The sequence below is a fragment of the Drosophila albomicans genome, chromosome 3 (genome assembly GCF_009650485.2).
Source record: "Drosophila albomicans strain 15112-1751.03 chromosome 3, ASM965048v2, whole genome shotgun sequence".
NCBI classification, from domain to species: domain Eukaryota; kingdom Metazoa; phylum Arthropoda; class Insecta; order Diptera; family Drosophilidae; genus Drosophila; species Drosophila albomicans.
Window position 1 is genome coordinate 29,886,636 of NC_047629.2, and position 143,779 is coordinate 30,030,414.

At 40.6% G+C, this 143,779-nt stretch overlaps 9 protein-coding genes and 1 long non-coding RNA gene across 13 annotated transcripts; 6 read left to right on the forward strand and 4 right to left on the reverse strand.

The window, feature by feature from the left end:
* Positions 1–1,755: 1,755 nt before the first annotated feature.
* On the forward strand, positions 1,756–3,228 carry LOC117569521 (uncharacterized). Of its 2 annotated transcripts, XR_007954848.1 has the most exons (4): positions 1,756–1,890; positions 1,962–2,053; positions 2,123–2,156; positions 2,946–3,228. It is a non-coding gene; the product is annotated as an uncharacterized LOC117569521 (long non-coding RNA). The 2 variants fall into 2 exon arrangements; XR_004572260.2 differs by lacking the exon at positions 2,946–3,228 and having other exon boundaries at positions 2,123–2,191.
* A 13,382-nt stretch (positions 3,229–16,610) lies between these two features.
* Positions 16,611–17,675, forward strand: LOC117569023 (uncharacterized). The gene is made up of 4 exons (XM_034250012.2): positions 16,611–16,758; positions 16,824–16,897; positions 16,955–17,102; positions 17,159–17,675. The coding sequence occupies exons 1-4, from the start codon at positions 16,644–16,646 to the stop codon at positions 17,296–17,298; spliced, it is 477 nt and encodes a 158-aa protein (XP_034105903.1). The 5' UTR covers positions 16,611–16,643; the 3' UTR covers positions 17,299–17,675.
* Positions 17,676–22,832: 5,157 nt separating this feature from the next.
* LOC117569276 (uncharacterized) lies at positions 22,833–24,062 on the reverse strand. Its single transcript, XM_052003553.1, has one exon. The coding sequence runs from the start codon at positions 24,060–24,062 to the stop codon at positions 22,833–22,835; it is 1,230 nt and encodes a 409-aa protein (XP_051859513.1).
* Positions 24,063–25,919: 1,857 nt separating this feature from the next.
* LOC117567334 (semaphorin-2A) lies at positions 25,920–85,446 on the forward strand. 3 transcript variants are annotated; one of them, XR_004572052.2, is made up of 16 exons: positions 25,920–26,249; positions 44,146–44,847; positions 71,213–71,300; positions 72,683–72,734; positions 75,188–75,256; positions 75,529–75,639; positions 75,851–75,988; positions 76,641–76,773; positions 77,660–78,016; positions 79,776–80,004; positions 80,528–81,031; positions 81,583–81,735; positions 81,923–82,031; positions 82,325–82,418; positions 82,613–82,739; positions 82,831–85,446. XR_004572052.2 is itself a non-coding variant. In XM_052004357.1 (15 exons), the coding sequence occupies exons 2-14, from the start codon at positions 44,658–44,660 to the stop codon at positions 82,409–82,411; spliced, it is 2,217 nt and encodes a 738-aa protein (XP_051860317.1). In that variant the 5' UTR covers positions 25,920–26,249; positions 44,146–44,657; the 3' UTR covers positions 82,412–82,418; positions 82,831–85,446. The 3 variants fall into 3 exon arrangements, 2 of the variants coding, with proteins under 2 accessions (XP_051860317.1, XP_034103144.1); XM_052004357.1 differs by lacking the exon at positions 82,613–82,739 and having other exon boundaries at positions 75,532–75,639; XM_034247253.2 differs by lacking the exon at positions 82,613–82,739 and having other exon boundaries at positions 25,921–26,249.
* LOC117567335 (NADP-dependent malic enzyme-like) lies at positions 65,604–67,896 on the reverse strand. The gene is made up of 4 exons (XM_034247254.2): positions 67,738–67,896; positions 66,491–67,687; positions 65,867–66,161; positions 65,604–65,804 (listed from the first exon to the last, which is right to left on the reverse strand). Exons 1-4 carry the CDS (start codon positions 67,894–67,896, stop codon positions 65,668–65,670), a joined length of 1,788 nt encoding a protein of 595 aa, XP_034103145.1. The 3' UTR covers positions 65,604–65,667.
* LOC117571229 (NADP-dependent malic enzyme-like) lies at positions 67,944–70,088 on the reverse strand. The gene is made up of 4 exons (XM_034253276.2): positions 69,950–70,088; positions 69,785–69,899; positions 68,535–69,731; positions 67,944–68,473 (listed from the first exon to the last, which is right to left on the reverse strand). The coding sequence occupies exons 1-4, from the start codon at positions 69,991–69,993 to the stop codon at positions 68,009–68,011; spliced, it is 1,821 nt and encodes a 606-aa protein (XP_034109167.1). The 5' UTR covers positions 69,994–70,088; the 3' UTR covers positions 67,944–68,008.
* Positions 85,447–87,216: 1,770 nt separating the features above from the next.
* On the reverse strand, positions 87,217–89,046 carry LOC117566498 (NADP-dependent malic enzyme). The gene has a single exon (XM_034246038.1). It carries the CDS (start codon positions 89,044–89,046, stop codon positions 87,217–87,219), a length of 1,830 nt encoding a protein of 609 aa, XP_034101929.1.
* A 7,654-nt stretch (positions 89,047–96,700) lies between these two features.
* Positions 96,701–99,506, forward strand: LOC117570917 (uncharacterized). The gene is made up of 3 exons (XM_034252825.2): positions 96,701–97,430; positions 97,753–97,970; positions 99,325–99,506. Exons 1-3 carry the CDS (start codon positions 96,722–96,724, stop codon positions 99,430–99,432), a joined length of 1,035 nt encoding a protein of 344 aa, XP_034108716.1. The 5' UTR covers positions 96,701–96,721; the 3' UTR covers positions 99,433–99,506.
* Positions 99,507–100,779: 1,273 nt separating this feature from the next.
* On the forward strand, positions 100,780–102,232 carry LOC117571354 (protein mono-ADP-ribosyltransferase Parp16). The gene has a single exon (XM_034253463.2). The coding sequence runs from the start codon at positions 100,959–100,961 to the stop codon at positions 102,048–102,050; it is 1,092 nt and encodes a 363-aa protein (XP_034109354.1). The 5' UTR covers positions 100,780–100,958; the 3' UTR covers positions 102,051–102,232.
* Positions 102,233–107,734: 5,502 nt separating this feature from the next.
* LOC127565395 (uncharacterized) lies at positions 107,735–108,627 on the forward strand. Its single transcript, XM_052003554.1, has 2 exons — positions 107,735–108,434; positions 108,502–108,627. Exon 1 carries the CDS (start codon positions 107,735–107,737, stop codon positions 108,287–108,289), a length of 555 nt encoding a protein of 184 aa, XP_051859514.1. The 3' UTR covers positions 108,290–108,434; positions 108,502–108,627.
* The last annotated feature ends 35,152 nt before the right edge of the window (positions 108,628–143,779 follow it).

The following is a 143,779-nucleotide window of genomic DNA, read 5'->3' on the forward strand; positions in this document are numbered from 1 at the left end:
CTTAACATTCTGATCTAGCTATTTTCACACAATTCTTTGTTGAGTTTCTTCTCTCTTGACTACTTACTTATACATATGTAAATTCTGATCTTATAACTGATTCAGAAAACGATTCCTATCAATTAGTTTTTTCGATCTTAACTATACTTGAATGTTTATCGATTTCGCAAATCTTAAGAATATTGTAGCATTTCTTCAGTTTAATCTTTATTGGCTATACTTAAATGAGAGAATATTTATAATATTATTCCCCTTGCTTCCTCTTGACAATATTTAAGATATTCTATTGTTTGCTTACTTACAAAACTAGATATCTTTCATATAGTTTCTTATCTTTAAATAATGTTGATCATATTATATCTTTAGAATATTATTTACTTCACATATTTTTTATATTCTTTTTTTTTTAAATTTATTTTAATGTTGATCTTATGATATTAACGAACCATACAATTGTATTACCTTGTTTTTCTCTTCACAACTTTGAAATTTTGGTCCTATTAGCAAATCTTCTTAGTAATTTCCATTCGTTTTGTTATCTCTATATTGACTATACTTAAACGTTTATTAGCTAATCTTTCAAATATGTGCAGGGTATCTAATGCTCGAATAATCTATTCCCATATCGCAGTATTCCCATTTGTTGGCCTATTGGCAGTGATATTAGTTGCGATGTGGGTTGCTCTGTTTCCCTTTTTTTATGAGGGGGAATTTGTGCATTTGGGATGGACTCAGGGGATGCATAACACACGGTGGTTTACGGTACAACGCGTGCCACAAGAACTAAAAATGAGGTAGTTGAAGGGAGGGGAGATTGTGCTGGTAAATCACAAAATCAAATCACTGACCGAAGTTTTTCCGGCCGTGCGTGCAATTAGCTAAAATGCCGGCGTTACTAGCAACGAAATGTGCGAGTATTTCAATTTGCGGGTCAGAAAAGTTTTGCAAAGCCCGAGTACTGCCGAAAAACTTTGCAACAACAACCAAGTGCGAACAGAAAAGAAGGCAAAGCAACGCAAAAAAATAAAGTAAAGTAAAAAAAAAGTTGAAGAAAAAACTACGCGAAGCTGCGGACTGAAGTGATGACGCCAGGGAGGCAGGCAAAATATGCTTCAAGTGGCAAAGTTTGTGCTGAAGACATTAATTTGAGCCTTGATGATATTCAATTTAGGCACTCCACAGAGACTTGTGGCACTACTAACCCTCCACATACACACACACACACAACGTGCAACAATGGCGGCAACAACTGTAAAATATGAGCTCAACGGTCAAAACTTGGCTATATGCTCGCTTTATACAGATATTTTATATATATATGTATGTATATAGTGTGTGTGTTGTAATAGGCCGCTTGTCGTATCTGAAATTGGCTAAGCCTAAAAGTATGCAACATTTTTTTTCGTTCTTTTTCTATACACATACATATTTCTACCTATTATTTATTATATTATTTATTTATATGTTTATTGTACTAGTTAATTTGTATTATTTAATTTGTTTCGTTGTATAACATAATTTGTAGTCTGAGAAATGGTACTCAATGTCTTGTCGTGTTTTGTGCTTAGAAGCGGAGCTTTATTTACAAATGATACTGAAAGCTCCAGAAATAGCGCCATCTATTGGTGGACCACGATACATGCAAGCATTAATTGCTAGATCAGCTGATCGTGTGAAGTCCAGACCAAAATAGACAAGCGATTACCTTTTTGAGTAGGATTAATTGTCAAATTTCCGAAAAAAAGGTTTTTTTTGTTGTTGGTTTTGGCTGGAAGAAAAATGGTTGGCAGGTTATGTGCCGAACCTGAAAAAATGTGTACAAGTGCATGTGACTAAAAAGTATATATCTCAGTGAAGTGGTTGGCGAAGCCTGATGCAGATATCTTACTTGTAAGTATACAATGATACTGCAATGTATAATTGTTATACTGATATATTAATGGTATTTGTTCTCGCAAAAGTGCACCTTTGCCGTCAACCCAACACATGCAATAGATGGTTGTCCACTGCAGGAGTTTGTCCTCCCATACCAAGTGCCGTTTTCCAGATTAGGGTAAATATTTGTTGAACGTATGTTTAGTTTTTCGTTGTTCTAAGTTTAGTTTTGTCTATTTATTTTTAGATTCGGCACTTAGTCATATTTTATATAAAACCTGGTATTAAACTGACTCTAATGACCCAGTCATATTTTTATATAAACCCAGCCATATTTTATATAATAGCCCAGCGGTAGAATTTTAAATTAATTTAAACTGCAACTTCAACAGACACAACTGCTTGATTAACGGCCAACCACCCAAAGCTCCACGTCGCAGCTGTGCTGGCCAGATCAGCTGTCTGGACAACACAAACAGTTGAGCGGTTGTTAGCTTCAGACGCTCATTGAGCATCAGGAGAATTGCAGGCTGTGATTCTACTGCCGAAAGCACCTGCGTCTGCCAGCCGTGCGTTCTTCGTTTACTGGTTGCTCCGCACTTGTGGTGGCTTCGAGGCCGAGTATATGCGACACCCAGGAGAAAGGCGAACAGCTGGATAGCAGCTTATGTTTTTTTTTTGTTGATTCTTGTTAGGTTACGTTGTTCTGTCCCAATTATGCATCTATAAGTGATAGTCCATCAATGTTGTAAGTGTACTATGATGTGGCGAGAAAGTTGAACCAACAACTTTTCTTGGGCCCTCATAATACAAGTACCGCTGTACTATTGTATGAAAATAGAAGTGACAATCATTTAAGAATGCATGTAAGGCAACACATATAGGCAAATTATTATTGTAAAATTGTATTTAGTTATAGAAATTAATGTTTTTATATTGCCTGAAAAGCAAGTAAAACCATACTTGCATACATTTGTATGTATGCATGTTTGTGTTGATCGACGTTACCGGTCATAGCAAGCAGCTTTCATGCAGGCGCAAAAGCTCGCAATTATTATTATTCCCCACAGATACACCACAGACAGGCACCAACACAAGGAAAGATCTTTCTGCGTGGGAGTCTCTAATGTATGTAAGTCTGTTTCACTCTAACTAATTAATAATACATGAGCTACAGCTAAAGCTTCCCTTTTGCTGGTGGTCCATCTGACCATAGCGCTGCTACAGCTGTCTGCAGTCCCAGCGGTCAGTGACCTTGCGAGACTGGCAATAGCAAAACATTTCATTGAGTGACAGCCATCAGCTGATCCTCATTTTTACTTGCATCTAGTGATTGCCTATATTCGGTGTGATGACCTAACATTGCATTTCTAAATGAACCAAAACTAGTTCATTTTAGCTAATTTTTTTTCCTTCTCTTAATTTATTCAACATTTAAATGCAAAAATAATTATTTATATTATAATTATGCTAGATCATATTTTATATTTATAGGTTAATTATTTTTAGTTTTTCTTTATTTATTTTTTTTTTTTTTTTTGCCTTATTTAATTAATTCCGCCTCATACACACTTAATATGTTTGTCCGTTAAATTATTTATTTATTTATTTTTCTTGTCATTTTTTTTCTTGTCATTTCATAATGTTGTTAATATTCCAAGTATTTTTGTTATCTGTTAATAAATTAAGTATGTCCGCTTAATTGTTCACTTTTATTTGGAACCATGCCTAACCAAGCAGGAGTAGGTTAGCCGAACCACTGTCTTTTAGGGATCCTGCCAACTTTTAGTTTTTGGCAATGAATGCAGGATCACGGTAGGGTGGGCGTCTGCACACAATAACAGCTGTGTTGCGTGAGAGAGTGGCTCCGTCTTCTTTGTTAACCTACCTTCCTCTCCTTCCCTTTCTCTTCTCTTTCACTATTGTTTAATGTAACCTTCCCCTTTACACTCCTTCTTTTCTGTCTTCCCTTATGTACGCGAATTTTAAATGTATTATTGTTATAAGTGTGTGCGTCCTATTAGTTGGCCCTTTCCTTGAACCCCATGCTATCTGAGCAAAGCCCGGAGAAGCCAGCGCGTACGCCACGCTAATAAACCCAACACCAGCACCAGACGAATACTACACTAGTGATTCGTTACAGTGTGTTTGCATCTGTTTCTGTATAGAAGGAACTTAGTGACAGTGCTCGTAAAAAAATGCCTTGCCAAAAAAGGGAAATGTATTTTTTGGCACAAGTTTTTTACATGCACTTGCTGTGGGTTATGTTTGTGTTGGTGTTGGCCTCGTTGTTGTTCTCATTCTCGTTGTTCTTCGCATTGCTTCGTTGTTGTTGTTGCTGTTGTTGTTATTGTGGCTATCAGACTGAGGCTTTGTCCTGGTCTTGGGCACAGGTCCTCGTTGTGTGCCGGTCAACTTTCCATGTTTGAGCGTCATTTTATTAAGTTGGCAACACTTGCAGAGCAACGTAGAGCAGCGTCTGTTCCTGGCCGGGCCTACAATTGGGGTCAGCAAGAAGTAAAAACATTTTATACAACTTTTTCTTTGACGCTCGCTAGCCTCCCACATCCCACTTCCCACATCCCACCTCCCACATCCCAAGCACTCTCCTTTAATATAGTTATTTTAAAGTTTTTCGTTTAATTTTCAATTTGCTGTGGGCGACATTTTAAAATTCCACTTTTTCGTCGTAGGCTCATGCTATACACAGCTGGTGGACAACATAGTCCCAGCTGTTAGCCTTGTTTTAATGTGTACCCAACTTTTTCTTCAGCTCTCTTGTTTGTGGCCAAAAATTGCTTTTATAAATCTACATTTATGTGTGTGTACACACTTCATTCACTATGCCACTATGCAAGCAGAGTATTTTCCAACATGTTTTGCTAACGAGCAATCTATGCATTTTCAATTTTTGCCTATTTATTTATTTTATTTGCCAACATGTTTGCACTGTCAACACAGCTCTCGATTTATGTAGCATACTTTTCGGCTCTTTTCTTTTTGCCCAAACTCGAATTTGTCATGCGTGCGAAATGAGTAAAGTTTTTGCTACCACAAATATGAGTATAGCAATAATAATAGTAAAAGTAATAACTATAGTGTGATTATTATTATTGGTATTATTATTGCTGTGCTAACTTTCGATGCTTGTGCTTTGTAGTTGTTGTGTCTTGCCGCCTAGGGGCAACGCTTTGTCGCCGTGTTAATGTTAGTGCTTGTTGTGTGGCAAGTCAATATTTTTATAGTCTTGTGTGACCAGAAAAACACTCTGTTGTCCCTACATGTGGTGTAGACAATACGCAATGTGTTGTGTGAACTGTTTTTGTTTAATATACAATATTATCAGAATAAAAACGAAATATGTACATTGAATTGATCAAGAGCAAAGTTTATTTGAATTTCTCAAAACATTAATATTACATGTTGTACTACAATTTGATCAGCTTATTACTAGGACAATGTTTTGTAAATTCACTCTTATTGTTTGCAGTGCTTGCTACGAAAAAAAAGATTTGCTTTTAATATAAACAAGTTATTTAAACAAAGTTATATCAATTTTCAACATTCAACTAAACAAATAGTAGAATTTCTTTAATATTAATCATTATTAAAAATTTCTTAAATATATTTCTTATTTTTTGCTTCGTACTTCCGATTTAATAATAGATTTCGAATTTAATGATAATATTTAGTGTAAATACGCAAACTACAACTATCAATAATAAAATACGTTTAGGAGTTGATTAGAATTTCTTAAAAGAGATATAACAGCGGTGAAGGCAAATCGATAGACCCCATCCGTATCGGTTGGAATTAACAAGTGGATAGGCACGAAGCTGTCGGTATCATCAGTGGTCAGTAGTAGATCAACAGTTTTTAGAAGCAGAACATCAGTATGAAGTTGAACTGTAATCGTCAAAGTAGAACAATAGCAGTAGTCGTTAGTTTTAGCTGAGCCCATCGTCGTCAGCAGGAAGATGTATTATTTAAAATTATCACACAGTACTATTACTATAATTATCAAATATCCGATTATTGAATAATAATAAGATTCGTGGTTGCTTAGAATCGATAATAGATTCTCTTTTCAAATAAATATGCGATTTTAATAACATTATTATACCCGCTACCCATAGGGTAGAAGGGTATTATAACTTTGTGCCGGCAGGAAATGTATGTAACAGGTAGAAGGAGGCATCTCCGACCCTATAAAGTATATACAGCTGTGACCATTGAAATAGCAGTGCAGACGACCTACACATTTAAAGTTGAAAAATATTATTATAAACACAACTTCGAGACAAATTTTTTTTATAACAGCTTAATATATTTAATTTGCGATAATTAAACATATTTTTCATTTTGGATAATTCAATATTTTTCCGAATGTGGATATTAACATATGAAAATGTCCGTATTATGAAGATCATTGAAATAGCAGTGAAAAAAACAAAAATGTAATAAATTTCAAAAAATCTTATAAATAACTTAATCCTTCTAAATTTCGAGTTGAATACGACCTTATAATTTGTTGTGTAGCCTTTATTGGCTATTAGAGCCTCACAGCTACGTGGCATGGAGTCCACCACGTCCTCGCAACGCTTGCAGGGATTCTGGCCCTATACCTCCTGTACAACTTGTCAAAGGTGTGGCTTAGATGTCGGGGATTTCTTGGCAACATAATGCTTGAAGTCCTCCATCAGTTCCCAATCGGATTTAAATCCGGAAACTGTGCTGACATGGCATTACATCAGTTTTTCATGACCAAACCACTCCGTGACCAGTTGGCCGGTGTGTTTAGGTTTCGTGGCTCTGCTGAAAAGTCCATATTGAAGGGGCATTTCATCCTGAGAATACTTCAGCATGATGTTTCTTAATATATTTTCAAAGATTTCTTGGTCTATGATCTCATCGATCATATTTATAGGTCCCACACCACTGTATGAGAAACATGCCCAGATCATGATTTGAAGACCACCATGGTTAGCGGTCTTAAGGGTATGGTTTAGGTCATTTTCGGTGATTGGTGGTCAACGGACATATTGTCTTGAACTTTTCTAACAATTAACACCAGTTTAGACTCATTTGTCCAAAGAATATTACGCCATTTGGAAAGTGGCCAGTTCAAGTGGCGCTTGGCAAACTCCCACCTCGCTTTGAGATGTCTATAACCAAGTAATTGCACCTTTTCTGGACTTCGGGTATTCAAATTTGTATCCACCAGTCTTCGGCCAATAGCCACTTAACTAATTCCCCAACTCAGCCCTGCTTTAATATCCCTACAGGATGCAAAAGGATTAGTTTAGCTGAAGAGCACTATGCATCGGTCCTCTAAAATTGTGGTTTTTTGTATCACACTACGGTTTTCAGGCTTTGATTTATAATTTATGTCATTAAAAACCATTTTGGTAAAACATTTTAGGCGACACAGAACTTTTTTATACAATTTTGCTCCTTCCTAAGCTCAAGAAAGGACCTCCTCTCTACATTAGACCAGTTAGGTCCTTTACACACTAAAATTAATTTTTTTTTTTATAGTTATAGTGTATTGTCGTATAAACTACAATAATAAACCAGATTAAACTCACTTTTCATAAAATTAAAAACAATTTCGGCTTTTTTAGTGGAAGAAAAGAAAAAACTGCTATTCTAATGTTCAGCCCAAAAGTGGTGCACTTGGGTAAAAATATCAAAATTTCAGAAAAACTGATCAAATCTAACGGGGTTTTTGCTGTTTTCTTATCTTTATGCTTCATTTTACAAAAACAATGTGCTAGCGATCAACTAACAAAAAGGAATAACCAAAAAAAACGGTTACATAGTCTTTTCTCTGTCGCACTGCTATTTCAATGGTCACAGCTGTATATTCTTGATCAGCGTCAACAGCCGAGTCGATATAGCCATGTCCGTCTGTCCGTCTGTGTGTCTGTCCGTCTGTCCGTCTGTCCGTATGAAACACTGGATCTCAGAGACTATAAGAGATAGAGCTATAATTTTTTTTCGACAGCATTTGTTATGTTTGCACGCAGATCAAGTTTGTTTCAAATTTTTGCCACGCCCACTTCCGCCCCCGCAAATCAAAAAAATCGAATAACAAGCGTAATTTTAAAGCTAGAGTTACGAAAAATTTGGTTGCGATCAGATAAAAATTGTGGAAGTTATTAAAGAAATACTTTTGTATGGACAAAAACTCCTACTTACTAGGGCTCTTAGTTGCTTTGGCCGACAATCTGGTACATTTTGCTGTCTATGGTATATTTTGAATGGTTTGCTGTATCGATATACCACATATACCATTTGGTATATTTTTAGTATTTTTTTAAGTATTTTCGGTATATTTTGAAAATGATGCCGCAATATTTTGCCTTTATTAAAAATGGGTAGCGGGTATCTCACAGTCGAGCACACTCGACTGTATTTTTCTTACTTGTTATATATTACAATATATAGTATTTAAATTTGTTAATATTTTTTTAGTTTATTAGTAAAAATTATTTGTAAGTGAGTGCATTGCTTGCTCCGAATTAGTAATAAATTTCTTTTACAAATAAATAAGTTATTTTCACAACGTGATATAAATTGTAAATACGCAATAAATTCGAAATATAGCGTCATGCAGTTGAAGCCAATTATTCATTAAATGCAGCTCTGTTCCGACTTTTGTTGCAGCTGTTAAGGATAATTAAAAAATGTCAGCTAAGTAGCAGCCGTGGGGACCACAGCTCAGACTAGACCAGACCAGCAGACCCACACTCGATTGTGGTAACTTGTTTATATTGTTTTTCTTTTCTATGTATTTTTTTTTTGTGTGTTTCTGTTGTTGTTTTGCGTTTTAACTTGGCCAGACGACACCCGACTGGGGCTATAAATTGTCAGCTTTTGTGTACACAAAAATACTTACACTTTGTGAGACACACACACACATGAGCATACAGAGAGTGCATACAGATTTTAAGGGGTGGAGTCCCAGCTGCGAAGCGAACTTATGGCATCGATAAAGTAATGAATTACCAGTTTTGTTGTTGGCATTCCAGTAAAGAGAGAAAGAGGAGAGAAGGCAGACCCGTAAAAATAGTCTAACTATAAATTGTATTTGTATTTTATTATTGCGTCTGTGCATTGTTGTTGCCATGAGTATTGTCAAACATTGCCTCTGATTACGCTGTCAATAAGCTGAGAAAATATGATTTCCTCCTGCCGTGCTGGGGCCAGCTCTTGCCGGTCCTGGTCTTCTTCTTAGTGGTTGTGCGTGCCCGAAAAAGCTGAAAGCGAGCACAACGAGCTGCTAGCCCTGTTGCTTTTGGCTCGAATGGGGTGTTGGCCATGTTAGAATTATGCTCGTCATGACGGCACTTCCGTGCCCAGCGGCTGTTTGCCTATTGTTATGTGTGGCAATCGCTGTGGCAGTGGCAGTGGCAGTGGCAGTGGCAGTGACTGTGACTGTGCCACTGCCATCGAGCCAAGGTGCTTTGCTTGGCATTTATTGGTACTGGGCCGCCTCGTAGCTGTCGGCCTGTCGGGCTGTCTTCGTGTGTTTTTTAAGTTATTGCATGGGGAATCGGACGTAAACTAAACAAACGTGGCCAGGACGTGGCATCCTTGGCACGCCAAGCATAATAACAAATGGAGCTGGCAAAAAAGGAGCATTGCTCTGTGTTGTCTCAGTGGCGACAATCTTGAGTGAGGAAGAGAGCAAGACCATGGGACGTAGAGGGATAGAGATAGAGGGATAGAGAGGCCGGTGCTATCGAAAAGTCCCTAGATCCCTTATGTAATTTTTAGATTTCCTGCTGCTCATTGGTTTTGGTCTCCCGCATTCCGTATCTCGCATCCATCCCGTGGAATATCTGTTGTTTGTGCTTTTATATGCTTATAAATGGTTTGCTTTATGCTGCCATAAAAAATGAATTAAACCTGTTGCCAAGTCCAACAACGCAAGTCATCTTGTGCTTGTGCTATCACAAGCCATTTGCAATATACAAATTGAAGCTGAAGCTTGTGGCAGGCATTCAAAAAATATGCACTGCGCTCTCTCTAATGAAAGTCAAGATGCCAGTCAGTTCTGGCCAAGTTGCGGCTTTTGGCTATCTACCTATCAGTTGCCAGCAAATTGCAAGTTAAACAAAGCTAACGAATTGCTCCAACTTCTTCTTCCCGCTCTCTCCTTTACTCTGCGTGTGTGTGTATGTGTGTGTGTGGGAGGAAGGGAGGCGAACCAGACGGATAGGATTTCCGTCAAAAGTGCCGCAAAAAAGCAACCGAAATTGCTTAGAAGTGAACGCAGTGCAGGGGATTGCGGGCTTAAAAACTGCAAATCTCTCGGATAAGGGTTGAATGGTTGAACGGGAAAGGGTGAAGGGCAACGGGAAATGGGAATTGGCAAGAGTGGGGAAGTTGGAAGTGGAAAGTGGGGATCTGGGGCAAACAGCAGGCAGCAGGCAGCCGACAACCGACAGCCGACAGTCGGCAGCCGGCAGTCAGAAGTCAGCAGCTAACCGGCAGCAGCCGCAAGTTGCCTGTCGACGGGCAAACTTATGGCTAAGACCACAAACAAATTTCATGCTGCAATGTTGCACAGACACAGGACAGAGCATCGGTGTGGAGGAAAGAACGGAGGGAACGGGCAACGGAGGCGGGCAACCGAATTAGATGTGCAAGAAAATTGTCTTCCTGTATGAATTTCATAATTTCCCAAGTTTTAGTTATGAAAAGCAAGCAATTTCCTCTCGCCAACTGCCAAAGCTGCAGAGCACAAGCTCGTTGGGTAGAGAAACACCTCTCGTTTGAGCTGGTTTTCTTGTACTCATCCAAGAGGTGTGCGTGGCCTGGCTTAAAGCGTCATATGTGTGTGCACCGGCAATTTGGCAAGTTTAAACTTTTAATGCGAATCACTTGGGTAAAGTTAAGCTTCGTCTTTTAGTTTGGCGAATGCGTCATATGCCTTGGATTAGTTTTTCAATTTCTGCGGCTCTTGTTTGCTGATGTCATCGACACAAAACACAACACAACTTCAGAGGCTGCCGCACTTCACAAACATCAGCAGTACAACATCTTCTTCTCTTTCTTTGTTTGTTATTTATTTATTTTGCAGGCTGACCCACAATACATGACACTCCAAAGAGTGAGTCAACCCTCACTCACTCTCTGCGTCTGCTTTTGCTGGGCAACCCTTTGTCACATTTTGCAATTTATGTTATTGTGTTTTGTGATTTCTATCAACAACTTTTACTTTTAAGCAAATCTGGCTGTGTCAGGCAACATGCCTAGAGTCTTGATCTTTGAGTATCATCCTCATACTCCTCCATAGCATAGACTCAGTTCCATTTCTATTTCTATTTCGAGTCCGAGTTCGAGTTTGAGCTCTCGCCATGCAGAAAGCAATAAAAATTGTTTACAGACATTATTTGCGCATCCTTTGCGGAAGCACCTTGTATGTTTTACAAGCGTAACAGTAACTTTCCGACGGGTTCGTTCTCCCCAAGATTTTCCATTTAAATATTTTTCTAAATCACCAAAACGAGCACAAAAAAAAATGTAATAATAAAAGAAAACACAATGGCAGCAAAGATTTCTCGGTCATTGTATAAGCACTCTGTTTATTTTGCTACCCGACTATTAAAGTCGCACACACTCCCACACACCCTTACCCACACACACACATACTCACACACACACATACAGAGAGTGAAATTCTCTAATAAACTAATGCTTCTTTTTGGGGCAGTCCGGACTGCCCTTAAATCTATTACAAGGCAGTTGGCCCATAGTTTGTTTGCCATTGCCCTTTGTAGGCTTATTTGCAAAGCATTTTACGGTGTTGTTGTCGTTGCTTTGGGATTACGTCTACGTATTGGCAAATGTTTACCCAATTTGAGGGTGGTCCAAATAGAGTACGAGGTTCTAGACTAGTTTCATAGAAATAACCATTCCCCTTCTAGTCGAACTTCTGTGCTCAGGTGTAGGCAGCACATTTTACGCAGATTTACTATTGGCATTTGGCTTAAAACTTTTTGGGACTTTCCATAGAGAGCATCTTGTAATTTATAGTTAATTGGCATTTTAAAGACCTTTAAGGTAAGCAAATGATTTCTATTAAATATAATTATTGAATATTGGAACTTATTTATTTTAATTTAATTTATTATATTATATTATATTGTATTTAAGGTGATAATATTGAAGAAGTCTTGAAGATTTTTAATTTGAAGTAGAAACCAATTCATAAATTAATCATAATAAATCGTGTATTTATATTTTCTTATTTTAATATTTATGTATGAGAAATCATATAGTATTAATACAATATATTTGAAATGCATTAAATTGTAACTTTTCAAAGAGAACCAAGTCCGGAAAATTTGAGTAATCGATAAGCATTAAGTTGTATTGAATTAAACGAAACTGAATTCGGAAAATATATACATATATATACAATATATATATTGTTTTCAAAATAAGAAATCCAATTAAATTACTTTCCAAATCTAATCAATCTGCAATGTTTGAAAAACTTTGGATGTTACTTTTATTATTATAATTATTATAAATGTATTCTAAATTGAAGACTGAAGGATTTTGGTTTTCTATATATTTGCTACATTGTCTATCATATTTATTTAACATTGAGTTTGATGCTGCGACAATCCTCGTAAAAATATCCATATTATCTAAATAAGAACAGATAAGTAGAAATCATTTAGGACATTAGCTTGAAACATCCAATAGTTAGAATGTTAGAACACATTGAATATATGTATATTGTGTGTGTTTGGCGTGTAGCACTTAGCAGATCCCTTGGAGGCGTAGACCCAAGAGTCTGTTCTGTTCCATTTCCAATCCCCTTCTCCCAACCATACTCCCACCCATTTCCATTCGAAACAACTTCATTTAACACGCATAAAGCTGGGCAACATGTGTGTGTGGCGGCAGCTGAAATTCCTTATGCCAGGCAAAGTGAAACTGTCACTGCGAAGGTTTTTACCGCTTTTCTTTCTGCTCTGCTCTTATGCTGCTTTTTTTTTTTTTTGCTTGCTTGCTAAGAAATGTAAAGTGTGTGAGTGTGTGTGTTGCGACATAAGTATAACTGTTAGAAGAAGGGGAGAGGGGCAAGGGGTTCGCTGGGTTGCATATTTAAATTTATGATTATGTCGTTATGCTGTCTGCCCACATTGCTTAGGCGAACGAAAAAGTGACAGCGGCAAACTTAATACAAATTTATGTGCAACATATTTTTGCACTTTTTCTGGGCATAAAACAGGCAACAACAACAACAACAACCCATAGTCAAGTTAGTGGGGTCTATTTCTCAGACTGGCCAACATATGCTCTGTTTATTCTGGACAAAGTTTCGCTTGATGAGGCAGCTGCTAGCTTGACTCTGGCATGGCAGCAGGACTGCATGCTTCAATGGTTTGTGGATGCTTTCGCTTTAAGGCCAGCCATTAAATAAGAACATTAAAATGCCTTGCTTTGCTGTAGCTAAATTGCATTTCATCTAGTCGAGTCATGCTCGAAAATGACAAATTCTTACATAATAAGAGAGAGAGAGAGACGTCGGCTAAGAAAAATGGCATTCATTTGGCAGGTGAGGCTGCGTGAAATTGACTCAAAGTCTGAGCAACACAAAAACTCAAACTGTGCTGTGTTCGGGGTAGGAGAAGATTCAACATACAATACAAGCTGCGTAGCTAACTCATTTTTAAATACAAATTTATGTTGTTAAATTTTTGTTCGCGAATGGCAAATAAAAAATTTGATTAATTTCCAGTGCCTAATGGCGGACCATAAATTCTGAGTTAATAAAACACAAGTTGATGGCACAAGCGAGGAAGCGAGGACATTCTGCATTTGAGCAGTTGAACAGTTGAGCTGTTGAGCAGCCAAGCTGTCAGCTAGAAGCCAGAAGCCAGCCAGAAGGCAGCCAGAAGCCTGAAGCCTGAAGCCTTCTTTTGCCTTTGTGCTAATAACAAATTTGTCACGAGCCACTTTGACAGTTGTGTGTCACAACTCGGGGCTCCACTTGTGGCCACAAAACCACTAAAGTGCAGACGGGGATGTGGTGGGACACAATGAAAGCCACCGCAATCCACCCACAGTGTCAGCAAACGCCAACTGCCACTGACAGCGACAGCGACCCAAAGCACAGTGGGTCAAGATTTAGGTTTAAGGTGAGAGCGAAATGAAAATGTTAAAGAAATAGAGTTGAAGTCCGATGGAAACTATAGCCGCAAATTGCAATGCAAATAATTGTTTTTATATGATTTCTTATTTTTAGTCCATTATATGATGGTGTCTAACATATCAAACTATATTATTTAATCACATTTTTCTGATAAACAAAAAAATTAACTAATATTTTGTACTAATAAATTTTGCAGCAAAGTATTTTGAAACAAAATAAAAGAAACTGCTTCAAATTACAATGTAATGCAAATATATATTTTGATAGCACGATTGAATATTTTTAGAGCGTAAAAGAACTTTCTATTTGACTCTAATACACTGAGTTCATGCTTGTTCACGGCCAAATTAGTTAGGATGCTTTGAAATTGCAATAAATCTTAATCTTAATAATGCAGAAAATATTTATTATATTACTAAATTTTAAATATTATTAAAAAATTTATAAACTCGAATTGAATAGTATTCCAACCAATATGCGCGAGGGACAAAGCTGTGTGTTGCTTTGCATGCAAATTAGAAAGAGAAAAAAGTGGTTAAATTTTATTTCCCGAGCTGTTCTACTATGATCGCTGTTCGTGCATGTCTTTTGACAGGTTGAGACAACTGCTTAATATTTGTTGTATACCTTTGATGTTGTGTATAGTTATTAATAACAAAAACATTGCTAATCAATAGCAGTGCTGCACGCAAAAGGCCAAAGTCTTAATTCGATTAGTAAAACCGACACTGCCAAACTGTCAGCGGCAATTTCCACACACAGAGCTCTCTCTCGCACTCTTTAAGCGTCAGTTGTAATTACCAGGAACCAAGACCAAGGCGGGGGGCCGCCAGTCAAGAACAGCAACAAGCGGAGTGAAGGTGGAAAGTAGTGGAAGTGAAGGGAGGCAGCACTTTAGTGAGCGGTCGCCGCTTGGTAAAATGCATTCAAATTGGCTTAAACTAAGACGGTTAAGCGTGCAGCTGTCTAATTGAATTTGGCCCGGTGGCCTCTCTCAAAAAAGGAGAACTAACCCCTTCGTTTACGCCCCGCATCCCTCTCTCTTTCTTTTCTGTGTTTGGCTTGAAAGTAATGTGCAAGTGCCAGCAACTTCAAGATTTATTAGCATCAAGATTAAAGCATTAAAAATTTGCAGACTGCGTGGCAAACGCACCAGCAGCAGAAAACTCCAACAGCAACAACAACATCAGGAATTTCAGTTACCCTGTAAGCTGTGTACCCTGGAGACTAGAGAAAGTGAGTGCAATTTTCGTTGGGGCAACCATCATCAATTTGGACTCGTTGCTGCCGTTGCTGCTGCTGATGTTATTGTACTATCGTTGTTGTTGCGGTTGCTGCTGTTGCTTTTGCTGCTGCTGTTGTTGACTGTTTCCGGCGGAAGCGTGGCGCGAACAACAACAATAGCTGAAGCTTTGGCTACAACTACAACTACATTGCATTGCGCACTTTGGCGGTCAAAACTTTCAACATTAGCACTTAATTTACTGGCGCTACTTAATGAAGTCTACACTTGGCTAATTTACGCGAAACGCGTTCTACTCCAACTTATGCAGTCTGTTCGCGTATGCGTGGGTGTATGTATATATATGTGTATACGTATGTGTGTGTGCTAAGTACAAGTCTATCGACATTTTGAGAAAACTTTTTACATATTCCTTCTTGCTGTTTCACTTCAATCACATTACGATTACATTTGCACACTCTGAAGTACTTTACCTGGCAACCTAATGGAACTTTTATGTATAATGACAATGTATAATTTTTTTTATACAAGTACATAATATTTACTAGTATATAATATAAATTAAGGAAAATTAAATGATTCAATCCTTTGATCGTCGGGTGTTTATAACTTATATTGTTTAAAAATAAACTGCGAATATTTCGCTATTAAACACTGGGCTCATACATGCTTCGTCGTATATGCAATATGATATGACTTAAGTGCCTTCATTGGGTGTCTTCTGATATCAGTTGCTATCTCTCAGACCAAGTAAACATTTAACCCAAATCAGGGAAATAGGGGAAGGCAACATCGTTTTTTTGTGCTGCCTTGGATCGTATCAATGTTTATCATTGTCTTTTTCAGTCTTCTTGGAGTTCTTCCATGTCACTATGAAGAAGGAGAATGTTGACACGATTCCATGGCATTAAAATGCAAATAAATTATTTACAAACAATAATACGACAACAAATTAAATTTTGTAATATGAATTTAGGGAAAACATGAGATAATAAATAAAAACGAAAGCTTAAAACTCATTCATAAAGTTTATGGGATATAGTTCATATCGTTTTCTTAAAAGTCTTTGTACGATACGATATGATAAATACGTTCATATAAAATGTAATATAAATACAAAAAAACAGGAAAACTGTGAACGTATGACACATTCTAATATGTACCTTCGAGGTTGGAAATGCCGATATCGCTATTTAGAAGACAGTAAATGCTCGAAGATATTGCAACATTCAAAACTTATCAATGCTTAAAATGATTCAGTTGCCCCAGCTGGGGTCTAAACTGGAAATATTAATCAGTTCTCAAAGTGAGTTGCTCGCATTCGGTTGGGACTTTAACGGAAGAATGTTTTACGAATGGATAAGTAAAAATGCGCGAAGCGCTATTGCGGTCATATCTATAATACTATCAATGGCTGTCATTATATTCGTCGAAGGTCTTTCCCGTTCGCACAAAGAGGGTGACTGTTGAGATTGTATCGGAAATCTTGTGAATTACCTAATCGTCATTATATATGTATTACAGATCAACTAATCATCAATCATATCTGTCTTCTGCAGATATTTTCGAGTATCACACTTTTCATCGGTTCCAGAAACGTAAGCAAAACATAAAGTTTCAACTAAACTTTGTTAGTTTGCATAATTTACTTTTAGTCTAATCGGTGGTTATTCTTGCCCTGGTTGATGGTAGCAGCTCTCTTTACTTATACAATGATCTACAAAAGCTTGTTCTATTGGTTTCATCTGCGGAGTGATACGAAAGGCTCCCTGGTTGCAATTTTGTGGCTCTATTTGATAGCAGGTAAGCTACAGAGTATCGGTGAAATTCTGTCAACTTATATCAAAATTATTGCTTAGGTTGCTGGTTGTATTTTATATACGCTGTCTTGACAGACTTTCAGGATATGCAACGCGTTGCATGTCCCGGGAAAGAGGTACCAGCTTTTAAGAGAATCGAAAACCATCTAACAAAAAAACAAGAAAGTTCTCTTCTATAATTAAAATATCTCAATATCTGATATAATTGCGATTCTAAGTGTTTTTTAAACGATATAAAGTATGGCAAGAAGTAGCTATATAAAAAAAAATGTCCAGTGCGAAACTAATAATGATAATAATGAAAATAGAGTCTTATGGACCGTTTTTCGTCAGAGAATTACCCGTAAATAAAATATAATTCCTGACTGCAAATTCAGTTATAGACTAAAAATTTAAGCTAATGCATGAGAATCTAAGAATATGTTTTTCATATATCAATATATTACATTGACTTTTTATTTTTAAATCTGTTAAATCTACGAATGTATGTCTTCATAGGATTCAAAATATTCCAAGAATGATAATCATAATACCAATATTAAAGCATATACAATAATGTACTACTTTATTTTGCATAACAGTTAATTTAAAACGCATTAAAGCATTGACAAGTAATGCAGTAATCAAAACCGAAAGTTGTGGAAAGGTGCCGGAAAGAAGAGGGGAGCACTCTACGCTACTTGCATTGACGCTTGACAGCCAAGCTTCGTTGCAAAAGGGGGAAGAGCTTCAATGCCAGCAGCAAAGTGTGAAATGCAATTGAGCTGGAAAAGAACACGCAAAGAGACGTCGCGTCGACGCGTTGACGCCGCTTGTGCAAATTAGTGTGAACATTGCGGTTGTCTGTGTGAGTGCGTGAATGTGTGAGTGAGAGTGTGTGCTAGTGTGTGAGAGTGTGTAACCAAAAGCGTAGCCCAAACTAAAATAAGCGTTAAAATGTCTGCTAAAGAACTGCAGCCATATGCGTCAGGCTGGTGTTGGTGTCAGCGGTTGCTCTCTGGCTGTGGCAGGCACGCGTTTGCGGGGTATTTGCCGCTCGATGCATGCGTATTGCATTACCCAACAAACAAACACAAACACACATTCACACAAGCTTGTGCACCAAAGTGGCATATGAATAGATACATACTGTGTGTGTTGTTTGTTTGAATGTCTCCCGTCTGTCCGCCGCTTTGTCTGTGGGTGGGTGGCTCGTAATCCAACGAGCAGACAGGTTAAATACACCGCAAGGACAGGCCACACACACACACACACCAACACACACTTGCATGCACGCATTGAAAAGTGGAAAAAAGCGGGAAAAACGAGTTAGTATAAAGTGGCAAATGCGGCCCGACAAGGCGGCAAACATGTGCTGTGTGTTGCTTCTGCAACTGTCTCCATCAGCTCCACAGTTGCTTTTTTTTTGTGCTCTTCACCAGCCAGACGCAGCCAGAAAACAATAATAATGCAACAATAGTGAGCACCACAAACAAATTGCTTTTGTATACTCGTATTCGTATCTGTCTCTCCCTCTCTCTTTCGTTCTGTGTGTGTGTTGAGCTCATCGGGTTCACTTGCAGATTAGTTTCGTTTTGAATTTTTATTTGCGTTTTTAGATCCAACTCCAGCAGAGGCGCATGCTGGATATTATTGAAAAGGGAGCTAAGAACACATTTTTTGCCCCTTTTCTAGATGGCTGCCACTGTTGTCGGGTTGTCGACGCTGAGCTTTTGTTGTCTGCAAAGTTTGCCTTTGACACATCGCTGTTACCTGAGTGCGTTTGTGTGTTTAGGTATGCTAGATGTGAAAACAAAATCCATTCATTGAAACGTGTAAGCTTGTTCAGCTGAATTGAAAATTAACTATAAATTTGATGCAAACCTGTCTGCCAAACTCGAAAGTTTGTGTCCACTTTCAGTCAACTGCTGTGAGGACATTGGCCGCAACCGAAGGCGACAACTGAAATTCGATACAGAAATTCATTAAAAAAATACCAAAGCGTGGAACGAAATAAAAAACCAAATTGAATTGCCGAAAATTTGTGTTGAAGCCCCACAAAGGTGCGAACTACTTGCCACCGAAAAAACTGGAGGCGGAGGAGGAGGCAAAGGCGTGTTGTTAACCCTTTTGACAAGCCGTAATAAGTAATACATGTTTTGTTTTCAATGAGTGTTGCTTTATATATATTTTTTTTCTGCTGTTTCTGCTGCTGCTGTGCTTCGAAAGGGTCGCGACAACTGCGACACTCGACGCATTTTATGACCATCACCTTTTCTTTTGTGCCAGGAATTAACAACGGTCGGGCGGAAGGTACATAAAAAAGTGTTGAGAGTTTAAGAGCCTTTAAAAATGAGGGTGGAGGGATAGAGGGCACTAAAAGCAATTTACACAAAATGGCATACAAATGAAATGAAATTCAATAAAACGTTGAGTATTATTTGAAATGACGGCGAAAACGAGCAAAAAAACAAACTGGAAAAAAAGAAGCTCGTCGTCGTCGTCGTCGATAAACAATAGGCAGAGCTGAAACTAATAAATTTTGTCAAATTCAACAAATCACACATACTTATTTCTACGCCCACCTAAGCACACACACACACATACACACACACAGAACGCAATGATAGGAGAGAAGCTGCGGCGGAAATCATTTAAGCTGGGCAAATCAGCCAACCAGCTGGGCCAAAGCTGGCGCCAAGCTGATGGCATTAAGGTGGCTGCTGCTGGGTTTTTGGCCATGGCCAGATGCCAAGGCAAAAAAGGCGATTAATATTCATTCAGTGTCGCGCGTATATCACTTTTTATTTGCACAGCCAACGAGCGCCGGCAAGTATGCAATGGAATTCGCCGCACGCAGCAGCAGGTGAGCTCTGTGCCTGTGAGTGTGTGTTGGTGAGTGTGTGTGTGTGGCGCGTGTTGATGTGTATGAGTAACGCACAATTACATACAACAATTTGTGCTTTGTTTCTGTGCACGTCCAAGTTGAAGCTGAAGCATAAGCAGAAGCTAGAGAACTTGCTTCCCCGCCCCAAGCTCCCAAATCACCAAAGAGCAATCGTGCAACACCAGCGCAGACCACACCAGAGCAGCACTATTTCTGCCGCTTATTTGTTGTTGCTTCTTGCCTCCGGTTGGCAGCGGAAATCAAGCTAGATTTTGTGCGCTCTCTTTCTGTTTGCTCCCCTTTGTGTCGCCTGTGCCTGGACGTGCACTTCAGAATTGGATGCCCGAAACATCAAGTTGCAGCACTTGGAGATGCAATTTCGCAGCCTTTCGATGCGCCATGTGAAAATTGAGAAAAATTGCCAAACGACTTGGTAAGCGATATTCTGTTTTGACAAGGTTACTACACACAACAACAACAACAACAACAATAATCCATTGTGTGCTGTGCTCAAGTGGGTTGGACCGTTGCTGCTACAACTGAGTTGGTCTGCTGCCAGGTGATAGCTGCTGGTTAGCTTGTCGAGTTGTCTACTCATCCCATCATTTTTCTCGCTGTATATTGTGTGTTGTCTGATGCTGTCGTATTGTTTTGACAACTTTAGACACTGAACAGTGCAAGTCACAAAGTCTCAAAGGCAACAGCAGCAGACAGAGAAACGTTTTCGTCAAATAAAACGAAACGAAATTCGACTGTCCATTGAGCATTTGCCAAGTCCGTTTTTTTTTTTTTTTTTTTTGGGTGTTGCGTTACAGTCGAAGGCGGTACGGTTCGGCCCACAAAATTACCACTGGGATCCAGAGCAAATGACGCGAAACAGTCACACGGACATGGACAGCAGAAATTTGTGGGCGAAAGCGAATGCGAATTCCCATTCTCTATGACCAGGCATCAGTTGGAGCAACAACAACACGTGCCTTACATAAAAATCGTGCAGGCCATGCTAAACGTTTATCCCTTTTAGCCCCAAGGATACCGAGCAGAGCAGAGCAGAGACACAGCAAACGGTCGAGGCCAACAATGGACGTCTTCAGTTTCAATGGCTCGTTTAGCTGCTGCTGCTGCCAGTAAGCTGAGACTGATTGTGGGGATGCTGCTTCGAAGTCAGCTTCAGCTTCAGAGCCAGATAAATGCCGCATCATTGGTTATTTATATGCGTGCAACTTGGCGGCTGCTACTGCTGCTGCTGAGGCAGCCATCTCACCTGGCTCAAACGACGATATTTATTTGATTTCATTGATGTATCTGTATCTCTCTTGCAAGCTGAGCTCGAGTATTTTCGTCATGGTTACCCACTCGATGGCTTATGTCTTGTCATTAACTTGGCCGAGCATTCTAAATAGTTTCAGTTTGATTCCCAGCCATATGTAATTGAACTTGTCCGAGAACTTACCATCACAGTAGGTGTCTATCTGTCTGTGTTTCTTTCTCTGTGTGTGTGAGGGAGGCTCGTGGCAAAATTAATTAAATGGCATTCAAATGATTGGCTACGTGCCATTATTAATTTGCGCATAAATTATGCACATGTCTTAATGCCTAATGATTTCCTTTTTATGGCCAATCACTCGACTTGCCCACAAATTAATCAGCCATTGCTCTGCATTGCCTTTTCAATATTCATGCAACCACACACACACTTACACACGCACACACATTCAAATGCTGCACGTTTTCTATTTCGATTTCCTCAATTTGTTGCTCATTAGAACGGGTTGCCTTTGATTTATCACGAATTCATTTCCGTTTCACAAAGCACCAAGCTCTGCTTAATCATGTCATCAAATAAATTTCGCCTATGTACTTGAATTCATGCTTATTTACATAAACAATTTTAAAACTGATTAAACCTCTCAGTAATTGGATTTATTTTCTAAACAAATAGGCACACTCGACTGTGAGATACCCGCTACCCATTTTGAATAAAAGTAAAGCAGTACGGAAATGATTTTAAAATATACCACAAAAATATAAACAATATACCAAAGATATACCGATTAACTACGATAATGAAGTTCGACATAAATCAATGCTCAGGCATTTGTGCCCTAAAATTGAAGTGTAAATTACATATAAAAATAGGGGCATTTAATTTGACTGTGAGATACCCGCTACCCATTTTGAATAAAAGCAAAGCAGTGCGGAAATGATTTTAAAATATACTACATAATAGACCACAAAAATATAAATAATATACCAAGGGTCTAATTTTGGTATATCGATGAAGTGCGATAAAGTAGAATTTAATTGGAATTCACATATAAAAATAAGTGAAATTAATTTGAGTGTGCTCGACTGTGAGATACCCGCTACCCATTTTGAATAAAAGCAAAATACCAAACAAAATACCGCAACATACTAAAAATATACCAAAGGCAGTATTTTGTATATCGTTGAAGTAATTTGACACAAAATCAATGCTTCAGGTATTTGTGCCTTGAATTTAATTGTAAATTACATATACAAATAAGTGAAATTAATAAGAGTTTGCTCGACTGTGAGATACTCTCAACCCTTTTCCAATAAAAGCAAAATAAGGCAATGAGGGGATTAAGTCGCTAAGATTTAGCAAATGCATACCAATATTTAATTGCATGCTGCGCAAGAGTGTAGAAGTTCCTTCAATTCGACGTCTTCCAGATATTTTGGGTATATGTGAAAGATCACATCATCATTGTCAATAAACCGCAGTAGTCATGTAAGCAAATGATCCCCCAAAATCAACAATTTAATTAAAATGGTCCATTAGTATGATTTAATTTATGGCAGAAACACTTTATTTCTAATCAATTATTCATAGTTGCAATCTTCAAAGTACCAGGTGCATTCTTCGCGATGAGCATCAAAATCCTCTGCACGCCGCGTGTATGCAAAATGTTTGTTGTCAACCCATTGTGCTGGATCGCCGCCGCAAAGCACCGATTCGGATGTCTCACTATCGTATAGTGCCAAACCGTTCAGCACTGGTACCACATGCCAAAAGAAAATTTCTTTGCTTCTGAATAAGTTCTTGGATACATTTGGTCTTCTTGTTCCTTTTTCTTTGGTGGCGTTCATAGCAATAGATCCATGAATGTGTTTATATCCTATAGCGATCACACTTCTTTTTTTGAACACATGGTAGTATATACTGCGATTTGGGCATGGGTATTCACTGGTGCACATAGTTCGTGTATCGCCCTCATAACAGTGAACAAGGTTATCTCTTTTATTGTTTGCATGCCGTATGCACACATTACTGGTGGTAGAAAGCCAATCAATGTGATGCGGGAACAATCTGTACACTCTGCGACGCCAATAGACATCTACATATTTGAAATTTTTAAGATTCAAAAACTTCTGAAGATTAGCCAGCAATCCAGCATGCTCACTCGAATTGGTCTTCACTTCAGCGCGATTTAGCAAAAGCAAGTTGGCTATTGTCCCTTGCTCAAAACTATCGGTGATATTGTAAAGGCAGTCAGCGACTTTGAGTGGGGATTCGGAGGAAAGTACAATGTCAAACACAGCCTCCAGAATTTTTTCCAGATATTTAATTGGGATTAGATGCAAGTTATTCGGCAATTCAGAATCAATCGGCGATTCGGTACAGGAATTGTTGGCTAGAATTAAATCTACGAGAATCCTTGCGCTGCGATTCACGAGGGCCTGATAGAACTTCTCTTGTGAAATATCGTCCATATACGTGATTGCATTACAGAAATCTAGAATCTTGATGGGATCGGTAACATACGTCTCGAAGTCCATCGATATTGCTTCAACTATCTCATTTTTAATCGTCGAAGTGCGTTGATTTCTTGCCATATTTAGCACTAACTTATAACGCTCCACATCATCCTTGACAATGAAACGAATAATGCCCGCCAGGTTACGAGGACTGCCAGCTGTTGTGTTTGAGGGACATACAATTTGATCTTTTCTTATTCCAAGCACTTCACTGTCGTTTGAATCGATCGAAGAGGTCTCCCCTCCTTTTAGTGTTAGTCCGAGAAGCAGCAGCACAACTACATTGGATGCCATCGCGATTTAAACTGTTGTCTCTGCTCAGAATGCCTCGTGTTAATCTAATTTTTTTAAAGCGTTATCAGCTATATTTTCGGAATGTCGGGTGGGTCAAAAAACCGTTTGATTATTTTTATATTTACGTTCTTGCATTGTTGAATTTTTGACATTAATTGTAATAATAAAAACAACAACAAAAACAAATAAATTTCATTTACGTACTACGTATAATTTTGTGTCAACGGGAGATGTATTTAACATACAGAAAGCAAAATTTCAGACTACAAAGTCATCAGCTGAGGCTATACAGATATGATCGTTTGTTTGTCACTCCGTTTTGTTGTAGATCTCAAAGATAATATGAGATTGAGCTATTTCTTTTTTGGCACGTCTTGTTAGATCTATATACCAAATATTTCGGTATATTTCAGGAGTTTTTCGGTAAACAAATTTTGTACATCGAAATGATAATACCGCACTTTTTTGTTTTCGTTGTGAACGTGTAGTAGAGAGTATCTCAAAGTCGAGCTTTAAAATTAAACCTATATACTTAGAAGATTAACAATGATCATGAACTTCGATTTGAATAATAATTATGAATTATCAATACTAGTTCAATGAGTCACGTGTCTTTTAATCACATCTACAAAAACGATTGAGTTGCTTCTAATTTGACACAAATTAATGCGTCTGGCTTTGATTGCATTGAATTACTTTTTGTGCCCAAAATTTAATTTAAATTACATAAAAAAAAAACAAGTAAGAAAGTTACAGTGGAGTATTTTGTGAGATACTCGATACAGATTTTAAATTAAAAAAAATTGAGGTTATTCTTAAAATGTACCAAATTAATATAGTGCAAAAAAAAAGAAAAGTATTTCTTGAATATTTTCTAAATTTGAATTTGGATTATTTCATTCACTTTTCTGATTATTTCATTTGCATAATTTCTAAATAGTTTCTTAATATTATTCTTCACTTTTTCTGATGAAGAAATGAAGCTTAGTTGGCCTACAATATTTCTTATATGAACTACTAAAATTTCATGAGAATTACTTTATTCAAAATGTAGTTTAATTAAGCTTCACCTACCCGTATGCCTTTTGATCACTTTTTAAAAATATGTTGTCTTAGCCACTCGTCTTCTTCAGCTTGTACAATTACAGCTGGAGCTGTGCGGCTTTTTGTTTTCTAATTTTCCATTTCCCAACTGCTGCGTCTTGCTGTAGACAACTGACAGTGCATGGTTTTTCGGCAAAGGATTTATGTGCTGTTTGTGAGATTTATGTGCTTTTGGTTAGCGAAACTGAAACCGAGAGTATGCTCGGTGTAAGCATAAAGTGTGCAAAGAAGAGAGGCAAGATTTTCAAATGTAACTAAAAAGAAAAAAAAAAAAAACGATGGCTGTGATGGCAATTCAAGGTTAGCTGGTGGTTACACAAAATGTGATTGGCCAAACAGCAAATTATCTGCAGTTGTCAGTCGACTGAATCTACATACATCGGATTACAGATGCATCAGCATTCTGGCTGCCGTTAACAGAGTTGTGAGTTGGGTTAACAGCTGGCTGGAGTTGACGCCTGCGCTGTGCAACGTAAACAAATGTTAAACCAAATGCCGGCAATAGTGTACCCAGTAAGAAGTCTCGCAGCAGTGTTGCCAGCTGCGAGTATGAAAAGGAGATTGAGCGAAGCAACATAAAAAAAAACAGGTTTTTCTCAGCGTGGCGCCGACGATGCCAAAAGTTTCGCGAATGCTGACGAAGCGGGAGACTGCAATGAGAAAAGAGCATTTGGAGAACGAGTGAACGAAACGCGAAGCTCTGACGATGGCGACGAGAATTGGCGACAGAAACAAGAAACTGTTTCAGTTTGTGCTACAAACGCGTTTTGAACGGTACCCAGTTGCATGTGGCGCGCATTGAAGAACTGTGCAACGACTCGCAAAAACCAGAATTCAACTCGTATCGAAGTGAATAAATGAATTAAAGGCACACAAATGTATATGAATAATTGATATATATCTATGCATATTGTATGTGCTCGAAGTACATGAATAATTAGCCTTAAACTAATTGTCACTGTGTGTGTGTATTTTGTGTTGTGTCTATGTGTGTGTGTGTTTTAGCCAAGTGTCAAGTTGATTAGCTGACAAACAACGAACAACAACAAATTGTGAATTGTGCATTCCAGTGACGCATATAAGGTGAATATACAAATATATTTATGTATATAGCAATCTCAATACAGCATCATGTGAATACACAACGAATATATCTATGTATGTGTATGTGTGTATGTGTGTGTGTGAGGTTGCATTTTAATGTGCTACAACCTGAAATTCGTTTGGGCAACATCAAGTGTCCCTTGTTGTTTTCATATATGCATTCAATGACTGGCAACTGGCATCTGGCAAACTTGCAACTTGCAGCGTCAGTTCTCAATTCTGACTTCTGAGTGTGTGTGTGTTCGGTTCGGTTGTTACCTGTTTGCATTTTAGCCAACAGCAGTGAACAGTGAACAGAGTGAACTGCCTTCTGCGAAGCTTGTTTTTATGTCTTGCTGGTCAAGTCGTTTGCATTATGCTCGTTGCTGCGCCCCTTCAGATGACCAGTTCTTTGCACTCTCTTCTGTCCTTCTCCTCCTCTATCTTTCTACATCTCTTGCCTGTTTATTATGGCCATCATTCTTCGCAATTCTCATGCTAATTGCACATAAATGCCAATTGCTATTAGAGCATAAAATTAGCTGAGCTGTGGACGAACGCCAAATGCTGCACTGAGCGTGAGATTGTGAAAACTTTGCCAGCTAAGGAAATGCAAAACATAAATTGTATATGCATAAACCCAAATTGTTATAGCCACTTAGCAAGCCAAGCTCGCAGCATTGCTTTTGTTTTGGCCAGAATGCACACATAAAAAAGTGCCCAAAAGACAACAAAAAAAATTGCACAATAAAAACTGCAGAATCTGCAGCTACTGCACCTGGGTACCGCGGAACGTGGCTCAAACCCAGCAGCAGCAGCAGCAGAAGCAACAATAACCAGAAAACGAGCCAGCGAGAAAACGGTCAAAATGCAAGGCAGACAAAAAAAAAAAAAAAAAAAAAAAAAAAATCGCGAGGCAACTCATCGCATTGCATGTTTGCTGCTGCCCTTGGTCTCCCCATTCCTCTCTCCGCTCTCTCTGTGTGTCTCCATTTCCATTCCCGCAGCTGTTGAGCGGCGGCAAAGCAGCGACAAAGAACTTCAAAAGCATTTCTGGCTCTGCAGAAACTGCGTCGTCTGTTTTTGGTCATTATGAAAAGAAAATATGCGGCAGTAAAAGCGCGACTCTTTCTCCAGAAAACCGAGAAAAAAGAAATGGATTGAACGCCTGCAAATTCGCATAAAAAACTGCAGTGCGGCCAAAAGAAATGAAGACACGAACAAAAAAAATATGTGAAACGTGTATCGTGCGGCATGCTCCTCAAAGCATTTAAGCTCCTTTGACACCCGGCCTGCCAGCCATTTAGCCAGCCAACCATCCAACGATCCAGCCAGCCAGCCAGCATGTCCTGCAAGCTAGTTTGAGTTTTTGGGCTTAGGATCTCACTGGCTCAGGTGCGGGCAAATTGACGCCGCGTTGCTGCCGCACTTTTTACATATGCGACAGCTGCCAATCAACGGCTTTGTACGAACATTTTGGCCATCGCATGTCAATTGTAGGCAACACATACCAACAACACAATGCGAGAGCGGAGTGCAAGAGAAACAAAAAGTTCACTCGAATGTTACCAAATTGTTGTTGTTGTGCCTGTAATTGTGCGATAATAGGACAAAGTTATTTGCATACATAATCAGATAGTTTCTCAGTCCCCACAAAAACGTGCCACACAAAAAATAGACAGTTCTCTGTATGTATTATTGCTTATTTGAGGGTAGTTCCAAAAGTAACAAAGAGTAATTACAATTAGATTTCAGAATATGGTTAACATTGATTACAGATTCAAATCTAATGCTACAAATGTCTTTTTACATGTTAATTGCTGGTTCAACAGAAATAACACTTTTTTGTTAACTTATGACTTATTTTGTATTATTTTTATTTTATTATTTTTTTTTTTTTAATTTCTGTATTTTTTAATTTTATTGCATATTATAATAAATTGTATTTTATTTATGTAAACACTTTGGGATTTATTTATTATTTATATTTAGTAGTTTAATAAGCAACACAGGCTTTTTAGTCATTTTATATCTGGTTATTATTATTTATTTATTAGATTTCATAATACATTTGAATATATGTACATATTATAGCTACTTTCATTCTAATCAATATTAATTACAATTTCTTTTTATTTAAATAAATTATTGGAACTTTAAATTGATATAGTTATTTATGTAAACATTTATTTTCGAATTTAAGATTTATTCATATCAAACGTTTTGGATTTATTTAATATTTATATCAATTAACTTGATGATATCAAAAGGTTTCTTAATCAATTATTGTATTTCAAATCTACTTTGTTTATACGGACACTTAATTTAATTTTATGTTTTCTAGTTCAATTCATTATATTCTGATTGCATGTAGAAAATAATGTATAGTAGTCTCATTTATGTATTTATTAATTATAAATTGTAAGATACTCACAGTCAACTATTTTAAATTCCATTTTTACTTTTCAACAAACTATTTATAGTTGTGTTCTATTTAAATACATTATCTACTAGTTAGAATTACAAATTAATGAGAGACTTATTTAATTATTCATTTTCGTATTTTAAGCTACACGCAGTTCAGTTTTTTATACTCCACTTTTACTTTATTTTAAGGTACACGCAGTCTAGTTTTTATACTGTACTTTTATTATTGAAACTCCCCTCGTCATGCTATTCGAAGATTGCCACTAAATTGCTTCACAGCGCCACTTATAATAATAATTTCACATTCAATTATTGGCCGGCGAAGCAAGACATTTTCTGATCATTAAACGAATGAAGCAATTACTTTATTGTTGTCGCGCATATTTGATTCAAGTGAATCAACAATAAATGTCTTCAATTGTAACAACTTTGAATTGTAGTAAAGTGCTTAAAGTTATATTTGCTCTGCTTTGCAGCAAAGTGCATTGGAGTTGAGTTTATTTTTATTTGTTTTTTTGACAATTGTTCGAGGCATTAAATATGCGCTAGTTAAATCATTCAAATTAAACTTGTACCCCAGTTGAGCTTATCGAACGCAATTTGAATGCTCGAGTTAATGTTTTCATTGCGTTTGCCGGAAAAGCCGTGTCCTGTTTTTTGCTGTTTGCTGCCAGTAATGAACAAAATAGCAAAAGCCTAAAAAAAAAACAAGAAACGAAATTACGCTTAATGGTTTTTTAATTGTAACTATAATTGCTGTCGCCATTGCATGAGCAGCTGGCCAACAACATCAAGGCTATTAATGAATGCTCTTCGTAAAGTGTTTAGATGCCAGCAAATTGACCAGCAACCCGACAATGAAAACAACGCAACGCAACGCAAAGCAAAGCAAAAAAACAGAACAGAACAAGAGAATTCGCTGGCAAAGCTCGACACATAATCGCTCATTTGGGCTGCCTTCGACTGTATGAGTGAGTGTGTGTGTGTTTCTATGTGTGTGTGTGTACATTGTGCGTGTCTATAATTAAGCCTAAAAGTGCTGGCCTATGCTTTTTATGACCCCAACTGTCCCAAGCTTCTGCCTTGAACTTGCTGACTTTCCATGTTGAAATCTCTGTTATTTTATTATATTTCTTTTTGCTCGCCTCTTGTGGCATCCAACGACTATCAGCACACTCACACATATACACAGAGGGAGAGTTGATTATGAGCTTGTTGCTTTTGTTGCTCGGCTGTTGCCACATCGCACACTTTTCTAGCATACTCTTGTGCGTCTCTGCGGTCTCTAATGTGCGCCATTTTGGTTTTAAGCGTACAGCTATTGGTATGAGTGTCTTTCACTCTCTGTGTGTGCATGTGTGTGTGTGTGTGTGTTGCCACATTTGCCCAGAGGTCATTATAGACGCCTCGCCCGTTGCTCATACGCGACGTTGCCCAAAGGCCGCCAACTTCCGTTTGCTGCTCTTTGCTGGCTCTTGGCTGCCTTTGGCTTTTGCCTCTGGCCTCTAAAGTGGCAATTTGTCTAGTTTTGTAAGCGCCTCTTTTAACGATAATGATGATTGCGCTTTGTTGCGTTTTTATTTCACTGCACGCACACACACACACACACTCGCACACACTCTCAGCGACATGCACTTCTGCTGCGGTCAATCGTCCAAGTCCAAATAACCTGCACACTGTGAGAGTCCATTTCCATTTCCATGGCTTTGAGCTTTGTTTAGCCTCCATTTTGCGGCCACATTTGCTGCCGTTTTGTGTTGTCTTGTTTTGTTTTTTTTTTCAAGCGTTATTTGCTACGAATTTTCCGATTTTCATTCATACAAAAGTCAGTTCATTCAGTTCAGACAACACAGAATAGTCCGAGTGGGTATTCTCTTCTCTTCGTTTTTTTGTATTTTTGTGTGTTTGTTTCTGTTTCTATTTCTATTTCAGTTTCTATTTCTGTTGCCATTTGTGTTTCTGTTTCTGTTTTAGTTTTCCGTCTGTCAACGTCTGCCAGTTTTTGGCTTATGCTTTTTTCGCACTCTTTTGCTGCCGTGTCGTCGCCGTTGTTAATTTTTATGAACGGCTATTTTCGCATTTGCTTTATTGGCCATGTACTCGACCGTCTAGACACTCGGCCTGAGCCACACGGCGAGGATGATGTCTGCTTGTCTGTTGTGCCTCACTCTGTGTGTGTGTGTGTTTTAGTCTGCCTATTGCATTGTTTATTTTTGTTTTGTTTTGTTATGTTTGGTTACGTCTCGCATGTTGTTTTGATGGAATTTTGTTATGTACGGTTATGACCAATTGCTAGTCTGTGCGTATGAGTTATTTTCATTTGGTATTCAGGTAAATAAAGTATACGTTTTACATCAAAATTCGTAAATATTTTGCCACAAACGTGCACAAATAAAATTCAATTGCAATTTGCAGACACATCGATTCAAACAAACAAACATACACTGCGTATGCTTAATGCATGGATTCAATAAATATATTTTATGCTTCTATCTCTCGTTCTCTCTCTCGTTTGCTACAATTCTTGCTGCTGGTCAGTGACAAGACAGCAAGCAGAGTCAGCCAATCTATCGATTTATCTTCGCCTTTGTCAAATAACATCAACTGATTACTTTATCACAAAAGCGTAAAATGAGCACCGAACACACACACACACGTTTACAATATTACGTATACGCAAACATACACACACACATACATACTCGATGTTGAAGGCAACTCCGACGGCATTCACGTGCTGCTCTGTGGCTGTTGCTGCCACATTGAATGACTTTATCGGCTGCTAAACGTCGCTTGGTCATTTGAAGCGCACACGTTTAACCCGCTTTTACGCACACACACACTCACACATACACACATACACAGACTGGCATTTTCCCTAGCGTATATATGTGTGTGTTTGTGCTTGACTATTGGCTGGCGCTTGTCCCTCTAAAAGTTTATTGCTTCATTCTGTTGTGCAATTTAATCGATGTGGATGTCTGTTCGCTCTTCTCTGCCCTTTTCCCCTTTCTCCCTTATTCTGAATCTATCTGGATTTTCTGATTTTAAAGCGCAGCTAATGTTAATCGCTATAATATTGCCAGTTAGAGCTTAATGAGCGTGCACAATTGAAGAGCCTGGACGCTGTGCACAGGGCAAAATGGGAGCTACGCATTTAGTTATGCTCATTGCTGCATTACAGCATGGCGAGAGCAGTTTAAAGTGGTCAGGTCATCTTACCATAATCAGCATTGTTTTTAGTATTCCGGCATTCAAAATGATATTTGGAATTGAAAGTTGTTTTGTAGAATTGTGATACACGGAAATGAAAAGCCATAGTTGAGTGACAGTTTATCTTTGTAACACGTTACAAACAATGAATTGTGATTAAAATGTGGTTGAAGTTGATTAAAGAGGGAACTTATCTTGACTTAAATGATAGAATTGCACTGAAGAAAAATTCTAAAAACAAGATTTTGCTCTTAGTAGCAAAAATTGTTGTCTAAAAAGTTCGCCAAGAACATTAAAATCTTTAGTTCGAAAAACGTCTTGATTTCAAGAACATTTGATATGAGATTCAAGTCTTATAAGAGGGAAAAATATTTTGGTTTTATAATAAGATAAACAATTTTATAATTTATTTTATTGTTTTTTGTTTAAACTTCTTTGTTATTTTAATATTCCATTATTTAATTTCCGAATTAAGTTATTTAGTTGTATGTTTATCACTCTACTTATGAAATACCTATCATCGATTCGCGTAGCATTTTAACCCAGGACTGAAGGCAGCTCGATTATCTGAGCTACGATTTAAGACACTCAAAGCTTGATATAAACATTATGGGAATATCGATAGATTACAGAATTTTATAGCCTAAATCTAGTATTTTTAATCTTACTTTGAGAATTTTTCATTTTTTAGACTACCGTTTTTAGTTTTAAGAATTTGTTCAGAAAGTGTTCTTATTTCGAGAACAAAATTTTGAAGACGAATGTTTTAGACACTGGTTTTCTACTCAGTGTGCTTGCTTCGCCAAGATTGAAAATAGATAGAATAATTATGATAAGATGCCAGAGCTCAGCTGAAATGAAGTCTGAAGTGTTAGATTAGTATCAAATTATTCATGATATTAATCAGAGCTGGCTATTTTTAGCTGATTAAATATAGAAGGGATTGGCTATCATAGCAAACCAAAGAATGGGCTGCCAATCAAAATAGACGGAAACTCTTGTTTGAATCACAGCTAATGGAACTTTGCTTTCTCCTCCTCCTCCGCTCTCTTTCTCCTCCTCTGCCGGTTGAAGTACCTTTATTAGCCGGCACTTTTATGGGGATTTAAATATTTATGCTTTTCATTAAGTTTGTTTGGCAGCGTGTCAATCATCAAACGCCCCAAAAATGTTTAGTTGCTTTCGTTGCTGTTGTTGGAGTTGGCGTTGCTTTTCGGTTTGCTTTAAGCAATTATCTTATAACACAACACGCAATCCGTGGGGTCAATCCGTGCCGATTGTGCCTCATTTTGCGCTACAATGCGCTTTCAAAGTATTTAAGTACCTCAAGCCGTTTACGCCAAGGCGCGCCCAACAACAACAGCAACAACAACAGCAGTAGCAGCAACAACAACAAAAGCAGCAAAAGATTCATCTGTCTGACAAAAGCTTTAACCCCTTTTGCCATTATTGTGCGCCTTTGGATTATGTATTTTGTTTATCTTCAAGCTGAAAGCAACGGGAGTTCCCTGGAGTTGTTGTCTCCTTCGTCCTTGCCGCCAAAATACTCGCACACACACCCACACACATACACACTTCCACTCATCGTGGCTGCGGAAAACCCGTCTGTGCAAAGGCAAAAACGTAATGAAATGCAAAATCGCTTAAGTTCGCTGTGGGCACGCCCACCTCCAAAAGCCGCCCTTGTTGTACTCCACTTCAATGAGTGTGTGTTTGTGTGTGTGTGTGTGTGTGTTGTGAGTATTCCCGGCAGCACCGTTTCCCCCCTTCCCCCGCTCTAACCCTCAGCCTTTGTTGACAGCGTGTTAGTGCAAACTAAATGAATTTCTCCACGGACTGTGGGTTTTTGTTTCGGTTAGTGCGTTTTTATTTGGGATTACGTCTGGCTGGGTGAATGTCAGAATGCCAGAACGCCCGCCATCCTGTCGTCCTGTCGTCCTGCCAGCCATTCTGGCTGCTGCACTCATTTAAGTGTGCTAATGCGAGGCACACACTCACAATTAATACTCGTGTGTATTTGGGTGTGTGTGTGTGTGTGTGTCTTTGGCTGTATTTTGGTGGGTCGCATCAACTTCAACATTATCATCATCGTCTGCCCTCAACAAATTCACATTCACATAATAATCAACCTTACTAACATGCCTGTGTGTGTTTTGTTTGTTAGTTGCTGCCATTTCTACCCTGTTATAAACTGCCAAAAGGTGGCTGGAAAACGCACTCATCTAAAGAGACCTCAAAGTAAATTTAGAGTTCATTTTAATAAATGTAATAAATGCTATTATTGTTAAATATGTTATGTATATCAATTATAATATATTCTTTTCATTTAGTACTAAAATAATTTGCATAGCTCAAGAATTGAAATAAATAAAATATGTAGATAAATAAAATGTAATGTTTGTAGAGATTTGTTGTTGGCTTTGAGCAATAATAAAGAATAATAAATCGAATATAAATTGAATATCTTATGTTGACATATGTACGAGCTGAGAAATAATCGAAATATATTTATTTAGTAGATAAAGCTTAATGGTAGCATAGATTATAAAGTTGTTCAATATATAATTCAATTTTACGTAACTAATTTAGAATTCAATTTATTTTGTCTTATGTTGAAATACGAGCTGAGAAATAATCGAAATATATTTATTTAGTAAATAAAACTTAATGTTAGCACATATTTTAAAGTTGTTCAATATTCAATTCAATTTTACGTAACTAATTTAGAATTCAATGCATTTTGTCTTATGTTGAAATACGAGCATAGAAATAATCGAAATACATTTGTTTAGTAGATAATATAATACTTAATGCGAGCACAGATTTGGAAAAGCTCTTGAGGGCATCTCATCAGGGTTGACTTATTGTTTGGCAAATGCCGAAAGGGTTCCTGAATTCGCATACAGGATGTCATTTAGTCGCTTTACCATACACACTCACACCTTTTGTGCCGTTTTAAGTTGTCCTTCTGTTGTTGTGTCTCCACTGTGCATAATTGAAGACACAGACACTTTGAGCATGTGTGTGTGTTGTGATGTTTTTGTGTGTGCTTCTAACTGAGTTGTTGGACGAGAGTTACAAGTACTATATACAGGGCTTTTCAATGACTTCCGCATAAGTGTTTAATTTCCTGTGTATTAACATGCTTAGCAAACAGAGAAAAACGCAGCAACGAGCCCCACAGGCGGCTATTCAAACGCACCTCTTCCCCTTTCTCCCCTCTCCTCTCTAAGGTAGATGTGGCATTCAACGGTGGGGTTGCAAAAAGGTGCGTGCCACAGCCGGCGGGCGGCATAACGATTTGTGCCAACAAATTTATTTAAAAAGGATTATCAGCAGCTAAGCGCCATGCTGGCACACTTCAAAGGCGGCTACCAAAACATACTCACGTGCCACGCCCAGCGTCTGTCTTCCCCCATTTTTGCACAATCCTCCCCTCCCCCAACCACATTGAAAACATCTACAGCAAGGGGCAGAAAAACAAATGCAAAAATGTAAACATTGATGGCATATGCAAATTTCAATGTCAAATTCAAGCCGCATATGAAAATGTGTATATATATGAAATTTGACATTCAATTTTCCAATGCGAGTGTAGAGTGAGTGTGTGTGTGTAAGTGGGAGTGTGAGTACTTGGTGTGTGTATGTGTGTGTGTGTGTGACAAGTGATACAACTCAATGCTAAGTGGCTTTATTTAGCGGTACTTTGTGCTAGGCTAAGCTATTCCCATTTTAAGCTGTCGCTTTGATGTTGCCCCCTTTTTGGGGGTGAAAGGGACTAGGAAAAGGCATCAGTTGTAGTTATTAAATACACTTCGCTGCAATTATTATTTTACGATTACATTTGACAGCTTAAAACTCACACTCCATTATAACAGGATTTGGGTTTGAGTTCTGAATTTCTATCGAATTATTATGCATTGCCAATGAAACTTATTAAGTTGGCATACTAATTACATTTAAGTACATATGGTAAATAGATATTGATTATTACTTTTAATTTCGTCTTATTCAAAGTTTAAAGTTTATTTTATTTAGTTTTGTGACTACTGCTATTTTCAATTTATTTTTTTCGTTGTTTATATAATATAACAAAAGAGTTTATTAAATGAAACATAATGTATTACATAAAATCTCAATTATACTAAAACAATACCTAAATTATACTAAAATATGATCGCGCTCTTATAATATAAAAGTAATTTGCGTAAATTAAGAATTTCTAAGTATTTCTAGAAAGATTTCTTTATAAGAGAGATATTTATATTTGCATTATGTCCCTATCTGAGTGTTGTTAATTTTTTTAAATATCCAATCACATTTTAGGATTATTGTTTCAGTTATATATTTTTAACGAATTTGTATGCTTCTTTCTATTCGCTATGTAAATTATACTGTTTGCATACTTATTGTGTCTAATTATATGTAGCAAATAGATTTTGTCTAATGATTTTCTTTGATTGTATTTATTTTACAGAAATATATTTAATTCGAATTTGAATAAAAATCATTGCTATCATTCAACGAAATGTAGACTGAATATCAATAAGATATTCAATTTACTTTAATTTCTAATAAACTAACTTATTCAAGAAAGTCAAACTAAGATTTCATACTTTTGTAATATAACAAAATTGTTTATACAAATAATTTATATAAATATGTCTTTCTATCCTGTTTTAAACATATTAATGTCCGCATCTGACTGTTCTTCTTCGAATTTCCAAATGTCCTATCACATTTCCATCTCATTCAAATTAAAAACCAGCAGGAAGGGGTATAGGAAAAATAATAAATGTTTCACTTGAACTTTGCTTTCAAGGCAACCGAATGAAATTTGATTCATTTGATGTTGAATACATTTGCTAGTTAAATGAGTAATTTGATGCGGGTTCTTCGTTTCACGGCCTTAGACTAAGATGACATTCTAGATGGCATTGAATACTCAGTCAGTGGCAGTCGATTATTTGTTATGCCAGCAGACTAATGAACTCCTTGACATTTTCCCGATCAAATTCGAGTGAAAATTAGGAAATTTTCATCAGTTGGCAACGACATTGATCTATTTTTGAGGGGCTAGCTAGTGCGGCGTGAGAAATTCAATTTGCAAGCATGTCCATCAATAGTCCATCAGCAACAGCAGCAGCAGAAGCAGTTTTTCGGCCAACGAAGGAGGCTGAACATAGAGGGTTAGAATTTCAGTTTGGTGTTATTGAATACTTTAAAAGGTTTTTTGAGGGAGTCTGGCAACAACAAAAGTGTCGGGTTGATGTCTATGAATGTCAGAGTTGGCAGCAAAGCAGAAGCTCGTCTCCAGCGAATTTATTTGAAATTTATTTCACTAATTGCTTATATTTCGTTGATTTTCTCCTTCTAGTTGAGGGTGTTCTCTGCTACTGTTAAGTTCAGTTGTATTCTGCTCTGATTGTGTGCATATGCGGAAGTTCACACACGCCTGAACACTTGCAAGGACATGCGTGCTGTCAAACGCAGCAACAACTTGAGCAACATTTCTCTCACACACTTCTTCAAGTCTTCAAACTTGCACAAAATTTCAAATTTCCGGGCGGTTTTACCGCACGTTTAACGTGCCATGACTTGCAAGGAGGATTTAGGAAATTGTCTACGAATGTTCCTGGCACTTTGCATGAGTCCTTTCTCCTTAAACTTGTGCTTGTGTGTGTGTGTATATGGGTGGGTTGAACTATTTAGTGTTTTAGCATTATTAATGCATGATTTCAAGGCGAACACAAATTTTCAATTTGCTCAAAACTTTGCACACATCACAACACATCGGAAGTAGCAAATGGAAAGCCTTAAGATTAGAGCTCATGTTGCATTTAGCATTCACCATTTTGCCATTAGCTGGCCATTTGGCAATCGCCATTAGCTATTAGCAACAATTGCCAACAACACGATAAGCGTTATCGCAGCAGCAGCAACACCCAAAACACTGCATCGCCCACCCACCCCTTCGTAGCCTTGGCATATGCGTTTCCTATGCCGCTGCTTCTGCTCGCTTCCTGTTTTGCCCTCTGGCCTTTTGGCTATGCCGTGCTGTATCTCGCTGTGCGCTGTGTTGTGATGGCTTGTCTGACGTGATAATCCGCAGGAATTAATAACTAAACCATTAACATAAACTAGAGTAAATCCCATGCACACACTGCAGCCAGTCTGCCCTGCCTCTGTCCTCCTCTCTTCCTCTCTCTCCCTTTACTCTTATGCGACCCTTATCAGCGGCACACGCCCGAACAGGCGTTGGAAACCTTGCTTGGTGGGGGTGGGCGTGAGCAAGGGAATGGTGACTTGTCGTTGACTTTCTGCAAACATTGGCAAACAAATAGCAGCCGGCGTTGTCCGTTGCCCCTCTGGGCACGCAATCGTTTGGCGATTGTGCACAGCAGAACGTCTGTTAACGTCGATTTACATACATATATATGTATATCGCTTATTGTGCTGCACTCCTTGTCCTGCTGCTCCTGCTCCTGCTGCTGCTGTTGTTATTTGCGCTTATCAATGATCGCACAGCAGCAATAAATTCTACAAGAAGCCAGCTTACCTTACAGCCAACTGCATGCATATGTTTCTATATACTACATAGCTAGTTGTTATATATAGATTAATGTATATATCTGTATATTGTAGTGAAAATGACATTTGTGCGTGCGAAGACTGAACTGAAATGGCTGCTTGATTAAATGACAGCAAATAAATAATTGATAGTTTTCGAAGCATACTTTTAGGGGCTGTCGCAGACACAATGTCACATTAATTAAAGGCTCTGCGTGTGTGCGGGAGTAGAGTCGAGTAGAGTCGAATAGAGTGCGGCCAATGACATTTAAATATTTAAAATATCTAGTGCGACGCACTGGTGGTTGGCCATTGTCACTGACACTGGCCGTGACTCTCGGGCAGGACTCGCCAGGACACAACAGTCACGTTAATGACAGTGATGAGCGGCGGCGACGGCGGCGGCAACACAAGCAAACAAACACACAAATAGATGCACGCACGTATTGCAGCTGAAAGCTAAGGCAATTGTATGCAAAATGAAACAGCCTTCGACGTGTGCGTGAGGCTTGCACTTGCTAATACTAATACACGGACACATACAGACATGAATACACACACAGAGACACGCACAAGTGTGCAGATTAACAAACACACACCCAGGCAAAACGTCAACAAATGGCGTCTGATTGCATGGAAAGGACAACAACAAAAAATATCCTGCTAGCAGTTTGTCTGCGTGTTTGCTTGTCTACTCCATTCACTCACTCATTCATTCATTCATTCGTTCAGTCATCTGTCCTGCTGCTGCTGCTGCTGCTGCTGCTGTCTATTTCAACTCTCTGTGTGTTTGCATTGCCAGTGCGACGCAGAACATTCAACATTTTGCCGCCATTAAAATCAAATTGCGCTTTCGTGCACGATCCTGCGACCAGCGCGCTGTCGTTTCGCCAATTTCGGCAATTTCAGCATTTTTTTATGATTAATAAAAGCAAATGTAAATATCCAAAAAACGACAGCAAACGAAACGAAATGAAATGAAAGCGAATTCAAGTGAACTGCTGTTGCATTTGCTCTGCGCTCGACCTTCACACGGTGTTCGTCCTGCAGCAGCAGAGCAGAGCAGCAGTTGAGCAGAGCAGAAGGGTGGCTCAGTTTAGTGAGGTAGTAAGGTGGGTAGCAACCACCCGATGAATCTACCTAGCGACCCTTCCACTACACAGCACTTTCGTTTAATTTCTATTAGCGCTGCCGCGTCGCGTTGTCATTGCTGTGGCACGCGGCGCAGGTTACTGAGGTTACCATCGCCAGGCAGCGAGGAAGCAGCGTGCATGAGGGTGTCTAACTTCGGGTTGGGGGAGGGAGTGGGAGTGGGAGAGGGAAAGGGGCAAACAGACAGGTCCTGCCTGCCTGCGATGATTGTTTGTATTTCTCATGGCACTCGATGTCAGTCAAATTCATTGCCATTTGCACATTGCGTCTGGCTTGCTGAACTCACCAAAAATTGTTTAGCTTCCCAAAAAACGTTGTAGGCATTTTGCGACACTAACGAGTTTTGCAACCAGGCAAAAGATCATCAAGAAATGTCAGCTTATTGATCAAGTCTCAGGAGAATAAATATTGATTGCAGTTGCTGTAACATCGAAGTAATGATAATTACTAGATTTCAAATGCAATATTTCCTATACTGCTAATAATTTTTCTTAAAAATTACATTTTATGAAATTTACGACAAAATTTTTCAATATTGAATTATCAGGTGTAAAGCTTAGATGTAAACGCGAAAGAATTTTATGTCCATCAGTTAGATTGGATGTAGATTTTGGAATTTTATAATAACTATATATTCACTTATTTATCAAATATTAATCCAAATTTACAATCCCTGCAAAATGTTTTATTGTTGATTTAAATTTATTATTGGTATATTTCTACATTTGAATTATATATACACAAAAATAAATAGCGTACGAAAAAGTTCTTAAATCATGACGAAAATATGTCAAAGCCTAGGACCTAGAAGATAAATTCTTAAATCAAGATCCACATTCTGAAATAATTCTAGATTGGCCATTCTTGAAGTTCGAGAATAAATTCTTATTTGCAACAAAAAATCTCAAATCAAGATCACTAGTTGTTAAGTTTAGATTACTTTAAGTAAATATAAAACTATTCTTCTTGTATGTTATCATTTTTAATACATATTATATTTATAGCACCAATTATTTATATTTGGTCAAAACAAATTAAGATCTGTGAAAATTCTTAATAATTTGTTAAATTCAAATATGCTTTGATTGAGCTACGAAATTATCTGTTTTTTTTTTTCAATTGATATACAGGGTAGCTAGTTATTATTAGTTATACATTTTTCTATTCGAAAACAATGGTTTCAATTGTTAGCTCTTTTCCTAATAATTTTATGTTCTAAATATGTTTTAATTAAGATACAAAATGAACTCTGCTTGGTATCATAAAGATAACCATTTCAATTCGTTATTGGCTCGTTATCACAGTCACAGCTGAAAGTATGCAACGGATTTGTACGTTTACCTGTTTAAACCCTTTGATTGCCGTGCTGCAGCGCATTTGAGAGCCATGTCAGCCGGTGCCGCCTGCGGTGCTCAGTTGCCACTCATTCCGAGCTGTTTGTTGTTTGTTTTACAACGTTTTTAGCTTGTTTGCAAGGATTAGGTAAGGAACACAAACACAACAACCCAGCAGCGACGTCCGATGAACGACGAACAACCAAATGCAAACTCACAACAACGAAAAAAACAAGTAACACAGGCATTCGACTTGTCCTGGAGGGCAACCTGCAGCGTTTGGCGTTGCCAACATTAAATGCATCGAATTACGTTTTCTATTAACCAGAGCTGCAAGGATACACAGCAGAGATGCGGGTGAGCTTGAGCCGGTCTGCTGACTTTGACGGGACCCGGAGCAGAAGCAGGAGCCAGAGCAGCAGCAGGAGTTAGCCAGGAGTTTAGTGAACGCCCGTCGCGCTGCTTCGCTGCGGGTCGCTGGCTACTTTGTGGCTGTGTGTTGTGTGTGGGTGTGTGTTGTTGTGGGTGTGCCCCCCAGTAAATGTTGCTCGTTTGTTTTACAATTCATTTTTTAACGCTTTTTCGCTGTGATTCCTTCGCTTGGCCTGTCGTCGTCGTCGACGTTCTCTGTTTTGTCGCTGCAGTTGCTGCTGACATTGTTGTGCGGCGCCTTGAAAACAGCATTGCGCCCATCGCTCTTTGGCTCCTGGCAATAGTTGTTCTGGCTTTGGTCGTGGCCATGGCCGTGTTCCTGTTCCTGTCCCAGCTTTTGGTTGCCGCCTCCGTTGCGCCTCCTTGATTGCATAAGTTTTTGTTGCGCTTTGCGCCAAGAAGCCGCCGGCTGCCGCTGGCTGCACGCGGTCTACTCCAGCAACGTCCTGTTTTGTTTGCCTGTGTTAAAGTTATGAAAAGTTTTGTCCTTCTTTTTGTGCCCGCTGCTGCTCGGTTGCCTGCGTTGTATTTGCCGGCTCTTTAAGCGCACATTAATCAAAGTCGTTCTTATGTTTTTTTTTTGCTTTGCTTAAAAAGTCTTTTCGTTTTAGTCAAAACTTTGAGGGCATTTATAAGGCAATTGTTGAGCTTGTTTTTGTATGTGGTTCAGCGCACACGGCAGGTGCGGGTTTCTGTGGCATTTGGTGGATTCAAGTTGGCCTCAAATATGCTGGTTTTCAATACTGCCTTTGATCGGGCATGGGCATGGGCATATTAAAGCCATATGCCTTTGAATGTCGCACAAAGTAGCCGCAAATTGTCTTGGCTGGCTGGCAAACAACGCAAACACACGCATACTTGGGCAATGCAAGAAACTTGAGCCCAAATGCAGAACGCCAAATGCCCAAAAACTTTGCGAACTTGCGGTCAGCCGACCAGACAGTTTGTTGCCGCTGCTGCTGCCGCTGGTGCTGCTGTCTTTGCTGCTTTGACTGCTGGCCTCTGGCTCTGATCAGCATTCCTTAGTCAAGTCCAAGCGCGCCATAAATAGCAAAAGTATGCTCAAACTTATTCGACTGTCTGAAGCATATTACACTGGCAAAATTCAAATTCTAAATAAACAAACAGTAAAAAAAACTTGTAACTTCCATAATCTAATGTTGTTTATGTAATATTGTGCTACATAACTTAGCTTTGCTGTAAATGAAACTAAAATGCACGTTTTATTGTTATGACTTGTTGGCTCTAAAAGTACTTTGAACTCTTTATGAAGAGTAGAAAGAATTTAAAGTCATTTATATTTAATTTTTTTAAGTTATTAATAAGTAAATTATTTAATTGATAAGACTACTTATTTAAAACTATTCTTTTTAAAGGGATGTAGGAATTGAAATCAAAACATATAATGTCAAGAACGTTTAAATCAGTAAGTTTATGAATTGGAAAAGGAACTAAGAAATATTTTTGAATATTTTAAATGGCTATGCCCATACTTAGTGTTATATTTAATAGTTATCTAAGGGCTGTTTAAGTATATTAATGAAATTGGCAAGGAATCAATAAATATTCTTAAATATTTTGTAATTTTTAATTATTGTTAGTTTTAGCTAATTTTATATTTAATATTTTATCTATTAGTTATTTAAGAGTTTAAAGAATTGAAAATCAAATCCCACTTTTTATTAATTTACTAGTAAATTAACAAAAGACCACTGAAAATTTCGGAATATTTTGTAATATTTACAAATTGTGAATTTAGTTCATTTAATATTTTGTATTTTATCTTTTAGTATTTTAATATCTGAACAAAATCAGTAAATGTAAATTTTTAATTTCAACAATTTGAAAAGTAACATTTCTGCCAGTGTAGTTTCCTCTCACACACACAGAAGCCGCCTCACACCGACAGCGTATAGTGTTTAATTGTCTTTGTGTGCTTGACTGTCTGCCCTGAAGCCTATGCCGTCTGCGTGACTGTCTGAGTGACTTATGTCTGGCCTTAAGAGAACTTTTTGCAGCCTACAACAATTGCAGCATTGAAATTGAGCTGAAAATGTGCTCCATAAGGCAACACGCGATGCCACAAAGCAGCAGGAAGAAGAAAAAAAGAGTCTGGGCACACACACCGACACACACACACACACATACAAACATTTACTGCAATTACAAGCATATGCATAAATAATAATGCACGAAAATGCTTTAAGTGCAGCTGTGTCTGTGCCCGTGTCTGTGTCTGACTTTGAGACACAGACTGGGCCTGAGTCTGAGGCTGAGTCTGAGTTTTGTTAGGCCAACTTGGCTTGTTCCTGTCTCTGCCAGCGACCTTCTACCAGTGTCCTGTCTGAGCTGTCTGTTAGCTGCAATGGCAACAGTCTCGTCTCGTTGCGTTTCGTTTCGTTTCGTTCTCGTCTGCTCTCCAAGCTTAAAGCGGCTGCATTTCAATTGCCGTGGCGTGGGTGGAGAACTTGGCTGGCTTTGTGTGCACTTCAGTTTGAATGAGTCTGCAGTTACCCTTGAAAATGTGTGCGTTATTATTGTTGTTGTTGTTGCATAGCGTTGCACGTTGCACGCTGCACGTTGCAAGCTGTAAATGAGTTCAATACACTTGGCCGAGCTTGGTAAACATAAACAAAACTGGGAAATATACAGGGATATTTTATACGATGACTTCCTCTCGCTCTCTCTTTCTCACAATGCGCATGCGCATCATTTGCATCACTTATTAACTCTCTCTTCTCTCCTTTCCGTACGCTCTCTCTTTACAGGTGTCTGGCAGAGCCGAACAGTGAACAGTTGAACAGCCGAGCGCACTTCGGCTTCGTGCTGTGTGTTTATTTAACACACTTCCTCGTGTCCTCAGCAGTCAGTTCGTATCCGCATCTCGTGCCGTGCGCTCCGTTCGTTGTCGTTGTCACCCACCACAAACACACCAACAAAACACGCACTCTGAAGTTGCAATCGCCAAGTTGTCAGTTGTGTCGGCAGACAGAAAAACGTTATCGCGTCAAATCGCGTGCGACAATGTGAGAAGCAGTTCGATTCAGTTCGATCAGTATTAATCCTTGGCTCAATGGTAACCGCCGTGCTCAAATCGTCGCATTCCTTTTGTTGTTGGCAACGTTGAATATTACATTTTTGAAAAAAAAAGAAAGTAGAATAGAAAAAGAAAACGAAGCGAGTGTTATTAGTGCTCTGCTCGTTATTGTTGTTGTGAGTGCTGTGTGTGTGTGTGTGTGTTTTGTTTTTAGCTATCGCCCAGGACCACCGAACCACTGACATGGTCTCGATGGCCAAGTTGGGGCATAGCCTGCTTGGCGCTATCGCCTGGCTTCTGTTGCTGCTCGGCGCGCAAATAATTTATGTGGATTATGCTCGGGCGGATTATGAGAACACTTGGAATTTATATTACGAGCCACCTTGTTGCACGGGCGCAGCATCTGTTGGCCATCACTTGCGGCATCACAAAGGTAAGTTGCAAGTTCCTTTTTCTGTTTTCTTATTTATTTTATAGCAAGTTAGTTGCTGCTCCAACTTTGCATATTTCATGGTGTAATTTCAGTTTTAAGTAAGTGCATTCCTCCACTTGGCAGCTCAGCTGCGCTAGGCAAGTGAATTTGTGTATAGATTTATCAACTTGTACATTTCTTTTTTATGCTTGTTTTTTTTTTTTTTTTTTTTTTTTGGGAGGCCGCACGTATTTCACGCAATCTGGCTAAACTAAATGCGTGTTGGAACGCCTACCCAAAAAAAAAGTAAAAGAAAAAGAATGAAAAGAAATCGTTGAACAGCTTAGTTGGCAGCACAATAGGGGAAACCAAAACCAAAGTCGAAGCCAAAGCCAAAGCCAAACGCAAGCAAATCGAAGCTTGGCAAATAAGTCAACAGCTTAGGGCTTACACAGCCGCGAATGGCCAGAAGTTGGCCGGGATAGAAGACGCTTAGCCCATTTTTGTACATATGCACGACAGAGATTCGCCCTTTTTTGGCTAAGGAATAATTTGCACTTTAAGCCGATTTGCTTTTGTTGCCGCAGTCGAAGTCGCAGTCGCTGCTTGCCATTGATTTGCCATTTCGTTTCATTTCCGCACTCGGCACTTGGCGTCCTTCTCCAAGCTTGTTTGTTATCCTTTCGCTGCGGCCATTTGGCACCCGATACTCTCCAACTGGATTCACATTGCTTTTGTTGTTGTTCTGCTGCTCATTGTTTTATTTCCTTGGCAAGACGTTGAACGACGACGACGAGTTCAACTTATAGACTCATTCGCTCATTCGCGCCCAGCAGCCTGTGCTTCCTGCTCGCTCTTTTCTCTCGCTCTCTCTTCGAGCGAAATTAAAAAGTTTTGCTTTTTTGCCCAACATTTCTTTTATGCCATTGTTGTTCTTCTTCTTCTACTTTCTTTTTTTGCTTTTGTTTGGTTTAATTGCTGGCTGCTGCTGCTGCTGCTGTTACTGACCAGTTGGCCGTCTGGCATTTCCGGCACTTGAGCTGCCTTTGCTCAGCTTTTTGTTGTTTGCTATTAGTGTTTAATTAGTTTTCAAGTGGTATTTTTATGGACTTAAAGCAGGCTTATGCCTGTGCAGATTTGTGGAGCGATTGCCCATGGTGCTAATCGTGCTTGACTCCGTTCATTAGTGGCACACATTCTCGTAAATAAGTTTGCTTAATAATTTAAAACCATTTGGCTAAATCAAACATGTGAATTACGCACGAGTGCATCAAAAATGCAGCTCACATTAAGTAATCCGCTTTAATTTGCTCACACTTGACACGCCTCCTTAACTACGCACACACACACACAGAGATTTCCGTATGCTCATCCGCTCATACAGTGCAAGGCAGAAGTTTGCAGTCAGCTGCCGAAAGACAGCAACTGCTGCTGTAAATGAACTAAGCGATGCAACAGCAGCAGCAGCAGCAGTAAATGAAAAGTTGTGAACAAAAGTTTTAATTTTTATGTTAACACTCGTGTGGAATTATGACATTTGCATCGGACTCTGCTCCCCACACAACATTCCCGTTATCCCAATCGCCCTCATTTCTCTTAAAACACAATTACAACCACACTGGGATGCCCAGAGCTGAAATAAGCATCATCTAGTTCATGTTCAATTTTGCTGTTTTGCAATTCAAATTATTCACGATTTAATTCGTTTTTCTATTTTTAACTTACTTATCGATATTTGTTTCTTTTTTTGCTAAAGCTTTTTCATTTTGTTTAGCTTGAGAAACAATGAAAACAAATTAGAAAGCTGCAGTGCAGTTTGCTCGGCTGCGAAATACCTGTTACCCATTTTCTATAAAACCATTTACTTAAATTATGATATCTTATGATATCTTAAAAATACCGAAACCTATATTTGATTTATTGATACAGTACAACATTCAAGATATACCAAACATTACAAAACATTACCAGACTTTCAACTAAAGCAACTAAATTCCCATTTCAGTAGTTGTTTTTTACCATGCCAAAGTTTTTCTTGAATAAGTTCTACAATTTATATTTTATCATTTCCTGCACACACAAATATATAATACCCTTCAACTTTATGCGTAGCTGGTATAAAAAGAATGAAAACATAAATAAAGATTGAGAATATTTAAACAATTATTTTTGACAAAGCAAAACATGCATTTCCACATTTTATTATTTATATTGTGACAATTTTAGTTTAAATTTCAATTGCTGGCTATCAAATAACGAATGAATATTTCAATCAACATAATGAAGATTTATATTTTTATTACCAAATAAATATAACATGAAATTGGTAATTGAATTAAACAAAATTTGAAAGTATAAATTCTTTCATATAAATTACAATTAAATCTACAATCAGATATTAAGAAAATTAAATCAATTTATTTCTTTGTTGTGATTAACTAAGATAATTGTTATTGTTATTAAAATAAAATATAAAATACTATTTTAAAAATATTTATAAAAATTGTTCTATCTAGAAATTAAATTTATAATTTAATCTGCAAACATTATTTATTTATTTATGAAAGTAGACAAAAATTTATAAAAAATCTTAGCCTACTAGGAGAAGAGCCATGACAACTTAGGTCTTCGGCTAATCTGCAAACATATTAAGAACCATTTTCTTAATATGTTTGCAGATTTTAAATATAGTTTAAAGTTTAGTGAAGAAAATGAAAATGTTTCTTGCATAGTTGGCATTTTGATAAGTGTAAACAGTTTTGCCTTTGCATAGTTGAGGTAAAGGTCTAACAGGAAACCGCAGCCATTTGAACAATTAATGCAATCAAATCAAAGACAAAGCGCAATTGTTTTAGGTCGGATTTGTGGACGCGTCGTGTGGTTAAAGACGACGACGAAGAGTCCGGTTTTTGTGTTTTTGCCGACAGCAGCGGGATAGAGGCGATGACCCTTTTCCTTTTTGCTTAGTGCGGACATAAAACAAACGGCAAGTACAAATTTTAAGCACCAAAGTTGCGAGAGCAAAAGTAAAAACGAAACTTAATAAAGGTATGCAGCGAATGGCTAAAGTAAGCAACAAAAAAAAAAAAAAAAGGAAAAGTAGAATACACAAAAAATAACAGCAAGAGCAACAACAACAGCAAAAAGTAGCATATCAGATGTTTGCGTTGTTAATTAAAGAAAAACAAGCAAAAGTTTAATGGCGAATATTAGCGAGAACCCGCCAAGCACTTCTTTCCCCCCGGTCCCCGTTCCCGTCTCCTCGTCACTTCGTGGCTAGCCGGAAAACCAAATGCCAGTCTAAACTTGCGGCCGTTGCGTAAATAGAAACACAGACTGAAAGAATACGCTTGGCCAAAAAAAAAAGGGTGTAAAAATACACAAAAAACTTGCTACTTGCTTTTTGGTCCTCATTTCGTGCACGCACGCAAGCCCAAAAACAAAAAAAAGGGAAAAATGAAAACTGCGCACAAATGTTTTCCTTGTAAAACTTAAAGAATTTGGGGCATTTAGCGCTGCCCACTTTACAAAAGCAGAGCCCGAAAAACTTTTGTTCGCCAACCAACGGCAAAACTTTGGCGCCAGGTAAGTATGTGGGTTGTGTTGCCTCTGACTCTGACGCTGACTCTGGCTTGTGTCGAGTGAATGGCTCTGGGTAATTTAGTCCGTTCAGCACGCCTCTCGGTCTCAGCAATTAAGCAACAATTTTGCAGCTGTAATCGCCAGCGCAAATAGCTGGCAAGACAAGTGAAAGACCAGCAACATCTGCAGGTATAGAAACTCTTGAGGCTGCATTACATAAATCCATCAGAAAATTTACACAATTCAATTTGAGGCCGCCCACAAGGATTCAACGTCACAAGCTGTGGACGTCTTCTTATATATCAGAGCATCAATTATTAAGGTATAATAAAGTTGATGTGCGGAAAAACAATTTGAAGGCAAAGCCAAAGCCAAAGCCGAAACCAAAATGCCTAAACACATACGATACAAAACGATGCTCGTAAATTCGTAGGAGCAGCAGCAGCAGCAACAACAAAAGCCACAACGACAAATAATCTTGAGTCAGGTATTTGTTGATGTATACAAACACACACAGACACACACAAAACTCCGCATACACACACAATCGCGCGCATTGATTGTTCGTTGCTACGTATACGCAATTTACGTCTGCGCCTTAAAGTAGGCAACGTAAATTTAACAAAAGCTGACAAATTGTCACACCACGCACATAAAATCAATACTCCCTTCCGCCTTCCGAGGAGCTTCTAAGCTGTAAGCGATTGCTGGCGGCCTGTTGCTCATTTTACGAGATTTGTGCTAAAAATAAAACACGACCATTTGCCCGGAATTCTTATCGCAACTCTAAGCTCTAAGCCGTTTTGCTTGGCATCTCGTGTTACAGCTGCCGCTTGCTTGCTTGTTAGCGCAGTTTTGCGTACAAAATGTGTCGCCAAATTTTCGCCTAAGCTATAATTTACAACGCTGTGTTGACCCAAATTCCCATGTTCTTCGCATCCGTATTCTGTTTTCTGCCTTGGCTAAACAACTTCATTAGATGCAGGCTCTGGATATAGATGTGAATGTAGTTGCAACTGTCGCTGTTGCAAATGTTGCTTTTGCTGTTGCAGCTGCAGCTGCTTTTGCACTTAGCGCCAAGTGGCGGCAATGCCATAATTCAAGTTATGTGTAACGTAACAGTCGAAAGCCACAAGTACAAATGCTTGTCTTATGCCTCTACACACTCAAACATTTTGCTGGCCACAAAATGTAATATATCTTCGTACTACACACAGACACACACGCTTCGATATGCTGCTTAGCATCACATGTGGCATACATTTCGGTGCACCACACACACAAGAGAAACCTCTCAGAGTGAGAGAGAGAGCGGCATTGGCAAAGGCAAGGCACAGAAGAGTTGTGTGGTGGACCTAAACAAAAGCTGACTGAGTTGAAGAGTTGTTTGTGTGCTGTATGCTGTGAATTGACACCTACTTACAGAACGACACTGAGGACACACTCAGCGGGATTCTTGTAGCTCACTTACACCGAGACAGGGGCTTTGAAAGGCAGCTACAGTTAATGACTGCAAATTAATTAAAGCAAATATTCCCTTTTTACTATGAAAGTTTTGTGCTTGGGTTTGTGGAATTCGTTCTTTCTTCTTTATGGACTTTCGCAGACTTTGCGAGTTTTGCCGACCAAAACCTATTAAAAATAATAAAATGTAATGTGCATTTATTTAATTAATTTAAAACACATGTCGCTTGATTTAATTAACTGTACACGGCCTGCCATTGCGGCCACTGGGCCATCAGCTTGTTCTGACACACGAATGCCGCCAGCAGCAACAGCAACAACAGAAGCAAGAGCAACAACAGAAGCGACAGCAACACGACAATGCTTCTCCATGTTGTCGTTGTTGTTGTTGTTGTTGATGTAGTTGATGTTTAAACACATTGTGTGCTTTTAATTAAACGCTCAGCGCAGCGCACACAGTTTATCAATGTGAAGTTAAAGACTTAAAGCTGACAGCGAAATGCTTTAGATATGAGATAAATTAACTATTTGCTAGGCCCTTCAGATACATTAAGCCACCTCGCACCTCTTCTTCTTTGTCTGCGTACCTGGCACTTATTTACACTTAATTCAATTATCTGTTAATATTTGGCCATTAAACTTGCTCGTATTCGCACTCGCATTCGCATTCGTCTCATGGCAAATGGCAATTCAAGCACTTGGGCCAAGTTATGCCAGGCAAATGGCACAAAACACGCTAGCGATTGACCCTCTTTCCCGCTCTTAGAACACCCTCACATCAGGGTGGTTGAAAAGTCAGCAAGTAGTTGTTGGTCAAAAGTTCATTCGCATAAATAAATACTTGCTTGCTTTGCTGGCTATCATAAAAGGGCAAACTCCGTCTCGGTCTCAGCTATTGTCAATGCGCCAAACTATTTTTGACCATCAGCATAAGGCGGGGGTGGCTGAAGCTGAGAAATGAGGGATGGATGGACCGAAGAGGGTTGCCATTCATTTTAGTTGGTAATTCCAAGCATATTGCAAAAGTTAAATTGGTTTATTGTCAGCCGTGGAATTTGGCCATGGAATAATTGCATTAAGTGCAGCCAAGCTAACATTGAATGCCTTTTTTTTTGGGGGGAAGTCGAGCTGAATGATGTGTGTCTGGTCATGCATAGGAATGAGCTGTTAAATGGCAAACAACACAAAACATATGAGCATGGCAGCTATCTGTTTCTAAGCACAGAGAAATATGCAATATGGGGCAAAAGTCTTTCAGTTTTTGTTGGCCGCAAAATTAACACATCATTTGAGAGACACAAACACACAATAGAGTCGCCTAACAAAGCAATCATACTGATGATGGTATGTGCATATCGATGTCTGTGTGTGTGTGTGTTCGTGTGCTATAAACAAAAACAAACAACAAATTTCTAATTAATGCTTTGGCTGTGGTGGAAGAAGTAGAAGTTGATTATCGCTCTGCGTGTTTGGCTTGGCAGCACAACGAAACGCCTACAAAAGGATCTCCGGCCAGCAGGCGACTAATAAAATCGATTGACCCGTTTCCAAGCAGATACCAATAACTGCTACTCTGCTTCGGCTTCGCCTTCTCCGTTCTCCGTTCTTCTTCTGCTGAACTAAAAACAATAGCAGCGCTCTCGCACACAAAGGACGCTCAATAATATTATTTAATAATGAATGATTGGTAGTTGCGGTGTGTGTGGGAGATAGAAGACTGCAGAGTCAACTTTGACTGCGCTTCTCACTCGCTTGGTATGTGTGTGTGGAGTCATTTATTATAAATAATAATCGTGGAACAATGGATCTCAACACACACTCCTACTCACACACACACCTATTCGCACACTCTCCACACGTCCATACATAAATAAAGTGGCATAAATGCAAAAAAGCCAACAACTTATGGCCATGGACTTGTTCTCTGCTCTGCTGTTGCATGTGTTCCGGCAAGAAAGAAGCTCTCGCCAGGCGAATGCCAACTGTTTATTACGTATACGCAGTGTAGTTGTTGGCTGCCAGCACGAATATGTAAATTGACATGCCAACGAACGAAATCAATGCCGGAATTATGCACTCCATTTATGCTTTAATTTATATATGACAAACAATGAGGACAAACAGCAATGACAACGCCTCACTTTATGATAAACAAAGCACATCTCAAGGACATTTCAAACACGACAGCCAACAAAAACATGAAATGAAATGAAGACGCCAACTGCAATAAAATGTCAAATAACAAAACAACAACAGCCACATTGACACGTGTCTGCTGTGAGACATTTGTTTAAAATGAACAGAGGCAAAGAGGGAGAGAGAGAACACAAAACGAATTCAGTTTCAGGGAGAGGCGCAACAAATTTGCGCACATTTCGAATGTCAAATGTGGTCTAATATGAAAATATAAATCTCAGTCTGGGCGCGTAATTTGTGCTCGGTTTTTGGCCATGCTTAAATTATGCGTGGAACAGCACAAAACCGCATGTGAAGCGTCTGTTCTTCGTCGATGTTGTTGGGGGCGCATTAAATTGCAATAGCGCCCAAAAGTATGCAATAAAAATTTGGTAATGCGTATAACCAAAAGACTGAGGGTGAGCCCTCGCATGTGTGTGTGTATACGTGTGTGTGGGTGTGTATGCACATACACATACAATTGCACATAAAACCGCCAATTTAAAAATGAAAACTGCCCGCCATGCGGTGCCGTCCTTCCCCCTCTCCACCCCCATCGCAAGCCTCGACACGCTCGGTTGCCGCATAATTCTCTTTTTTGTTACTGCTCAATTTCTGCTGCAGAGTCAGAGCTATAGCCATAGCCATAGCCATATCCATTGCCATAGTCGTAGTCGTAGTCGTAGCCATTGCCATGGCACACATGGCGCACCTCAGGCTGCCAACTGTGGAGAGCGGAGGGCGGAGAGCGGAGTACGAAGTGTGTGTGTGGAAACAAAAGTGAAATTTAGCGGTTGCAATTACCGCGCAATTTCGGCCAAATTTCCTTTTGCAGTGTGTTACACTCACTCGTTTGGCTGTCTGTCTGTGCCCCAGAGGTATGAGTGCGCCATTTGCCACACTTTTGCAGCGTGGGGTGTTTGCCAAAATAAAGTCTAATGTCTAAAGTCGCAAGTGTAGTATGGATGGCCGCAAAAAAACCAACAATAATAACAACAACAGCCTGGCTAGCAATCATAAAAGGTAAACACATAAAACCGAAAGGGAAGCGACGCTAATTTTAGGGGAGTTTCTCTCCCCCCCCCACACTTAGAAATTTAAATTCTGCACGCCGCACAAATAAATGCTGAGGTGTTGCACAAGTGTCGTCTTTTCACAAAACGGGGTGGGGAAGGGAAAAGAGAGACTGTCTTTAAATTTTGCCGCACGACGTCATCCGTTGCCGACTTGGCCTCAACATTGCCACAAGAAAGCTACTTTTATCTGTTGCCGTCTCCTGTCGCCGGTCAACTGCAACTTGGAGACGGCGACGCGACGTTTTGGCTCAGCCTTAATTTATGCACCCTTCGTTGACGCCGGGGAAAACCTGCTGCGTCTAGTTATGGCATTGCATGTGGGCTGCGTCTGCGGCTCGGGCACCCTTTGTACTTTCTCTGTTTTTTCTGTGTTTGTTGTATTTTTTATGTTTTGCTTTCTATATTTATTTTTGCTTGGTTTTGCAGCTTTGCTTTTGCCTCTGTTTATATTTTCTTTTGGGTTTACGTTTACCCAATTGAGGTGAAACGGAAATGAGCTGCCGGAAATACCTGACGGCGTGTACATATGTAACGATGTACATATGTCGCTTGCTCTCTCTCTCGGTCTCTCTTTCTCTTCATCTCTGAGCTATGTACTGCATAGTTGTTGTGTATGTGCGCCCGCAGGATTAACGGCCTCACTTTAATGGCCGCCTTGTAATTTAAAACAATTTAGGCCACGCGCCGCAGAAACTAAATTGGCTAAACATTTGTGCTGCCAAGGAAGCTGTGTGGGTTGCTTGCTGTTTGCTGTTTGTTGGCTACTTTAAGGTTTGTGTGTGTGTGTGGTACATTAAAGTTGCTTTAAAGTTGGCCTGGGCGTGGCTGACGACGACAGCTGGCAGCTGAATAACTTCTGTCATAAGACGACAGCACATGGGCAAAAAGTGAGTATGCCTGAATGATTGCTCGCTAGAGATGGCAAGAAATACATATAGAGATTGCTGCCAGTCACCGTAATAGTTTGAATTTCAGTTTGGCAAAAAATCAATCCAAATCGAGACATCAATAAATGTATTAGCGCAGAAACACATTTCCAATCGAATGTAGACTGAACAACAGTCTCGTGACTGTGACTGATAATAACAGTTAAATAAATACACATTGCTCATCCCTAATGGCCACGCTTCGTCTTCATCGTTCGGTCGGTGTCTGGTCGAGGTGCAAAGTTATGCGCATACGAGAAGTGAAACCTGAAACTGGGAATGGGAATAAGGAATGGGGAAAGAGAGGCAGACTTGGATAGCTGGCAGGCGCAAAGCGTAATGTGCGTGCTGCAAGACGTTAGCATACTTTCAGGTGTAAATACATGTAGGCCGGCGCAGAAAAGTAGGCAACAAAGCCGCAGCCCAGGCAGCAGCAGCAGCAGCAGCAGCAGCAGCAGCGAGTAAAGTTGCCTTTTGTCACGAAATAGATACGCCTTTGTGTGGCAATTCGTTTGCCGGTGTGGCGCGGCGCGTCTTGTGCTACTTCAGTTTCCGTTTTCGGCACACAAATACACAGGCACACACGCATACACAAACGCACACATACACACACTCATATACACATTCAGTCACAAGAAGCAGCAAAAGGATAATCAAGTCGAAAAGAAGCAAACGTGTTGAAAATTAAGAAAATAACAGGCCAGCAGCAGCACTCGTCACCCACAACCCACTAACCCCTCTGGCCACCATTTGCCACCTGCCACATGCCACATACACCACACCACACCACACGCGACCCGCTGCCAATCAACGCCGCTTGGCACGATAGCGCCAACGGCATTGTTGTTGTTGTTTCTGCTCAGCCACCGAATTTGCTGACAATGCAGAGCAGAGTAGAGCAAAAATAACAGAGAGAAGGAGCAGAGCAAAAATTCTCTGGCGTTGACACAAAAGGTGTATCCTGAAATAAGCATATTATTATTATGTGCTGTGTTTTGTTGGTATTACAAAGGCGACAACACGACACAACGAAAGCGGCCAAAATCTAATGAGTAAACGAAGAGAACGAAGAGCGAAGTTTAACACCAAACAAGCCACATGATTTATGGCTGCACTGTGGGCAGGGACAACAACAAGCTCAGCTCAGCAGTGGACTCCATGTGATAGTCGCCAGTCGTAGTCGCAGTCGCAGTCGTAAGAAGTATATGAAAAGTCGTAATATTATTATAAATAAGGCGCCCAAAAGAATATCATTTTTGTGTGGCACACCTTTGCCTCATTCTTGGGTTTTATTATGATTATTTTTCGTTCTTTTTTTCCATTTTCCTTTTTTACGATTTGTATAAAATAAATCAGACGTCATGCAATCCCCGTTGGCTGACCCCACAGAATGCAATTACAGTCGCTTAACTGGGGGGAAGGAACTAGAGTGGAGTGGAGTGCATGCAGAGAGTCCTTAGACACGCATGAATTGTCACAAAAAGCACCCACCTTATGTATCTCTGCCAATTAGGCTAAGGACATGTCTTGGCAGGAGAGATAATCGCAGTAGTCTCTGTTAGCCCTTTTGGAGGCAACTTGTACTTTTATTTACATTTACTGTAACGTTGCTACAATGTGGGTAATTAAAGTTGCCATTGACGCTACACTTTGTGCTCTCTTTGTGTTTATGTTGCCAGCTTGTTTGCCACACACACACTCATTGAGTTACTTTGTAGATTGAGTCGACTGACTGTCTTACGTGTAGTTGCTGTTCAGAGAATGGTATCATTATGCAGTGCTATTTTAACACACACAGTTTCAGTTATAGCTAACTTTAATAATGCCCCTTCCAGTTAGCAGTTCATATTCCATAGCAAACGAAAAGCAAAAAGAAAACACATCATTTCTGCCGCATAATTGCAACATTAACAGGTTAATGGCTGTCAGCTCACTCACGAAATGTTTCTGCCATGTGCCCAGAAATGTAGGTTATTATTACGATGCGCAAATGTGTTATAAACAAATAACCTCAAGTAGTTTCTGTTTGAATAATTATGCCTTGGAGTTGGGGTTGTTGAAAGGGCCTAATGGCCTGGAAAATGAAGTAGGAAACAGCTTACTTGCCAGTTGAAACAGACAATGTAATTTTACTCAAACAACATATTCGAATGATCAAATTACAAGTTTTTTGTTATTAGATATTAATAATTGTGAATATAAATTGTATTACACAATATTTCAAAAATTAAAAGACATTGTATACCTACAAAAACTTACAAATTACAATTAAAGAATTTGTAAATTATTGAATGATTTAGTATTTAAATATAAATTTAATGAATACACTCACTAACTTATTTAAAAATGCCCAAATAAATATTGAATTTGAATTAATGCATTGAATTATTTAAAAATAAATTTTATTTGCAAACATTTTTAAGTTAATTATAGATTTTACAAGCTATGCAATGAGGAATTGAATTCTGTTTAATAATCTAAATCAGGTATTTTGTAACATATTTTATATGCTCTATCATTAGTAAGCTGGAAAGAGTCGATTACAAAATTTACTTCAAGCTTATTCCGTTTAAATACGAACTTTCACAGTTTCATAAATCCAAGTGAAGAGAAGAAAAAAATAAAGCTTCAAGCAAGACTCGCAAAAATGATTACAAGTATTTGAGAACAATTTTAAAAGAGCAAATTGTTTTGATGGCTTGCCAACGATTTAAAGACTTTTAAATTCGTTAACAAAGTATCTGAAATCTGCTACAACAAAAACAACAATCTTGATGAACTTTGTAGACATCTGTAGGTGTAATTATTGTTTCATAAAACTTTTTACATTGTGCTTGATTCAATTATTTATGATTTTTCATTATGTCGAACAACAACAAGAGGAGCGATGATGATGGTGGGCTGAATATGTGTGTGTGGGCCACCCTTAGAACAAGCTGCCACCCTCAAAGAAAAAAATAGAATATCCAGCTCGAACATTTTTCCACTTAATTAACATGCAGACCGTGCCACACCGCTCCGCACCCACCCTGCAGCTTGCAACATCGCATAACCCGCACCCGCTGAGGGGTTAAACACATTGTTGCAGTTATTAAACTATGTTTTGTAACATGTTGGTCCAAGACAGGCAAAAGTTGTGTTACAGATATGTTTATGGATATAGATATGAAGTAGATTCACCACCGCCAAAGTCAAAGCCAAACTCCCTCCCCCTCTTGTAGATTAAGTCAAGCCAGAGCTCAATTCTGGGCATTGACTCGAAGCGAGTTGTAACGTAGAAAATGGGGGGAAATGGCAAATAAAATGCATGCAATGCGAGTTGTTCTTCGAGGCAACTTTGGCCCTTTCGTTGCATTAACATTTAAATGAGTTTATCTGTGGCAAGGTGGTGTGGCACGTAGCGGGGTGTGAGGTGTGCTCTTGTTGTTGCTGTTGTTGTTGTGGCAGACTGTGGTAATCAAGGGAGCGGCCGGCGCAACTTCAACTTGAAGTTCTTGACGCGTCCATGCTGCATAAATATTTATAGTCGTCCCGAAAGGGCACTAAAAAAAAAGCAGCAGCAGCAAACAGCTTGGCACGGGGGCAACAGTTTTTAGTGGCAACTGGCAAACTGGCAAGCAAATGGGGCAGCCTCGAGTCCCGAATGACGCCGCCTGATTTATGTGCTTTTGAACATTTTTGCGTAATTTAATTAATGACGGAAATAAGCTGCCAGAATACGCCAGGCTACGCAGTCCGCCTGTCGACTGTCGACCTTAGTACTATGCTAAATATACATATACATATATAGCGTATATATATGCTGACTAGCTGTGGGCGTAGACTGAGGGCTGTGCCTCCAGGGCGTGCACTTCATATCACCTGGCACATGGCTGGCGGCGAAGATTAATTAGCTCTTGTAACGCAGTGAGGCACGAGGGGGGAGAGCAGCTTTTTTAGTGCCACAAAACAAATTGCCAGCAATTGCGACAGTCTACAGCTAACCGAGAGAAAAACAGAGAGAGAGAGTGAGTGTGAGCTTTGGGAAATCAGCGCAAAGTGCGAGGGCCGCTGCAACAATTAAAATGCCATTTTGTGTAGGCGTGAACCTGACACACAATACACAAGTGCAACGCTCATTTATGCTCAGACGTGAGTGCGAAAGAGAAAGCAAGAGGCCTGAGCCTAAAAGTATGCAATGTGAAATGAGGCCAAAGAGCATTAGAAGCAGTTGGTTTATGTCAATGTCACAAGTGTTCATTCAGTCAGTATTTATGCAGTGCAACGCAGTGAAAGTGTAAAAGCGTTGCAACACCATTTGCCAAGCTAAGCAAGCGTAAGAGTCGCACAGTTTACGGCTAAACACACCAGCAGCAGCAGCTAGAGCAATCAGAGCCACATACATTGGCCCTTTGAGATAGTGAAGAGTGCGGAGTGGGGAAAGCGCTGTGCTTTGCAGTGACACATAACCCGAGGGATATAAAAAAATTTACTACGCTCTTAAAAATTCAAATCACCTAAAAATATGCAACGTCGTCGAAGTTGTTGCTGTTGTTGTTGTTGGTCTATGCTCAGCCATCGAGTTACATTGTATTTACTTTGGTGCAGCGTGGAGTTGAGATGCAGTGAGGAAAAGTTTCGGCAGTTGAAAAAAAGAAAACAATTAGTTAAAAATTTTGTATATTGAGAATTAAAATAATCAACCGAGTATAGAAATTTTTTTAAATAATGAAGTTTATTATTTATAACTGGTTAAAATTATTTGTGAATAAAAATAGTTTATATTAATATCGAGCAAAATTTTCATAAATAATTTGTTAATTCGTTAAAATGGTTTGATATTTTTTTGGGAGTTAAAATGCTTAATTTATATTTGAAGTATTAGATAAAATTACTTAATATAATATTATTTTTAAATTAAAAAGTCAATATTAAAGTCTATCTAAACTTTTTAAAACAATTTAGTTCATTAGTTGAAATCCCTTTATATTGTTTATGACTTAAAATTGTTTATTTTTCATTTTGTATTTTAATATATTTTATGATTAAAGTATTTTTTATTTAATTTTAAAGTCTGCAATATAAATGAATTGCTGCGCGAAAAAATTGTGAGAGATTCTCTCTTTTAGTATAGCAAACTTGTTTAAATTAACATCCATAACACTATAAATAAATGATGAAGACTTCGAGCAGTTCCAACCTTCTTTTCTCTCAGTGTATTTATGCAAATGTGTAGAGCTATTTGAGTAGATGTATAAATGTGAGTGTGAGTGCATGTGTGGATATTCGCGCTCCTCTGTAGCTCTGCATAAAGCTTTTGTCCGCTCTCTATGCTCTACTTTGTAACTCTATCTCACTTGCACTCTCTATCGCTCTCTTTCTCTTCCACTTTACTTGTTAGGGTATGTTAGGTGGTATCTTTGCACACACGTTTAGTTTTCATAAATTTTCGGTATAAATATTTATGTTCACGTTTTGAAATATGTAAAATTGGTAATTGGAAAATTTTTATCATGCTTGAATTTTCATGCATTTTCAATGCAGATTCGTGTGTCCATGAGCGGTTTTTCCCATTCAAAAATGCCACGACGTGGTCCACACGCGGTCTGATATTGAATTCCAATTATGCGATGTAATTAAACATGCCTCGAATGTTGAAATTTCTGCATGCATTCAGCTAAGATTGCTTCAAATTGCATTCCATTTTAAACTTTGCTAAATTTATTGCCAAGAGAGAAAGAGAGTGAGATGGTAAAAGAGAGATGGCAATGGCAACTGAGGCGTGTGCATGCATGTCTGAGCCGACATTTTACTTACATGTGTCAAAGTGCAGCAGCCCAGAACTGAGAGAAGCCATCGACTACAGCACCCAGGCATAAGGAAATGGGGCACAAAAAGCGCACAAGGAAGAAACTACAGGAAGTCGGGACGCGTATTTTTCAGCATATTAAACAAGCCAAGGGTTCAAACAGCAGGCAGGCAGCAGCCAACAGCTTCGTTCCTCTGAGTCCAACGAATTGGGCGCAATGCATTTGCCATTTGACTGGTGTTGCCTGCTGCGTGCTGCATGCTGCTTTCTACTTGCTTCTTTCTGCTTGCAACCTGCAGCCAGACGCCTCTCTCTCTCGCTGCTTTGAGACTTTCGTGGCCATGGCCTCTTGGCTGGTTGTCTCACTGTCTCACTGTCTGTCTGACTGTCAGACCACGTTCTTGTCTGCTTGACGTCTCAATTTTTGGCTTTCTTTTTTACATCAGCGCTCTTCCTGCTCACGTTTTTCGGGCTGCCATGACGCATGACGTAGGTGTCTAGACTTGCTAATGTTTCCTCTTGCAGTTGCACTCATTCTTGAGCTGCTGACTCGACCAAGATGAAGATATAAAAAATTTTCTGCTGAATTATATAGTTTTTGGGTTTGCTTTCTTTATTTTGTTTGCCCAACTGCAAACGGACTTAAAGTTGCACACGTTGCTAGACTTGATTTGAGTGAGTTAAGCAGGCGCTTTTATCGCATGTATGTGTTGTCCTTACTGAGTCCTTAATTGCCTGCCTTGACTTGCTTTATTTCCCAGTTGCCCAACTGGCGTACTCTGTGATGAAAGCCAAATGAGCCAAGTGACAGGGCTTCAGTTTCGCTTGGCGCCTTATTAAATATTTAGTCAGCCTTTAAGATGACGCCGCTGCCATTGACTGCACGATGAGTCAGGCTGCAGGCCGCAGGGCATAGGACACTGACATACTTCTGCTAATGGCGGCAGCCAACTTGTAATATATTCCCACGCCGTTCCATTCGCGTGTATGTGTCGGGGAGTCGCATCGAGGAGCTCTACTCGCATTTAGAGCAACACAATTGCACGTTTTGTGTTTTTAGATTACAGCATTGTCTAGTTGCTGCCTCTCTGACACTCAAACACAGCCACAGTGACTGGCTTTGGCTCGAATGCTGACACCGCCTGTGCTTTGGCTTCAGCCTGTTGTGCATTATGTGTATGAACTATATCTTAATGCTGGCAAGCTCCTTTTCTCTCTTTCTATCTCTTTGTGTGTCTCTTTCTTTTTGTATATTTGGTTCAAGTGCTGGCAGGCGAACTGCTTGTCTATGGCTTTATTTTACTATACATCTGAGCTCTCTCTCTCTCTTTTCTCTCTGTGTCGCTGCTTTTTACGGCACGGTTTTGCGGCCATCATAAAATGGCATAAAGAAATAAGAGCGAAGGCAAAGGCAAAAGCAAAATGAAACCAAAAGCGCAGCGCATAGTCGTGGCAGTAAAATGAAGTCTAAAACTAAATCCCACATAAGGTACGAACGTGCTCAACACAAATGCCAGGTGCTTACATCTGCAGCTCGTCCTGCGCGTCCTTGCTGCCCCTGCTGCTCCTGCTGCTGCTCGTCACATTGGCCGACTGTTTACCTGACTGAATTTTTACAGTGCGCCAGCTATTTGTACGAAGCTCTTGTTGTTTTTGCACTTACACACAAAGCGACACAGATAGAAAAGTAGACAGAGAAAGATAGAGAGACGAGAGAGACTAGAGAGAGACGGAGTATACATACATTTACATTTCTATATATTGCGCCAAACTTGATGTACTCGAACAAAGCGCTGAGCAAACTCGCCAACGGCAAAGCTAAATCTAAGCCAACAGGCAGTTGGCCCACACTTTACCATTGCCTTTGCCTTTGCATATGGCAAACGACGCGCGCTCAACTGGAAGCTGTTAAATATCGAACACACATTTCTACATTTGCCACTTGCCACACGCTGCTGTCTGCTGTCTTCCACCAAATGGACCCAGCACTGACTTTGCTAAATGGTCCGAGATTTGTGCGACACTTTCTGCTGCTGCCGGACCAGATAAGCCTGATGCATGGGCAAAAACTTTAAGTCACTCGCTGCACCTTAAATATAACAGAGATTTAAAGTAGAAGTGAAAGCATGTAATTGACATTAATTAAGCAAATAATTCTTGAAAACAATTTACTGAATTTTCGGGCAAATGTTATACGAATTCTTGTTTAAATTTCCTTTTTTGGAAATTATGAAAAATGAAACAGGTATTCCGTTGGCATTCATTTTTTATGAGCTTATCAGACACAGACTGTCGCACATCTGACAAGTTGCAGCACGGGGGCACGCACTCGACTTTGACTCGCAGCCAGACTTCAAACTCTGACTGCCAAAGGCAAGAAAAAGCCAAGTAAAAGGCAAGCAAAAGTCAAGAAGAGTCGAGTTGGAAATGTGTCAACACCTGGTGTTGTCGCTGCGACAACATTGCCACTCTAGAAACTCAACTGATTTTTCTTTACCGTTTTCATAGAGTAATTGCTTTCTGTTGTTGCCGTTGCTGCTTGTCACATGCCGCACGCTGGCATTTGTCTTAATAAACTTGACTTCAACGGTTCCGACGCTGGCATTTGGCCACATTCTGTGCCATTAACTTGGCGCTTGCAGCTCAGTTGCCAACGAACCAATTTGGTGGCCATTGCAAGCTTCAATCATTGTAAAATTAACGCCATAAAAAATGACGCACTTCTTGTGAGAAAAGCGTAAAGGCAAGCAGCCGCAACAAAGCTGCCAGCCAGCCAACAGCAACTCAAGTAAAATCAAATAAAAATCAACTGCTGACTCAGTTCGTCTGGAAAGCCCCAAAACAGAACAGAGACAGAGAAACACAAGAGAATAGAACTTCGAACAGAGTGCGGCATGCAAAGTAGAGATAAGAAGTGGAAAAAGAGAAAAAAAAACGTAGAAATAAAAACAACAACATGCAAAATTGTGGCAAGACGAGGATGGGCGTGGCAAGGCGGCAAGTCATTTACATGGCCACAAAATACAACAATGAACGACGCAGCAAAACAGAAATTGTCGAGCGGGGAGTTGAGGGAATTGCAAACGCATGAGTGCGTCTGCTGCTTGCCCAGTTCGTGTCTGTGTGTGTGAGCATAAGTACAACACACCAACACAGATAGACACACAGGCAGATGGCCCATCAGAGGCGATTTGGGCTAAACCGAATGCATTGGCCAGAGCAAGACGAAGTAGACGAAAAAAAAAGGTGTGAGAGGCGCCTTGGAGGAGTAAAACAAATGATGCAAATACGTTTTCAAGGCAAACAGCCGACGAGGGCAAAAGGAAAGCGAAAAAAGAAAAATATACGTGAATTTTTCTTGGCACATGGGCAATTTTTACCTGCTGGCAGTTCGCAGTTTGGAAGCTGTTGCCGTTGGAAGTTAAGTATACGTAACGTAAACGCAAATTTAATGCTTGAAAAATTCGCTTAAATGGATTTTAGTGCGGCATTATTTTTTGTACTTCTTTTCAAGCAGCTTCTCTGTTCTGTGTTCTCTGTGCTTGAGTGTGAGAGTGTGCGTTATCTTTGTGGCCAACGTTTTGCCTGGCAGATAAATGAAAATCTTCAAAAAGATGAAGTAGCAGTCCCCAACTAAGGGCCTTGGCCTCATCGTCGAGCTGCTTAGGCTTTAGTGTTTATTGTGGCTACTTATCGACTCAATACAGCGATGAGGTTCAGCTTGTGACTTGGCCGAGATTATTATGGGGAGGGGCAGTCTTCAGATTACGTATACGCAATTTAAAATTAATCAATGCATTTGCATGGCCCAACGACACTTAGGCAAAGGGTTCTACAATTAATTACACATTTGTTTGCTTAGCACGCACAGCGAGACTTACATACGTCCAACATCAACAACAAGAACATCAACAATAGCAGTAATAGGAGCGACAACCAAGTGCATTTGCATATTAAACTAGGCGACCCAGTTTCGCAGGCCCAAAGGGACCTCTACAATTTATGTCATATGCTTAGAAAAGCAATCGCTTTCGAAGCCCTCTCTCAACTTACGAGCTGCTTACCAGCTTGCTTGGCACTAATGCATTTGCTTGATTCGAATCATTCGCATTTTCATTCAATTGTAGCCTGTGTAGCTGTTTAGCAGTAGGCCAAGGAGAATCGCGGCGATGAGATGGAAATTTATATGCTGACGCAGCATATAATCTACGCGGATAGCGCTTAACCTCTGACCCTGATATTTAGATTCAAGCACTCGCTTATCGATGGCAGCAGCAGCAGCAGTAGTAGTTGGGTGTTGGGGAACGCCAAAGGCACTCAAAATTTACGACTTGTCTGCCTCGTCGTTCCACAAGCCACACAGTTTTTTATAGGCAATTAAATTCTATAAGCCATGGCAACTGAACTGAGCGGAACCAAACAGCCTCTTTCTCTCTGTGCGTATGTGTGTGTGTGTGTGTGTGTGTCGACCACTTGTAGGGTCTCCATTTCGTTTTTTTTTTTGTTGTATTTTCGAGATTTGCATATTGTCTGCTTACGATCAACTACATTTTGTTAAAGCTTAATAGAGCAGACCATCACACCAAAAAGAAAAAAAAGGTCAAATGGAAAATGGAAAATGAGTGAGCAGCAGATAAAAAGAAAGGCAAAAACCTCGAAGCAAAACAGAGCACGCTGACGGGTTTTCGGTCAGTGATAACCTTCAGCATTATAGTGTGAAGTAATGAATATTAAAATGAAATTTACAGGGGACACACAAACACACACACATACGTGAATACACACAGAGTTGTACACTCGCATAGATGGATGGAAAATCGAAGACGCAGACAACGAAGCACGTTGACAGAGAGCAAATATTTTGACAGCTGTCAGTTGAAGAAAATGATTTTACATTTTCCCTTTTTTTTTTTTTTTTGCTTTTGCTGTGCCCGGGCGGCGCCTCCTTCTTTGTGTATTTTAACGGTTATTGTGTGTGTGTGTGTGTGTGTGTGTGTTTGTGTGCGTATGTGTCCCTTTCACACTAGCTATTGGGGTAGGGTCCTTGTAGAGGGAGAAAGAGAGAGGGAGCTAGAGGGAGAGAAGGTGCCGCATGCCAAGCTGATAGACAGGCAGACAACGTGACTGCTCCTTTAACACCAATTGCTTTTTAATGCATGCATGTCCTGGCACACTGAAGGAGAGAGAGAGACAAACGATGAGAGTGAAAGGGGAGTCAAAGAGGGAGATAGCGCGTGAAGACTGGCAAAGCAAATATGTGTGTACGCAGGACGTTTAAAAAATTGATTGACATTTTTGGTGAGCACACACATTTCGTCTTATTTTTATATGCAAAACAGCAGCACATACACATACTTACACACACACAAACACACTTACAGTATGGCCATGCATACATATGTCAATGTCGCGCTGACAGACAATAATGACGTTAAAATGCTCAACATTTTCCTGCCGCTATTTGGGTCGCTTCGTCATTCACTCGATGAAATACCCCGAAAAACAGAACCCCGAAAACTGTAATACTGAATTGCTAAAAAAAAGATGGCCTTTGAATGTCAATGTGTGTTCAATAAAGAGCCAAGGTCTATATATGAAAATGACATGAACAATAAACAGATTTTGCACTTCAGTTTTCTGAATTGCCCTTTTCTCGCTTTTCATTCATTTTATTTTTAAAATCTGGCTGACATTGATTACAGGTTTGTCTGCCGAAATCAGAATTTAAAAAAAAGATTAACCGAAATATAAAAATATACTTATAGCCATATTTGATTGAGCTTTATTTGATTAGCAAAGTCAGTTACACTGCAAATTTAAATCAGACCGTTTAGCATTTTTCTGCCGAGTTCTCCAAATCTGGATACTCCCAGGTTTCGGGTAAAGAAGGTCCATAGGTCAAGCGATACAAATAGCTGTGCAAAAATGTACAAAGATCTTTGGGCTTAGGATGTAAATTGGATAGATCTGCAATCAAAAGTAGAATAACTTAATTGCAAATCACAAAATCAAATTAAATGAAAATATACCATTTTCTTCTAAGAATTTGGCCACATTCAATGCAACTTGAAAGGATAAGTCATTGACTTCACGAATTGGGGGATACAAATTGCCAGAGTCTAAATCTTCATCTGATGTATAGTTGGCCACAACTCGAGCCACATTCAGGAATACCTGATGGGGCAGATGACGAGCTCGCATACTCAGAGCACCAAGAGCTATACCGGGAAAGACAAGACAGTTGTTAGCCTGGCCAGTTATGTGGCGTTTACCATTGATAACAACTGGGGGGAACGGTGATCCAGAGCTGAAGATAACGCGACCCTATTGAAGAAATTAAATAAATACATAAATTAATGAAATAAATAAATAATTATAAAAACAAGTAAGAAAGTGTGAGATACTCGCTACTATTTTCAATAAAAGTAACAGAGTGTGGTATTATTCTCAAAATACAGGAAACTAATACTGGAATATACTAAAATATACCCAAGGCTATATTTTATATAGCGATAAACAAAATATAGCGAAGGTTATATTAGGTTTTTTGATATAATATTACATTTTAAATATACCATAGAGTGGGGAACGGACAGACAGCCAGACGAACATACGGGCATGGCTATATCGGGTACAATAATATTAATATTCACCTCAGTGTGTTCAAAAGCCTGCTCAGCTGTGCACTCGGCATTGGATGTGGGATTGGAGAGGGCAAAGATTACAGGGCGTTCATTGTATTCTGCCATCAGACGCAGCACTTGTTCATTGATCAGTCCTCTTGTGCCAGTGGCTGCTAAGAGTATGGCAGGCTTTAGTTTTTCCACAGCCATCGCTAGATCTTTTATTGGCTCCATTTGCTTTGCATAGCGACATGTCTCTTCATTCAGACCCTGCGATTCAGTGGTGAGGAGACCATGTTGCTCAAGAACGTAGATATTTTTGGGGGCCTCCTCTTTGCTGACTCCTCGCGATATCAGCTCTTTGCACAAAAGGTTCGCAATGCCAATGGCAGCGCTGCCTGCGCCAACAAAAAGAAACACTTGATCTTCCAGCTGACACTTCAGCAGTCGCTCGGCAGCCAAAAATCCAGCCAGACCCGTGGCAGCTGTGCCCTGAATATCATCATTGAAATAGCTGTACTTGTACTGATACTTCCGGAGGAACTTGTATGCATTCGGTGTGGCAAAGTCCTCGAAATGTATAAAGGTATCATCGCCAAAGCACGTCACAGCCGCCTGCATAAATTCCTCCACGAAATCATCGTATTCGGCGCCTCTGATTCTCTTAACACGAGCGCCCACGTAATGTGGATCGTCGAGCAGCAACTGATTGTTGGTGCCCACGTCCAGCGTGATGGGTAAAAGAATTTGCGGTGGTACCCCACCAAGTGCGGTGTAAAGAAATAGCTTGCCCAAGACAATGCCCATGCCATTGGCTGCCATGTCACCAAGCCCAAGGATGCGTTCGCCATCTGTGACGCAAATGCCACGCACACTCTGCACGCGCCAGTTCTTTAGCACATCGATAATATGGCCTCGATCGTAGAGCGTCACATACATGCCCATGCCCATGCGATAGACCATGGAGAACAGATTGACAACGCTGCCAACCGTGGGCGTATACATAATGGGCAAAGCCAGCTCTGCATTCTCGCTGATGAAACGATAGAAGATGCGTTCGTGCAGCGATCGCAGTGACATCAGATACGTGTACTGACCGAGTGGATCTTTGCGCGACATAAAGTTGTTCTTGGCCACTTCGACGACCTCTTCCATGGATCGAAAATTGCAGGGCATCAGACCGTGAACGCCCAGTAATTGGCGTTCCCTTAAAGTGAATGCGAGTCCCTGCCAAAGACACTGACTTAATATTTGCCGTGGAATGCAAGTTTACGCACCTTGTTCAAGCGGGAATTCATGATGACATCCGAGTTATTTCGCACTATTTCACTGTAGGGATCTGAGTGTGTACAACGCCTCACATGATGGCAGATTCGCAGCCAGTTAGGCAGAGAGATGCGTGCAATCGAATTTACGTTTATCCCTTTGAATGCCATTTATAAAATCAAATAGTAAAAATCATAAAAAAAATAAAAGACTTGGCTACACACGACTTTCAATTTACTTTGCATCAAGAACAATCTAAAAACGAAATCAAATATTTCAAGGCTAGCTGCGTTGCTTCTTCGTCTTCTTTTCCCACTCGTCCGGCAACGGAACTGAGGGCAGCTCTGGATATTCCCAGACGGGTGGTAACGATGAGTCGTAATTAGTATAATATTGCTGCTGCTTGATGAAATCACAGATATCATCAGGCTTCGGAAACACATTGCTCAATCCCTTGTCGAAGAAATATTTCGCCACATTCACGGCAATGTCGAATGCCACATCGCAGGCTTCGACTGTAGTCGGAAAGAGTTTCTCTTCGCCCGGATAGTGTTTCTCCGCATAGTCGGCTAGCGTTTTAGCAGCAACCAGAAATACATCATCGGGTATTTTAAAAGGTCGCGTACACATCACGGCCAAGGCGACGCCGGGAAAGGCAAACGAATTATTTGCCTGCCCGGGAACAATGCGTTTGCCATTGAATACCACGGGCGGAAAGGGGGAGCCGGAACAAAACAGAGCACGACCCTGACAACGAGATGAAATATAGTGAAAAAGAAGAAAAGAGGTATTTAATATATGTGCTAACCTCGGTGAAGTTATAGGCCTGCTCGGCGGTGCATTCAGCCTTGGTTGTTGGATTCGAAACTGCGAATATCGCTGGCCGTTCGTTATGCTTTCCCATCGTGCGAAGTACCTTCTCTGTGAAGATGCCAGCCGAGCCTGTAGCACCCAACAATATAGATGGCTTGAATTTCTCCACCATTTCCTCGAGGCTATTCATCGGTGGCATATCCTTGCAGAATGGTTTCAAGTCTGGTATCATCACTTTGGTTTCTTTGGTGACCAGTCCAGACTGGTCGGAAATGTAGATATTCTTGTAGGCGTCCTTCTCGCTGACATTGCGCTTCAGCAGCTCCTTGATGACCAGCTTTGCAATGCCTAGACATGCGCTGCCAGCGCCAACCATAAATATAACATGATCTTGCAGAGGCTTCTTTGAAATACGCTCCACGCCTAGGAATGCTGCCAGCCCAGTGGCAGCTGTGCCTTGGATATCATCATTGAAATAGCAGTAGCAATCCTGATACTTATTGATGAACTTAAACGCATTCGGTGTCGCAAAGTCCTCGAAATGTATGAGTGTTTGCGGTCCCCAGACCTCGACCACAGCGTCCATGAATTCTTGCACAATCTCCTCGTATTCGGGACCCCTCAATCGCTCCTGACGTATGCCAATGTACAGCGGATCAGCGAGATGCGTCTGATTGTTGGTGCCCACATCCAGCACTGCGGGCATCAGGAATTGAGGTGGTATGCGACCAAGGGCCGTGTACAAATCCATTTTGCCCACTGAGATGCCCATGCCATTGGCCCCCTGATCGCCCAAGCCGAGAATGCGTTCGCCATCCGTAATGCAGACGGCACGAATTTCTGTATGAGGCCAGTTCTTCAGCACATCGATCACGTGACCTTTGTCGTATCGCGTCACATACAGCCCAAGGGCGGTATAGTGCAAGAGGCTGAACTTGACACACGCTGTACCTACCGTGGGCGTGTATATGATGGGCATACACTCGTTCACTTTTTTGGAGAGAAACTCGAAGTAGAGACGTTCATGGCGTTGTCTTAGTGCCCGCAAGAATATGTAGCGATGCAGATCGGAAGTCTGGTTAGCGAAACTCTCAGAGACCGCATACAACTGTTGCTTCATTGTGCGATAGGCAGGTGGCAGAAGTCCACACAAACTTAAACGTTGACGTTCCTCATAAGTGTAGCCCATGCCCTGTGAAAAGAAGCATGCTTAAGGCGGGTCACTTCTCCACAACATCAGCTCACCTTATTGTACTTCGGGTCCACAGATTTCCGATAATCACTTTTCGCAATCGTTGGCATCCAATGGGAGTATCGCACAGTGGTAGAATTTGGTTGTCTTTTGTGGCCCATCGACCAGCTGAAATCGATTTAGTAATGAAAGCTATTAAAAGTCGCAATAAAACTCACCCGATGCTACGACCTAATCCATGCAGCACTTGTCTCTGAGCCATACTCTAAATTTAATCTTTAAACAAAAAAAAAAAAAAAATACAACACAAAATATAGACTTTAAATAAGGTTGTCATCTGAATAGCTTCCTGTGATTTGTAGGAAAGATTGCATTGAAATTAGTTGGACAACAATTAATTCAATTGAGAGAGATTGTTAAACATGACTGTTCTCACAGTTACATTACAAATTGTAAAATTCGAAACAAGCAATGGAAATTTGCATAAGGGTCAACTAGCCAGTTGGCTAGCTGAGCCTGCTGACAATACTATTTAGATGCTTACTTATTATTCATTATGTATTATTATGCAAATCACTGGGCAACTCAATGTCTAAGGCTTTGCTCATTTTAATGAGCATGTTTTCTTTTTCTTTTCCCAAAGTTGTTGTCGTGTCGTGCTGCCTTTTGGGAGGTGGCCTATTGTCAGTGGGAGCTCATTAGATGTTGTTTTATTTTGGGATGTTGACATCTACACAGCGAGAGAGAGAGAGAGAGGAAAGAGAGAAGAAGTAAGAGATTGAGTCGATGTGAAACAAAGTATAAAGTGGAAAATGGGAACAACACAAAATTGACTCTTAGCGCTGCCATCAAAGGATTTGTGTTTTGAAATAAAAAGTTGCCTACTTTTCAGCGCATCAGCGCATTGCTTACTAATTGCGCCAAATTAGTTGACAACTTAATGTCGTAAAAATTTTAGCTAAATGCCTCAATCTTTCGTTAATGACATTGACAGTGGAGCCACGAAGCAGTCGACGTTGCCGTCGTCATTGTCCACATACATATAAGCATGTATTTTTGGAGGACGCGAGGCACGTGACGTTTCCTAGTACGTGACATTCTAACCGCATTCGTTGTCAAATCTGCAAGGCTCTTTCGCCTGTTGTGTTTGTTTACCAAGTGTGTGTGTGCTTGAGTGTGTGTGCATTGTTCTCTCATATTAGAAGTATACATGACTTCTTTTGTCTGGGGGTCTGCGCCTGATGCCGCCCCATAAATTAGCTTTGTGTGCCTAAATTATAATAGTTTAATTAGTTTTTTGTACGCATGACACACGCTGCTGCTGACAGTTTCATTAATAGATGCATGAACTTTAATTAACTCAAGTCAAAAAGTCAACCCACTGAATAACCTTTAAAAGCAACCAAATCTCTCGCTCTTGTATTTTACCCCGCGTATACGCAATATGCTTAATCTTTCTCTCTTATTTCTATTATTTACAGAACATGTCAGAGACTTTAGTTGTGGGCCGCTGCACTATAAAACCTTCTACATGGATGAGCGCAACAATGCGCTCTACGTTGGCGCCATGTAAGTATCCTTATCCTATAACCATATCCGAGCTAAGGAATAACCACGACTTTGACTCTTTTTCGACCAAGTGTTAGATTTATAAGTAGACGAGGGAACTATGCAGACCAAGTTCTTGATGTTCTCGCATCTGTGTGAGCCTCACACCAAACTGTGATAATTACACGCTTCCGGTCTGACTGTGCGAATTTCCGGTTGCAGGCGTAGCAGCTACTTTTGCTGCTGCATATTTCATTTTCGGTCGAGAGTTTGTTGCCAACACTGTCGGCATACATAATTATGAATTAATGCGGTAGGGTAAGGGGCCAGAGGCTAGGGGTCGAGACAGGTCGGAGGGTTGAGAAAAGGAGAGAGAGAGAAAGAGAGAGCGAGAGCAAAGCCAGGTCAGACTAGTTCTCCAGCTCAATTTGACAATGGACGTCGTTTGCTCATTTGTCTGCCGCAAGTTTAACATGGCCGCATTTTAACAGTTGCGGTCTCTCGAGTCGCCTAACGAGGGACGTGCGAGGGGGTTCAAAAGCAGCCAAACAAAGTAACCAAAATTACCACTTGACTCGTGCGCCATTTTTCCAACGCAGCCACAGCACCGTCAGAGGGCGGCGGTCGTCGGAGCATCATCGTCAGTGAGTCCTTCGTCTCCTGCTGCTGCTGCTGCTGTTGCTAGTCCCGAAATGAAGATTAATGGTTCAGAGTTGTTGAGGGCCAGCGACAGCGCCTAAAACTCTGCCGTAAACTACATAAAACACACTTTAGCACCGAGTTTTGTCGACGGCTTCCCCTTTTTCCCAGTTGAAACTTTGGAGTGGCCCTAAAAGTGCCACTGAAATTGCGGCTGCCGGTTAAAGTTCGCCAGCGCAATTGTGTCTCGTGTCTGTGTCGGCGTCTGTGTGAGTGTGTGGCAATATTGCGACAGCGACATCGACATCGATATATCCATCAATCAATCAATCAGTCGCAAGCCTTGGTGGCCATTGCAAACGCAGCAAAACGTAGCGACGCCGCAGGTGCGGCAAAGCCTAAAAGTGTGCGACGTTTTGCGGCATGTGCAACGCAACCATTTTTCAAAAAAAAACACTCACACAGCAGGCAGATAGATAGAACGGGAACGGCACGAAAAAGACAATTTCAATTGCTTAGTCGTTGGCGTTGGTTTTATAATGACAAACTGACAAACTGATGATGCCTTCTGCTCGATGTCTAATGTGTCTATCTGTGTCACGCCCTTGCTGCACAGCATTAACTTATCGTATGTCACGGCACGAGTTCGGGATTAGCTCAAGTGTCACTTGCATGTCCTTATAAGATCCAAACGAAACAAAAAAAAAAAAAAAAAAATGAAAGAAAAAAACAAAGCGTAATTTATTTCCCATTATCTCTTGCAGGGATCGCATATTTCGCCTCAATCTGCGCAACATCAGTCAATCCATCTGTGAGGTAAGTGAAATGAAAGTGGAAGTGAGAACATTAAAGTGAAAGTCGTTGTGGAGGTGGAATGTGGAATGTCAATTGATTGCAGGTGGAAAGGAAAATACGAAATAAATAGCGCATGTAAATGGACAAGATACACACAGAAGCTGACACTCTCAGCCACTTGAGTGTTGCTTGCCAGACAGCTAGACAAGGCAGGCAACCAAAGCAACCAAAGCAGCCAAGAAGGCAGGCAGGCAGGCAGTTGTTGACACACTCAGACACACACCTACATATGTTACACCCACACACATGCATACACACACATATGCTGAACTCACTTGCAGGCTTTTCACCTGCGCAGACAGTAAAGTGGTTTTGTTGAGCGTCTCTACACGCTCCGCTTTCAGCTTCTGCCTGCTGCTCCATGCACTTTGTGTCATCTCCGCATCTCTGCATGCAAACATTTGCTTGCAATGTGCTGCTTTTCAAGTGTTCTGCTCTCAATTCCATTTACTTATGCATTTCGAAATATTCTATTTATTTTAGAAATGTTTCATGAATCTGCGTCCATCATAAATTGCATGTCAGCTATTTCTCCTTGAACTAAATTTTCAATAAGCTAGCAAGCTCAAAATTGTTGAAAATATAAATAGAAGCAAAGTTTTTTTTATTGTAAAATATTTTCATTTAACATTTTGTATATTTAACTAGGAAAATACATTTTTTAATTAAACGGTTGCAAAATAATTATTCAAAAGTTCAGTCGTTTTTTCTAATAACAATATTTTGTAATTATTTTAACGTTCAGTCGAGCTTTCAAAGCAAGAAACATTTGCATGAAAAGTGAATTTTTTGTTGGAAATATTTTTATTGAAAAGTTATCAGATTAGCTTAGTCGATTCTCTAGATTAGGAAGTCTCTCGAAAAGCTGGAAGAAAAGTTCATTTTAAATTAGGATTATTTGTAAATATTTTTATTGAAAAGTTGACACACTAAATTATAAAAAGAGAATTTTGTACTCAACGAATACAACTTCTCAATAAACTGTAATTATTCAAAGGTTGAACCATTTCTTCTAAGTAAGAAAGTTTTGCAACAAATTCCTCTGTGCAAAAGTCATTAAAAGCCTTTCAGTGGTCTAGAGAATTTACGATATTCGGAACTGCAAGCCAAATCGCTGTCAAAAAATTTGGATTTTTCTTTGCAGCTGCACTTCCGTTGTGAACAAGAGAGTGAAAGAGAGACAGAGCTTGAAAGTTGGGTAGGCGGACAATTGAACTTTAATGATTTCGTCTTGAACTATCAATATCCGTTTCCGTTTCAAGTTCATTGCATTGGCATTGGCATTTCCCACTTGCCATTCTCATTTCGCATTTCGGATTCGTATTCGTATTCGCATTCGAATGGAGTAACCATTTGCTGCCGTTCGCCACATCTTTTGAGCCATCCTAGCGCCACTTTTGCCCCAGTTGCATCAAATGCTTTCAACAGCAATTATTTGTGCTCTCTCCCAAGCCCAAGCCCCAGAGATCCATCCGTTCAGTGCTCAGACTTTGGTCGAGCACAAATTGCGTTTCAAGTTGAATCTGAATCGAAGCACTTAGCCACAGCTCAGGGCTCCAAGTGCGAGTGGCGTCGCCTTAAAGTGCAAAGCGTGTCTAGTGAGGCGGGCAAACTGTCAACAGGACAGGATATTGTGTTCTGTCCTCCGCCTCATGGCCAGAGCGCAAAGTGTGTCATTTCTCAGATTTCTATATACGTATATAAGTTGAGTTCTGCTTATTGATTTGCCGTGGAATGCACATGAACAATTGCTGAGACCAAGTACACACCAAAGAAAAAAAAAGAGCACAAAAAATGAACATTTATCGCAAACGTGCGGCAATGCCAAGTCGCTGCTAAAATTGCCAAAGTTTTCCTTTATATTTTCGGTTTTTTTTTGTGTTCTTCTTGCTTCCGCGTTGGCGTTCAAAATTCAAGTGCAGGCGAAAATCGAATTAAATAAACAAATGCTCAACGTGAGTGAAATAACAACGGACAACAACAACAACAACAACGAGAACAAATAACAATAAATACAAAAAGCAGCAGCAGTGCCTCACCAGGCATCGACATCACACACACACATTCATTTACCCACACAACCACACGAGATGGGCGTCTTGATTGTACGTGTTTTGTGTGCTGGCGACACACACACACACATTCTCAGACGCACACAGTCGCATCTACAAACAATCTTCAATTGTTGCTCTCTCGTTCTTGTTCCCCATTGTTGTTGTTTTGACTGTCGCGTCGCCGTCTTGATAAGCATGAAATTTTATCACGCTTTCAATAAACTTTTGGAATATTTGTTAAGCGTGTCGCATTCACCGAGCGACCCAAATTAAAGCGTATATAATATATTAAAGTGTTTTTAAAATACCTCTATTGTTTGACTTCGTACGCAACTTAAAGTTTGCTTTATTTCTTTGCAGCGCGATGTCTTAATACTGGAACCAACTGGCTCCGACATCCTCAACTGTGTGTCCAAGGGCAAGAGAGAGGTACGTTTTGTGTTATATACAAACACAGTCTAGATAACATATTGCTTTTGAACTCATGCACATATTCATATCCCTTGCAAAATTTAACAAAATAAATTGCAAGTATTGCAAATATTTGGAAGCATCTATTTTGGCCATCATCTCGTTACCTGAAACTTATGCATTTGCCTTAATTTTCCTTCGCCCCCCAACACACACCTACACACTATTATTTTGTTACTTTAACTATTGTTTTCACTATCGAATACACACAATATTGGGCACACATCAAGAAGGTCGAGTGCCGGAATCATATTCGTGTCATCCAGCCGATGAACTTCAATGGACATCGCCTCTACGTTTGCGGCACTAATGCGCACAACCCCAAGGATTATGTCATAAATGTGAGTAACCGATTTGACAAGTAGCATAATTATACAAGAATATATATGTATGTAAATAAGTCCTAGACTTTGTCAGCTAATTGTGTGCGTCACTCAAGGAGTTAATTTCGCTGGCAGCAATGCTACAGAAACTCAAAATTAAAGTCAACTAATGCGCTTTACTCACCCTTCTCTCCTTTCTTGTGTTCTTTCTTTCTTCTTTCTCTCGCAGGCCAACTTAACACATTTACCCAGATCCCAGTACGTGCCCGGCATTGGGTTGGGCATTGGCAAGTGTCCCTACGATCCTGCTGACAACTCAACCGCCGTCTATGTGGAAAACGGAAATCCCTTTGGTTTGCCTGCGCTGGTAAGTCCAAGTCGTGGCAAGTCTCGCAAGTCTCGCAAGTCGTCGTCGCAATGCCGACGGAAGGAAAAATAAAAGGGAAACAAAAAGAAAAGTGAAGAAAAAAGAAACGAAAAATGTCAATTGTAATAAAATTACAAAAGTAAAGTAAAGGCAAAAGAAAAGGCAAAGGCAATGGCAATGGCAAAGGGCGAAAGGCGAAAGCGAGTAGAAAGTAGGAAGTAGGCAAGGAGCAGCAGCAGCAGCGGCAGCGTCGCTTTGGGGCATGGGAACGTGGGGCATGTGGCAAGGGAGAAAAGCAAAGTTCTGGGAGGCCAAATGGCAAGAAATTTAAAAGAGTCGCAATAAAGCAGCTGAAATTAAATTAGAGTGAGGCACACACACATAGGGACTGAGAAGCTATGAAGTGAATCGGGTCTGAGGCACGTGCTTACACTTTACGCGTAATTGTGTGCGTGCCTGTGTGACTGTGTGAGTGCGCGCGCGTATGTGTTTGTGTGTATGTGTGTGTGTGCTATGCCTTTCCTTTGCCTTGCAAAATCAAATTTCCCGAATATTTGGCGCTAATTTGCCTGCATTGCCAGCGATCCAACACAGAGACTAAGGTTAAATCCATTTGGCTTTTCTCTTTTTCTATTCCCCCCTTTTTTTTTAGTATGCTGGAACGAACGCTGAGTTTACTAAAGCTGATTCCGTGATATTCCGTTCGGATCTGTACAACTTTACAACCGGTCGTAAAGAGGCCAACTTCAAGCGGACCGTCAAATACGATTCCAAATTACTGGACAGTAAGTTTTGTTTTCCATTTCATTAAATATTGTACAGAATTGATTTAAATTGGCATCCAGATCAACAAAAACAAAACACAATAATTTCCAATTAAAATCGTAACATTCATTTTCTATTTTCCGAATATGTTTATTGCCACAACACAACAATTTCACTCAACAAAAAAGTACTTCAGATTTACTTCAACTAATTTCGTTATTTAAACAATTTATTGCAAAATCCAACATTCCACAAATAGAAATTATGTTCGCATCGAAAATTCAACCAATTCTCTTAACAAATATTTTTGGTTTTTATTGCAAACAAATTCGCTGCTAACAAACCAAATAAATGCAATTCAAAATGTGCAGTAAAAATTGAATAGAAATCTACAATTCGAAGCTCTCAAAAGCTTTTTTGTTATATTTACTCAAATGAAAATAAAATTTCGAAATATCTTTGTAATAAATACAAATATTATTTATTACTGCAAAATATTTTTTTTTAAGAAATCAGTATTTCATTAGATTGCATGATTTAAAGAACTATTACTTAAGTGAAGCTCATAATTTATTTCTTTATGTAGTTAGCTGAAGTTAAAGTTTTTAAATTTTTAAATTCTTTGCCTTTAATTCAACTTGAGTAGCGAATATTTCTCAGTCGATTACGGTAGCTTTCCAACTTATTTTAATGTGTATTTAGCATAAAGTATAACTCTTATTTTAAATAATTTTAATAGCTTAATTAATTTGCAATTTAATTCAATTCAATTCATAATTTATTTTTTGTTTTAATATATATTTACTATCATACAAATAATTCTTTTAAATTATTTCGATAGTCACTTCAATATTTAATTTAATTCAATTCAATTCATAAATGTTTCATTATTCTATATTATTTCAGAACCCAATTTCGTGGGCTCCTTCGACATTGGCGACTTTGTGTACTTCTTCTTTCGGGAGCACGCCGTGGAGTATATCAATTGTGGCAAGGCCGTCTATTCACGTGTGGCACGCGTGTGCAAAAATGATCGCGGTGGCAAGTACATGATCAGTCAGAACTGGGCGACGTATCTTAAGGCGCGGATGAACTGCAGCATATCGAGCGAATTTCCCTTCTATTTCAACGAAATCCAATCGGTCTATAAGATGCCCAACGACGATAGCAAATTCTATGCCACATTTACAACGAACACGAATGGACTGATTGGCTCCGCGGTCTGCAGTTACGATATAAGAGATATCAATGCGGCCTTCGAAGGTTAGTGTGGAGGGAAAGAAGCTTTAAATGTGTGGGAGTGAGTGAGTGTTTGTGTGTGTCTCAGTGTGTGTCTCGGCAAGCGTAAGCACGAGATTTATTGCATTGGCAATAATTCTCTGTGGCGCCATTTTTACGAACGTGCATGTGGTAGCAGCTATGTATGTTTGACTTCTTCCAACGTTTCCCATTACGTTTCAGGCTGCAGCTGCCGGAAGAAATTACGCTCACAGGTGCTGCCAGCTGTGTGTGTGTCAATGTGTGTGTGTTTACTGGTATCTATGCTTGCTTGTGTGTGTCTGGGTGTGTGTCTGCCGTACACAGCAGCTTTGGCATTTTAGCGTTAAATGGCGCGAGTTGAATTGATGTGCCTCTGCCACTGCCTTTGCCACTGGGGAGTCTGCTGCTGCTGCTGCTGTTGGCGAGCTCGATGCTTGGCTGGCTTTAAATGCTTTAACATTTGCCACAAAATGGCGTGCTGCTCGGCCAAGGGTAGCAAACAGCAGGCAGCAGGCAGCAGGCAGTAACGGTAACAAGATATGCGTGACAGGTGTTAACAACGCCCATACAGCCCTTTGTTGTTGCTGCTGCTGAGTTGCAACACGCAACTCACGACGCATGCAATTTGTAATGCAACGTCATATGCACACTAACAACAACTATGAAAAAAATAGAATTCTGCTGGCACTGCATAAAATCTGGCATGCAACATGGCAAACGCATGTCATAATTTAATCCAAACTACTCGCAAAACGAGCGGCAGTCTCTCTGTCTCTCTCTCTCTCTCTCGCTCTCTGTCGCTCTCGAGCATGTGGCAAGTGCAAGCATGTACTTAAGTACGAATATATATTTCTATATGCTTGTTCTCTCTATTAACATGCAAAGTGCATGCTTTCAAATAGTAGTTGCAAATGCTCAAGTTTTGTATATGTCAGCACAGCACAACTACACACAGCTTGTATTCAAGCAAAACGCGACATCTACAGATGTGAAATTCATTTCCGTTGCAATTTCACTCGAATTCAATTTGTGCTGAAGATTAATCAGTTGTATGCGGTATGACATGCTTGTAGAAAGATTGCGAATGGATTAAAGTGACATTCAAATATACCAGCATACATATCCGAATTCGTATTCGTATTCGTATGCATGAATTTATTTAGGCGACAGCTGCCAAAATCAAGTAGCGCCAATCACACAACTGTGCAACTGAATGTGCTGGCACTTTGTTGAAAAGTTCATTAACACCATAAAATTGTGTGTATGGAGCACTGCCAAGACCAAGATACAGACAGACAGACAGACGAATCACAGACTGATGGCGACACAGCGAGAGCAGTGAAAAAATCTGGCATACACTTAAAATTCATTATGCAATGTTTTGCGGGCATGTTGTAACACCCAGTGCGATATGTGTGAGAAAAAAATGCTCCAGAGCCAGAGCAATTAATTATGAAAAACAAATGATTATGCAGCAAACACTTTAAGTACTTGGCAGCAAACCGAACTCTCTCCCTCTCTCTCTCCCGCTCTCTTTGTGTAATTAGTAGTTCGAATTGCATGGTGTTTTTGTTTTTGGTCAGATGCTGTCTGGCGTGGCCACAAATCAGCGCCAAGAGCTCGACAATTTATCATTTACCACACAGCTCGCTGACACACATAAATTTAACGTAGCATACTTTTCTGGGCTGCACTTTTATGCACTACATAAAATACAACTCACACTCTGTTTCTATTATTTTTTGTTCTGTGTTCTGCGTAGGCAAGTTCAAGGAACAGGCGACATCGAATAGCGCTTGGCTGCCCGTGCTGAACTCTAAAGTGCCGGAACCACGTCCGGGCACATGCCACAACGACACCGCAACACTGCCGGACTCGGTGTTGAATTTCATACGCAAACATCCGCTAATGGACAAGGCGGTCGATCATGAATTTGGCAATCCGGTATTCTACAAACGAGACGTAATCCTCACCCGCCTTGTGGTCGACAAGTAAGTAAAATGTGTAAATGTATTCATTAGCGAGCTGCAGTTCTCTCCGTTTGCTGCTGGCAACAAGCCACGTATCTATCTCTGTCTCTGTGTCTGTGTGTGTTTGTGTGTGTGATTCGCTTGTTGACATTTGCCAAGTTTATACAGAGTGCAGTCCTTGTGTTAGCCACAGCCACACAGCACAGAACCCAATGCTGACATCTGGGAGCACTCGCTCACTGACAGCACAAATGTCGCTCCGGATTCTCCAACTGCTGCTGTTGCTGTTGCTTGTTTTTGTTGCTGTGTGCAGCATAACGACTTGTAAAATAACTTGGCCGGAACTTATGAGCAATGCGCCGCAGGATATGCTTTTAGTTAAACGTTTTGTTTTCCAACAGAGGACGCACAAACTTGCTCGCAACTCGCGTGCATTTGAGATTTGTTGAGCCAACAAAAAATAAACGAAGAATTTTACTGACTCTCTGCCATATTTATTACGCCTTGTCCTTATGCTTTCCTTCTTTCTCTTGTTCTCCCTTAGAATACGCATCGACAAGCTGAACCAGGAGTTCCTCGTGTACTTTGTGGCCACGAGTCATGGCCAAATCTACAAGATTGTGCAGTTCATGCACTATGGCCAACGACACTCCAATCTGGTGGACATCTTTGAGGCTTCGCCACGCAACGAGCCAATTCGTGAGCTGACCCTGAGTCAGAAGACTGGCTCCCTTTATCTGGCCACCGATCATCAGGTGAAGCAAATCGATCTGGCCATGTGTGCGCGTCGCTACGACAGCTGTTTCCGCTGCGTGGCAGATCCGTATTGCGGCTGGGACAAGGAGGTGAATGCCTGTCGACCGTATCAACTGGGACTGCTGCAGGATGTGGCCAACGAGACGTCGGGCATTTGCGATACGAGTGTGTTGCGCAAACGTGTCACCTCCTCCTATGGCCAGACGCTGCATCTGTCGTGCTTTGTCAAAATGCCCGATGTGCTGCGCAAGAAGCAGACGCGCTGGTATCATCATTCCACCGAGAAGGGACGGTAAGTAATTCAATATATATATGACTGAAGCTAAAAGTATCTTGAAGTAAGCGCGTCTGCACATATTAGGCAGACTCCTTGGAGACGCAGCTGTCTTTAAGAGACAGAGAGAGAGAGAACGCTGAATGAAAATTGAAAGCAAATAATGAAATCGGAAGTGTAAGCGAAACTTTTGGTTCTGGCGTTGCCAATGCTGCGGTAAATTGACACTTTAAAATGCTGTTGAAGTCTGCTTTTTGGCGTTTACGCACCAGGACAACAACTGAACAGTTTTGAGTCAGAGCAGGAGTAGAAGCAGGAGTAATAGTCTGTCTGTAATGGAAAAAGTTTCAGCTGTTTAGCTGTTCAGCTGGCGCTGCCAAAGTTTCACACACTTTATATTGATTTTTATTGTTGCGTTTCCAATGAGCGAGCGAACGAGCGAGAGACACTTTTCCACTCGTACTACGAAAAATGGAAAAGCAACTCAAAATAGAAATGCGACTCATAGAAAATCTGCTTATCTTGCCTTTTCGGTCTGTCTCATTTCGTTTCATTCTGTCGTCTGGCAGCTACGAGGTGCGCTACACGCCCACCAAATACATCGAGACCAACGAGGGCGGCCTTGTCTTGTTGGCTGTGAACGAGGGCGATGGCGGACGTTACGATAGCTACTTGGATGGCACCCTGCTGTGCAGCTATGGCGTTACTGTGGATGCTCACAGGTGAGTCTATGCGGCAATTAAATTTACCGCTTGGGGCGTCAAAATATCCATTGTGCAATTAGAAAGTTGGCGCGCATTTGTTGAAAACTTTCAACTTTCGACGTTCGTCGTTCGACTTTTGCATGTTTCTCTGCTGCTGCAGATAACTTATTGTGCCACTCTGCTCTTATATTTCTTTTCAATACAGATGTTCGCCGCCATCGCAGAAACAGGACTACCAGAAGATCTATTCGCATTGGTGCAACGAGTTCGAGAAATACAAATCAGCCATGAAGCAATGGCAAGCCAAGCAGGAGGTAAGTGAAACGGATTTCAATTAAATATACATTTAACAACTGGCACAGCTGTTAAGCGAGAATAAAAGGGAGAGCAGAGCAGCTGCCTTTAATTGCTCGCCGTTAATTGTTTTAATTAATTTTTCATGCAAATCGCTGATGCTGTGTGCCTAATTTCCATGTTATTTTATTCGAGTCGAGTCGCTTGCAATTAACGAAATTATTTTTGGTTTTCTGATTTTTCCACCTGCGCTACCTGAGATTTGAGTCTAATTAAATTTGCGACTCTTGCCGCTTTTTTTTGTACATTGCAGCAATGCGGCCTGAAGGACAAAACGGCGCCAACCAGCAGCAATGGCAAACATGTCAACGATGTGTTCAGCAATGACGCCTTGGTCTGACCCAGAAGTAAGTATACGACTCGTAAGCCAAGTGCATATAGATTTCAGTTTATGTTTTATGTTCGACCCACCCCCGGTACACAGAATCCGAATAAAATGAAATTAACAAACTGCCTTTGCCTTTGCCCTCTTCTGCCTTTTCCCCCACAAAAAAAAAAAAAAACAAATGAAATAAAATAAATTCATGCTGCCCACACTCAGAGTACTTGTTCAGCTCTGAGGCCTTGTCGGCGGGTGTTCGTTCCACTTTCGGCCACCAATTGTACATTTTCACCTTGGTTATTGTGCTTGCCACGTGTACTACTAGTTTCTAAAGTCTCTAGTTAAAGTAAGTTGTTGTATAAATGTGCCTACAAAAACTCTAACTTGACAGATTTGTAATTTATTATTCTTCCTTTCTGCCTCTCAACTATTTGCAGCCGACGAGAACATTGATGACCAGGTGATAACTGATTAAGTAGCACCCAGAAAGCAGTGACAAGAGCCGAGCAACCAACTACAAAGACTGAAATTTTTAAGCTTTTGAAAGACAATATTTCAATATGTTTTCAATATGTGTTTGCTTCATTTACAAAAAAAAGAAAGGTACTTGTACTCGTATATAGAAATTGTTTAGTGCTCCTTTGTTTGGCATTCGAATGTAATCTTATTATCTAAGCAACAAACCATCAACAACAACAAATACACACACACAACTAGCTAAACAAGTGTTAAGTAAACGTTTAAAAGTTACTAACAAAAGGATCCTGCCATAATGAAAATGGAAAATACGGTTTTACATACATAGAACAGAGTCTCTATTTCTAATTCTATTTCTATTTGCGATAACTCTTCGGAAAGTATCACGAAATTATTGCTAAGACTAACTTAACAAAAATGAAAACGAAAATGAAAATCAATATGAATATGAATATGAATATGAATGAAAGAAAATCCACCTACATGACATAATACTCGTACATAGACGAAGCTGAACAGGACTTCAAGGAGCTGCAACGACAGCAAACGAATGAAATAGAAATATTCAACGAATTTTTGCCTTTATTTTTTGAGTATATTACGTAATGCATTTGGATTTCTATTTCTATTTCCGTTTCCTGTCCCGTTCGTGTTTCTGTTCTGTTCTCATTTCTGTTTCTGTTTCGATTGTGGAAACAACTTTTGGCAAATCAAATACATACAAAGATTGTGTCGCTTGGCCATGGGAAAGATCTTAAACGAATTTGTATATTAACTAGCAATATTTGTTTAATAATTCTAGCATTAGTTATATAAAACTTAATATTAAAATACAATATAGTATGTATCAATAAGTAGTACTTACTCAATAACAACAACTGGCTCTGGCCTCTGGCGTACATTGTATTTTATGGAACCAAAATTTCAAGATATTGCCAACATTTTGAACACGCACAGCCCAACTTTGGTCTCTAAGGTTAAGGTTAAGTATTGTACATAATGATATGCTTTAGTTATAATCGATTAAATGCATTTACAGCCACTAAGGATATATGTTTTATGAATGAATCCAATAAAAATTAGAATAGTCTTGGCCTTTGTTTTAGTCTGAGCAAGAAAATAAATTGAATATTTTGTGTACGCTGGAAACTTCGGTTCGATATTGTTTTTACATTGTATATTTACGCATTTTTTTTCAAAAAGTTTTTTGGCTAAACAAGAACACGCTAACGGCAATATTTGGCCGTCCTTGTATAGATTGGCGCGTTAGCCTGATGTTTACTATAAGCAATATATGCATACATATACACACATACATACATACACAGACACACATAGTTACTGCATTGAGACCAACATGCTCATCTACATAGACACATATAGAATATATAATACTTAAGTATAGCGTATTTATTATTAATCCTAGATATAAGTAAGTTGGTGTGGCAAATACAGTTTAATAATGTTTAACGAAGTTTGGATGCTGTCAATCGTTGTTCTATCTGAGAGATAGATATGTAGAGAGCGAGACAGCTTCTGAAGCCATAGAGATACATCAGATAACTGCCAGATAAAAGCCCCTATTCTCCTCCCCATTAAATAGTTCAATATGCGATAAACTTAAAACTTATCTAACTATCAACAATATTGAAATGCAAAACACATGGAAAACTAAACGCTTCTCTGATCGGTAGGCCATTGAAGGTCGTCTTTCAAACGAAGAAAAGATATGAAAAGAAAAGCCCATAGGTACATTATTCGATGGTATTGTAGGTATATATGCGTAATTTAATAAATAATATTTTTCTAAAGGTTTTCTCAGACAAAAAACGAAATAAAAACAAAAAGAAAATAAAACTAAACAAAACAATTTTAATGTTTCCATCTAAAAGTTATCCACACACAACAACTTTTAGCTTAGTCCTTAGTAATATCCATTGTAAATGAATAAAAAGTGAAAAATACTCTTATTGTATTTTTGTCAGCTACTAATGCTCTGAGCTTCTAACTTGATACACAAACAAGTTTCTTTTGCTTTTTGTAGACACAATTTGATTTAAGGTTTATTGTAAATAATTTAAAGATTATGTGAAATGTTTTGTATGACAATCACATGATGTTGAGCAAATGAAAATATATTGTATTATGACCCGTATAAATGAAGCAAATTGCAATCTCAGTAATTAATGAATTCAGAATGCAAATAAACGCAAAAAAAAACAAAAGTAATGAATTACAAATTTAATATAAACACAATACATATATATATATATATAAATAGTTATATATATACATACTTTATATAGTTAAAATAGCATAATAACAAAAGAACAAAAGAGAATCCTTGTAAAAAAATACAAATTAATCGCAAAGTTTTACAAAGTATCCAAACAATAAACATAATTCGCGCTTGAAATACATTTGCATATGTGTATGTCTGTATACAGTTTTCTGTCTATGATAAACTATATTGAATATTTAAAGAATTATCAAAGCGAAACAAAAGAGAAAAACATAAAAAAATACGCAAAAAAAAAAACAAAATACAAAAAAAAGTTATAAAACACAGCTGCCCAGAGGAACGTATCATGAGCTATCTTAATATTTCGAAAACAACAAATAATAATAATAAAATGATAAATAATGAAAACATACAATTAAACAAAGAACTTAGCTGTAAACATAAAAGAAAATGCAGTAAATAAATGTGATAAGATTCTTTAATAGAAAATTCTTGTTTTACTTTCGCTGAAGAGAAAAGAAACTAATATTAGTCGAACGTGTAAATTTATATATTTTTTCTTGCGGTCGCTAGTTTAAACTTTGCGGTAACTCGAAGAAGCATCAGTTGTGTACAGTTTCAGGGGCTTAAGTCTAAGAAATGTTCAACATTCGCAGCTGGTGTTGGGGCATCTAAGGGTTGAAGGTAAAGGTAAGGTAAGTAGAATTCCGTGTGTAGGTGCGCACTTGTATTTATATATGAAATTAATAGAGGTATAATTCAGGATTTAAGTTGAGAAATGTTTATTTCTACGATACACGCGACTACATTAAATTCAAAGCGATTCAAGGTGAAATTCTTGGCACAAATGTTTCCATTTTACGATTCGACTTTTGGCAGAAAAGTCAATAATATACATAAAATACATTTCCCTTATTTATTTTCAATTAAATGCGGGCAACTTCGATAGGTAAACCACAATAAAAAGAATCGAATTGACTTGAGTTCTGCTGCGTACATTTCATTTGTCGCACTGATAAATGAAATAAAACGCAGACGAAGGAGCGCACACAGAAAAACTATGGCCCCCTTGTGAAGTACCTGTCAATGGCAGAAATATACACCACGACACACACACACACGGTCACACACGTGCACATGCACACACACACTCGGATCGCATGTATGCAATTTAATTTGGCTGCCTTTTTGTTTGCGGCTTTGTTTTATGCAATTTTCTGGTGGTTCTTTCAATTTATTATACAATCCAACTGCAATTGGGTTTGCTGTTTTTAATAGTTTCACAACTCGCACACCAGCCGCAGGTCAATAACACTCACACACACACACACACACATATATCGCACACACACATTTGTTTGGTTGACAGAGGGGAAATTGCATGCAGCTAATTGGCCACAGGCTGTGACTAGACTCGAGTTACGATGGAGGCACATTGAAATTACTAGGTCTGTCTGCAACTGCTGCAAGATGTGGCATGCCCCACAATTAGTCACATTGCAACAAGCAAAGACAGATACAGTATGCAATTACAGGGCAACCTATTTAATAATTCAATCGATAAATACACCGCGTAGGCTATATCTTTTTCTTATAGTACACAAACGTTTCGTCGGTGCTAATCTGTGTGGCTTATACATGCAATAGGTATCGGGTAACACCTTGTTGTAGCCCAGATCGTACACCTTGCTCTGTATACTCTCCAGAGTGTGGCCAGATCTCATCGATAGGCAAAAAAGGCTAAAAATAAAATGCAAGACATACAATTGAAATCAGTATCAAGAATCCAAAGATTGGACGAAATTAGTTTTGATCCCAATCAGTCAGTACCTGCTTTAGTCAGTACAATAATAAATAAATATATAATACATAAATAAATTATAAATAATATTCAATCATATAATTGGCATTACGACATTGTACGTATTTTGCTATCCCTAATGTTCACAATGATTTTTCCTTAAAGAGTATGAACAACCCCGCTTTAATGCACTATTAAATTACGATAAAATTTTTACAAAACTTTAAAAACTTGTCGATGGCACGCAACGATTTTTATTTTGTATTTAATTGGTAATACCTAATTTCAAGAATTGAAGATATCTCATACCCTTTCCTTATAGTAATCGAACGATTCGTCGGTGCCAATCTGTGGCTCGTACATGCAATAGGTATCGGGTAACACTTTGTTATAGCCCAGATCGTACACCTTGCTCTGTATGTAGTGCATGGAATTCTCTGGCTCTGGCCAGAGTGTGGCGAGACCTCGTCGATAGGCAAAGCATAGCACAGCGTCTGCGATTCGCAAGTTGATGGATCTCAGTTTTCGATGCGGAGCATAGACATCCCGCTTGACCAGATCCGTTGGCCAAATGAGGCTGGCTAAACGTTCAGCTGCCACCAGGAATGTCTCATCTGGAACTGCGGTCATCCCCGAGAGCATTACACCCAAAGTGAGGCCAGATATAATGTAATCGCTGCTGCAGTAGCCCGGCTGATACACTTTGTTGGCATACTTTATCGATGGCAGCGAAATGCCCGAGATGTAGATGCAGCGACCTTTGGTGTATGTATAGGCATCCTCTGCTGTGCATTCCATTACCTCGAGTGGCCGTGACATGGCGAATATAATCGGGTGCTGGGCACTACGTTCCATGGCTCTCAGCACATCCTTGGTGAAAGCTTTTTCGCCCAGTCTGAAGCCAATTAATATGTTCGGCTTGACAGCATCAATGGACTCGACGAGTCCCTCAACCGGCTCATGCACATGCTGGAACTCCTGCATTCGTTCGGACACCTTCCAAGAAGTGCGGTTAAACACTACCAATCCCTTGCCATCATAGAACCAAATGCCTGACTTCGCTGCACTCTCATTCAGTCCCGATCTTTTTAAGTAAGCCACACACATCCGAGCCATGCCAATGCAGAAGCTTGAGTCGCCATGGAAGAGCAGCACGTTGTCCTTGAACTGCAGCTTAGTGATCTGTAGTGCTCCCAAGATGCCCGCTAATCCACAAGCTCCCATATACTGCAGATCGATGTCCACTATGCACTGCTGCTTACGATACAACGACAGCTGCTTGATGGACTCCGAGGAGCCAAAGTCCTTGGTTTGTATGATGGCACGCGAGCCAAAGAGACGTATCACAGCATGTGTGAACTCCTCGAAAAACTCGTCGAACTCCGCCGCCGAGATACGTTTCTGTCGAATCCCACAATATTGAGGATTCTGCAAGAGCTGCTCATTGTCCGTGCCCACATCCAGTGTGACTGGCAGACAGCAATCGGGTTCAATGCCGCCGTGCACGACATTCGAGTACTTTTTGTAGACAATCACTGGAGTACCATTGACACCTTGATCGCCCCAACTGAGCACCGACTTGCCATTGCTCACAATAAGACAACGAACGTATTCGGCATATGGCCAATTGCTGAGCACATCGTAGATGTGTCCACGATCCTTGATAGTGATAAACATGCCGCGAAACACAGTGTAGAATATACCAAACTGTTTCACCAAATATCCAGTGGTAGCGCTTACAAATACCTTCATATACTCATCGGGATTACTCATCAAAAAGCTGTAAAACAACGTTCGATTGCGTGCCTCAAGATCCGTGAGGAATATGTATTTAGCCATTTGGGAAGTTAACGTGGCAAAGTATTTTTGATGTGCCATCACCTGCTGTTCCATGGTCAGCACAGCATGCGGCAACAAGCCATGAATGTTGAGCAATTGACGCTCTCGATGACTAAAAGACAAGCCCTTGCTGTACCTTCGATAACGCAGACATTTCTTCCCGCTCATTAGCGAGGGAGACAGCGTTAGATCTGTGCGCCAAAAGTTATCCGTATCCCGTGGTAAACCTTCAATCTTGATAAGATTGTCCTTCTCGCTAACGCACTGAGTCACGGGTTTTTGTTTGTTCTGCATTTCGTTAACGTATTGTATTAATTGAGTGTGTGAATACTATAAATAAAAGCCTGCTTCTGAATTGTACAAAATACTAGGTCGAATTTTTTCATTGATTCAGTGAATGCTAAAATACAATAGTAAAAATCCAAAGTTTAAAGCATTTACTTTAAACAAGAAAAACATGCAAGAGTGCCCTTAATCATTTTGAACAAAGAGTTAGTTATATAGATACTATACGTGGTCTAATCAGCTATCTGCTCTTACAACGCTCAAAAGATTGTTTTTGAGAGTATGTTTATTCAAAACCCCGCCTTATACATAAAACGATGATTGCTTATCTGAGGCACGTAGAAACTTTAGACACTTTCAAAAAATTTGAATATATCATTTGAGAATTTGTCGGTTTATCTACAATCAGTTTAAAAACAACTTCATCAAAATAAAAATGTTTATATCGACATGCAAAACCGTTGGTCAATTCATATTTCCATATATCTAGTATGTGTACAGCTTGTGTCTTGGTGCACTCTGGTCGCATTTAATTTGGTCTCATTAGCATTTCGTGGAAGAGAAAGGTTCTTAGCATTATGTAAATGTATCTAGTGCACTTTGTGGCGACCTCAGACCCAAAACCGACACCTTCAAACATCCTCGCGGAATCCTTGCGCTGAACTTTGCTCAACACGAACTTCTCGAAATTTGATGCAAAATATCAACAGAGACACGGCCAAGACAGACAGCAAAGAGACTCGCAGACACCCAACTCGCACACCTTTTATGCTAAATATCCCGCCAAAAAGGTGTGGGAGATGCCAAGAGGATAAAGAGCGAAGAGCGAGAGAAGATGGTGGCTCTGAACAACAGCCATTTGTGGCAAGCAGAAGTGCACTTGGGCAGCGGCCTTAAGTGAAATGGCAACATCGTTATTCGAGTATTTCGTCCAAAAGACTAAAGTCCTGGCAACGGTATTAAAAAACATCCACCCAACCGCCCAACCAGGCTGCCCTATAAGCGGCTTAATTCCGCCGGGGAGATGGCTACAAAATTCGGGGAATGACTGTTGGTTAACATTAATTTTTAAAAAATTCCACAAAAGTTTTTGAGGCAGTCAAGCGACTGCAAACTAATTTGCAAATAGATCGGAATGAATGAATATTCGTATTCAAAGCGAAAATTCATAAACAAAATGGATGTGTGAATACAAAATAATACCCAGAGAGGGCCCCACTCACAATATCCAATTAAATGGGCGAGGTGTGAGCTGGAATGCGTCAAATTCTCATAATGAAATCAATTTTCAATCAATCGCTGGGGGACATCGGCAACAGTCAAAACTCAAACTTCTCATGTGCTGCGCCCGGACATCAAAAGCGATGCCAACAAAGTAACCAAACTGACCAAAATGTCCAATTGCCTGTCGTTGTGTGAGTCTGTGTGTGTGTGTGTCACATGTATATGTGTGTACGCTTTATTTCCGAGAGAACGAAGAGGGCTTAACGGCAATTCTTTTTTGGTTGCGCTTTGTTTTGCCAGTCTGCAGGAGATGGAGTTGGCAGCTGTTTGGGGCAGCAGTTGGGGCAGTGGCACATTTGCACTTTTTGGACATTAAAGGCAACACCATTTGCAGTTTTTTCATCGTCTACGGATGTGCTGCAAATTGAATTTCTGCCACGGGACATATTAAGTGATCGAACTTCGCTTCGCACTGCCTACGGCTTTGGCGTTTTAACATAAAAATTTATGCGCTAGGTGCAAGGCGAAGACCAAAAGGAGAGCAAAAGGTAAAGACCATAAGGGGACACCAATTCCAATACACACACACACGAATATATCGACAATGTATATGTGTTTGGCTGTTTTCCTTTGAGTTGCATCTGGGCACAAAAAATGTTTATGCGACGTTTATACAGCGCAATTTGAATATTTTATGGAGCAAAGTCGATTTCGGACAGCAGAGAATGGAGCAGAGCAGAGCAGACTCGGCACGTGCACTAAAAACTTTTGCATATGGAAATTGATTTCCTTTGGTGTCATGCCTTACTTATGCATGCCAATATCTATATATACTATATATATCCCTGTGTGTGTGAGAGGCGAGGATGGGATCCAGTTTGGCATTGGTCATTTGCTGGCCAAATATTTTGACAGTTGTCAAGAGCATAAAAACAAAAGCAATTCGCACCTCTTCCGATAACAAAATGGTTTTCATACATTTTTTGAAATATGCTCAAACTAAGCAATTTATATGCTGAACGTGACGCACACAATCGTTATCAATAATACACATGCGACACTTGGTACAAATTGAAGGAAACTCACCCGACATTTCTCTCTCGCCCAAGTTCTCTTTTTATTTAGCAGTTTAATTTGTGAATCAAATGCATATTTCTTTCTACGCTCGGAAAGATAAGATGAGCAGAAGAATGCTTGAAATAATAATCAAGTAAAGCATATGCATTTAACTTGCCTTTATATGTCAGTCGTAAATATTGTATTTTAGAGGTATTTTCTAAGCGAGCATAGTTTATCATATTTTAGGTACCTTTTTTCATTGTCTTTTTCTTTTGCTCTAATTGTACATTTTTAATTAAATTAAATACATAGCTTTTTCAAAGTTCTGTTTTGTATTTATATTATATCATATTTCTAATTTAATTTACTTAAGAGAAGTATAAGAGTGGCTGAGAAGATAATAAAATAAAATATATGTATTTAACTTTGTTGTACATTTCAGTCGTAAATCTAAAATATCAGAGGTATCTTTTAATCGAACTTGTTGGTGTTGTTTCCTTCTTTATCTTTTCCTTTTTCTTTTATGCAATGTTTTTAATAACATTTTGAAAACTAAAATATTTAGACCTCTTTCCTTGATCGACAAGATAATACAGTTTTAGTAAATATAATGCTTTTAGTTTATATGTTTTTGTTTTTTTAAATATTCAGAAATTGGAAACCAAAAATATCCCAGCTTACCCAAGCTTCTATTTGTATAGAAGTTTTTCATATAGTGTCAACCATTTGTTATTTGTTTTGCGCACTGTTTTTAAATATTGAATTGAAAACCGCTTCACAAAGGGTACTCGATGCGATGCTGGGTTAGTTGCATAAAAAGTGTCTGCTCTGATCACACACATATATCTATATGCATATAGAATATATAAATTGCCGCCACAAAAGCGACCAAAAGCGCATTGCAGCAGTTTATTAAATTATATATCGGATGCAGAAGGGGCCTCAAGTGGGACTGAAGTGGGAGTTAAGTTTATCCAATGCCAAATGCCCAGTGGTGCCGTATTGCATTTTGTCAGTTTTTTAGCGAATAATTCAAACATTCACTCTGCATATAGAGTTTATCCACAGTCCGCTGGGCATTTAATGAAATGTCGCAGTTTTGCGTTTTTTTTGTTTAAATTGGCATTAACGATTTGATAATTTACGATGCAAATTGCAAGTTGCAAATGCCACATTTCGCATAGCAAATGCCTGTGACAGAAATTTGAAACATGATTAACTGACAGAGAGCAATGCATCGAATCGACGAGAAACTCAAATAAATGTCACACGAACGCTGTAGTTTTTTGCCTCAACTCGTTCAAAGCGAAAAGTCTTAAATAAAAAATGTATAAGCTTAATAAAAGCGCTGCAGCACCAGCAGAAAATAGGGGCGGGGGCACGTGGCAGGGGCAGGGGCAGGAGGCAACTGAGGACGCGGTTCGCAAAAGTCGCACGACTTTTCTTCTTTCCTTCTGCTGTTGCTTTTGTTGTTGTTGTTGTCGATTGCTTTTGGCTTTTTCGACAGGCAGCCGCGGCTTCGCATTGGCGGGCTTGTTGTGCCACACACATGCCACATACACACACACACAAACATATACGTAGATAGAAGGCAGCATATAGGACAAACTTTCAAATCGGCAGCTACGTGCGTCAAAGCCAAAAAGCGCCAACTTTATATCGTTGCCGCTGTCGTTGCTTTTACTTTGCAACTTCAAAAGACTTTTAGCTTATTTTTCGTACGTCTTTGCTAGCATTTTGTTATTTATTTTCCGTTTTTATTTCCCCACATTCAAGTTCTTCTCTCTCTCTTTTTAAACTTTCAACTTGGCAGCATGCAGGGCACGCTTATGTTTTGCCCATTCAACTGAAAGCCGAGCAAAGAGAGAGAGAGATAGAGAGAGATGGTCTTTTGTCGAATTGAACAACTAAATATTTAATTTGTTTATAGAGCAAGCGGAAACTTTGCAATGCCGAATTATTGGGGCAATAATCCAAATAAAATCACAATAAATATTAAGTTGAAGCAGCAGCAACAGAAATAGCGTAATTAACTTGTTGCACGCGTTTCAGAAGGCAATCTAATCGCATGTATCCGGCAAATAATTCTGTGCCACAAATATGGCAGACCAAACTGGCCAACAGTTCGTACTTATTTGTGGCAAATTAAAGAAAGCATAAACACGAAATCAGCACATGCAAGCAATAGAGCTATGTGTGAGTGCCAAACAGCCGTTCTGTCCGCCTTTTCAAATCCGCACATAAAAATTGTTAACGGAAGCGAAAATTAATTAAAGCCACGGACAAGGGCAAAGCACGCGCTGGCACGCAACTCAACGCTGACCAAAAGAGAGTCAGAGAGAACAGAACGAGGAAGCATAATTCCTCCAACTGGAGGAGGCCAGATGGGAGGCTGCGTTGCGCTGCAAAATCAAAATATGTTCACCCCGCGGACGTTACGCGCTTTTAGACGTGCTCAAATATTTGCCAAACGTGTCAAAAGCGTAGCAAACTTTGCGCTTCAAAGCATCAACCAGTCTTCATCCCCTTCCACCTCGGCTAACTAGCACAATTGATTGAACATTGTGCGGGTGTGCAGGTGCCGCAGATGAAGAGAAGGAAGAGAAAGGGGCAGAAATACTAAAGCAGAGGAATGGAAATGTCACTGGGGCATGCCCGAAGCAACTTGCAGCTGCCTTGCATCCCTGTGTTCGGTGTGCGGTCAGGCAAAAAACAGTGATAAACAGCGATAAAAATAACAGTTCGCATTGCACAACAAAAAAGAAATCATGAAAATTATCAAAACATTTTAGTCTTGACACCTGACAATAACAATAATGTTCGCTCTTCTTCGCTCTTTGCTTTTTGCTATTTGCTTTTGTGTGTTTGTTACACTTTTAATGCCACAATCAAAGTTCATCTTATCGCTGATGCCTGACATTTTGTGGACAGTTGAGACTGTCTAAATGTCAGCTTGACACTTGCCTAAGTGCTGCTTCGATGCGACAATAACAATATTGATAGATGTCTATAAACAGAATAGGAATATTAAAGGCAGTTGATGACGCAGAAGTAAAACACAACAATGACTGAAATGGATATTTGATAATAAATTTAAATGCAAGTGAAAATATTTATTTAAAAGCAAGTGACAGCCAAAGAAAAACTTGAAGAAGCAACTGAAGAATCACTTGGCAATTGGCAAAGTTAAAGATCTTACACTACTTGGCAAACAAACTCAATTGGCACTCGCGAGTCTACAGGCACATAATTAAAAGTACCCAAAACTCAACATGAGCAACGGGAACGGCAACGGCAACGGCAACAAAAGGGGCAACAGTAACAACAACAACAACAACAACAACAGCAACGAGAACAAGTTACAGATTAAAAACAAAAATCTGGCAAGTCGCAGTCGACAACTAGGAAAATGCTCGCGCAAGCAGTTTGCTTCGTTGCCAGGACAAGTTAATTTATGGCAGTCAGTGAACCAGGCAGATAGCACAGCCAACAACAACAACAACAACTACAAGTGAGGCAAAGTGAGCGACTGAGCAGACAACAGGCAACAACAACAACGAGAATAACTCAAATGGCGGCTTCTTGTTTTGCGCCTGAAACTGGATTTTATTTTTTTGTTGTTTCAGTTTCTGTTTTGTTGTTTCAGTTTTATTTTATTTTTTTGGCTGTGCGAAAACTTTTGCTAATTTGCGGTAATGTTAATGCTGAACTTTGCACAAAATTAGTCAAGTTCTGGCGCGTCGGATTAAGCGCAATGTTACGCCAAAGTGTTAAGTTGGAAATAAATGTTGACACTTGCGGTAAAATGCGAGTTCTTGTGCCGCAACATAAACAAAAGCGCCGAACGTTTTAAAACAGCCAACCAACCCCCAAAACGACGCGACGCACACATCCTTTTGCCCATGCCATGTGAATGAAATTAACTTGCGCCCCTAAAAGTATGCAAGCAAAAGCCCCATCGAAGCAGTCGCAGGTGCGCTCGAACCCATTTCGCCTGCCTTCCTTTCCTTTCCCCCGCCTCAAGTTGCTGGACTGCAGTTAATTATGAGTAAGTTGGCCATAACCGCAACACTTGCGGCGCGCTTCCATGCAATTCCTTAGGCCGAGCGCGAACGCGAACGCGAGGAGCAGCTGAGGTATGCCAAGAGCTTGCGAAAATATTTGGTGCGGCAAAATTAATTTATAAGTTTGGTCCGCAACTGTCGCGAAAGCAGCGGACCAAGCACTCCGCTGTGTGGCTGCGTGGGCAACCTGGGACAACTTTGGCGTGACGTGAAAGTTACGACACTTGTGGCAAGTGCTAGACTTGGCTGGACGGACGCTAAAAATTTATAAAGTGTTATATGTTATGCAATTTGCCCGAACTCCAAACTGTAATTGTAACTGTAACCGAAACTGAAACTGAAGTCAAGTCAAATAATTTACCTAAAAAATTGCCTCAATAGAGCTGTCAGCGTTGACGACGATACAATTATTGGTTTGTATGCGCACAATTTACATTCACATTAGAGACGCAGAGGTAGAGGTGGAAGAGGGAGGCAGAGACAGGCTTGTAATAAATCAAACCAAGTGAATAAATCATAACTGTGTGCGCACCCATACTGATATTCATTTCATACTCATGACACATGCGAAAGTGAACGCGAATGCCACGACGACATGAAATAATGACATGAAAATTGACAATTTTATTCCTACTTAACTTGCTGAATGAACGAATGAATATATCAAGCGTGAATGTCTGTGTGGCTGTGTGTGCGAGTGTACGTCTGTATATGTGTGCTGATATATTTTATGCACAGTTTGACATGCGAGCGAGAATTGAAGCCCAGAATGAGTGACAGCCAGTGACTAACTGAGTGATACAGTAACAGCTGTCAAAGTGTGAATGACGCACACACACACACACACACACTCAACCATATGGATAAATGCTTATTCAGACACACACAGAGTCGTACTTTGGTTTGTTTTTTCTTGTAAATTGTGAAATTTCCATACACTTCCGTGTGCACTTCATGACACAGACACATCACCCACCGAAGTCTGCGCTGGAGTGTGATTTAAATCTGGCATCTGCATTGGTCAAGGCCTGAGGTCTTGCTTTATTGCCCAATCGAATTGCTTTTGATATACGATAAGCAAGATAAGCATTATTTATGCGCCGCATAAATCAATTGTCCTATTAAAACTTATGAAATATTGTACAATCTCTCTCAAGCTGCCGTCTTTCAATTGTTCGCTGCACATCTCGTGACACACAATCGCTCTCGAAACGAAACTCAATTAAATAATCACCCATAATAAGCGTGGTCTCCACAAAAGTCTCCCCAAGTCTCCGCACATGTTTGCCACCGCTGCTGCTGCTGCTGTTGCAGTGGATCGTCAATCTAGTTGCAAAATGAAACGGGAACGCGTCGCATCTCTGTGTCTCCTCGGGAGCCTGTTAATCTCGATCTGTTCGGTTGCCAGCGCTGCACCGCATAGTAAAAGCGATGACATTATCATGGTCGAGGACATTGTGAGTCTGAGTCCAGGTGACAAGGAGGACACCAACGTGGCGCTAATCACAATGAGCGAGTCGAACTCCAGCGAGGAGGACAGCTCATCGGCCAGCAAAGAGGACAATGCGTCCGACGATTTGATTTTTCTGACACGCAAAAGTCAGACATCAAATGCAACTCAAACTCAAACCAAAGCCCATGTGGATAGCTCGGCATCTGAGGAAGAACTGGAGGAGGAGGAGACAACAACAGCAACTTCGAATGTGTCCCCCATAGACATGTCTGCGTTTGTGGCACTAATTCCTACACAACAAGTGCATGCAATTGTCAGCGATTACCATCGCAATGACGCGGAGGTGCAACGGGCCTACAGAATCCTCAGCAGTCGCTACTTCGCCGAAAAGAAGCAGTTGCTCATCCAGTTGCCGGAAGTGCAGGCCTTCACTCGTTATTTGAATGCCAGTGGCCTGGATGTCCTCAAGCTGGTAAAGGACGTGTTGCGGGCCATTGGGCCGAGCAGCACGGAAGTGCCTACGCCTCAGCCAGAGACTGCGACTGAGTCTGCATCTGCGCCTGCAGAGGACATCAGCAGCTCAGCGTGCAACGGTGCGTATGAGTGACAAGTGAATGGCACAACTCTGCCTTAACGCTTTTCAATATGTGGCACACACACACAGGGAACATGACAAACAAGTTGTTGGTTGCATAACTTCGAATTGTCTCTCGTGCTGCAGCATTATCGATGCTCACACATGCCCCATCACCTTTGGGCAAGAGTTATTTGCAGTTAGCAACGAACAATGTAGACAAGGGCAAAGCCCAGACATCATCAGTTCATAGTCATAGTTATGCACTGGACATTGGGCGCTTTTAATTAAATATTTTGCCAGTTATTGATTTGACTTTGGCTTTTTGATTTCGTTTGCAGACGTGGCATTTCCCCCAGATAACCTCGAACCCCAAACGAACAGCACAAGGGAACAGGTGAAGGGACTACAGGGATTGGTCGATAGTGTGCTGGAAGCGCTGCCACAGGATCAAATATTGGCCACATTTTTCGATAAAATCGAAGCGGATCAACAGTTCTCGAAACTCATCGACAGTATTGGCACGCCCAAGTTCTCCAAAATTCTAAGCAATCTGCAGGTGAGTCACCTTTCCGCATCTTTCATCTTCACTTCTCCCTTTCCCTTGCCCCATTTGAAACTCACCTCCGGCACGTAGCTGACTTTCAAAAGGTTCGATCTAGGCGCCCTTTCGAATATGTTTTAAACAATTATTTAGGTGCGTCCGCAGAACTCGTATGTATGTTTCTGTCTTGGAGATGGAGATGAAGATGGAAGCAGCTCGACCGCGGCTGCCTAATAATTTTCACCAGCAGACGTGAGAAAAATATCATAGCAGCATTTTATTTTATTGGGCTCGATGCTTTATTATGGTACGTCTGGAATCATTCCATCCAGCACTTGAAATACATGCGAAGCTAAAAACTCTCTTACTACCACATACGTTCTCGTATACAAATCAACTTCCGGCGGTTTGCCACCGAACTTCTGCAAAGTTTTTCATTCCCTGGCTCTCCTCTATGTCTCTGTATTTTAAAGCAGACTTTCCAAGTGCCAAGGCGTTTTTCTTCTAATTGGCAATTGAGCTGGTCTACGTGCTGTACATATTTATGAAATGGCGCGATGGCAAAAAGCAAAACGCGCGTGTTTTTCTTAATGCTTTACTCTCTCTCTCCGTCTATGTTTTTCCATGCCTGTCCTTTTATTTTTCTTGCATCGAAGGCAATTTATGTTTATGTGTGAAAATATGCCAATTGATTTGGCCCAAATGGCGGGCCTATAATTGAAAACAACCTGAGCACTTCTATTTGTGGAGAGCAGAACTCTTAAACCGCAATAAAAATATCCATGATTCGTTCCGCATTCTTCACAAAACAGTCACAGCAATTAAAGCGAACTGGAGTTGACTTCTAATCTCATCACGCAGCTCTGTCTTGAATTGTAAATTCGATTTTGTATTTTTCCCTTAAGTTTATTTATGTCAGAGAAAAGAGAGAATTGAAAAGTATCATTATCAGAAAATGTAGTGAAACATAATTAAAGAAAATAAATCTGTAATTCTGACAAATCGAAAATGAATATGAATTGAAATTAAATAAATTTTTTTATTTACTTTAAGTTTACCTATATTCAAATGAGGAATACATTTTTATGGAACTTTAAAATTAATATCAATAAAGTTTGAAAAAAGTAATTCAATTAAATAAATTTATCCATTTATTGACTTTTAAAATACAATTAAATTTAAGAATTTAATTTGCTCTTATCTGCTTTTAATGTTTTCTTTAATATAAATATATTTACTAGTTCGGTATTGTTAGGTATTTGACATTTTTATTTCAATCATGATTCCAAAATGTGCTTAAATTAACATTCACTAATGTCACGCAATAATTTTCACATAATTAATAAGGCTTCTTACTTTTATTTTTCAGAACTCTGTGCCGCTGCGTTATCAGCTTGGCGAGCTGCAAAAATGCCGTATCAACATTGGCCAAATAGTTGAATCTCTCAAGTCGTATTTCTTCCTCTCGAGTTTCTAATCACGAATTTGTAAACACGCAACAATTAAACGATGTGTTCCACTTTTGATAACCCAAAACGGGACGAATTTGAAGCAAGCGCATTTTATGTTTAATAAGCTGAAGAATCTTTTCGGGCTGGAGACATTTCGATTACGTTTTCGTTTTCGAGCATATGCCGAGGCAATTATTCAGTGGATGTTCCTGTTGGGGGCCGTAGGGAATTGGCAAAAGAAAACGGCGCATATTAATAACGCTTTCGGGCGCATCGAGTGTGGCACAAAAAGAGGGTTAAATGATGCAAAGGTGGTGGCTTTTGGTGCGTCAAAAGTTTATCTACGAAAAAAGTTGGCAAACTGAAGCCCAGCTCAGGTTCTCTCTTTCTCGCTCTTTCTCTTGCAGTGTCTCTGATTTATGCCGCTTCGGTTCGCTTGGTTGTACGCTGCTGGGGCAGTGGCAGTGGCAGCGCAACAGTTGCAACTCTCTTAATGTTGGCGTTTATTTGAATAAACTGAAACTTCTGATTTCACAGGGCAGCTGCCAGGCAGAGAGTGTGGCACCAGCTATGGCAAAAAAGTTGAAAAACTTTCTCGGTTAACTGATTTCTACACCGACACCTGCAGCTAGAACCAAGCCAAAAAAATAACACAAAAAACAAAAAAAAAAAAAAAACGAATGTACTTTCGCGCCCCCCAGGAGACTCATAATTTAGGTAGAGTATATCAATAAATTACGCATCCCGCTGCCAGGCACTTTTTAAAGTAGATAAAGCGACGGCCGTTGAAATGCAGACTGAAATGAAATTGTTGTCGAGCTGCTCTGATCAACGAGACCGAGTGAGGGCTACCCTTGACACTCCGACACAGGTCTATTATGCGTACTGACCAGCTATTGACTGGTTTGCGCCCGGTGACTGCTTGGCTGGTGGTGGGTTTCATGTCCAACCATAACTCAATGGGGTCCAATTGATTGCCCTTTGGCCCTGGCTTGCAACGGCAGCCCTCCCCCAATAACTCGATGGCGGTGTTGCTGTAAACATGCAAGCTGACATAAGCTACGCGTCGTGCATCAGCTCCATTAATCAATTACAGACACACCCTCGCATCAGTCCCCCAATTGTCCATTCTTCCCCTCCACGCCTCCTCAGTGCTGCAGTGGCAGTGCGACAATCACGACATGTCACACAAGTGTCTAAATTCAATCTGCACAACAGCAGCAACCACACACGCAGCAGCAGCACCAACAAAACAAATAAAAGAATGAACCGAAAAAAAACGTATCGCAAGAGTCGCAGAAAATCCGTCAATCTCAGCTGGCAGCTGGCAGACGCACCTGGCTGGCAGCTCGGGGAAAAGTCAAAGCTTTTGTCATTTGCAAATGTCACTGAGGCAAATTTCAAAATATATCTGTGTCACATAAAATTTCAGCTTTAAGCAAAAGCAAGTGTACGTTGAAACCGCGTAAGCTTGATTCAAATTCTTTCACTCCAACTTTTTGGGCCAACTAAATTTCTTCTTAACAAATTTACCCATTGGTCAATCTTGGCCATGAAGTTGTTATCCTTTCTGGACAATTCACATGCCGTCGAAGTATCGATTTGTCAAACCCTCTCGAATGCAGCGAACAGTTGTGCCCTGCTGCCCTTCGCCAGGACCAAGAACACGCCCACTGTGAAGCAACTGTACAAGCTGCAGAAGCATCTGGAGTCCGATCTCTTGGCATGCGATGCTCGCCTCTCGCTCTTTGTGGCAGCTGCCAACAGCTATCGCTGCGAGTCGTTACTCTGTCCCTTTCCGGAGGATTTTCTTGACAGCAAACAGCGTCCCAATATGAATGCCATCTTCGATGTGATTGCCGACTTCGATCGCCTCGAGTTTATCCTGCAACAGATACTCACTGGCAATTACAGCAGCGGTCACAAAAATGTCTTCAAGTTGCTTTATGCTGTGCTGGTGAAGCACGGCGAACGTGTGGCACTCAGCACTCTGCAACCGTGTGAGTTCGAAGAACTCTATACGCATCTCAAGATATCTGCTCCCTCGACGCCGCCCACACAGATCTTTGAGGTAACACCGAGTCTGAAATGTGCCCACACCAAGGCTTACTCTTCACTCCGAGATCAGTATCCGGTAAAAATCGGTTTCTATGGCGGCAAGCTGGAGGAATTGTATTCTATGCTGACCGTCGGTTGTTTGCCCCTGGACGAACCCATTCGACTCTTTTGCAATGTGGACGATGCCCTTAGTCAGAGTCAGTATGGCAGCAGCTGGGGAGCCTCGCGCTGCGGCGCCTTGCTCAGTTGTGTTGCGGTTGTGGAGTTTGCTGTGATGCCAACGCTTGTGATCAAGGATGAGGAACAGCGGCATGTGATTGTTCACGATGCCGATTGCATTCAGATATCGTATTTGCTGTTCTTCGGCAAGAGTTTCACCCAGTATGAAACGGCGTTGATGTTGCAGCCGAGAGTTTATGTCGATTGGGATGCCACCTTTAGGTGGCTGGCGTCGAAGAAATACGCCATCTCATTAGGCGTATACTTGATGATGCTATCGATGTCAATGTCCAGTGGCCGGGGCGTGCTCTACAGACTGGCTACAAGTGGAATCTACGCTATAAGAAAAGGCTTTCTACCAATTTAAAAAATCTACTTTTTTCCATATTTATCGACAGATTTATTCAATCTTTTGTTCTCCAAAATATAAGAACAATAGATTGTGGATATTTGCCAATAATTCTGGGAGAATTCCATACAAATTATTAGAGAGAAGTTTCTACATTATTTTTTAAAGAATTTGAAGTGAATAAAAACTGAAAAGACAAAGCGACTCAAGGGCAAGTGCAAGAGGGGTGAAGTGTTGGCATGAGTCACAGCCGAGCATAAATAACAACAATTTAGCATTACAAGTGACGTAGTAAAAATTTATATGCTCTCGCACATTTTCAATTTTCTGCAATTTTTCCAGCAATTGTGTGAAATTCCTTGCGGCAATTCGTCGGAGGAGCATCAGAGGAGGACGGAGGCACGCAGTAGACGTTGCATAAAAGGGACGTGGTCAGATTTGTGTGTTGGCGAGTGACTGAGCGAGTGTGTGTGTGTGCGTGTGTGTGCGAGTGCAGCCAGTCTATCCCTTATGCCATACAACGAATACCGAATGCTGAACATACTGAAACTTGGCATTATGTGTTGCCGGACACTTTTAGGGTCACACAATTTACCAGCTCTTTTTTTTTTCTTCTTTAACTTTTTTATGGCGACCACAACTATGCCAGTGTACACTGGACGAGTGTGTGTGCTTGTGCATTTTTTACATATGCTCGTCTAGTTTGCTGCTACAAGTTATGCGGAGAATTTGCTGAGGACTTTGGCAGACGTGGCCAGGACATTGCTGGCATTTGTAAACGTAACTTGTGCTGACAGAGGCATTCGCGAAATACTTTTGTAAGCCCATATTTCATTGCATTTAAGTACACAACACACAACAGTTGCAATTACCCCTGGCCAAATACGAGTAGCTATCAATTATTTGGAGATCGAGCTTAGTTCAGCAGCTATCATTACCCCAACTATAGCTAGACCTGATCCCAGCAGCCATTAATAAACGCACACATCAAACTTGGCACTGTCACATAAAATTCAATTTAGTGGCTTTTATGCTACGACAACGACAACAACAAAAAGAAAAGCGAAGAGAACTTGGCTAAGTCACAAAAAGGGCAGCAACCCTCATCGCTTGGTTTTTACGCAGCTAAGCTGAATGCACATTAGCATGAGCTCGACTTCAGGTTAACGCCACATAGGTCGGGGGGTTCAGGCATCTGAGAACTGCGAGAACTGCGAACTGAAGTGGCAAATGGGAAGTGGAAAGTAGCAAGTGGACGGTGGGCGGGGGGCAGAACGCACTTATGCCTGGGTGATGGTCCCAGTTCGCTTCCTTCCACCACACACTGCACTCGACCTGAAATCAAAATAAATGTCAACGCTGCTGTCACACAAAGCAGGCAGGCAGCGAAGTCTGCCCTCGTTCTGAGGGTTCACTGTAAACGCGTTTTGGGGTCTAAGTTTTTGACTTCCTTAATGACACTGTGGCGATGATGATGACAACAACCAGCACAACACGAACACGAGGACGAACGACGTCATCAATGCCATCAGCATCAACATCAGCATCAACATCAGCTTTGGCATCAGTGTTGGGGCGCCACAAGTTGATGATGCAATTTAAGAGCTTTCTGGCTTCCCTTCAAGTCGAGCGTCGAGCGTCGAGAGTTGGCTGCCTGGCGCCATTCTTCGTTTTGATAATCTAACAAAATTGATAAGGTGTGAAATTCTTGATTTTATTTTCTGCGTTCTGCGCAAGAAAATGCTTTTTCTTGCCAATTTTTTTCCTTCTCTCTGTCACTTTTCTTTTCTCCACCGCTTTTCGCGTCCCCACAGAAAAAAATACTTTTCCGGACTTACTTTTTTATTTCATTTTTTTTGCGCTTGCTGTTTAGGCTGCAGCAGAACACAAAAGTGTTGCCTTTGATGTTTTTGATGAGGTGTTTGTTTAGTTTTTGATGTTGCGCATAAGACGCCATTTCGGATATAATTCAGCTGCGCTTGTCTATCACCTTTTGTCGGCGTTTTCCATTTACATTTTAAACGAAATTTAATCCAGTTTATGGGCCACGACCGACAAACACCTTGCTCGCTCTATTCCCTCCTCCCCCGAAAAAAAATACAAAATAAAAAGCAAGCTGCGATTTTTGCTTTTCTTTTGACAAAATGTTGAAAATGTTGTCGCTTTGAAATTTAAATAAACAAGGAAATTGACTTTCAAGCATAGATTTTCTACATTTTCCCTAGCCGCATAAAAAGTGGCCATCTTATTTAGAGCGAGAGTTTGCTCAATTTGTTTGACATCTTTTAATACCCTGCACCTATTAGGAGCTTTGCCTGGGGCATCCGCTTTGACTTTGAAAAGTCGAGTCAATATTTGCATATTATAATTAATATGTTATTTTAATTTTTTTTTAAATTGATTGTTAATATGTTATATTACTCACCATTACTCACAACTCCCATTTAACTAGAGGGTAATTTCTAGTCAAAAACTGGAATTCAACTTGTTTTGTGATTGCCATTTTGTTGGGTTCCATCTGTATGTTTGTATTTTTTTTCTCTGCACACAATTTTTGTAGTGAACGCACTCGATGTTCGGCAGGCGTAATTATCGGCACGTCAATTGCACAAAGCGGGGCAAAAATTGTTTAATCGTTGGTCAGCCATAAATTGATTTGTATAGGAAGAGAAAGAACGAACGAACGAATGAACCAACCAACGAACGAACGATCCGCAGTCATCATTGAAATGGTTGCCCGCATTCGCAATATGCAACAAACGCAAAAAAAAACGAGACGTAGAAATGTTAGAAAAAAACAAATCGAAGTCCTGCTAGCGATTGCTTTGAAATTGGCAGCAGCCGCCTCCTTTGCCGTGTGTTAGCAACTGCAAACAAAAAAAGCAACATAGCCCCAAACTGAATCCTTTTTGTTTGCGTAGGAATTAAAAACAGTTTTTTTCTCCACAAACTTCTCTGACAGTTTGACTTGTAACAGATCACGATTTAAAGCCAACTTTCAGATCAAATTTAATTTTAGTTTTTTGATTTACAAATACTTTTTATACCCTTTATCTATAGGGCAAAAGGGTATTATAATTTTGTGCCTCTAGGAAATATATTTAACCGGCAGGAGGAGGTATCTCCGAACCTATAAAGTATATATATTATTAATCAGAATCAACAGTCGAGACGTCTGTCCGTGCATCCTTATGAACACCTATACCTCAGAGGCTATAAGAGATTGGAATATAATTGTTTTTGTTTGTTTCAAATTTTTCAACGCCCACTTCAGGGTATATACAATAATAACTATAGTCGTTATAATTCTGCATTGTAGAAGTTATTAAACAAATATTTTGTATGGGCAAAAATTCCAACTTTCTACGGATCTTAGTTGCTTTGGCTGGTATATTTTTCACACTACGGTATATTTTTAATGTAGTAAAATAACCTTTGGTATATTTTTAAAGTATTTTGCTATGTATTATTTGGTATATTTTAAAATTAATACAGCATTTTCTGTCTTTTATTCGTAATAGGTAGCGAGTATCTCACTTGTTTTGTTATCGAGTTTAGTGAATGATTTTCAAACTAAATTTTAAACTTGTTGAGCTCTTCAATTCGGATTTTCCGTCAGGTACGTTGGTTGGTGCACTCATTCGACTACTTGAGTGTATTCATCCAAGTATTCGCACTCAAACGGTACCGTAATTTGAAATTGCGAGCAATTGCTTGCCGAAATGTTTCTGCGCTCAAACGTTTTCGGGGGATATTGAATCAAGTGACACGAGAGCCGCATGCCTCAATGACCAGCTGATTGTTTAATTATTGGAAATGCGAACAGCATCCGAACTCAAAGGATGCGCTCTGTGTGCAAGTGTGTGGGTGTGTGTGTGTGTGATGAGCAACCAATCAGTGCATCAACAGCGATAATGTTTCAATGACGAAGCACTTGGGTGGCTATTGCTTAGTGACCACAGATATAAAGAGGCAGAGAGAGTGAGAGAGAGTGAGAGAGAGAGAGAGAGAAGAGTGATATAGCGAATAGGGCAACTGTTATAGCCGTGGTTACTGTTGTGGCAGCTTAATGTTCGCCATATGTGTCGAACAGATCAAAGCACCCTTTGACTAGCTTAAGTGCGCACTGAGAATAATGCCACAAAGGGACACGTAGTGATTGACGCTACGACAACAAGCTTAAACCAGTCGATGCTTCGATATTCAATTGAATTAGCTACTCTTCATGCTCTCAGTATTACTTCAAAATGCTAAAGCTCAAATGAAACGACACAATATTCTAAGTGCAGGCAGCAACATTGCGCATACGTCATGTATTCAATTCCTTTTTTTTAATTGTTTAAGTGCACATTTTATATTTCAGTTCTTAAAGTTCATTTTAATGAGATTGTTGAAAATAAATAAATAAATATTCTTTTGTCTTAGTTAATGCTTTTATTGCTCACAATCAAATTATAGAACAATAAACAATAATACATATTTAATTCAACTGATTAAATTTATCCATCTCTAAAATGATTTAGGAATTTTAATATAATACTATTATTTTATCATTGATAAAAGTAACAACCTTAAAATAATACTACGGCTGGCAAAAATCCTCTGCTGAACCCTCCCCGAGGGTGCTGGCTGGGTAGGATCTGTATTACCTCAGTGTCAACGGGTAGCAGATCTCTACTATACGTCGATATTTCAGGAACTGCAGATCCTAGCTGAGGACTCTGTTCCTTATTTTTCGGGCATCTGCTTGAAGATAAGTAGCAGAATCCATGGTACGAGGTGTCTGGCGGTCAGACTGAAAACGCTATGGGGGGCTCCCAAGAACAAAATTAGCCAACTATGGTCTCGGAATGGACTCTTTAAACTATTCAACTCGGGCTGGGATGTCAGCCCAAACGTCGGTGGAAGGCGTGACTGCTACCACCGGCGGGCACGGGGGGGAGAGATCCTCTCTGCGTGTCGCCAGCGGTCACACCTCTGAGGCGGCGGGAGCAGGCCGTATCAGCTGTAACAACACTGCCACCAAAAAATTCGAGGTTGGTGCGCGCGGGTGCTGTGGTCTTAACCGACACGGACCAAAAGAGCGCTGCGCCAACTTCTACGGTGGAGGGGGAACGTCTTCCTCTTCAGTCACCCCTGCCTATCGCCAGCACCTCCAAGGTTGCGCAGCGGGGCACGGGGGGCTGAAGGAGAAGGCCCAAAAATAGGGCGGCGACCCGTATTTACGCAAGGCTTAGTGGCGTAGCTAACCTGTCCGTCAAGGACCAGGAGAGGCTTGCCTGGGCCAACACGTGGATGCGGGAAAACCAACTTAGCCCCCTTCCAAAAGACAATAAAGTGCAGACCGGTTCTACCGGCCCTGCCAACAACAAGGTGGAGTCCATGGCAAGCAAGCGCCAACGGTCCGCTGAGAGTCCCAAGCAAGGGGCTCCAGTGAGCAAGAAGCTGCGAGCACCTGGCTCCACCAACACGGACTCGAACAGGACGAAACAGAGAGCAACGGTTGCTGAAACTGCCAGGCGGCATCTCGCCGTTGCTCTCATAGACAGAGGGGACCCTAACGGGAAAATGTCTGCAGAGCGGTGGCGGTTGACCCATAGTAAGCTGGTCGACGCACTGTTTGTCAGGATGGAGAATGTCCCAGACAGTCCAATGCCTACATTCGAAGGCACTGGCTGGCTGAATGGTGTCAAGATCCTGACATGCAAGGACGACCCAACTTTGCATGGCTGCAAGCGACCGTACCCAAACTGGACGGGCTGTGGGAGGGGGCCAAGCTGGACGTGGTGGACAGGAATAATATTCCGTCCATGCCGAAGGCGAAAGTCCTTTTCCCAATAGTTGTCCAGGGAGAGCGGGCGCTTCAGCTGCTTAAAAAGCAGAACCCGGCCATACCGACGAGTGATTGGTCCGTGCTGAAGGTTAATGAACCTTTACCCAGTGGTGGGCAGCACGTGATCATTCAGATCAACAAGGAGGCCGAGGATCTGCTATATAAACGCAATGGGAAGATGGCGTGGGGCTTAGGGAGCGTGTACCTTCGCCTCAAGAAACGTCATCCGAACGACAATGACACACACACGCTGAGGTCTGGGGAGGTTGAGGCAGATCTCGGTCTCGAGAGCGTGACCGACGCCACCCAGCACCTCAGCCTGACTGACAAGACGGAGGAGGTGGGGGAGGAACTGTCCATGGAGACGGGCCCCCCCGCGAGTTTGCTAACCTCTAATGAGTGTGCTGCAACTCAACCTCCATAAATCCAAAACGGCTTCGGCGGAGCTACTCCTTGCCCTGGAGGAAGTGTCCGCCTACGCGGCTTTGGTCCAAGAACCGTGGATAGCGTCGGGCAACACGGTGGCTGGACTGAAGTCGCCCAACTATGATTTATACGTCCCGACATTGGTAAGCAGATCGAGAACTGCCATCCTTGTAAAGAGGGGCTAAAAGCTCATCTACTACCTAATTACAGCAACGACGATCTAACCGTGGTGGTGCTGGAGAGCCGTGAAGGATGTTTGCTGCTGGCATCCTGTTATATGGCCCACGACAAGCCGGCTCCACCTGACGAGCTGCGGAGGCTGGTGGACATGGTCTGCTCCTCCAATAAGCATATTATTATCGGAACGGACGCCAACGCCCACCATAGCGTCTGGGGAAGTCCCGACATCAACGACAGGGGTGAGTCAGTTCTTGATTTTATCCTTAACCATAAGCTTAGACTAGCCAACAGGGGTGAGGTATCTACCTATGTAGGTCCCACCTCCAGTAATGTGCTGGACTTAACGATTTCAACTGAGTGTACCAATGTTGAAGAGTGGAGGGTCCTGGACAGACCCCCCTTCTCGGACCATAAGTACATTCAATTTACCATTCCTTTTAACAGGGTACCTGCGGCTCAGCCGTTCAGAAATCCCCGTAACACGAACTGGGCGAAATTTTCTAGCCTTGTTTCCAAGTCTCTTGGTTCGCCGGGTAACATCAACTCGGTGCAGGACCTAGAAACTAATGTCAATGTCCTTTCTGCAGGACTACTTTCAGCGTTTCGCCAATCTTGTAGACTCTCAAGACCGACGAGAAGATTGAAGCCACCCTGGTGGAACCCAGATCTCTCATCGCTACGTGGAGAGCTTACTAGCATGTTTCAACTTGCTAAGAAGGCGGACAACGAATATGTCTGGGACGAGTATAGGTCTCTTCTGAAGTCGTACAAGAAGATGATCCGATCATCCAAAAGGTCTTCATGGAGAACCTTCTGCTCGGACCTGGATAACATCAAAGACACCTCCAGACTGAGGAAGCTGCTGTCCAAGCAGGCTTCCAGTCCTAGTCTGCTCAAGTCGGGCGATGGAGCGTGGACGGAGAGCAGTGCTGAAACTCTTGAAGCACTGCTCTCAACTCATTTCCCGGGATGTATTGGAATAGAGAATAGTGACTGGCAGCTCTTTCCTAGTCTCCCAGTTATGAGACTCCCTGCCAGTCTAATTACAGATAACAAAATAATTTGGGCTATCGACTCCTTTGCGAAGGTCAGGTCGCCCGGTCTCGATGGACTTTCGCCAGCAATGCTGCAAGCCAGCAAGCCCACGATTGTTCCGTGGTTATCGGGTATCTATTCGGCGTGCCTCGCATGGGGTCATATCCCCACTCTTTGGAGGACCTCGAAAGTCATTTTCCTGCCCAAGGCGGGCAAATGCAGTCATGTGGTCCCAAATGACTTTCGGCCTATCAGCCTAACCTCTTTCCTGCTAAAAACATTGGAAAAGCTACTTGATTTGCACATCAGAAGCAACTCAATGCATCTGTTGTCCCCAAATCAGCATGCGTATACAAAGGGCAAGTCCATTGAGACTGCTCTCCATGCTCTAGTAGCCTCCATAGAAAAAGCGGACCACTATAAAGAATATGCCTTGGGTGCATTTCTTGACATTTCAGGCGCCTTCAATAACGTCACCACTGATGCTATTATGAAGGGCCTTACCTCAATTAACACGGCACCAGCGATCCACAGATGGGTCAACCGCCTTCTTTGTGACAGGCGGGTGGTGGCTACGTGGGGCGATGCGGCCATTACAAAGGTAGTGCGAGGTGGCACTCCCCAGGGTGGGGTTCTCTCGCCTCTCCTTTGGAATTTGGTCGTAAATAGCCTACTTCTAAAATTTACTAGACGGGCCCCCAAGTTAATTGCCTATGCTGACGACATAAGCATTTTGATAACTGGGAAATGCCCAACCACCCTTAGTTCCGTAATGGAACTTACTTTGCGGGAAGTTAAAGCATGGGCCGAATCAGCCGGGCTCAGCATTAACGCGGATAAAACGGACCTTATCCTCTTCACGAAGAGGTATAAGGTACCTGCGTGGTCCCCCCCAAAAATAGGCTGCACTATGCTAAAGCCGAGCCTAGCAGTAAAATACCTAGGTGTGGTCCTGGACAGCAAACTGACATGGAAGCTCAATGTGTTAGAAAGGGTGAAGAAGGCCACCGGAGCCTTGTACATGGCGAAAAAGATGCTTAGTTGCACTTGGGGCCTCTCTCCTAATCTAATGCGGTGGATTTACATCTCAGTTGTTCGCCCTATCCTCACCTACGGTGTTCTAGTGTGGTGGCAGGCCACTGAAAAAAGGACGTACCTATCCATCATGGAAAGGACACAGCGTCAAGCGCTACTGTGTATCACAGGCGCTCTCAGGTCGACGCCAACTAAAGCCCTCGAGGTTATAGCTGGTGTGGAACCATTACACCTATACGCGCAATCCATAGCCGCAAAATCGTCCCTACGGATTGCCGCAACTGGCAATTTGGGTCTGCTAGGCTATGGTCACAGCGCCATTGGTAGGGAGACTAGTAGAGACTTGGACTATACTATCCCCCTTACCAGTACTGACCATATTAACACTATATTCTTGGAACCGGAGTGCTGGCGGGAAGGGTTATGCATTCCCGAAGCCCTCAACCTCTTCACCGACGGTTCGAAGATGGATGATGGTGTCGGAGCGGGCCGTATACTGCCCGGACCCGGTCTCCAAACAATCCTATAAACTCCCAGACCATTGCAGCATCTTCCAGGCGGAAGTTTTTGCCATTGGCAAGGCTGCCGAATTGGCTCGGGGTTTACAGCGTGATCAGATGTAAAGATGGGCATCACGAACAGTGATCAGTGCAGGAAATGCAACGAACCCGGGGTTAAGGAAACACTTGAGCATCTTCTCTGTAGATGCCCAGCGTTATCCCGACTCCGGTTGAAATACCTTAATTCGCCGTGCCACAACGATCTTCGGGACGTCTCACGGCTATCTCCTAGGATGCTGCTGGCTTTTGCCAAAAATGCATCCATACTGCGCGATTTCTGAGACGTAGATAAGCTACCGGTTCAGCTACGGACCTCGACTGGTCTATGCTTTGCCCCGTACTGGGGCAGCCGGTCCTACCTAACCTAACCTAAAATAATACTACTTAAATGCACATCCACCAAATTAAGCTAACTTAAGCTGCAATTTTAACAACATTAAATAAATATGGTGCCATATATGTATTATTGCCTAAATATATATTTATAAATATGTTTTAATTTAAAATAACTTTAAACTTTACATTTGGAAATAAATTTCTAAGTGTGCTTTATTTCAAAATCCCATAACAATAATCTAAATTATTTATTACTAAATATTTACATAAATAATAAATGTTTGGCAACAAATGATCTCGGATAGTCCAGAAGCTCCACGTGTCTGTTTATAGCTGTAGCGTTTATGCGCTGTTTGCACAATATGCACATTTTCAATTGTTATTATCGATGCAGTGGCGCGTGTCTGCTTTGGCCAAAAGGGGCAACCACGTCGCGACCCGCATCAGTGGTGCTGACTTGTTGATTTTATGCCTTGTATATGGATGCGTATGCGTTTGTGTTTGAGTGTGCGTGAATTTGCAACTGTTGATTTGGTCAGGCGGTTGCCACACGGCCAAATGCATAAAATCAAATTCAATTCAATTCAATTGATGCGTAAATTATGCAATTCGCTGATAGGCGAATACGACTGAGCGCTAACGTTGGACAAAGTGACAACATAAGCTTGTGAGTTAACAACTCAAATACATTTAACTTAAGCAGCGCATTTTTAATAAAATATTTGAAAACGTTCTAAAAGTCAGAAATTAATTTATTTATGTTCTCTTTCATTCACTAAACTAATTCAAATTGCAAACAAAATTCATGCAAATCAAATTTAGTTAGTACACGTACACACACAGACACACATAAATATGCGCCACCAACTCACACAGTCGCAGTAAGTGCTGGCATACGAAAAAGTTTTTTGGGAAAAACCGCGCGACAAAGTTTTGTTGTATGCGCGATAATGTTGGCAGTTAACTTAATTTTGTCACATTTGACAACACGTTAAAACAACAGGAAAGCCACACAGCAGACACGAGACAGGAGACAAGAGAGACACCAAAAATGAGCAGACACTGCGAAAAAGTAGAAGTTAGTGGCATGAACTGAAACTGAGTTCAGCAAAAGGGGCAAAACGAGCAAGAGCTGCGAGAAGATAAACAATGCAACGCACAGACAAATGAGTGATGGCATATAAGTAGTACATGCAACCCCGACTCTCTCACTCTCTTTTTATGCGCTACTCAAACTGAACACGAAATGCACATTGCCAGGCCAAGGCTGCAGCTCTGTAGCTGCAGATGCAGCTGCAAATGGGAATGCGGCGTCGACAGGTTAAAAACTCGAGCGCCGCAAAGTATGCAATACAAATTCAGTGAGCGACGCGAAGTCTCCTCCGGGCTCATCTACTCCGTAGTATGTGTATGACGTTGTCGTCAGCTGCAGCAATGTAATTTGTGGCATAGTGCGTATTACCCACTCACACACACACATGCGTTTGCTTCACATGCATACATACAGAGCCACCGCTAAGTGAGTGAGTGATTCGCCAGACAACGAGACTTGAAGGCAAAATGTTAAATGACGATGCCAGCGACAACGACAAATGTGTGTGCGCACTTCTCTGCATGTGTGTGTGTGTGTATTGCATTATGCGATGCGCTTAAATTGTTGCCAGAACTGTTGTGTGGTTGCGTATAGTGCACAGTTCTTGGCCCACAAGGCGTATACGCCACCAACGAGCACGTTATTTGCTTAAAGCGCGCGGTTTTCCTTTTTCGACTCCGCATTGTTGCTGGCCTTGTTTACATATAAATATTCTATATGCGTGCATTTTATTTATGATTGCACAACGGACAACTCACTCACTCATTGCACTCAGCCGTTGGCGGTGGAGACCCAAAACCTTCCGTTTCCCTTGCTCACATTTTGATGGCATCATCTGCTTCTGGCGGTAATATTTATGCGGGTTCAGAGCAGCCAGAGAAACAGCTCATAGTTGTTGTTGCTGTTGTTATTGTTGTTATTGCTTTTATGCTGCACTTAAAAGCGATTAAATATAAATCAATATAAAAATTTGCATATCAAATGTGCGATTGTAAGTGTGTGTTCATGTGTGTGTGTATGTTTGAGTGTGTGCTCAGTTATTGAATGGCAGCCACTTCTTTATCCATTAAATATATGTCTGTACATACTCGAATGTGCATGTGAATGTTTATTACGTGTAAAAACTTTGATGTTATTTATATTTCCATACTGCAACTAGCAGTAATTTAACTGTAATGTAATGCTCTCACTATATATAAATCGGATTGAAAATATATCTATATCTATATCTATATCTATATCTATATCTATATCTATATCTATATCTATATCTATATCTATATCTATATCTATATCTATATCTATATCTATATCTATATCTATATCTATATCTATATCTATATCTATATCTATATCTATATCTATATCTATATCTATATCTATATCTATATCTATATCTATATCTATATCTATATCTATATCTATATCTATATCTATATCTATATCTATATCTATATCTATATCTATATCTTTTTGCATACTTCCCCAAGGCTGTTAGTTTGCTCTCAAGTCATTGAAACTTTCTAAATTTAATAAAGTCCTCCTCCTCTCTTCACTCTCCACACTACCTCGCTTTATTGGGTTTCTCTTTGTTTCTTAATGCTTTTATATGGCAACAATCGTTAAAGCGTGGGTTGGGGGCTTTATTAGAGGACACGCACATATGCAAATGCTATAAAACAGCAACATGTTTCGGCAATTGAAATATTGTGAGATTAGCTTGAGCTCGTGACGAACCCGAGGCCCAGCCAAGTTGCCTTTGGGATGCTGCGGATTGTGGGCCCAGGGCTTGCGTTTTCGTTGACACTGTCATCGAGCATGTCAAAACAAACAGCATTATATGCAAAATTCCACATACCCCTCACACACACACACACACACACATCCAAAAATACACCCTTATACACAGGCAGGCATATTTTTAATGCGTTTATGCTAATCGCGTGGGTTTTAATGCGGCCAGCGTGTTAAATGTGCCACGACTGGCCGGAAGGATGTCGTGAATGGGGATCGGGATGGGTGAAAGTTAACATCGCTGCCGCCTGTCAACACATTTCGCTGATTGCCATGTGTCGCTGCTGTCGTCGCTGACTCTCGACTACTGTCTGCAGTCTGCTGTCTTCTATCTTCGAAACAGCTAGACACCCGAATTTGCATAAATTGCGTTTAAGGCAACCGCTCTGAAAACGCGCCCACGTCAAAGCCATGCACCATCATCGTCTCATCTATATGACTGGAGCTTCAAAACATAGCGTCATTGTGGTCTTGTGCCTGTTGTTGCCAGCTGGCTGACTGTGGTGGCGGATTACACAGAGGAAGGAGAGAGAAGGGGAAGAGAACAATTTTTGCAATTACAGTGCTTCAGGTAATTATGTGGCCATGGCCCTGGCAGCCTCAAGTGGGCAGGTTGTAAAATTATGCATCGATGAAATTGAATGACGCTGCTGAATTTGACATGAAGTTTAAATTACTTGAACACACACACACACACACACACATAGATAGACAGACACACACATACCATTGCAGGGCGAAAACAAGAGCGTATAATCAAGTGGCAACACTGGCAACGAGGGTCAATGGTCAGCGGCACACAACAAAATTTGCAATCACCAACGACACAACACTTGAGGCCAAACATGGTTAGAATGGCGTTTGGGGAGGAAGAGAGGTTGGCTAAATTTCAATTTTTGCCAAATGTCGTTTCCTGTGTTCCTTTTTGGCATTACAGGACAACAGAGAGAGAGAGAGAAAGATAGAGAGAGAGAGAGAGAGAGAGAGAGAGAGATACAGCGAGAGAGACCAAAGCGAACATTAGGCACGAAATTCTCAGTTGAATTGGCCCTGATAATGACAACTTCATGCATTATGCGTGCCCCTCTGTGCGTCATATTTTGAGCGACAGGCTCGCTGCACTGCATTGGAGGAGGGTTACAGGGGTCGCAGTAAACTCGGAGGGAAGGGCCCTCAAAAACTTGACAATCTCGTTTGCCAGCCGCAAATATCCGATTGCCTTGTTCTCGTGTAAATGAATGGCTCCAGTGGCCCAGACCCAGGCCCGGGCCCGGGCCATGTCCCTGTCGACGAGCTGACGAGCGCGCCATTTTGTGCAATTTTCTTCTTCTACTTTCATTTTTTATGCTGCTGCTGCTCTTCCTGCCATTTTGGATTGGTTGCCTCGTTTTTTTTTTCATTTTTCGCCCGCTGCCGTGTAGTGCAAATTTTCCAAAAATGTACCAAACATTTCGTTAAACATGAGCCAGTGTGTGCCTACGCTGTGCCATGTTGTTGTGCAACAGCATGCGGCATGCAACAGCATGGAATGGGAAGGGGGGAGGGGTGGAGGCATGTGTGTGTGTGCCAGCAACGAGCCTGCCTCGCTGACTTATGCATTCAACCATCCAACTAGGCAGACGCCGCAAGCCGCTGTCCGGGTCTCGGCACTCGGCGCTCTCCGGAGTCCGCAGTGTGGTGGTTCGCTTTTAATAAATTCATAAATATTTATATATGCAAAATTTTGGGTAAAATGCTGGCAGCCAACTGGCAGAGCGAGCGAGCGACCGACTGGTCCATCTACCAATCTATTCAATTTGAGGGGAGCACCAAGCACCGCGTTGTCAGCTTGTTCACGTCGCTGCTGCCCAGAGGCTGGGCAAGAGCATGAGCATGAGCATGGCATTGCTGACTGAGATCGAGTACTCGAACACACACTCACACGCTAGGCACTGGCACTCGAACATATAGTGCGAAAATGCTGATAGATTGATGTGGCTTGTCACAAAACCGCAGCACTAGAGGCAGCATCGCCAGTGTCACATAGAGTTGAGGCAAGTGCAATTTCCATATTTTGTGTCAGAGTGAAAGACCAAAAATCCGCACTAGTGAATTATAAGTAAAGTTCAGATCTTGCAGTGAAAGTACGACTACGAGCAGGAGCTCTCGTTTTGCTGAGTGAATATGCAAATATTCTTCGAGTACAACTCAATTTTCAAAGTCGTCGTCTCTCTCGCTCTCTCTTCTTTCTGAGGTTTCGTCGCAGTTTTCAATCAACGCTAAACACAAATCAAATCCACATCAAATGCACTGCACAAAACGGCAAAATGGAACGGCTAAAAGCAAATAGCAAACACGTTAGGCAGCCAAGCAGGCAGGCATCTCATTCCGCAGTCATGCTTGGCCTTGTGCTTGTATCAAAATTCAAAATTTGAAATTCGCCAGCTCGGATTCCCCGGTTTTGCAGATAGCTCAGAACATGGAATTTCTCGCATTCACACATGCCATCGAAAGGGAGAGAGAGAGAGAGGTCGAGGCTAGGAAATTTCCACGGACTGCAACTGTCACATCACAAAGTGGAGCGGGACACAAAGGAAGGGGGAAGGAGGGCATTAAATCACAACATGCGGTGCGAACGCCTTGTTGTCTGTGTGTGGCAGTATGTGTCTGCGTGTGTGTGTCTGTGTGTGTGCTGGAACACTCCTATTTTAATCTTGTTTTTGAATACTCGTTAACTTGGCTTTTGTTATTCTTATTTTCATGCTTATTTGCATACGAAACACCCGCCATTCCCGCACTCCCTTCCCCTCCGCCGCTCAAGCAGCTTCGTGTCAACATCACAACCCCCCGATAAAGTCGTCTGCGAAAATGATTTAAAATCAATTTATTCTTTTCTGTCCTTCTTATGTAAATCATTTTTGCGTCGACTACACAGACCACTGCGAGTGAAAAAGCGGCGAAAAGTTTAATCTAAATAAATCAACTTGATGCGTATCTAAAAATAAATAAGTGAATGAATGAACGAATCAATGAATGAGTCTTCTTTTGCTTTTGCTTCTGCTTCGGATTTATTTACAAATTCGCAAACAAATTTTCACATCAGCCTCATGCGAGGGGAGATCAACATGTTAATGTTGTTGTTGTTTTTTTTTCTGCTGCTGTCACTCGGTTTAAAAAATAAATATGAAATTTGTCTTGGATATTTTTGCCTAATTTTGGCCTGTTCCAGTTTCAATTTACATGTGACGTAAATATGGGAAAAACACATCAATTATGATCAACAAACATTTGCGAGTGACATTCGCATAGACTATGGAACAAATGACAACCGCGACATAAACAATTTATACGCCCAACAAAAAGTTAATTTTAATATGCATAACTGCATTTAATAGCTTCTGCATATTTATAAAACAAAAAAAGCGAGTATAATCAGGAAAATCCGAACAATATATGACTATTAAATACTGCTTAACTTTATTTTAAATATTTAACTATAAGAAAATAAAATCAAGTAATCTAATAAGATTACATTGAAGAGCTATAAGTATATCTATTTGAAATAAATTTAATTCATAATTCAACTAACCTTTCTCTTACGATTACAGAGTATAATCACAAATGAACAAAAAAGGATTCACTTAAAATTAAATCTAACAAAATCGCAGCTCAACTGAATAGCAAATAGTCATGAAATTTACATGTCATTTCCACAAATAAAAACAAATAAAATTTTCAGTGCTGCGAGAATGCATGAAAAATATCAAATTGCATAAATAACAAATTAAATTTAAATTTGCAATTTAATGAACGTAATTTATGAAAGCGTGAATATGTGCAATTTGTTGTCTTTGGAGCACTGGGAACACAGACATTGCTGATGTTGCAGACACACTTGCCCATGGGGCATACGCATTATTACTAATTGTACACGAGAATTTTATCAAAAATTAAAGCAGCATGAATATGAAATAGTTTTCAACTAATTGTCAAGTTAAGCGAAACCTTTGTTTTACGCCCAAATTTTTTCAGAGGTTGTCAGCTTTAGAAATCAGATTTCCTTTTCAATAACTTTGTTTTAAAGCCAAAAAGTTTTTTTTAAGTCCCCGTTTCTAAGACAAAGCATTCTGTTTAAGACTCTCGGGGAAACTTTAGATGACATTAATTAAAAATTACATGCTTTCAAATATATTTTTCCCCTAGTTATAATAACAAGCTAATTAAAAGTTTTGGTCAAAGAAAGCAAAAAATAAAATAAAAGTACCAAGCACCAAGCAGCAAGTGCGGTATTTAGTTAGTCGTCTGCCAGTTACGTGTGTATGGCTTAAAAATTGAACCTCAACTAGGGAAAAAGTTTTTAAGAATTGTGAAAAATAATAAGTAAATACGAGTAGGGAGAAAATTGAAAATGTTCGTGAAGTAGCTTTAAGTACACAATAAATAAATACAAATTCACATGAAAATTGTGACTACAACTGCAGGGATTCAGACGAGACTTGAATGTGGTTTGGGGGGAGACACAACAGACTCTTGAGGGATGCATAATGTGCGAGAGAGAAATGATATAAAAATAGCTGCAAGCCATATAAGCAATAGAACTTGCTAGTAGAGGGGTTCACAGTTCGCAATCAGGGAAATCGCATTGCTTGCTTGTGTTCTATTATACTATGCTGTTAAGTTGCCCCTCAAGTGGTCGACTCTCAGACAACGAGTCGGCTGATGGCAACAAACTGCATCATTTTCAAATGAAATAAATCAAAGCACACAAACAAACAAATAAACAGAGAGAGAGGCAGACAAACGATTGACAAGGCATATTGGGGTAATGCCAAAACCAAATTGAACAGAAAGTAAACATGAATAGAGAGAGAGAGATACATAAAAATCTAGAGTATGTATGCTCTCAGGGTCACCTCAATTGCCTAGCTCATTGGGGTTCCATCCTGAGAACTGCGACAGTTGCGAAAGTGAGTAACATCCTTCCATTCCCCCGCTTCCTTTGCGTTTGATGGTTGCCCACAGTTATTATAAGCCGTATTTACATTACACACATTTTATGAGATCCCATCAGCATCAGCAGCAGCAGCCGCGTAATGAAGACAAAAGGCATCGAGGCCCATTGACACTTAAAATGAAAATTTTCACATGTTGCATTATGCAAAGTACCTGAAATGGTGCAGCACATTTGACCCTTTTTTTGGGGCAGCAAAACTCTCCACATCACATAATAACAATGTTAATAATATTAATAACGCCTTTATTCCACAACAAAGGGCACACACATGGCGCCAGCTGGCGGTTTAATTTAATTAAACAACATGAATCCGTTATACATGTGGCCACCTTTTTGGCCCCGCATAGCTCCCCTTAATAAGCCACGTTCTCTCTCTCGTTACTCGCTCTCTCGTTGCCCGTTACTCAAGTCCTGGCTCACATCACATAAATGCGAGGGATTTACAACTTTTTATAATAATTTTCAATTAAAAAACGCACTTCACTCTCTGCTTTCAAAAAGTATTTTAACATTTTTGCTCTCATTTTTGTTGCTGTTTGTTGTTGTTTGTTGCTGTGTGTGCTTTGCTTTGGACTGACTGTTGTGACGTGGCACTTGGCAAACAAGATTTGCATGTCACACACATTCTCATTCTCGTCCTCATTCTCGTTCCCACTTCTCACTCACACACTCACTCAGACACACACTTACGCACGCTTGAGCTTGGTGTTTCTGTCATATTAACGGTACTGTGCACACACGTGTCTAAAAGGATTTAAGTCCTTTCGTCTACGCCCCGCACGAATGCGTCCATCCTCATCACCGTCATCATCATCATCATCATCATCATAGTCATCCTTAGAGTTACAGCTCCTGCTGCAAATATTTGATTAGCCCAGCAAAAAGTTTTGCAACTTTTTAATTTTGGCACAAAAAAGTTGACGTGTCCCCAGCCCATGAAACGCTTTGAGTCAACTCCTCTTCCATTTACGTCTGCCAAGCACCTATTAGGAGTTAATATAATTGTTTTTATGCTTTCTATACTCTCATCAAGTACATGCTCCTTTTCATCCGATCCTGTTCAACCGCATCACACCTCGACCTCAATCCAAGCGCATCTCGCAGTCGCTTTAAAGTTTTCAAACCCCTCTTTTGAAGTTGTTAAGCCGCAGTTGAAGTCGCAACCGACGAAAAACAAAACTGCAGTTAACAGAAAATGCGCTGTGGCAAAAAAAAAAGAGATTCGCGAAAGTAAGCTTTTCGTGGTAAGTTATAACGCTTAAGCCACACACGATGCAACATTTCATATTTTTGCATAATATCCTGAATAAATAGAGGGGCGTAGATTACGGAACGAAATAAGGTCTTAAAACTTATGTAAGTCCATAGCCTCTCTTTAAGCAAATGAAACTATAAAAGTTTCCCTTTTAAATTTATTGAGTTTAAAAGAAGTAATCAAGCAAATATGAATTGTTTCTTTCTATAAATTAAATTTTAAAATAAACACATTCTTGTGTTTAAGTTCCGTCAATTCATTCTGCTCGTTCTATGAGAAAATAAATGTGTAATATAATTCTTACTCTTTTTGACGTAACTTAGAAATCAATGACAATTTATCCATACATATGTATGCATATTGAAGAAGATCAAATCTTTTCAACACTTATTTTCAAAGAGGACAAACATGCAACTATTTCTAGAAAAAAATGTTGAAAGCTACAATAATTTTGAAATTATTTACGTTGTTTTTTATTTATTTGTGTGGCTTACTTATTTCTCTTTTTTGATGAATATAAAAAAGAAAAAATGTAATAATAAATATTTATATTGTAAAGATATTGAGCAAGTTGTCTTCAACACCACCTTAGAGAGCATCTCTTAGTCGCTCAGGATCAAGAAAGACACGCATGAATCTGTTTTCCAGTTATTTTTTCTTTCCTGCCAACTGCAACAAAGTTGACGCTGATGTTGTTGCAGCCAGAATTGATGTTGTTTACTGTTGCTGTTGCTGTTGCTGCTGCTACAAATGCGTGTAACTTTTTTAATCAAATTATGTGCAAATTTTCTTTAGCAGTAATTTTTAGTAAAAATTTTGCACAAAATTACTGCAAGCGACTCGTTTTTGAGTTCGTTTTGGTTTTCATGGGCCATCATCAGCTTGGTGTCTACTTATATTTCATTTTCATGGCCTGCGTGTGAGTATCTTTCTCTCTTTCTCGCCTACTGCCTCTCCATCTCTCTTTCTACTGCTTTGCATCTTTAGTCTATTTGCAGCTGTCGCTGATTCCTTTTAAGAGTTGCTTGCTGCCTCAGTCTCAGTCTGTCTCAACTGTCGCGCTGGCATTGCATAATTTTTAATTGAATTTTAAAGTTTTCGGCAAGCCAAAGAAATTTTTGTTTTCATTCGCTTGCCAAACTTTGGCTTGAATTTAATTAGAAAATGATTTTGACTGCGGCTTTGCCACTTGCAGTGAATCAGCGAGAGAAAACACTCAGTACTCGACTTGCGGTGCTCCATTGCGAGTCCAGAGTTTTCGCGGTCTGGCACTAAAATTAATAAAGTAAATTGCAAACTCGGTGCCAATATAAATTAAGTAAAAATTAGGCATGAGTTCAGTGGCGTCGAGTTGAGTTTCAGTTTCATTTTTGCTGTTCGAGCTGCTTCGCTGCTCATTGTGTGCTAAATAAGTACAGTGGATGTACATTACATTAGTGGCCATGTTTATTTCATTTGGACGCGTTCACCGCACAGCGGGCAGCATTTAAAACTGGACACGGTATCGAGAAGTGGAATGGAATCATTTGGTTATTGTCTGCCCTTTGTAATTTGCAGCAGACACATTAATCAAAAAATTGTTACTACCCATGAATCTGCCTCCTTTCTCTCTCTCTCTCAAATCGAGGAGCTGCACTTGTTGTTAGTCAGCAGCTGCCATTGGTTCGGCTTCATTCATTCAGTTGCATTTGAGGTGGTGGAGGTAATTGAAATGTCACCGGAAGTGTTGCTGGCCGCGGACTGTCTCCGGTGCAGCAATGGTTGAGTGGCACACACAAACACACACACTCACAGAGACACAGACGCATACGAGTATGTGGCAACTAAACCACCAACCATGACCATTGCCGATGGAGCACACACAGCAGCGGCCCGAGCATTGCCATTTTACCAACAACGAGAGCGACAACGACAACGACAACGCATCCATTTGATACACTCGATCGCTGACAGCAATGTTTGTGGCTCTGCTAATGTGACTCTAACGGTCAATTACGAGTATTTGCGCAATTTTGTAATTAAAATCGCAAACGTGCCCCGGGTCCGGAGGTACGAGACCTACGTGCTGCACGAAATTTAATGCCTCTTCACGGCCATTCGGTTTTGATCTGCTCTGAGCCATGCTTTCTTTTTCAGTTAATTAACAAACGTTGCATCTTTATGCTGCATTTCAAATTTAAAGCGAGACAAACTATCAACTTATGGAAACGCTACAGTCATGTGTATTTTTTCACAGCTGCGCAGTGTTTCTAACGCTTCGAAAGAGGGCAGTTCAAATTGTTGTAAATAACATGGCAAAGTTTCGTATAATAATAAGGGGGAACCTGACGTCAAGCAAATAAATGAATGCAAAAATAGAAAGGTTTTATTGTACAAATATAACTACAATATTTCATAGTAGTATGTCGATGCTTCTATATTCTAAATATACCAAATAGTACCAAATATACCAATATAAAGCAATTAAGCGTTGACAGCTGCAGCACGATTTTGCTATATATATAGTAGATGCAAATGCAACCATATTTTCAGGTATAAAAAAACTCTATGTTAATTATTATTACGTGTACCAATTGGCTTGAAATTTCGCATGATAACTCCTACTTGTTTCTCTCTCCTTTTAGATTTTTCTGGTCGGATGTGGTCTTAGAAAAATCTGAAATAAATGTGTTCAACAATATCAATTGTCGTCAAAATTAACTAGTAGCTCTATATCTTATATGCAATCTCTGAGATTTAAGAGTTCATATGAACAGAAGGTCAGACAGGCAGAGCTACTGCCTTTTGTTTTCATTTTCTCTTCGAAATGTAAACAATGTAATAATACAATGTTAACCTATGAATAGTGGCTATAAATACACTAAACAACAAAGATCGTTCTAGCACAGCAATCTTCTTAGGTCTTACATCTTCTTGGGCAACCCTCGCTACATATTTGCGAGAGTAGATAAGTTCGACTCAGAACTGCGCCAGATTGCACTGACAGCGGCGTCAGCTTTGCCGTTTTTACCTTCAATTTTATGAACTTTTTCGTAGCCGTAACTTTTTCATTACATTTCGACTTGTACAATTTTCCGGCTGCTGCTGTTGTTGTTGTTGTTATGATTCGGCTGCAATTGCCATGCTGTTTACTTGCTGTTCTGACTGTTCTTGTTGTTGTTGTTGTTGTTACTTCAGTTATTGTTGTTGTTGTTTATGAGCTAATTACATAAGCTCGTTATTAGGCGAATTACTTGTTTCTTCATTTGCAGCTGGATGATGCTGCTTCTGCCTGCGTTGAGCATCAGCAGCAGCAGCAAATAAGAAAACTTTTTTAATTATAACCTCATTTAGATTTGACGTTAGCTGCGTCGCGTGTCTGTCTTTTCCTTGGCCTGCCCCTTCCTCTTCCCCTTCCCTTTCCATTTCCGTCGCTGTACCTCAGCCAAGTTGACTTGGCTTATAGCACTTATGCTCTCTGCTTCCTATCTTTACAATCTCAATCTAATCAGTGCTTATTTAATTTGATTTTCAACACTATGACAAACAATTGTAGTCACAAACTCTGTTGCCTAGAGCTGCTGCTGCTCCTGCTGCTCACAGCTGCCAATCAGCCTTCTGCTAGCTGGAAGTTTATGCCAATTCATTTTCACACCTTGATCAAGTAAAATAAAGTGTACTTTGCGTCTTTAAACAATTGACTCAAATTGTTGACTTTAAACTAATATTTAATATTTTTGGAGAATACAACGAGACGATTTGATAACACTTCAAAGCATCAAAGTCTCGACCCTGATTATTGTTTAACGCCAACGCAATTTACATATCGATTGGGCTAATATAGAGAGAAGGAGAAATATAGAGTTTGGGGCATTTATACTACCTGTTAGTCTTCGGATCTCAATCAGACGAGGACACTTCCGCTGGCAGTTGGCTCAAGTATATATTTATTTCCATCTTCTGCTTTTGGCTCCAGGCGCTGTGCTCAGATCCTTTTCATTTCTTTAGATGCATATTTTGCACCCATTGAATGAGTGCATGAAAGGAGTATAAGAATGCTTCCATTGTGCTTTCTTTTCGCAGAATAAACTACTTCGATTCATATTCCGTTTATAGGGTATTGCGCAGTCAACCCTGCTGGAAGTTGTAACAATGCTACCATTTTCCTCTGCAATGAAGCGTAAAAATACGTGTTTTTTTGCTACACACACACACATGCACACCCATCAATATATTTGTATATATATATTTGTACTTATAGGAAAATTTAGTTTATGCATTTGCATATGGTAAGTATCTTTGTACGTAGTTTCCACCCAGACGTAAGGCAAATACTCGAAGCCTTGTTAGTTGTTGACTGCAATTTCCTTGGCATGCAATCGGTTTTTCTTTCTCCTAGCAACACACGCACACACACGCACGTTTATGTGTGTGTGTGTGTGCTGAACAAATATTTGGTTTACGTCAAATTGACACGCATGAGTTAATCAAAAGATGATTTGTTATTTCTTGCAAATGCATCCGCATCCGCATCCACTTCCAGTTCCTCATCCGCATTTGCATACTCAAGGCTTGAGACTCTCGTCTCAGCTGAAGAGCAACAGCCACAAGGCCGCAAATTTATATTGTGGAGGAAGAACTTGCTACACTTCAGCGCTTATTTTCCGCGCTCTCATTAATAAACACAAGTATTTCGCATCAATTTGCAAGCCACAAACACACACACACACACACACACACACACAGAGTGTAAGATAGTCCAGTAGTTACATTTAGTTAAAATATATACTCGCATTGCTGCGAAGGATGCGCTCGCTGGCCGACCCAAAGAGGCCCCAAGGCATCTCTTCTTGGCCAGGCTAAATAAGATAAATGAGAAATGTGAAAATGAAACATCACCTTTGCCTTTGCCTTTAAGACGACGCCCACGCACACATACTGTGGCTGTTAGCACAAACGAGGACTCGACTATTTTTTATATTTTGTTTCTCTCTCACACACCATCCTTCTATCTTCCTCTCTCTGTCTGTCTATCAGTCTCTTTGGCGAGCTGAGCTGAGCAGATAACATTTTAATATGGTAGGAAAAGCACTTGTTAGTCAGCCGCAAGTTGTTAGCCAAGACTTGGACTTGGACTAAGACAGTTGGCAGTTGGTTGTTGAACATTGGATGCTGGACCACCTCTTCGCTCTGGCCATTAGGTTAATGTGCACTTCAAACGAAATTAAGATGAATTGATTAAAATTACAAAAGTGTTTTGGGTTCTCGGTTTGAGAGTCAGAGTTCTAGTGTTGCAAAGTTCAAGCACAAGATTAAGTGCTTTCATTTGCCTGCCTTTGAGAAATGATGCAGCTTCAACATTCGGCCTTCCACCTCTCAACCTCATTTGAGTCAAAAACTTTGGCTATAACTGCAGGTGTAATGAATGTGCTTGCATTTATTAATGCTTCAAACTTGCCAAATTAATTGGCATTTAATTTATTTTGCGGCTAAACACAAGTTGTTCTTGAAACATATTACGCTTAACGCTCTCTCTCTCTCTCTCTCGCTCTTCGTGCTAAATACAACTTATCATATAATTGGGCTGGCTGCAGTTGCCAGCATTTAATTGCCAGAAATTGCAATTAAGATAATTATCTACCAAAAAACAAAAGACAGAGAGAGACAGAGAGAGTAAATCCGTTTTTCGGATTGGATTATGTGTGCCAGTGTTTTTACGCCATTTCACAACGTACTTTGCATAAATTTCAAATGAATTTCAATGCCAAAAGCGCAGGCAAAACAATTGCCACTGATGAAGCTGCAACTGCACTCCACTCTTCTCTTTTCCCCAAAAAAACAGGTGCTGCTCCAATCAAACCAAATGAACGAAAGTGTAGTAAAGAAACGAGAAGCAAAAGCAAAAGCAGCACAGAAGTTGCAGTCGATGCAACCGACTTGTAAACGTAAAGCGCAAAATTTTGTGTTATTCTTTCGGATTTTCTACTTTGTTGGCAAAGCAAGCAAACGACTTCGTTCGTCCATTTCCACCTTCCTGACTTCTCTTCCCATCCTTTGAAATGACCCACCCAGGTCAGGTCGTGCTTTCGTTTGCTCAGTGCAAAGTTGTCGCCTTTGTTGAGTTCGTGTTGCCAGCATGTTCTGACCAGCAGCAGCAGCCAAAGCAACCAAAGCAGAACTAAGCAAAGCTGGGCAAAAGCAAAGGAAAACTACTTGTACTTTCTTGCAATTGGTCGCCGTCTGGATTTTGCTTCAATTATGCTAAAATGTCGAATGAAATTTAATGCCATGCTCAAGTGGCTGAAGATTGTTTTTAGCTTTCTTATTTTTCTCTTGCATATTCTCAGCTAAAAGCTTCAGATTGTGAAATGAATGTGCAGTAAACTCTCTTTCTCTCTTCCGTTTTCTCTTTATATTTCTCTTATAACTTTGATAGCATATAAAAAAAGTAAGAGAGCTCAGACGAGTGTGCTCGACCGCGAGATACCGGCTTTCTATTTTAAATTATTAAATTATACCAAAAGAATTTACAAAAATAATATTAAAATATACCGAATTCTATATTTGGTATATTTATATTGGGTAGAAGCATAGTATAACTTTGTGCTTGCAGGAATTTTGTGAATTCTTGATCAGCGTCGACAGCCGAGACGATTATCTTCGTCTGTCCGTCTGTCTGACTGTCTCTCCGTAAGAGCACCTAGATCTCAGAGACTATACGAGATAGAGATATAATTATGTTAAAATGTCTTAGGTAATCATTCGTTGATTTCTGTATATCAAAATGCTATCCTTTCTGTGCCTATGCAGAACTTTAACTCTGTTTGTCAAGTGCATTTTAAAACTGCTTTCGAAGCTCTCTTTCTCTCATTTGAATAAAGAGAATGTTTCGTCAAATTTCTTGGAGGATCGTTCATTGATTTCCTTATATGACAAGCGATATTCCTTCAATACCTCACTATGCAGAACTTGTGCTCTATTTGTCATCGCATTACTTTGCCAAGTGCATTTTTAAGCTGCATTTTGCTCAACGAACAGCGCAAGAGAGACGAATATGCTAGCACTGGGAATCATATGAAAGCACTGCTGAGACTACATTTTGACCAGATTTATAGCTCATGTTGTTGTTGTTGTTGTTTCTGAGAAACTTTTGCAATTTGGTTTTACATTTTTGCTAATTTCAAATGCACTGGGACCAGAGTCAGAGTCCGAGTTGCACTCGCATTCGTAAGAGCTGCGTGTTGGTGGCGTCCATTTGGTTTGGCCCTGGTTAGGCACGAACTGGGCCAAGCGAATCGTTGGGGCATAAGCAAAAGGCAAATGAAGCTACAATTACGAGTTGAAACGGACACAAGCACAAAAGGAAGTAATTTGCAATTAAATTACGACGAAATGGGCAATAGAAAAGAAATTAATTGTCCACGAAATGCAATTATGCTCCGGTTGCACAGAAGTTACAGTCAACCAAAATGAACGCCCTGAAGGGGCCAACAACTCGTGCTCCGCTACTGCTGCAATTGCAGCTGCTGAAGTGGCTAAGAGGAGCCAGTCGACAGACGACAAAACGCTAGTTGCCACTTGCCACACGCCAGTCGCCAGTCGCCAGCTTCCAATTGCCAGTTGTTGACAGTTGCAACTTGCGCGTAATGAAATTGCATATTAAGAAATTGTCAAAATTATTAGTTTCGAAATTATAAATGCCAACTTTTGTAATCCGTAGCAACCACCATTAGTTTTGCCCCAAAAAGTTAAAGCCATGGTCTATAGCTGCTTGGCTGGCTGGCTGACTGGACCCTAATAAATTACAAATTCTTTTTTATTGAACTTAATTTCCTTTTGTAGACCACATTTTTCGGTCTGGCCAACTAAGCCGCTGCAAAGGAGATATATGGCCCAGTCAAAGATTACATTTAGTGGCCACACACACATACACACAAACACACATACCCAGTGCACTTTGCTGCCACTTCCACTGATTTTTACCCGTTGCACAAGGTTGACTCGGGGCTGGCCTCAAGCAAGCCGCAAGCAAGCAAAATGCAATGCCTTTTATGTTGAACTAGTTGTTCCGCCCACTTGTTTCCCTCCACCCCCCCGCCGCAAGCTGCTACAGTTTGTTTTAATGCAAAAGCAAGCAAATGATCAGCAACAGCATTTTTCGGTTACTCTGAAACTTGCCGAGTCGAGTTGAGTTGAGTTGAGCAGAGAGTTGAGGCGAGTTCCAAGTGGGCCGCAATGTGTTCACAAGGCTCAAAGCGCTTGCGAGCAGCAAATGCGTTTGCATTACGGTCAGATGTTTGCGGTTAGCCTACATACAAACACACACACACACATGCACCCACTCACACACATACATACGGATAGCTAGTTGTTTGCGCCTTTATGGCAACCAAAACTTTGACCACATTTTACTAACAAAAATATTACAACAATGTCGTCGTTCTTCTGTCTGCTAGTCGCTCTCTTTTTCCCACTCCTTTCGTAATTTTAGCCAAAAAGGATGCAATTAATTTTACAAAAGGGACAACTTCATCTGACAGCAATAATGTATTGCAAATACGAAAACGGTCAATACATAAATTCAAGCTAAGCTGCCAGCCAGCGATTCATTCATCTCGTTCGTCGTCGGCATCGCGATATCCACATGGCTCAAGGCTGTGTGAAAGTAACCGAAACGGAAATTGGTAAAGGATTACGGCCAAAGATTAAAATGTGCTAATGCCGATAGCCACAACATTGCGTATACTTAATAACAACTCCTGCGCTTGGCTGCGCTGCTCAATGTCGCCTAGCAAACTTTTTGCTTTGCATACACATAAAATACATGCCAAATAAAAGAGCAACAAAAAGAAAAACAACAACAAAAAGAAGAGAAAAAAATGAGAAAAGTTTTTAATTTATATTTAAACTTTTTCAAAGTGCTGAAATCGGGGCGTTATCTTCATTCAATCCCCTCTCCCAGTCTCTTGCTGCGTGCTTGGACTGCTTGTGTGGTGACTGCTTCGAATGCAAAATAGTTCGACAAACACCAAAGGCTTCATCTTTTTCTTCTTATTCTGTGTGTGTGGCTAGTTGCTAATGGCATACAAAAAGGCTAACAAGCACAAGGTTAACAGCATCAGCACTAGATCAACATAGAGGCCAGTTCATTAAGGCAATTGAACAAAAAATGTTTACATTTATAGTACTAAAAGTTCCACTGGCAAATGGAAAAAGCTTCAAAGCTAACTTACCACATACGAACTTCTCTTTTAACTAACTCAAGAGGTATTAAAATTGACTTTTTAGCAAAGCAAATTCAATCTGAAAGTTTCAATTGGATTCGATTCATGCGCGAATGCGTTTAATTTGAACTGCCCAACGATTGAATTATATGTAATTAAATAAGAAAAGTCTTTCCTTACTCAGACTTTAATCTTCAGATATTTACAAATGTGTTGAACAAATAATTCAATTGATAATATGATTGAATACATCCTTGTTTTGAATCAAATGCGTTAAAAATCTATTGCATTGAGTATACTGTGTATTGCACCTCTATATGTATTTATATTGTAAAAATTTGTTTTGCATTTTAAATGTTTATACCTACTGTGCACTTCAAAATTTAAATTTGATATGATTCACACCTTTAATTTAAAGTTAATTTTTAAAGGGCCAAATTATTTAATTGTCTGCTCTTAATAATACAATTTTCTACTCAACACTTATAAGTCGTTAATGATATTCCAATTTTAAAAAGAAATTATTGAAAATAATTTAACAGCTATAACAATTAAATTTACATTTACTTTAACCAAATAAAGGTCTATTACATTGCGTATACTTAATATTTCCCATCATACCCTTTTGTGCGTGTAACAAAACTTAATATCAAATATATTCTAATAGGTATTATCATATAGTGTATAAATAAAACTCACGTCGCGTATACTTAACATTTCCGATCACATTATATTCTGCATATAGGTTAGGTTAGGTAGGACCGGCTGCCCCAGTACGGGGCAAAGCATAGACCAGTGGAGGTCCGTAGCTGAACCGGTAGCTTATCTACGTCTCAGAAATCGCGCAGTATGGATGCATTTTTGGCAAAAGCCAGCAGCATCCTAGGAGATAGCCGTGAGACGTCCCGAAGATCGTTGTGGCACGGCGAATTAAGGTATTTCAACCGGAGTCGGGATAACGCTGGGCATCTACAGAGAAGATGCTCAAGTGTTTCCTTACCCCGGGTTCGTTGCATTTCCTGCACTGATCACTGTTCGTGATGCCCATCTTTACAGCATGGACAGCTGACATACAGTGGCCAGTTAAAATGCCTAGCATTAGCCTGCAGTCTTTCCTTGAAAGCTGCATGACGAATTTGGTTAAGTTTTTGTTAGTAGAGGCACACATCAGCCTTGCAGTTTTGCACGAGTTGGCATTACGCCAGCTCGCGTCCCACTGAAGTCTAGAGCGCACCTCAATTTCACTGCCTAGAGTTCGCAGGGATATCGGAACATTGCACATGTTGCCAACATCGAGCCCCACTCCCTCTTTGGCGAGAGTGTCTGCGATCTCGTTGCCATCGATGCCCTGGTGGCTTGGGATCCAATAGATTCGCACGACCGCAGATGCGTTCAGCGACTCTATTGCTCTTCTGCTGTCCAGGACAACTTTGGACTTGACCACATCAGAGTGCATTGATCTTATTGCAGCCTGGCTGTCAACAAAGATGTTAATAGAGGTGTGATCACGCTGTAAACCCCGAGCCAATTCGGCAGCCTTGCCAATGGCAAAAACTTCCGCCTGGAAGATGCTGCAATGGTCTGGGAGTTTATAGGATTGTTTGGAGACCGGGTCCGGGCAGTATACGGCCGCTCCGACACCATCATCCATCTTCGAACCGTCGGTGAAGAGGTTGAGGGCTTCGGGAATGCATAACCCTTCCCGCCAGCACTCCGGTTCCAAGAATATAGTGTTAATATGGTCAGTACTGGTAAGGGGGATAGTATAGTCCAAGTCTCTACTAGTCTCCCTACCAATGGCGCTGTGACCATAGCCTAGCAGACCCAAATTGCCAGTTGCGGCAATCCGTAGGGACGATTTTGCGGCTATGGATTGCGCGTATAGGTGTAATGGTTCCACACCAGCTATAACCTCGAGGGCTTTAGTTGGCGTCGACCTGAGAGCGCCTGTGATACACAGTAGCGCTTGACGCTGTGTCCTTTCCATGATGGATAGGTACGTCCTTTTTCAGTGGCCTGCCACCACACTAGAACACCGTAGGTGAGGATAGGGCGAACAACTGAGATGTATATCCACCGCATTAGATTAGGAGAGAGGCCCCAAGTGCAACTAAGCATCTTTTTCGCCTTGTACAAGGCTCCGGTGGCCTTCTTCACCCTTTCTAACACATTGAGCTTCCATGTCAGTTTGCTGTCCAGGACCACACCTAGGTATTTTACTGCTAGGCTCGGCTTTAGCATAGTGCAGCCTATTTTTGGGGGGACCACGCAGGTACCTTATACCTCTTCGTGAAGAGGATAAGGTCCGTTTTATCCGCGTTAATGCTGAGCCCGGCTGATTCGGCCCATGCTTTAACTTCCCGCAAAGTAAGTTCCATTACGGAACTAAGGGTGGTTGGGCATTTCCCAGTTATCAAAATGCTTATGTCGTCAGCATAGGCAATTAACTTGGGGGCCCGTCTAGTAAATTTTAGAAGTAGGCTATTTACGACCAAATTCCAAAGGAGAGGCGAGAGAACCCCACCCTGGGGAGTGCCACCTCGCACTACCTTTGTAATGGCCGCATCGCCCCACGTAGCCACCACCCGCCTGTCACAAAGAAGGCGGTTGACCCATCTGTGGATCGCTGGTGCCGTGTTAATTGAGGTAAGGCCCTTCATAATAGCATCAGTGGTGACGTTATTGAAGGCGCCTGAAATGTCAAGAAATGCAGGCATATTCTTTATAGTGGTCCGCTTTTTCTATGGAGGCTACTAGAGCATGGAGAGCAGTCTCAATGGACTTGCCCTTTGTATACGCATGCTGATTTGGGGACAACAGATGCATTGAGTTGCTTCTGATGTGCAAATCAAGTAGCTTTTCCAATGTTTTTAGCAGGAAAGAGGTTAGGCTGATAGGCCGAAAGTCATTTGGGACCACATGACTGCATTTGCCCGCCTTGGGCAGGAAAATGACTTTCGAGGTCCTCCAAAGAGTGGGGATATGACCCCATGCGAGGCACGCCGAATAGATACCCGATAACCACGGAACAGTCGTGGGCTTGCTGGCTTGCAGCATTGCTGGCGAAAGTCCATCGAGACCGGGCGACCTGACCTTCGCAAAGGAGTCGATAGCCCAAATTATTTTGTTATCTGTAATTAGACTGGCAGGGAGTCTCATAACTGGGAGACTAGGAAAGAGCTGCCAGTCACTATTCTCTATTCCAATACATCCCGGGAAATGAGTTGAGAGCAGTGCTTCAAGAGTTTCAGCACTGCTCTCCGTCCACGCTCCATCACCCGACTTGAGCAGACTAGGACTGGAAGCCTGCTTGGACAGCAGCTTCCTCAGTCTGGAGGTGTCTTTGATGTTATCCAGGTCCGAGCAGAAGGTTCTCCATGAAGACCTTTTGGATGATCGGATCATCTTCTTGTACGACTTCAGAAGAGACCTATACTCGTCCCAGACATATTCGTTGTCCGCCTTCTTAGCAAGTTGAAACATGCTAGTAAGCTCTCCACGTAGCGATGAGAGATCTGGGTTCCACCAGGGTGGCTTCAATCTTCTCGTCGGTCTTGAGAGTCTACAAGATTGGCGAAACGCTGAAAGTAGTCCTGCAGAAAGGACATTAACATTAGTTTCTAGGTCCTGCACCGAGTTGATGTTACCCGGCGAACCAAGAGACTTGGAAACAAGGCTAGAGAATTTCGCCCAGTTCGTGTTACGGGGATTTCTGAACGGCTGAGCCGCAGGTACCCTGTTAAAAGGAATGGTAAATTGAATGTACTTATGGTCCGAGAAGGAGGGTCTGTCCAGGACCCTCCACTCTTCAACATTGGTACACTCAGTTGAAATCGTTAAGTCCAGCACATTACTGGAGGTGGGACCTACATAGGTAGATACCTCACCCCTGTTGGCTAGTCTAAGCTTATGGTTAAGGATAAAATCAATAACTGACTCACCCCTGTCGTTGATGTCGGGACTTCCCCAGACGCTATGGTGGGCGTTGGCGTCCGTTCCGATAATAATATGCTTATTGGAGGAGCAGACCATGTCCACCAGCCTCCGCAGCTCGTCAGGTGGAGCCGGCTTGTCGTGGGCCATATAACAGGATGCCAGCAGCAAACATCCTTCACGGCTCTCCAGCACCACCACGGTTAGATCGTCGTTGCTGTAATTAGGTAGTAGATGAGCTTTTAGCCCCTTCTTTACAAGGATGGCAGTTCTCGATCTGCTTACCAATGTCGGGACGTATAAATCATAGTTGGGCGACTTCAATCCAGCCACCGTGTTGCCCGACGCTATCCACGGTTCTTGGACCAAAGCCGCGTAGGCGGACACTTCCTCCAGGGCAAGGAGTAGCTCCGCCGAAGCCGTTTTGGATTTATGGAGGTTGAGTTGCAGCACACTCATTAGAGGTTAGCAAACTCGCGGGGGGGCCCGTCTCCATGGACAGTTCCTCCCCCACCTCCTCCGTCTTGTCAGTCAGGCTGAGGTGCTGGGTGGCGTCGGTCACGCTCTCGAGACCGAGATCTGCCTCAACCTCCCCAGACCTCAGCGTGTGTGTGTCATTGTCGTTCGGATGACGTTTCTTGAGGCGAAGGTACACGCTCCCTAAGCCCCACGCCATCTTCCCATTGCGTTTATATAGCAGATCCTCGGCCTCCTTGTTGATCTGAATGATCACGTGCTGCCCACCACTGGGTAAAGGTTCATTAACCTTCAGCACGGACCAATCACTCGTCGGTATGGCCGGGTTCTGCTTTTTAAGCAGCTGAAGCGCCCGCTCTCCCTGGACAACTATTGGGAAAAGGACTTTCGCCTTCGGCATGGACGGAATATTATTCCTGTCCACCACGTCCAGCTTGGCCCCCTCCCACAGCCCGTCCAGTTTGGGTACGGTCGCTTGCAGCCACTGCAATGTTGGGTCGTCCTTGCATGTCAGGATCTTGACACCATTCAGCCAGCCAGTGCCTTCGAATGTAGGCATTGGACTGTCTGGGACATTCTCCATCCTGACAAACAGTGCGTCGACCAGCTTACTATGGGTCAACCGCCACCGCTCTGCAGACATTTTCCCGTTAGGGTCCCCTCTGTCTATGAGAGCAACGGCGAGATGCCGCCTGGCAGTTTCAGCAACCGTTGCTCTCTGTTTCGTCCTGTTCGAGTCCGTGTTGGTGGAGCCAGGTGCTCGCAGCTTCTTGCTCACTGGAGCCCCTTGCTTGGGACTCTCAGCGGACCGTTGGCGCTTGCTTGCCATGGACTCCACCTTGTTGTTGGCAGGGCCGGTAGAACCGGTCTGCACTTTATTGTCTTTTGGAAGGGGGCTAAGTTGGTTTTCCCGCATCCACGTGTTGGCCCAGGCAAGCCTCTCCTGGTCCTTGACGGACAGGTTAGCTACGCCACTAAGCCTTGCGTGAATACGGGTCGCCGCCCTATTTTTGGCCTTCTCCTTCAGCCCCCCCGTGCCCCGCTGCGCAACCTTGGAGGTGCTGGCGATAGGCAGGGGTGACTGAAGAGGAAGACGTTCCCCCTCCACCGTAGAAGTTGGCGCAGCGCTCTTTTTGGTCCGTGTCGGTTAAGACCACAGCACCCGCGCGCACCAACCTCGAATTTTTGGTGGCAGTGTTGTTACAACTGATACGGCCTGCTCCCGCCGCCTCAGAGGTGTGACCGCTGGCGACACGCAGAGAGGATCTCTCCCCCCCCGTGCCCGCCGGTGGTAGCAGTCACGCCTTCCACCGACGTTTGGGCTGACATCCCAGCCCGAGTTGAATAGTTTAAAGAGTCCATTCCGAGACCATAGTTGGCTAATTTTGTTCTTGGGAGCCCCCCATAGCGTTTTCAGTCTGACCGCCAGACACCTCGTACCATGGATTCTGCTACTTATCTTCAGGCAGATGCCCGAAAGATAAGGAACAGAGTCCTCAGCTAGGATCTGCAGTTCCTGAAATATCGACGTATAGTAGAGATCTGCTACCCGTTGACACTGAGGTAATACAGATCCTACCCAGCCAGCACCCTCGGGGAGGGTTCAGCAGAGGATTTTTGCCAGCCTATTCTGCATATAAACATTCTAAAATTACTATCGACACTATAGAAATTTGTTAAAAAATTTGAAATTGTTGTACCTATATCTCGATTGTATTTAATTTATAAACCAAAGCTGTTAATTTAAAGTTAATTTCTTACAGCGTTACATGAATTTATCATCTGCTATTATAATAGATTATTTTATTTGTTTAAAGATCTTCAAAAGTTAAATAAAATCATAATTTGTTTGTATTAGAATTGAATTTCTATTTATTTTAGACACAAAACTCTCCTTGCGTATACTTTAAATTGCCCATCATCTTTTATTGTGCGTGTAACAGCTTTGCAATAAATATTGACACTATAAGAATTTGTTTAAAAATTTAAAATTTATTTACCCATATTTATAACACTTAATGTGCAATTTTCATTTGGTTTTCTTAATAAAATTACTGCAGATAAATCAACACAATTTGTGTGCATTTAAAAAGTAAAAGAGCAACTGTTCAACCAATTTCATCGTTCAAAAATGCGGTATATCAATATCGCTGGCCATGTAATTTACGCTTAATTTGTAGCCATTACCACAAAAATGCATTAATTGTAAGTGTGTGTGCAAGTGTGTGTGTCCATGTGGGTGTTCGCGAGTTTGTCCAAGTGGATGACTCTGAATATGTCCGTTTGCCTTTAAATGTGCTGCAATTATTTGCAATGCAATTTTAATTGAGTGCTGAAATATCTGCGGCCGTTCACGAGCCAATAAAATATAAATCGAATATCAATTATATATTTATTGAAATTGTGTCAGTTTCATAAAACTATTTTCAACTAATATATATTATGATTTTTATCTCAACTCTCGACACTCGATAGTCAAATTACGATAAATGCTTTGCTGGTCTACTCAATTAAATATTTTTAAAGTGCGCTGTCGGGTTTTTGAAAATGTGGAACAGTAAAAAGAATAGTTATGATTTATTAATATGTAAATTAGTTTAATGGTAAAATAATTGTGTGCGACATACATAAAACTAAAGAGAGTTGGAGTAGTTTTAAAGTGGCTTGAATTAATAATGAAAGTTTTCTTTATAACTTTAGGAGAAATAACTGAAAGTCTAAATGAAGTATTTAAGCGGTTGAAGCTACTGATTGTGTGATTTATTAAGGCATTTAAATTCAGTACATAAAAATAGTATTTAAAGATGTCTCAGCTCAATAAAATCTAAAAAAAAAAATCTGTGATTTATTAATATTAATCGTAAAATAATTGCGTGTGACATGCATACAATTAAATAGAGTCAGAATAGTGAAAATAAATGAAATTTGTATTTTAAACTTAAGCTAAAATAACGCAAAATTTTATTAAGGGATTGAAGCGGTTGAAACTACTGAAACTCTTAAAATATAGCACATTTATATACTGAATGATTACTAAGATATGCCAAAGGTATATTTGGTATATTAACATACTATTATATTTAAAATATACTATGGAGGCTATAGATTCTTATCAAGAATATATATTCTTTATGAGGTCGGAGATAACTTCTCATAGATTTTTCTAGAGGCACAAAGTTCCTTCTGATATAAAAAGTAAGTTCTAGATGTTTTAATTTACTTTAAAGTTAAAGCAAAATTCATGCAATAGTTTTTCAGCTTTATTAAAGAATTGTTTTTGCCTCACATTTAATGAAACAGCTTTTCCCCAGTTTTCCATTTGATTACTGCGACTGCAAGCAAAGTTCTTGTAAATCCCAGAAAGATGCATGCAATTGTATTCCATCATTGGTGCATCGTATATCTTGCACGATGTGCGCATAGTGATGCCCAAGTTTGGGTCAAATGTACATCTATCAGATGCATGTGGCATGCAACATGCTCGCTCGCTTGCTTGCCCCCATGCGAATGCAATGGTTTTTGCCAAACTGCCAAAGTTGTTGCACAAATGCATTTGTAATAATTTAGTTAGGCTGCATTTGCAGCAAGTTGCATGCCCCAGCCCATGTATATGCATGTGCCCCTTGGGCTTCAAGTTTGTGAGCGTGCGTATGTATGTGTGTGTATGTAGGCTTGCTTGTGTGTGCGTGTGTGTTAATAAATTGAGTTGGCCGTCTGTGAGCAAATAGTGTAACGTCGAGCGTTAGAGAAGCATTGGATATTTCGGGTGCGTTTGGTGGCGCCACACTGAGCCTGTCGATTTCATTTCAAATGCGCCTTTGGGCCATAAAATTTGACACAAACACGAGGCACACCCAAACACACACAGAGAGAGAAAGGGAGAGAGAGTGAGAGGGAGATGGCAGCATGTTGCAGAATGCTCATTTGCAGCCGTTATTAAATTGCGTTTTTCGGTGCAGACTGAGGCAAGCCTCAGCAGCTGAGGCAAGCCTCTGAAGCAGAGAGAGAGGGGACAAAGAAGAAGGCAGAAGGAGGCTGAGAGGAGGCATTTTAATGAACTGACGCATGGGCAGGCAATGGAACTGCCCTTTGTGCATTTTATTTGTTTGCATTGCCACTGATTGTATTTGCATTTGTGTGCGTGTGTGTGCGTGTGTGTATCTCTCCCTCTCTGTCACTCTCTCACTCTCTTTGTGAAGCCGCGTACAATTGGCAAGCGTTCGATTTGGTGTAATGAAATTTTCTAATCAAAGCGTTTTGTTTATTTACTCGGCTGCTGGGCAAGCGTCCAAGGTTTGAATTAGCTTGTTGACCGCCAACCACACACACACACACAGACACACACAAACAAATGTTCATACATTGGATATATGAATGTTTTTGTTTACTTTGGGTCAAAGGTTGTCAGTTGTGCAAATAGTAATTAGTTGTAATTAGGTTTTTACATATGCACTACTGACTGCATCCGGCTCTTGCATAAACAATTACGATTTGCAATTTCCGATTTGCCAGCCATTCACGGCTCTTGTTTCAAAAGCGTTTTGCTCAAGGCACTTGTCGAGAGTTTAAATATCGAATTTAATTTTGAGCGAAAGCCTCAATGACGCGAGCGTTCGCTTTGAAGTGCAATTAAATTGCCATTTAATGTGGGCTAATTTGCATTTAAAGGGAAACAATAAGCCATAATTTAGATTTATCTCTACGCACTGTATGGTTGGTACATATAATTAACTCGATTCCCCACAAGCCGTGGCCAAAAGTCTTTGAAAACTCATTTGAATATGAAATTCTGAAATTCATATTCAAATTCAAATTTTCGCAGCTCGCTTCTAACGTTGCTCACAACGCTGCAGAGTTCAATGAGGTGTTAAACCATAATTTGCACAAACCAAACCCCTGCCCCAATCTTCAATCCACCCCCCGAACCCCCTGCACCCAACCACGAACCCTTAACAAAGCGCGCACATTTGCATTTTACGCGTTTTGGCGCTTTAATTTTGCCAGAGTTTCTACAGTTTCTACTTTTTTCTCGCTGATTACACCCTGTATTTTATAAGCAAGAGAGCTGTATAGTTAAATATACCTTTAAGATATATAATTGTAGTTCATAAAAGAATTTGTTATTTGGAACTTATAAAAATATAAAAAAAAATTTAAATATGGATGATTTCTTGTAGAATATTTTATAAGTTTAGCAATTACGCTTTTTACTTTTAATTTATTTCATATTTATTCGTTGAAATTCATAAATTAAGCCATTTTAGTGGTTACCTTGATATTATTAAATAAAATATCTTGCCTGGTAAACACACTACCGAGGCTTGTTGATGCTTTTATCTAATGGAAATGCTATATAATGTTTCTAATACTGTCTCTTAAAATTAATATGTATAAAAGAACAAATTGCTCCTTCTCCTTTCTTCATTATAATTTTAACACCTTCGCCTGTATATCTTTTTATAATTAAACAAGTTCATTTTTACAATAAGAATATTTAATTAGTATAAAACATAAAAACCGCTTATATTCTAACAAATGAGCAAATTATTGTATGTTTTTAATAATAGTGTTACATATTTTAAGATAACATTGATTTTATTAATAGGTTATTAAAGGATTTTAAGGTGTTAGACAGCAATCTACTATGGGTAAATCTCTGGCACACTTTCTCGCGTTTTACATTTACTGAGAAAAAACATAATCTGAAACAATGACAAAAGTAAGTATAGGTTATTCGTATGGCTCTGGATTAGGACAATATTTAGAGCTATGATTGAGATATAGAACTTTTTCTGTTTTTACGAAAAAATATATAATTTCGTTAATTTTCGAACGAACTCGTTCATTTTTTCAATTATCTTAAAACAGAAAAATAATTTAAAAATCATACTTATCTCTGATTTAACTGCTAATGAAGAGCTATAATATTCATTTTTGCTCAAAATAAACTACAAGAGTGTTGGTATATATTTTTTACACTTTAGATAATATCGCACGTGATATTTTTGCCAGAGAATTACCTATATATTCTCCATATGCTAAACTTAGTAAAAATTCCAAGCCGTATTTTTCCAGGGTAATTGCTAATCGAGAAAATGAATTTTACTTGCTTTTTAGCCATTTTTCTGTTGCCGCTTTAGCTTTTTTATTCCGAGATGTGCTACATTTTGGCAAGCACAAAGGACGCTCTATTGTTTGTGCTCTCGGGCCAGAGAGCTGTGTCTCGAAAGTGTTTGGCCACAATTACGCAATGGAGCCAAGCCAGCCAGGAGACAGCTGAAGAGAAGCCGGAGCGGGAGCGGAAGGAGATGCGTTGAAGCTGAAGCTGAAGCGTGAGGCGTGAGATGCATGCGCTGCCATCAAATTTAATCGCCATGAAATTTGTGGGCCATAAAATGGGTGGCAACGATGCGAGTCAAGTCAAGGCAAGGCAAGGCAAGACGAGGAGCTAGGCGTGGCAAGTTGAGGCGTAGCGTAACACTAAATTTTATTAGCTTCAATTTAACAATTTGTGGCCAGGGCCCCTCGACTTTATTATTAATATTTAAACAGAGCAGAAACATTAGAATTATGCGCGTGGCAAGTTCATTTCACCTGCTGCCGCTGCTGCTGCAGTTAATAAGCGGGCAAGCAAGAACTGCCCAAAAGCCTGAAACAGAATCCATTTTAATTTTTCACTTGGATGAGTGCAAAATTACGACATTAAATGAATGCGCGTCCCCATCTATGGAAGAGCACAAATTGAGCTCTCGCCCGGTCTCCGTCTCCGTCTCCGTCTCCATCTCGGTCTCGTTTGCGTTTTCGTTGTCCAAGCCCGCTCGCTAGCTGCACAGCTGGCGCCGCAGCAGCACACTGGGACCCAACATTGTCTGGGCTGATGCTGCTGATGCTGCTGATGCTGCTGGAGCTGACGAACAACTGATTTTAATAACAGTCATCTGCCGCTGTGCATAACGATGCGTAACGCGAATGCGAACGGCAAAGGCAATGAGAACGACAACGACAACGACGACAACGGCGAAAGCAACTGTTCCCTGGCCACGTTATGACTTTGATTCATCAGCACGAGCAATAGTGTGGAGAAGAGGAGAGGAAGAGGGGGGAGCAGACAGACACTGGCCGTGCCGTGGCATTTGCATACAAATGGGCGTTGCCATAAGTTCACTGGCGTGGCCACAATTTGCTTATAAAACGTGCATGTTCTAATTGCCAGCAATTTGAGGTGGCTGAGCGAAAAGTTTATGGCTAATACCAGCATTAAGTAAACTGTCCCCCAACGCGAAGCGGTTAACACAATAAAAACGGCGACTTAAGAACTCGCGCAATTCCCAAAGCATTCTACAATTGTTTCACCACCACACACACACCCACACACATACACACATGTGATAAGCTCGCTCTCCTCTTTCTCTCTGTCTCTGCCAAAAGCTGTGCAACTCGTTCCCCAGGCAGCGTCAGTAATAAAACTTTATTGAATTGTATTGATTTTAAAATTATTACCATTGAGGCGGAAGTAATGCAATGTAGCTGCTGTCTATGTATGCGCGTCTGTGTGTGGGGGGTGGGTGTAGATGGTGTGTGTGTGTGTGTGCGTTCGCTGAAGTGTGCTGGCAACTGCTGTTGGAATTTCACAAACAACAACATTTTCATTATTGTGTGCAACTGTGCAAAAAAAGAACAAAAGCCATTGCGTCTTATTGTCGACGTATTTGCGAAAGGAGCGAAAAGGGGTTGCAAAGCAACTTCACAAAGCGAGGGCTGAGGCTGGAGTCTGCACTTAAAGGCGCTTCAAGTGCTTAACTTTCCGTTTCGCCGGCGCCTCAAAGTAGGCAACGCTTTTTTCCAGAGTCAGACGCAGCGTGTAAGTGAGCAAGAGAGAGAGAGAGAGTGGAAGAGAGTAGCTTACACACACACACACTTATGCCAGCAGCCAGTTTAATGAAAATCCAATAGCAACCTAACAACGTCCATTGTAATTTTCTCAGCGATTTGAGCGTTTTCCACGAAAACTGTTTGCCGTGACACGTGCAGCAGCAGCTGCGTTTATCTGAGTACCTAAACAAAAGCTAGCTACACACACACAGACACACATACATATACACATATGCAGGCACGTGTTTCAATGCACTAAACACACAGCTAATCGAGTGTGAAAATGCTCTTGGCTACCCGGTTGAAACGATTTAGTCTTTAAGCTGCCTTTAACAATTGATAAATTTGCAATTGCATTATTATTTTATTATTAACAAGTAATCGAATAATCAAACAAAAGTGCATATGCAAATATTTACGGCCGCAGAGTTGATTGAAAAGTGCATAAATGTCTCGCATTAGAAGGTTGTGCCACATGAACTTTTCCAGCTCACTCCCAACCTTGAGTATGCAAATGTGCTGGCAGTTAACTTTTTTGGCCCGCCCGGGCAAGCCTGACGGTTTGGTAAGCCGCAGGATATGTTTGCCATTGGCACTACGCTCCAGTCGAGTTGCAAAAACTTCTCATGCTGTTGCAGCCACTACTACTACTACTACTTCTACTGGCTGCCAATTCATTTCTATTCATGTTATGCAATTCAATTGTTCCACATCTCTTACTCTCTCCCGCTCCCCTGACATTGTTCGCTCTGTTTAAACATTCTGCGGCCCGGCTGCCAAGGCACATGCATATGCACAAAACCGGACTGGAAGTGGAGGGAATGTGAGTTCTTTTTGTTAAACCTCCCAAACCCAGTTTGTTGGTCTGCTGCCTGCTGACCAAAACCAAAAGCATATCCTGCTGCAACTTGACTTCAACTTGTGCTGTTTCTTGTGCTGCTTGCAACGTCGTGTAAGGACAGCATTTGTGGTTGAGTTGATCTGACCGCTTGTCCGGCAAGCCATAATTATGCAATTTCTTGTCAACATGCTGTGGACGAGACGCACTTGCCGGAAATGCACAAAGTGCTCTGCAAGAGAGAGAGAAAGGACAACGACTTGGTCATTTTCAACTTCTTGAAATATACAGAGAGACATTTATAGGCAATTATGCATAGGTTTTAGCTTCCGTTCATGTTGCGAGGCGTTCTAACAGCCTCAGCTACCAGTTTGTTTGCCTCACTTGCCATAAATTATTCATAGCTTGCATTTTGGCCCAATCAAAAGCCTAATTTTCCATGCTCAGCCAGCCAGCTAACTGAGCAAGCTATCCAGAGTCACTGTCAGAGAGCAACACAATGCAACATTGTCAAGCATATAAAAAAGGATATACTTTTTATGCTCATGAGCCCTAATCTGTGTGCGAAGAGGATGAAGCGGGAGTGAGGAAAGTACATTAAGAGTCATGTTAAGCCAGTGTGGCAAGTGTCTTATCTACTTCCGGCTGCTGTTTACGATGCCAATGCCACTGATTATCAGTTGCACAATAAGAACGAAGGCGTCGCCTACAACCAAACAAGAAGTTATTGCAACGAGCTGCTGTTCACAGTGGCTGCGGCAATTTCTAGAAGTTGGCATGGCAACAACCAAGCCAAGAACCAAAAGCTGCTTCTCCATCTCCATCTCTACGACTACATCTCAGTCTTTGTATCCTTGTCAGGGCAACAGATTATGATTGAGTTT

What these genes read in the sequence shown, in the direction of transcription:
- LOC117569023 (XM_034250012.2), top strand. Translation starts at nt 16,644, where the DNA reads ATGTTTTACGAATGGATAAGTAAAAATGCGCGAAGCGCTATTGCGGTC. An exon ending in TTCCCGTTCGCACAAAGAGG is followed by an intron (nt 16,759 to 16,823) that starts GTGACTGTTGAG and finishes TATGTATTACAG; the next exon opens with ATCAACTAATCATCAATCAT. An exon ending in GTGGCTCTATTTGATAGCAG is followed by an intron (nt 17,103 to 17,158) that starts GTAAGCTACAGA and finishes ATTATTGCTTAG; the next exon opens with GTTGCTGGTTGTATTTTATA.
- LOC117569276 (XM_052003553.1), bottom strand. Translation starts at nt 24,062, where the DNA reads ATGGCATCCAATGTAGTTGTGCTGCTGCTTCTCGGACTAACACTAAAA.
- LOC117567334 (XM_034247253.2), top strand. Translation starts at nt 44,658, where the DNA reads ATGGTCTCGATGGCCAAGTTGGGGCATAGCCTGCTTGGCGCTATCGCC. An exon ending in CGATTCCAAATTACTGGACA is followed by an intron (nt 76,774 to 77,659) that starts GTAAGTTTTGTT and finishes ATATTATTTCAG; the next exon opens with AACCCAATTTCGTGGGCTCC. An exon ending in GTTACTGTGGATGCTCACAG is followed by an intron (nt 81,736 to 81,922) that starts GTGAGTCTATGC and finishes TTTTCAATACAG; the next exon opens with ATGTTCGCCGCCATCGCAGA.
- LOC117567335 (XM_034247254.2), bottom strand. Translation starts at nt 67,896, where the DNA reads ATGGCATTCAAAGGGATAAACGTAAATTCGATTGCACGCATCTCTCTG. An exon ending in TGAATTCCCGCTTGAACAAG is followed by an intron (nt 67,688 to 67,737) that starts GTGCGTAAACTT and finishes TGTCTTTGGCAG; the next exon opens with GGACTCGCATTCACTTTAAG. An exon ending in CAAATTCTTAGAAGAAAATG is followed by an intron (nt 65,805 to 65,866) that starts GTATATTTTCAT and finishes TTTTGATTGCAG; the next exon opens with ATCTATCCAATTTACATCCT.
- LOC117571229 (XM_034253276.2), bottom strand. Translation starts at nt 69,993, where the DNA reads ATGGCTCAGAGACAAGTGCTGCATGGATTAGGTCGTAGCATCGG. An exon ending in GGATTAGGTCGTAGCATCGG is followed by an intron (nt 69,900 to 69,949) that starts GTGAGTTTTATT and finishes AATCGATTTCAG; the next exon opens with CTGGTCGATGGGCCACAAAA. An exon ending in AGGCCTATAACTTCACCGAG is followed by an intron (nt 68,474 to 68,534) that starts GTTAGCACATAT and finishes TCTCGTTGTCAG; the next exon opens with GGTCGTGCTCTGTTTTGTTC.
- LOC117566498 (XM_034246038.1), bottom strand. Translation starts at nt 89,046, where the DNA reads ATGCAGAACAAACAAAAACCCGTGACTCAGTGCGTTAGCGAGAAGGAC.
- LOC117570917 (XM_034252825.2), top strand. Translation starts at nt 96,722, where the DNA reads ATGAAACGGGAACGCGTCGCATCTCTGTGTCTCCTCGGGAGCCTGTTA. An exon ending in CAGCAGCTCAGCGTGCAACG is followed by an intron (nt 97,431 to 97,752) that starts GTGCGTATGAGT and finishes TTTCGTTTGCAG; the next exon opens with ACGTGGCATTTCCCCCAGAT. An exon ending in AAATTCTAAGCAATCTGCAG is followed by an intron (nt 97,971 to 99,324) that starts GTGAGTCACCTT and finishes TTTATTTTTCAG; the next exon opens with AACTCTGTGCCGCTGCGTTA.
- LOC117571354 (XM_034253463.2), top strand. Translation starts at nt 100,959, where the DNA reads ATGAAGTTGTTATCCTTTCTGGACAATTCACATGCCGTCGAAGTATCG.
- LOC127565395 (XM_052003554.1), top strand. Translation starts at nt 107,735, where the DNA reads ATGCAAGGACGACCCAACTTTGCATGGCTGCAAGCGACCGTACCCAAA.